This window comes from Symphalangus syndactylus, chromosome 2 (assembly GCF_028878055.3).
Source record: "Symphalangus syndactylus isolate Jambi chromosome 2, NHGRI_mSymSyn1-v2.1_pri, whole genome shotgun sequence".
Lineage (NCBI taxonomy): Eukaryota > Metazoa > Chordata > Mammalia > Primates > Hylobatidae > Symphalangus > Symphalangus syndactylus.
This window is the reverse complement of record NC_072424.2, coordinates 93,810,267-93,954,445: the sequence shown is the minus strand read 5'-3', so window position 1 is coordinate 93,954,445 and position 144,179 is coordinate 93,810,267. Positions and strand designations below refer to the sequence as shown.

At 36.9% G+C, this 144,179-nt stretch overlaps 1 protein-coding gene and 1 pseudogene across 2 annotated transcripts; one reads left to right on the top strand and one right to left on the bottom strand.

Moving 5' to 3' along the window:
- Positions 1–28,454: 28,454 nt before the first annotated feature.
- Positions 28,455–141,773, top strand: FRK (fyn related Src family tyrosine kinase). 2 transcript variants are annotated; one of them, XM_055261908.2, is made up of 8 exons: positions 28,455–28,798; positions 85,190–85,311; positions 120,694–120,857; positions 121,711–121,879; positions 126,587–126,745; positions 139,623–139,804; positions 140,855–141,020; positions 141,416–141,773. In XM_055261908.2, exons 1-8 carry the CDS (start codon positions 28,455–28,457, stop codon positions 141,625–141,627), a joined length of 1,518 nt encoding a protein of 505 aa, XP_055117883.1. In that variant the 3' UTR covers positions 141,628–141,773. The 2 variants fall into 2 exon arrangements, with proteins under 2 accessions (XP_055117883.1, XP_055117891.1); XM_055261916.2 differs by lacking the exon at positions 28,455–28,798 and adding an exon at positions 83,600–84,041.
- On the bottom strand, positions 48,969–50,387 carry LOC129472376 (triosephosphate isomerase-like; annotated as a pseudogene).
- Positions 141,774–144,179: the final 2,406 nt, after the last annotated feature.

The following is a 144,179-nucleotide window of genomic DNA, read 5'->3' as shown; positions in this document are numbered from 1 at the left end:
CTTTCATGACTTAACTGACTGAAAGCATCCAAGGAGAGCTAATCATATTAAAAGACCAATCAATCATTCATTCATAAATCATTATTGAATTTGTCAGACATTGTCCCTGGCTTTGCTTGCTCTGAGCACCAGAATCGCATCTGCAATATTAGCTAGACTTGAGAAATTGAACTCTGACAATACGTAAGAAGAAACCTTGAACCAGGGATGTTAGGAAGCTACTAAATATTTTAGCTGAAAATGACATAGTACATATCACATATTCTGTAGTGTACAATTATATGCGTGTACTTATGCAACAAAATAGAAATGTTATTTGGTGAGATTATGACATTTGTTTTCAACTTCCTTGCCCTTAAGAAATCAGAGGAAATGTTTTTGTGGTAAGAGAATGCTCTTAGGTCAGGCTTTCTCTTCTTCCAGGGTTAGCTTGTTTTATAGTTCTTGTCCTACACCATTGTGCACTGAGGTATTGAGTTCTCATGTCTGTTTTTTTATTACTATTTGCAGAAAATTTATAACTTCTCAAAAGTTACTTTACTGCATCTTTCTCATGGGTGGGTTGCCCTAAAAGCAAATCCTGTGACAAGGACTTGGCTGCAGGTGGTATATTAGGAGATGATCCCAGGAATAAACAGTAAAGTAATGGAGAAGAGAGTGAGCCAGTAACAATACCAAAAAGCAACATCAAGATCGCTGTTGTAGGCAACAGTGGTTCAATTCCGCTGGCATGTCCCATGAAACACAGAGGATCCTTCCCGGAATTGTCCACTAGAAGGAGGAGAGGCTGAGTGTTTACCCGCTGGCTCCTGTTGTCATGGTTGATGGTTATCCACTCACCAACTTTCAGGCCGTGCTTGCGCTTGGGCTCCTATGGCCTCAGAGAAGGCCCTTGGGCACAAAGGAGAAAGACCTTGCAGAGCTCTGTTGAGGTGGGCCATTGCTAGTGTGCCATAAGTCTGTACTTACATGAAAATGAGCATGTATGAGCTGTGGTTGAAATCAAAAGTGGGCTAAGGGGATGTGAAACAGGGTACCAGTGCCATCTGTTGCAGTGGCCATTCTTGTAAAAGCTCATTCACTTCAGTATAGTCCACAAAATTTATTCCAATCTATAAGAATTAGGCTGGGAATGGTGTCTCCATCTGTTGGCCAGTCTGTCTCTAACCCCGTGTTCCTTCTGTATCTTCTCTTTCTGTTCCATCTGTGGGCTTCTCTGTATTCTCTGCCCCAAGGCAAAGTAATACAACTCAGTGTAAATTACCATAAATAGTTTAATGCTTTCCAAACGTGTTCATGTCATGACTCACATAGAAAATAGTGAAGTTTATTTAGCATGCTGGAACACACAGAAAAAGCTGCTCCAGGTAGGTGGGGCAGCTTAGGCTTTGGGCTTACTCTAGGGTGCAGAGGGCAGGGCTGATCAATATTGTAGCATAAATATAACCTGGTATGTGTTGGGTATATTTGTTGAAATATTTTATTGAATAAACTTCTATTTTTTTCTTTTTAAATGCTAGTAAACTCTTGGCTTCTTACTTCTCAGTTCAGTTTAGCAAATGTTTATTGAGAATGTACTGCGTGCCAGGTACTATGGTAGCTACCATAAAAATATAGACAAAGTAAGTACCTTGCCTAGAGGGGCCTGCGGTTTAGAGAAAGAGATGGCACATAATCTGATAACTACAATAAAACACTATGTATAAAATAAAGAGGAGAGGTTATTTTGGCAATGCTTCTTTCATTCATGGTGCGCACTCTGCTCAAAATATTTTTTCCCTCTTGATTTCCTGATTTCCATTCCCATGCAGGATATCTCTCACATTACCTTTAGAAATGACATCAAGAATTTTGTCTAGCTGCAGGAACCTGAAGTTATCTTTACATTTTTTTTGTTGTATTATAACCTGTTTTCATGTCAGTCTTCTCCTCCAGCTCTAAATTATTTCAGACAGGGACTTAGTCTTGTTCATTTTTGTGTCTCAGTGCCTAGCGCACAACTTGGCACATAATGTCCATTGAATGAATGAATGAATTCCCATTTATTCATTTTCATCTTCTTAGTTGTGAAGTTATCAATGGCTGCAAAGAAGCTTTTATTCAGAGGCCGGAGGCACCCATATTTCACTGAAACTCTGAATCCCATGTCCTTAGTAATCAATTAATCACAGATTTAGAATAAAGGTTTCAGTTGCTTGGAGCCAATTTCAGGAAGTGTTCTGACAACCATTAATTTTTAGTTCTGTCAAATACTAGTGTCAGTGCATGAGCTACTACTTTTAATTTGACCTTTGGTAGACCATTGCCCACACCAAGAACTGATGGGCAGACTATATAAATAATTACAGCATAAAGACAGCCTAAGCTAACATTTTAGGAAACTGAGAATGAGCTTACCCAGCAGCACTTACTTTTTAAATAGTATATCACATAGAAAAATACTTATTTTAGGAACTTAGGTTTATGGATTTTATCATGAGATTCACAGTGTTCCCTTAGTTTCTATTAATAGATTTTTATGTATATTGAGATAATACTACCTACTAAATTCTCTTCATTGTGACTTTTGACTGTTGGAAAATAGTACTTTTTGTCCCCTGCAACTTGTTTTTAAAGCTGTATTTTTAAAATGTCATTTGGAAATACAAAAAATTAGCCGGGCGTGGTGGTGGGTGCCTGTAGTCCCAGCTACTGGGGAGGCTGAGGCAGGAGAATGGCGTGAACTCGGGAGGCGGAGCTTGCAGTGAGCAGAGATCATGCCACTGCACTCCAGCCTGGTCTACAGTGTGAGACTCCGTCTCAAAAAAAAAAAAATGTCATTTGGACATTCAAACAGTAATGAGAATGGTTGAATAAATGCTGCTTACAGCTTACAATGGAAGTGTTAATATATGCGTAATTTATTGTTACTGCTATTCTCTTCTGGAAATTAGCCAGGTGATTGTTATATAAACAAAAACATGTCCATTTTCTTTCTTCCTTTTCATCTCAAAATCTGAGAGTACTCCAAGGAAAATACAAAAGCGCTACAGAATCTCCGTGTTCATATGTAACCTTCTCTATACCATCTCTCCCTCTCTCTCTGTGGCATGCACACACACACATACACACACACACACACAGCCTGTGCATGTGGTGCATGTGGTGATTGGGGGATTTGTCAGTGGGTGGAGAAATAGAAAACATTCTTGAGCTCCTTCTAATATGCCAGACATTGTATTAAGAACAGTAGATAATTACCTCACTCATCACAACAGCATGGAAATAGGTAAATGCACACTCATTTTACAAATATAATTCAAATTCCAATCTTTGTGACAAGAAGTTCAACACTTTTGCTTTCTTACTTGAACCTTTTCTTTAGACTAAGTCATTTATGCATAATACATATGTGTTATGAAACAACAAAAAAGAGAAGCAAATAGATTTAAAGTGAAAATCCCCTTTCACTACTTCCACACATTTATCATCATTATTATTCCCAGAAGTAACTGCTGATAGCAGTTGAGTGAATGTCCTTAAAGATCTATTCCAACACACAAAATGCAGATATATATGTGGTATGTACCAACCTATCCTAGTCATCCCTCAACTCCCCACACTTCCCATTTCTTTAAAATTTTATCTCCTACCTCATTGTATTTTTTTCCATCCTACTTATTTCTTAATTTTTAATGATTCTAGTACTCTAGCCTCTCAATTCCTTTAACTTCTGTGATGTTCTTGTCACCCACACAACCTCAGCCACGCTTTCACACATCCTTCATAATCTCAAAAGCATGCATACCACTCTCTTAACTGCCCCCTTCTATCTTTCCCACTCATGTTCTCAAGTATCCTACTCCAACAATCCTTAGAGGCCACTGGTATCTAAAATCTAATGATCCCCACTTCCTTTTCACTGTCCTTCGCTGCCATTATCTTATCACTTCTTTTTGCAAAGCTATGAATATTAATAGAGAATCATTATAATCACTTCATTGATATATCCTACTTTGATATTCCTCTCTCACCTCTTTGTATTCCTAGAAAAAACTACAATCAAAAATAGGCATAATTATTCCTTTCCCTGTATCCATGCCCCTTACAATACAACTTTGCAACCCTTCCCATCAAGGCAAAGAATCTGTTTCTCTCCATCTTAAATATGATCTACCTTTGTGACCTGTTTTGGCTAATAACATCAAGTGGAAAGTGACATCTTGCCAGTTCTGAGTCTGAGTCACAAGAGGCCATGAGGAATTCCACAGTATTTTGGGAATTCTGCTACAGCTATTTGAATAAGGCTGAACTAGACTGCTAGGAGATGATTATTACAGTCACCCCAGTCATCACAGCCTGTAATCACTGATCTGCCAGACATGTGAGCAAAGCCATCTGAAAACAGTCAGTCCCCAGCTGAACTGTGAACCGACTACAGACCATGAATGAGTCCAGCCATGATCATCCAAGCCTGGTCCAGATCAGCATGACTACCCAACTGACCATAGACTCCTGAGTAATAATAAATACTATTTTAAACCACCGAGTTTTGGGGTTACTTATGTAGCAATACTTATACACATTGGTTATCTTCTTTTGGTTAACAGATGCATAAGTTTGACTCTTTTTATTCTCTGCATTCACACTTGAGCAACTGATCCTGCCTAAAGAAAATATATATAACCATTCGATGAGTACTTAATGCTACTGGGTAATCATATTTGATTGCCTTGGTGCATTTGCTTTGCTGGTATCCTAGCAATTATTTCATATTTTTCCTTTCATCAAACTGCTACCACCTTCACCCTCATCTTCACTGTCAGATATTGACCGAACTTTTATTTTTCTGGGAATATATAAGCAGTCAAAAAAGCTTCCTTAGGGCTAAGCCCTATGGCTCATGCCTGTAATCCCAGTGCTTTGGGAGGCCAAGGTGGGACAATCACTTGAGTCTAGGAATTTGAGACCAGCCTGGGCAACATAATAAGGCCTCATCTATCAAAAAAAAAAAAAAAATTAGTTGGGCATGGTGGCTTCCATATACTTAGGAGGCTTACGTGGGAGGATCACTCCGGCCCAGTAGTTTGAGTTTGCAGTAAATTATGATTGTTACTATAGGCAGTGGTTCTTATCTTGTGGTTCCTAGCAGTAGTACTTGGGAACTTGTTAGAAACAAATTTTTGGGTCCCACTTGAGAAATATTGAACCAGAAACTCTGGAGGTTGGGCCCAGCAATCTGTACTTTAATAAAACCTCTAGGTGATTCAGATGTACGTTAGAGTTTGAGAATCACTGCTATAAATTATCTGCATTTTTAGGTAACACCAACCCTTCACTTAGGCACTAGACGTATGCATCCTCTCAAAAATACTGCTTCCCCCCCTCTCTAATGATATTTTTTATTTCCACTAAATCATTCTCTTCATCATACAAACATGCTGTTAATTTTCTCATCTTAAAACAAAACAAAGCTTTTTTTTTCCATGCAAACTTGCTTCTCTGCTCCCCTTTGATGAAAACTGATTGAAATAGTTGTTTGTCTCACTGTTTGCAATCTGTTTTCGCTCCTATTCTCTCTTAAGCACATGAAGGTGAACTTTGCCCTTCAATATTCCACGAAAACTGTAGTCACTGATGTTATTTATTTGCTAAATCCAATGGTCAATCCTCAGTATTATTTTATTTTATTTTATCCATGACTGTCATTTGACAGAGTTGATCTCTCCCTCCTTGGTAAACACCTTTGGGCTTATAGGAACCCTACTCCTTCTTCATTGGCTGATCCTTCTCAGTCTCCTTTGCTGGTTCTTCCTCATCTTCTTGATGTCTAAACTTCTGCGTTCCTTGAACTTCCTCATCTTGTTGATGTCTTGATGGTTCCTCATCTTCTTGATGTCTAAACGTCTCTGTTCCTTTCCCTCCCCTTCCTTCTGCCTCCTATTTTCTCTTCTTTAAATCTGATCTGATGACTTAAAAGATATATCTATACTTTGAAAACTCCTACATTTTTATTCCTTGCCTTGACGTCTCTTCTGAAATTAGGGTTATAGATCTAGTTGTCCACTTGACATCTCCATTTGGAGATCTAATAGACCTCTTAAGCTCAACTGTCTAAAAGTGACCTCCTAATTTTTCCTCCAAAACTTGCTGTATCCATAGTCTTTCCCAAACTAGTTAATGGAAACTCTATGTTTTCCAGTTTGTCAGGCAAAAATGCTTGGAGCCATTCTTTATTCCTTTCTTGCTCTTACATCTCACATCTAATTCATGATCAAATGCTGCACCTCCACTTTAAACATATATCCACAATCTAGCCATTTCTAACCACCTTCACTGCTACCACCTGGATCCAAGTCATCACCATTTCCAGCCTGGAATATTGCAATAGCCCCTAATTGGTCCTCCTACTTCTACCCTCATCCCTCTCCATCCCAATTCTGTCCTTAACCCAAGGCAGAGAGCTTCTTTAAGCATAAAATAGATTTTGCCTTCTGTTTATATCCTTCCAATGGCTTTTAGCCTCACTCAGAATCGAGTCTAAGGTCGTCATGGTGCAGCAAGGTGTACACTGTCAGGTCTCTGTTACCCTTTCTTATCTCTTACTATATCTTTGCTCTCACTCTGCTACAATCAAACCAGCCTTCCTTCTATTCCTCAAATATGCGGTATAAATTCCCCCTTCAGAGATCTTTCAGCGGTTTATCACTCTGCCTAGAATGCTCTTTTCCTAGATATCTGTGTAACTTCTTTATATTTTTGCTTAAATTATACCCTCTTGGGTGATTAGATTTCAAATTTCCTGCACACCATTTATCTTTCCTGTGCTCTCCCTTAGTACTTAACCATCTTTTAATAGAGCATTTTATTGATTTATTATGATTATTGCTTGTTATTATTCTCTCCTCTCCCACTATAATGTAAATCTCCATGAGGACAGAAATTTTTCTTTTTGGTTTGTGCCTATGCTGAAGTTCCAGCATCTAGAACAGCATATGATGCACAATAGGGATACAATTAAAACACTTGATAAATGTGTAGATATTTGCTGTTTTCTCTTAATAATATCAGTGGACCCATAACAAGTGCTCAGTAAGTGTAACCATTATTATTATTATTGTTATCTTATATGTCTATAGAATAATTTTTTTTTTTTTATATGGAGTTGCACTCTGCTGCCCAGGCTGGAGTGCAGTGGCATGGTCTTGGGTCACGGCAACCACCACCTCCCAGGCTCAAGCAATTCTCCTGCCTCAGCCTCCTGAGTAGCTAGGATTACAGGCACCCGCCACCACACCTGGCTAATTTTTGTATTTTTATTAGAGACAGGGTTTTCACCATGTTGGCCAGGCTGGTCTGAAACTCCTGACCTCAGGTGATCTGCCCACCTCGGCCTCCCAAAGTGCTGGGATTACAGGCGTGAACCACTGCACCTGGCCTATAGAATCGTTTTTTACAAGTAGAATTATGGGATCAAACAGAATGTATATCATAAATAGTGACAAATTGCTCTCCAAAACGATGGTACTGATTTGCACCTCCACAAAAAGTGTTGGAAGATATCTGATATGGTTTGGCTGTGTCTCCACCGAAATCTCATCTTGAATTGTTGCTCCCATAACCCCCGCATGTTGTGGTAGGCACCCAGTGGGAGGTAATTGAATCATGGGGGTGGGTTTTTCCTATGCTGTTCTCGAGATAGTGAATAAGTCTCTTGAGATCTAATGGTTTTATAAAAGGGCAGTTTCCCTGCAATGCTGTCTTGTCTGCCACCATGTAGGACATGCCTTTGCTCCTCCTTTGCCTTCCACCTTGATTGTGAGGCCTCCCCAGCCATGCTGAACAGTGAGTCAATTAAACCTCTTTCCTTTATAAATTACCAAGTCTTGGGTATGTCTTTATTAGCAGCATGAGAACAGACTAATACAACATCTATTTGTTCACATCCATATCAAAATGGATATTATCAATATTTATATTTTTTGTCAATAAAGGGCAAACAATAGAGCTCATTATAGTGCTAATTTGCATTTCTCTCATTATTAATGACTTTGAGCATATGCTATATGCTTGGAAGTCCTATGTTTCTTTGCCTATGAATTGTCTGTTCATATGTCTTGCTCATTTTCTTACAGGTTATTTCTTTTTTCTCTAACGTGTGGAAAGTTTTCATATGGTACAAATATTAATCTATTGTCTATTTTCTAGACTGCAGTTATTTTCAACTTTGTGTTGTAGCTTTCCTTGTGGTATTATATAAATGTGGTATGTTATAGAAGTTTAACATTTTTGCGTAGGCAAATCTGCCAGATGTTGGGTTCAAGGCTTCTGGGTTTCATACTTAAAAAGGCTTTTTTCGGCCCGGTGCAATGGTTCACGCCTGTAATCCTAGCACTTTGGGAGTCTGAGGTGGGTGGATCATGAGGTCAGGAGATCGAGACCATCCTGGCTAACATGGTGAAACCCCATCTCTACTAAAAACACAAAAATTAGCCAGCTGTGGTGGCAGGTGCCTGTAGTCCCAGCTACTCAGGAGGTTGAGGCAGGATAATTGCTTGAACCTGGGAGGTGGAGGTTGCAGTGAGCCATGATCATGCCACTGTACTCCAGCCTGGTGACCATCTCAAAAACAAACAAATTAAAAAAAAGGCTCTTTCTCTACCTAGATTTTAAAAACAGTTTTCTTATATTTTCTTCTAATGTTTTATGCTATCGTTGCATTATACTTTTAATCTAACTCAAATACTTTTATTATAAAAAAGTACACATTCACATTTATTATTCTTTTTAACGGATAGTCAATTGGGTCAATACCCTTTATTTAATAGGTCTTCTTTTTCTCATTGATTACATTTTAATTATTCATTTTGAGCTGAGGTAGGGTAAAGGTAACATAGGATACTATTTTCATAATCTTAGAATAAGAAGAGAGTTATTATGGCCAAGGATGGTGGCTCACACCTGTAATCCCAGCAGTTTGGAAGGCCGAGGCAGGGGAATTGTTTGAACTCAGGAGTTTGAGACCAGCCTGGGCAACATAGTGAGACCCTGTCTCTACAAAAAATTAAAAAATTAGCCACTTGTGGTGGCATGTGTCTGTAGTCCCAGCTTGGGTGACAGAGCAAGATCCTGTCTCAAAAAAAGAAGAGATTTATTAAACAATATAATAAATATTATCCATAAAAAATATTTTAAATGTACCTACAATGAAATTAAGTTTTCTTTTTATTAAAAGACCCAACTAAGATAGTGAAGAAGTAAGCCTCAAAGAAGAAATGTGTATTTTCAACATACATAACTGATAAAGAGCTCTTATCCAGAAAGAACTCCGAAAAAAAAAAAAATCCAATGCAGAAATAGGCAAAAGACCTGAATCAAAGAAGAGGACATATAAATAGAATGCAAATTAAGATGCCAAATATCATTGGAAACCAGAAAAATGAAGATTAAGATCTTCAGGGAACTATTACTATAATCCATCAGATTGGCAAAAATTAAAAGTCTGATAATTCAAGTCAGGCAAAGATGTGGAGCAACAGGAACTCTTATGAATAATCTCTTTTGTAATATCTAGTACAGATGCCTATAATCTCCTACTCAGCAATTGCACCTCTAGAGAGAGAAATGTGCACATTGCACAGCAGAAGATGTGTGCATGTAGATTTATAGCATTGTTCAAAATGGCCCCAAACCGCAAGTAACCCAAAAGTGCATCCCAGCAGAATACACAGTTATAGAATATCCACACAAAGTTACAATACACAGCAATGAAAACGAATGGACTTTTGATATGTTACAAACTAGATGAATCTTAATGTCATGATGCTAAACAAAAGGGGCCAGAGACAACAGAACAGTAACTGTATGAACAAAAATGTAGGCAAAATTAAACTATGCTTTTAGGGATGGTTAATTCTGTTGTGAAACAATAAAGAAAGGAAGCTGAATTCTGTAAAAGTCAGGAAAGTGTTTGGCACTGGGAGAGGGTAGATAGGGCTATGATCCAGATGGTCCTGCAGGGGGCTTTTAGTGTGTCAATAATATTCTGTTTCTTTATCTGTGTTATAATACACGAGCACGCATCTGACAACTTGTTAAGCTGTACATTTAAGTTTATGCACTCTTCTGTATGTTGGCTCTATCTCACAATTTTGAAAATTTAAGAAAACAAGGTATTTACTTCACATGGGGTGTTTTGAGAATTAGAACAACTAACACTAACCCTGACACCATTAAAACAAACAAACAAACAAACCCCTTAACGTACATTAGCTATTAGGAGTCTATGTGTCCATCCCAAGCTCTTTTGGGACCTCGGATATCTAATAACTGGACACTAGGCTAGTTAGACTTATTTTCCCAGATTGGTCAAGGGACATTAGAAGAAAAACAGGACTGTTCCCAGGATACTATTGTATTGTCTTTAGTCTTAGTAATAAAAAACAATATTATCCAACAAGTTAAACACCTCTAACAAATCCTGCCATGTTCATAACTGCTGTCGAGAAGTTGGGACACTACTCCTGAGTAAAGAAGTCATTTTGCTCATTTTCATTTTCAAATGTTTATTTATTTATTTATGAAATGGAGTTTTGCTCTTGTTGCCGAGGCTGGAGTGCAATGGTGCGATCTCAGCTCACTGCAACCTCCGCCTCCCAGGTTCAAGCAATTCTCCTGCCTCAGCCTCCAGAGTAGCTGGGATTACAGCCACCTGCTACCACGCCCGGCTAATTTTTGTGTTTTTAGTAGAGACGGGGTTTCACCATGTTGGCCAGGCTGGTCTTGAACTTCTGACCTCACGTGATCTGCCTGCCTTGGCCTCCCAAAGTGCAGGGATTACAGGCATGAGCCACTGCACCCGGCCAATTTTCAGATGTTTAGACTGTCTTGTAAGACATATCAACATCCAGTTGCATAACTGCTGTATAAGTTGATTTGGCAGGGTTGGAACAAATAAAGGAGTCCAGTCATAGGCATGATGACATCGAGATCTATAATAAAGCAAAGGAGAGTCTCCATTTTCTCTGAAAGAAGCACAAGCTTTCTCCAGTACCTAGATAGTCCCTGGAATTTAGGAAATATTCAAAATACTGTTCAATGAGTGAGGTAATGTACACATGAATGCGTGATCAAGAAAGAAATTAAGGGTAATTACAGTTTAAATAAATCAGAGGAGAGAGGTCATATTTTAGAGAAAGATCATACTGAATTAGCACCGTGCATGTATCTACAAGGATCAAATTACAAATTTGAATGAGTTGGGTGGGGAGCTATAGGATTTAAAGTCCACTTTACCTGAGGAGGAGCTGTAGTCAACTGTAATCTTTGTGAAAGGAAAACAACCCTGGGCCCTCAAGGTGGGGAAGGGCTGGTGTCCTAGGGTGCATTTTCACAGGCACAGCTAAGCCCTGTGTGAAATATTCCTTCCACAACATCATAAAGGAATGAAGCCTTCGGCATTGGATGCATTGGGAACTAATTCCTGCTTGGTTCTTGATGTGTGACTTCAGTAATAACCCAAAGCCTCTGTTTTTCTATTTTGTTATAAAGCTGACTGACAGTAACTACATTACAGGTAAAAATATGTAAAATGGAGTTTGTAATATACCTCTATTTCTATATGAATTACTTCATTAATCTAAATGTGGTAGGAATTTACAACTTTTTGATTTTCATTTCTTTCATCTTTTGGATAGTCAATCTGATATATGAATACTTCGGAATTATCTGGGTAAATGAAAATGTTTATGAATTGGGAGATGGACTTTTCAAGATAATGCAGATAGAGTACAATAAAAATAATCTGTAACATTATCACCCTTCTTTCCTTGATCTGGTAAACACCTTTCTTAGACAAGTTGGGATTCAAACTGATAGCAAAGTGAAAGGCATCGTTACTGTTATTATTTTAACTTAGAGAATCAGTGCATAGGGCACTCATGGAACAACAGAAGTATAAATACCACCTGGGTCTGCATGGCCATTTGTGCAGCCAGCTCACTGCACCACCTTAGTCAAAGAAAAACACAGGAGAATTGGTTGGAAATGTGTGACCTTTGAGCAGTTAAGCTCACTTATCAGCTTTCATCCTCAAAATAAGTGCAACAAAGATATTAGACATGTCTGTCATTGACCAATCAGGAACGATTCAGCATGGTGTTTACAAGCTATTTCATACACTTTGCTTCCTTATCATTGCTATACTTTTACAAGGGCTGAAATGGATGAAAAAAATAATAATTTCTCATTTGTTATAAAAAGATAGCAAAAATCTAATGGTGAAATCATTTTTAAAATCAAGAAAATGACACAATAGTTGAAATTAAAATATGTGAAATACAAAAGGAAGTGTAGTCCAATAGAACAGGATACTTTCAAATAATTTAAAGAAAATAAATCATTTTGAACTTTGCTGTTTAGTATTTTATATTTGCATAAATAAATTTGACATACAACGTTGCATATATGTGACATCCATCATAACACACTGAAGAAAAAAGTGAATAATTTCCTTTAAATAATTTCAGAAAAATCTTTTATCATCTGGCAATCATCATATAAACTTTTGGTGAGAGTTTTCGTAACAGAAACAGATATGCAAGACACTTAGAAAATGGACATTTATAAATGAAGTGACTCAATTTAAAATACTTAAAACAAGAAGAGCACTAAGAAAACAATAATGAGAAATTCTGTGTTGCAGAAGGAACTTCCAGGAAGAAGTCAATGTCAAGGAATGTCAAGGAATCAATGTTAAGGAAGAGTTGATATGTGCCAAAATTTTACATTTATTATCTCATTAAATTTTTGCATTCTACAGTCTACAGGCCCTGCAGATCTCATTCCTCTATCTTTCATTGTCACCTCTTGTCACTCTCCTCACTTTGTTCAGTCCAGCCTTAACAGCCTTCTTTGAGCACCTGTAAAGTGTAGGGCTCAGAATTTATGCCACTTGCCAAGGTCACAGAGCTAGCAAAGAACACTAATATCATCCTGGTATTATTTCATCCCTTTACTCCTTAATTGTGGGTGGTGGGGGGGCACTTTTTTATTGTTAAAAACAGAGCCAAAGACTGAGGTCTAGGTCTCTGGGGAAAGGAGGACACAAAAGAACCCCAATGAAGAGCGTTAATTTCTCACCTGATTTTCAAAGTGGGCCTTTGAGGCTTTGACTGAAACAATCATCTTAAAAAGAAAAGTCTTTATACCAACTTCTGGGAGGAAAAAAGTTCCAGGTTTTTTTTTTTTTTTTTTTTTTCCAGCTCTAAAGCTTACATTTGAATAATCACACCAAAATCAAAAATACTATTAGCTTTTTTGGGGGCTTACTTTGTGTCAAAATTTTCGTAAGCCTTTTATACCTATTAAGTCATATAATCTTCACAATGATCCATATGGTGTGGATACTATAATTATCCCTATTTTTGCAGATGAGGACTTGGGCATAAGAAGATTAAAAAGAAATACTTACTCACAGTCACATAAATAGAAAGTAATTATAGAGAAGCCAAAGCCTGGGACCTAGCATAGAATCTGTTCATGATTCACCATGGAGAAAGAGTGGATGGTGACATGTAAGAACTGGTTTCTCTTCCAAAAGGAGAGAAGAGTTCAACAAGCAAGTGGGAAAAAGAGAATCAGAGGGGCCTTGGTGAGAGCTGAAAACCCCCTTGGATGATCGAAATGACCCTAATCTCTGCCCTTCTCCTTCTCTCTGAGCACTCACAAGGTAGGGGGAATCGGGTAGGTCCCAGAGCAGTATATATTGCTGCCTGGCTTCCCAGATTGTACCTTAGGAGGCCACAATGTCAAGGCGTAAAGTCAAAGGGAACACAGCATGGCACAACAGAGGGACAGGCGTGACATAGAAAACTAAGGGCAGCCCCTCAGATTCTCTTGTGCCCTGGTATGGCACTGGAGAGCATTAGGAAGTTTTTCACATCCCTTCGTAGGGCTGTGATGTAGGTTGGCTGAGGGCCACAGGTGAGAAGTGGACCTGGGATGGTACAAAGGGAATTAGACTCCTCCCGTCTGACTTCTATGCAAGGAAATAATCTCAAAACAAGTTTTTGGTATAGGCTTTAATATATATGGATGGTCCTACCTCATGGCAGTTTCAATATTGTTAGTGAAATCTTGCTATCTATGAAAATGTAGCCATAACTCACTAAAATATATTTTAAATAAATAATTTAAAAGCGTTTGCTCAAATTTAATTTTGCCCCATGTATATCTGATTACTCAAAGAAATAAGACAACTGATTACATTAGTTTCATCAGTTACATAAAATGAAGAAGCATGGCATATTTCATTACCCAGAAGAAGGGTGACCAACCATTTGGGTTTGCCTGGGACTTCCTCAGTTTTGAAACTGAAAGTCCAGCAGAGCTGGAGACTCTCAGTTCCTGGTAACCAGTATGCCATGTACAAATCTCAAGCTTCCTAACATTAAAAGCATGTAAACAAACGTGTTAGTCATTATGAAGACAGATGAGTCACCCCCAGTCTCCTGGTTTTAGCTTTAGGATATAACAGTATTATTTCTTAAGCTCTAAGTCAGACCTGTGGAGGACTTCTTGACCCAGGTCATTGAATTGTGGATTTGAAGATTTTCTTAATCTTTTCTAAGTGAAATACCTAACTCTGTGAGACCCCAAGAGCTAATATAGAAAGAGCATCTGCAGTAGCTTTGCTGATCATGCAGGAGTAATCTAGAAGCAGGTGCTCTTGGCTCCTTTGTGTCAATGTGGTGGGCAGAGGACAGGATAAGTTAACTTGCTGACAGCTTCCTTCACCCTGGCAGCAGCCAGGAGCCAGAATTTGGAACTGTCGTGTCAGCTCTTATTAATTCCCCCAGCAGTCTTTGGCATTATAGTCAAGCATCATTTCAAGCTCTCAGTCTGTCAACTCTGGATAATTCTTAGCTATCTCCGTACTGTTATGGGAATTGATTAATACTTATGAGCACATGTTAATGGAAAAATGGAGTATAAGTATTATTGCATGAACTGAAAAATAGTTTCCTACATAATATGTACAAGAAAAATAAGTCATGGGCTGTAGTGGCTTCTTGGGAGAGTTTTAAGTGGTGATCACTTATCTGCTGCTTCCCTATTCATTTTTAATACGTTTAGTGCTTTTGTTATTTAATGTTCTCAACAATAATTTCTGCTAAATTAATTTTATTATTGTTGTTACATATTGATGCATTTTGTTTGCTGTTAAGTTCAATACATTTCTTTGTTTCCAGTTAGAATTTGTAAATCACTGACTATGATTTTCCTCCACTGAAATTTTTCTGGTGTACTGGGGAGATGTTTCATTACTTAATAATTGCTGAAACTCATCACTTAAGAAAATAAATATTTTTCCAGTCAAGGTCATTGCACATCAAATTTCTGTTACATGAATTAGTGCTCCATTCTTGAATTTCTAAGTATAAAATTGGAAGAATACTTGGCAGAGCTGATAAGACACATTTTGAAGTCCAAGACAGAGAAAATAAAGTTACTTAGAGCATATAGAATCTGAATAAAGAAATTGGGTGTACCAAGCAGATGATCTCCTCACCTTGATATACCAGTGTGACCCTTTCTTCTTCTTATCAAAATTCTGCAATACTAACTCATAATTAAATCAGGGTACAGTGGAGACATATTGATACATTCTTCTGGTGCCAGTCTTCTCTTTCAATATTTTAAATGTCACACATACACATAAAAAATTTTTAAAATTACTTAACAAACTTCCTCATGGCAAACACATTACATTTTCTAGCATCCATTTCAGAGGGGTATTTTATTTTCCAGGGAGCACCCCAAGCCTTTTGCTAATCTTATCAGCAGTTTACTTACTATTTCTTTGGATGTTTTTCTTCCGTTATACTTTCCACAGATATCTCACCTTATCTAGGTTATCAGTTAGAATGGGTTAGGTTAAATTCCTACAAGATAACAACCCTTAACTCTCTGAGGCCTAAAACAACAAAGGTTATTTTTCAATTAGGTTATATGTACCTATCAGGTCAGTGGAAGCTCTTCCATGTTTTGCTTAGCCAGCAATGCAGGCTAATAGATCACCCCTCATCTGGAACACTGTCATCATGGTAGGGGAAGGAAACACGTATAACTGCACATTTCCTCTGAAAGGTATCTTTTGTGTGTGTGTGTGTGTGTGTTTAACCTGGAAGTGATGTAATCAGTTCTAACATTTCATCAGTCAAAGCAAATCATATGTCTTTGCTTATCTTCAAAGGGATAGGAAAGTACAATTCTGCCATATTTTAGAAGATGAGAACTGGAAATATCTTTGAACAGCAATAATGAATACCATATCAAGTTATTTTGATTAGTATTTTTATTTATAAAGAGTGACATTTTTTACCGTATCCTCAGATTCAGGACTCAATCACTCAACATATATTTATTTAAGCATCAATTTTTTCAGTGTTCTTTTCCAAGCTCTGTGGGTAATACAAAGATGAAACAAGTATAGATCTAAAGACTGTTGTGTATAATAGAGTGCAATAGTCCTCTTATAGTACCTGATACTTCTGCTACATAGCTCTTAGGATGGTTATAATTATTTCTACAACTATTTGTCTAATGCTATCTAATGCTCTACTAGTTTTACAAATTCTATTTAGGTTACAGGCTGTACCTCTTTTCATGACTACATCCTCAACAGCAAATACCCTGCCTGATACCAGGATAGCAGGAGATGTTCAACAATTATGTGTTGAATAAATTATAAAAGAAGAAAACTACTATGGTAGTCAGAGAGGGAGACAATATTTCCAAACAAATGTATGCTTCTTTAGATTTGTACCTCCTTTTGCACTGACAATATTTATCTGGTCACATTTTTGTTTGCAATGTGAGAGACTCTCCTTGTGTAGGAGAGACTATGCTTATTTTATTTAATTTTATATCCCCAAGCACTAGCCTAGTGCCTGACACATAGTAGGAGCTCAATAAATATTTGTTGAATCAGTGAAGCAAAGGAGGTAAGCCTCAAGGACTACTGAAATAAATAATTTTTAATAGGCAGGCACACCAGAATGTGCTTCCTTTAATTGGTCTATTAATGACATGTGGTTTAATCTTTTTTTAAAGCACTGACAGACTAGCCGATAAGTGTTTTTGTCATCAAACAAATTCTGATTGCATCTGATACGAACTGGGCAATGAAGTTTCAGCAGATGACCTCCAGTGGCTGAAGATGGCACATTTGCTGGAGGCAAAAGTGGAGAATGATGAGGTTTTTCACATTCTATAAATGTAAGGCTAGGTTTGTTGAGTGGATTTGTAACTCAATTCATGTATTTTCTTTTTAAGTTGATATTCTGAAATTTCTATTGACTGTGAAGGTGTGAAAATGTGTACAGTCAACCAGTAGTGAATACCTTCCTTTGTGAAGATGAGTAGAGCACATATTACAGACTTTCTGTGCTAAAGTGAACCAAATGCATACATATCATTATGTACATAGTCGACAAGGTATGACCTGTGGTTTAACTTTGAGGAAAAGCAAACTGCCTTGTAATAGGCTTTTACTATACTGACCATGTTTACTTTGATGATTCACCAAGAAATAATAAGCCCCTAAGACTCAGTTACTTTTCCAAAATGAGCTACTCTTATCTTCCAAGGCCCAGGACACCAATTACTTGTGTGCCATAGATGACAATATGCATTATAAGTTTAACAGATTTTCAATAAAAACATTGTTAAAACATCATTATTATGAACTTAGTTATTAAAATACCAGGTACTTAAAAATGTCCAATATCAAAATAAAAAATGCCAAGTATACTTCTTATGTATCAAGAGACAAAAAAAGGCCTGGCTGGACAAGAAATTCTTGAAGCTCTATCCAATTACTTGGCATGGACATAGGAAAAATCTAAATCTGGAAACTTTGGCATAAGAATTTTTTTCTTTGTTTCTATAAAAAAACCATGTATATATAAGTAAGAAACGGTACATTTGTTGTTGCTGTTGTTGCTAATGACTAAAAGTTTTACAACATGGGTGACAGAAATTAACCTATTACATATCTCTTTTAACTGGAAAATACTGATTGGATGTATGATTTTTTTTCTTCTTCTTGCATTAGGATTTTGTTAATACTGTTCAGATTTTGCAAAAGCTCCATCATAAATGCAGCATTCTGAGAAAGGAAAGCCCATGGTTCAGGTTATATGATTTGTGGACATCATAATTCAAAGGATGCAAAATAAATTGTTGTTAGCACAAGATAAACCTAGACTGAGAATCAGGAGCCTGGGGTCCCAGTCCTGGAATCTTGTATGGGACACATTCTATGTAAAAATGTTCTTTGGCCACATACTTTTCTTCTTCCACTCTCTGAGTTCTTTACCCATGCAGCCCCCCAACCCTGCCACCTATGCTAGCCAAGAATTGTCCAGAATCTGCTTTTGACTGAAGCTTTTGAGAAGAAGCAGCTGTGTGGTAAAGAGAAGATTCTCTTGTATAGGGTTGGTTATTTCTGATTTTATCTTCACTAATAGCTGTGACCTAAAGCAAGTCACTTTAGCAGGTTTTTTTTTTTTTTTTTTAAATAATGGGCTGTTTCCTTCATTCTAAAATGAGATAATTAGATAAATTGGTCTTTAAAATATTTTTTCAGACTGAAAAATCCAAGGGATTAGATGATCATGCTTTCAAAGGTGGGTGATAGTGAGGATTTGCTGATGTCTCTCACTCAGAGAACCAAGCTATAAATTGAGTCAATAAATTCCTGCCACACAAACTGTGGTCCTAAGATCAGCAGTATAGACATCACCTGGGAGCTTGTTAAAAAGGCAGACTGTCAGACTTCACTCCAGATCTACTGAATTAGAATCCAAGTTTTTACAGGATCCCTGGGTGGTTTGTGATGCTTTGTGTCAAAGGTGAGAGAGACAGGAGGACGCCCAAATCCCCAAGGAATTTCCCCTGACCATCTGCAGGTCTCACCAGTATGAATCATTTTTGTTTTCCCCTGCTCTAGTGCAGAATGACATTCATATTCATCCTTTTTTGTTTGATCTATGAAACTAAGCAGAATTAATCCACTTTTATACCTGGATAAGACCTTCTAGGAAAACCAAGTGAGATTGATTTTTAGTTTTTAAACTGGTTAGAAATCTTGGCCTCAAGTGATCCTCCCACCTCAGCCTCCCCAAGTATTGGGATTACAGGTGTGAGCCACCATGCCTGGCCAAATGCAAGTTTTAAAAAATATTTTTTCACAGTAATATTGAATAATATAAATCTTTTAATAGGAGTTAACTGCAAGAGAGGCATGACTCTGCTCATCTTACTTTGCACAAGAGTTTGGAATTAGCCAAGAAACTTGAAGATGAACAGTAAGAACTATGCCGTCATACTACATATCCTCATGTTCAGTCAGCCCAGCCACAAATTTTGTATCCCAAACTTGGTGAAATATCAAAAGAGAAGTTCTTGAGAAAAAAATCCCCAGAGACTTCAGGTGCTTCTATTTTCTGTTATTTTGGGGAACTTTGATAGTGTCTAACAGATTAGAGAGGCTCTGTGGCATTGCTAAAATAACGTTGCTGCTAGGTAGATGTGAATCTTGATTGATGAATTATCTGCTTAATAGGCAAGAACAAATCAGCTGGGTAAACCATGGATAACTATATTTTAGGAAAGGCTTATCAGCTGCTTCTGGGAGATTGTATATACAAGAATATTCAGTCTTTTTGGAAAGCAAGTTCTCTAATCCCATGTGCAGATATTGCTAGATCTTTTTTTCAGTATCTTACTGAAATCTAGATATACTATGCCTATTTTGTGTCTTTGACAGTGCCAAAGAATGAAACAAAAAGCTTTAAAAAGTTTTTTTTTTTTTAAACCTGAATTGATATACTTGCAACTAAGGGAACTCAGATCAGTAAAGAAATTCACTGAGTATCTGTAGTTTATTGAGGGTAAAATTCATGGGTTTTCAAATATAGAAATAGGGTTTCATGATTATGCTCATTAAGTATTGAAAACACACCTTCTGTGTAGGAGAGAATGAGTCCAGCATCCCATGTTGGCTGGATGTTTAATGTAGTCCGTCATCATTGGTCTGGAAAACTGCTACAGTTATGGATATTAAGGACATGGCATGCCAACATACCTCAAAATTCATGTTCTTCAATGGTTTCAGCTGGTTAGATAGAACCAGTTGTAAAATACAGCATTTGGTTTTGATGTCTTCTAAGTTCTGAAGTAATTAAATAATTTTTTATTTACAATAGTAATTCTATATGAAAAAGGAAATTGAGGTTAATTCAGCATCTTTTTTTTCTTTTTAAGCCCATATTGGTTTCTAATAGTCATTGCTTTTCTTTAAATTCCAAGACTCACTCACATATGTCTGGTCTTCTTTTTCCAGTGTGAGGATTATACTCTTTGGCCAAGAAAACTAGAATAAATTCAGAATTAAGTTGTTACCATCTGCTGCAAATATTGAAGGCCATCTTTTCATCATCATCATGATCATCATCATTGTTTTCCTCTGATTATAACTTAAGAGCTCCATATTTCATTTCCTTTCATTTTAACAGATTCTTATCATTTCCCCTAGTGTCAGGCTAGTGTTTGGTCCTACAAGAGATGACTAAAAGAGGAATTGGTGAAGGTTAAGATGAAAGAGATGGAGGATCCCAAGGTACCAAGCTGTATTATAGCCAAAGAAAGTATCTAAATTTTGTCTGGAAGAGAAAAAAAGATTAAGCTGATGCCACGACTCAAGTCCAAGGGTTAAGATGAAATTGTTTGGGGTCTGCTTATTTAGTGGCATCATGGAAGATAGCTGAAGCCTGAAAAAGTTTCCATTAAACCTCAGAATAACATAAATCCCATCATCAGCCTCTCAGCAGTAGTAGCCAGACATTATCATTCAGCCTTTGCTATAAAATAACCTTTAGAGATATTTCACTTTGTTCTATTATAGAAAACAACAACAACAAGACTCTTACAATTAGTATAAGTGGCCCCAACTTTCCTTCTAGAAATAGGAATTTTCCACTGAAATAGCAGTGTCTTTGTATCTACTGCATTTGTAGTGATATTACTTTATCAATAAAAATATGTTTTTTGGTATTTTTACCATTATATAATGATTATTAGTTGATTGCCTATAACAGGTTAAGCTCTAGGGACATAGCAGTGAAGAGGGCAGATGAAGCCCCCATCTCACTGGAACATTTTCTAGTAGAGGAGACTGTACTCAGTAGGCAAATAAATAGAAGACGTAAGTACAGAGTGTGATGAGTGCTGCAAAAATAAATAAATAAATAAATAAAAATAAAAATAGTGACATGCTGTAATAATTCCTTTGGGCTGCTGTAATAAAGTACCAAAGACTGAGTGGCCTAAAGCAACAGTACTCTATTGTTCCATAGTTCTGGAGGCTAGAAGTCTGAAATCAAGCTGTCAGCAGTGCTATGCTCTATAGCTAGCATCTTCTAGCTGCTAGTGTTTGCTGGTATTCCTTGGCCGGCAGATGCATTACTGTGTTCACATGGCTGGCTTCTCTCTGTGTATCTTTGCATGGTGTTGTTTCTGTGCCTGTCTGTGTCCAAATTTTCCCTTTTTATGAGGACCCCTGTCATACTGGATTAGGGCTCACCCTGATGAATTCATTTTAACTTGATTACCTCTGTAAAGACCGTATTTCCAAATAAGGTCACGTTCTGAAGTGCTGAGGGTTAGGATTTCAACATATCCTTTTGGAGGACACAATTCAACCCATGAGACATGCTAAGAGAGAAGCTAGGTTGGGCAGTTTTGCTACTTTAGACAGAGTGGTTGGGGTAACCTTTTTAATGATACATTATTTAGGTTGAGAACAGAAAGATCCATCCAAATGAAGAATCTGGACAAGAATGTTGTTGATTAGAAGAACAGTGAGAAAGAACCCATGGTCAGAAAAACGGGCTTGGCTGTTGCCTTGGTGAACAGAAAGGTGGCCACTGTGGCTGGACCACAGAGAGCCAGAAGAGTGGTGCCAGATGGAGGGAAGGGACAGGCTGGAGACAGCCCCAGTAGAGCCTTGTTCCCAAAGATAAGAAATTTGGAATTCATAAGTGCGATGGGAAGCTATTGAAAAACACAGATCTGATTGATATTTTACAAAGATTATTTTGGCTGCCATTTAGAGAATAGGTTGCTGTATTATTCAGGGTTCTCTAGAGGGATAGAACTAATAGGATACACACACACACACACACACACACACACACACACACACATATATATATATATATATAAAGGGGAGTTTATTATTAACTTACATGATCAGAAGTTCCCACAATAGGCTGCCTGCAAGCTTGAGGAACAAGGAGAGCCAGTCCGAGTCTCAAAACTGAAGAAGCTGGAGTCCAATGTTTGAGGCAGGAAGCATCCAGCACAGGAGAAAGATGTAGGTTGGGAGGTGAGGCCAGTCTCGCTTTTTCATATTTTTCTCCCTGCTTTTTATTTGCTGGCAGCCGATTAGGTGATGCCCAACAGATTCAGGGTGGGTCTGCCTTCCCCAGCCCACTGATTCAAATGTTAATCTTTGGCAACACCCTCATAGACATACCCAGGATCAATACTTTGCATCTTTCAATCCAATCAAGTTGACACTCAGTATTAAACATCACAATTGCATCGAACAAGAGTGAAAGTAGGGAGACTTCCTATGCATAGGACAGATTCTAGATTTTCCTTGTGATACAGAGAAATATAAGACATAAACGTCTTCAAAGACAGGGCAATATGCTTGGGGAAACAATTACATATAAGCAGATATTAGACTACATAAGATATAATAAACTGTGTTCTAGGTGAATGATATTCATTAGATTTCACTCAACATATATTTATTGAGTGTCCATTAAGTGTTAGGCATTGTGTCAATATAGGAACAAAATAACACTACATTAAGTACATAAAGAGATTAGAATCAATTGGTAAGACACACATGGAATAAACGACAAAAATGGGTATAGGTTATGCTGGGAGGGCACAAATGAGAGAGTGGTCAATTCTGTCTAATGAAGTGGTTGGGAAAGAATTAATAAAGACAGAGACATTTTATTCAATTCTTAAAAGATAGACACGAACCCATATTTATCTGGCAAATAAGTTGGAAGATGGTTAATGTAGGAAAAGGGAGAGAAGTTGGGGTTATCACATCAGGCAAAAGAAGGGGATTGAGCAAAGGTCAACAGGCATGCAGAAGTGAACGTTTGCAGATTATATGGGTTCACAGCAAGAGTTTGGAGGAAGACTGTGTGGTGGAGAGTTTTGTTTTTATTTTTTATGGCTCCCTAGGATATAATCCTCTTTTCTATGTGTGGGGGAATATGTCACTGTGTGAGCTGGGGAGACAGAGTCCAATTTTCCCTTATGATAGCTCTCTCCAAGCCCTAGTGCTGAGGCCTAGCAGGGGTTGGGGATCATTAATTTGTCCTAGTATAAAACTGAATAGCTGTTGGATTTTCTGTAGCAGTATTTGGCATACCAGGTATAGTAGCATGGTTCAATTCATTTAATATTGTGTATATTAGGAGTGGGGATTGTGGGAGCTAGAAAATTCAAGGAAGACAGAAGTGATTTTTTTGGCTGGAATTGTTAAAGAAGGTCCAATGAGGTGACGGATTTTTATTCAGACCTTGAAATGCAGGCAGGAGTAAGTAGACTTACTGGGAGGGGAAGTTAGCAGTGGAAGGAATATTGAGTAAAAGAATGGCAAAGGATACAGGATCAGATGTGGGAACAGATGAGGCATATGGGAGATTTAATAAACCAGCCTGGCTATCATAAAGCCATAATGGAGGGGGTGTTGAAAGGGTACATCTGATAAAGTTTGGATAAAGTACAAATTCCTTAGCCTTGAATTCCAAGTCATATCTTCCAGGCAATGAGGATCTGTTGAAGGTTATTGTGTAGGAGAGTGATTAAGATTAATGTGGTGGCAATTTGCTATAAGGATGAGAAGAAAATTGACTCCGGGCAGGAAAACTGGTTTAGGAGGCTGGCAAAGGAATCTAACATTCAGGGGACAATAAAAGAGGAAAGGAAGGGACTGAGAAGCAATAGACAGAATGTATTCTCTCCTCTGTGCTCCTGGCTCTTTTCACACTATGGAACTTTCACTCTCAATCATGAATATTCACATAAATGTTTATCTCTCCCCAATGGCTTCTTCCTGCCTTCCTCTATTTCCTCCCCGTTGTCTCTCTCACACTGTTTCTTTTTATTTCTGTGTTAATTATTTAATTCATTAAATACTTATTATTACATAATGGACATTGTACAGGACACTAAAGGTTCAGAGAAAGGAATTCTGTTCTCCTTGGAAAACCAAAGAGGGGCTCAACCATAAACCAAGTAGAAGTTTCTGCCAGAATTTAGGGGTGCATAGACGTCTTTCATCTATTATGGCAGAGAAGGCGATGCATGAACCCAACCTAGAAAAATGACAAGGAAGTCATCAGGGAAGCAGGTAGAGGAGGATGCAGAGGTGCAGCAGGGAAGAGGGCCTCAGGAACTGCTGGTCATTTGGCGAACTATGTCACGGGACCTGCGTGCAGGAGTGATGAACCGTGATTGGAGAAGTTAGGGCCTTGTGTATCATGCTGAAGAACTAAGGTTTATTCCAAATGTGTTGGAGGTTCTTCCAGAATTTTACATAGAAGAATAATATCAGATATTTTTAGAGTCAGCGAAACTGAGGATTTATACTCTCAGGCTCTGGAGTCAGATTGAGAACAGAGTGTTACTCATGGTTAGCCACTTGGTGGCCGTGTGACCTTGGACAAATTACCTAGCCTCTCAGCCTCAGTTTCTTCTCTAAAATACTTTTTTTTTTTTTTTAAATACTACCTTCTTTGTAGGCATTGTTTTTTATTTGGTGAGAATTAAATGATCTATTATTTGTAACATTCTCTTATTTTTACCTGATATTGACAAATTATTATTGTATATTTTAGGGGGTACAAAGTAATGCTGTGATACATGTATACAGTGTAGAATGATTGACTCAAGCTAATTAACATATCCATGGTCTCGAATGGAATACTTATCATTTATTCCTCCTGTCTAACTGAAACACTGTACCCCTCAACCAACATCTCCCCATTCCCCTGATTCCCCAGCTTCCGGTAACCACCATTCTGCTCTCTGCTTCTATGTGTTGGATTTTTTTTTTTTTAGCTTCCACATATAAGTCAGAACATGCAGTATTTGCCTCCATGTCTGGTTTATTTCATCAGCATAAAGTCCTTCAGGTTCATTCATGTTGTCACAAATGACAGGATTTCCTTCTTCTTTGAGGCTGAATAGGATTCTAATGTGAATATATACCGTATTTTCTTGTCCATTCATCAATTGATGAACACTTAGATTGATTCCATAACTTGACTATTGTGAATAGTGCTGCAATAAACATAGGAGTTCAATATCTCTCAGACTTCCTGATTTCAAATCTTTTGGGTACATACCCTGGAGTAGAATTCCTGGATCTTATTTCTAACATTCTTAGTACAGTGCCTGGCACATAGAAAGCTTTCCAAACAGATAGCTACTCTTACTAGTAATGACTAGGAATGGCTTATCACCTCAGTCATTGTTACTATTATAAAAACTCCTCTAGAAACTATTATGAACACCACTCATCTTTGTGTGCAAGAGGAGCCAGAGATGGGAATAAGCTGGAGGAAGGGAGATCAGTTAGGAGGCCTCTGGAATAATCCAGGAAAGAGTATTCTGTTTTCTGTCTGGTGCCCAGCTGTCACTCAGAAGGAGCTTAAAAAAAAGTTTGTGGAATAAATGAAAAGGAAGACTGAGCAGAATTCAGTGATTGATTAGCTCAAAGAAACCAGGGAGCAAATAAAAGATGACTGCAAGACTTTGAGATTGGGTGACTGGAGAATTCTGGTACTATCGACACAAAGAAACCTTCTCTCTTTCCACCCCTCGGCTCTGCGTTCTGAGGCCATTGCTCACCTGACATCTTTGGATGGTTGGCTGCTTTTTGAATTTCACTCACTTGCTCAATGACTGTGGTGTGCAGGTCTGCTGCTTTGTCTTTTTCCAGAATGCCTTGTCATAACTATAGTAAAGGCATATCTGAATTTAGAACCCCAACAATTCAAAAATCTAAAACCCCACTTACAAATTGGGTTTAAAAACATCTCTCAGGTTGCTTCCAAATCTATTTTTTTTTTTTTTTTCATTTTTAGATCATGTAGATGTCTCAGGGAAGACTTCAGCACTGGTGCCTTTGTTACGGGCATTATTGTATTTGGAACAAAATATCCTTTATGGTCATTTGATATTATATTTGATATTATATATTATATATGTATATAATATGAAATTATGTATACATTCTATTTTAGGTCTCATATCATTAAAAAACAAAACAACAACAGCAACAACAAAAATTTGGCTCAGCTTTTGGCTTTTCTACTTCTGTCAACTTGTTATTGGTACTCTGACTCCAAAGACAATTGGAGAAACTTGGGAGCATAACACAAGATTTTATTTTAACCAATTGATCTGTCCACTGCTGTGGACTGATTTTTGCCCAAAGTAATAGCAGGTTGGGCTGATGCCATGGTTCTCTGATTTTCTTTCTTTTCTTTTCTTTCTCTCCCTTCCTTCCTTCCTTCCTTCCTTCCTTCCTTCCTTCCTTCCTTCCTTCCTTCCTTCCTTTTCTTTCTTTTTCTTTCTTTCTTTCTCTTTCTTTCTTTTCTTTCTTTCTTTCTTTCTTTCTTTCTTTCTTTCTTTCTTTCTTTTCTTTTTTCTTTCTTTCTTTTCTTTTTTCTTTCTTTCTTCCTTTTTCTTGAGTTTGATTATTCTGATTACTAAATGCCTTGCAATTTGACAAAGAATAGAAGTTATGAGCTTGTACTAGGAATAGGTTAGCCAGGTTCAAGGGTCTCACAACATTTAGAAAGATTGTTTTTAAGAAAGAAAGAAAAAAGTCTTATAGAGATATCAGTGACACATCATAAACAATTTTGCAATGCTGTCTACTAGTATAAATGACAGTATGTTGATCTGCCAGACTCATTGCCCAGCTGTTTTTGTGATCCAGGGCACATATTTGTGAGACAGCTGCTCTGAACTAGGGAAGGTCAAGTAAAAACCACTGCCTGTCTAGAGATGGCTGTCCTGATGTCAGTCTCATTAGTTCCTGAGTTCTTGCCAAGTAAGTTAGTAAGAACTAGCATAGATCTGGAGGTCAAAGTTTAGCAGAAAGAGCCCACAAAGCAGTGTGCAAAGAGCTCTTTTCTATTCTACTGTTTTTTTCTCTACTGGTCACCTAGTTGGTGTGTAACGTGTGTTTGTGTGTGTGTGTGTGTGTGTGTATGTTTCCAAAATAGTACTTGAAGGATAGGAAATTAAATGTCTGTGGGAAAAAGCAACATTTTGGGTTCTCAGCGTTTTAGTCAGCTGCTTTCTTACTTTTCCAGACTGTGACTATTCTTTGAAGCTATTAAAATCTATTCTTGGTAATGAGAAAAGGGAATGACTTGATGGTTCTTTTCCAATTGCTCTGTTTCTGACAAGAAATACCTAAATACTTTAATTTGCCTTTTTAAATTTCCCCTAGTGGTGGCAAAACAATTCTACTCCTATTTGTGGGGGAAAAAAATCTCTGCCGTGAATTTCAGTGTTGGGAACATAGCAAGACAAAAAGCTACCTGGGGTAGCCTGTTTCTCCAGGATGAGACAAAAGGAATATAGATTTTAGCGGCTGCTTTAACAGTTTGGTAAAGGATCTGGTCTATCTTGGGTGTGGGAGATGGGAGGGGTAAAGAGGTCAGAATCCCATTTAGATCGTAGACAGAAAGAAACCAGGAAGTAAGGGGAAATTATTACAGTCTGTTCATAGCTCAGAATGTTAAAGGCAACAGCCTCTGCTGGTTGGTTATTCATTAGCAAAAAGGAGAGAGCCGTCCAGATCCAGACTGGTCGAAAGACAGGAATAGACTTGAAACAGGGGGAGAGCTCCTGGTGAAAGCAAGGCGTGGAGGTTTTACCAGGGGTTAGTAGCTTCCTCTTGCTAACTTTTTATTGGGACAAAAGGCAAGATAGCACCATTCTGTTCTCAGATATTTGTCTAAATAAAGCCCTTTTAATTTTATTTTATTTTTGTTGTGGGATTCTTAAGCAGATAAGAAGAAAAGACACCTTTCTAGTGAGCAGCTGCCCAGCTCCTGCTCAGTTTTGCTTCGGGGTAGCACCTCCAGCCACAGAAAGCAAGCCGGTAAGTCTCTCCAGGTAGGACTTGCTGCAACCCAACTGCTGGACTGATCTGAAACGGGACTTTGCATATTCTCTGAAGTATGGTGAGTTGGTGCTGACTTCAGAGTTGCCTGGTGAAGAAAGAGAAGGTGGATCGCAGAGACTAAGGGGAGAGGGAGAAGCCCTGCTCCTCTTCTCCCCACCAAGGCACAATGAGCAACATCTGTCAGAGGCTCTGGGATTACCTAGAACACTATCTCCCCTGTTTGTCCACGGAGGCAGACAAGTCAACCGTGATTGAAAATCCAGGGGCCCATTGCTCTCCCCAGTCACAGAGGCATGGCCGCTACTTTGTGGCTTTGTTTGATTACCAGGCTCGGACTGCTGAGGACTTGAGCTTCCGGGCAGGTGACAAACTTCAAGTTCTGGACACTTCGCATGAGGGCTGGTGGTTTGCCAGACACTTGGAGAAAAGACGAGATGGCTCCAGTCAGCAACTACAGGGCTATATTCCCTCTAACTACGTGGCTGAGGACAGAAGCCTACAGGCAGAGCCGTGAGTAGTACAAACTTATACTTAATTTCTGAACTCTTTGAGGGCTGGGTAATGAGTTTTCCTTTCTACTTCTCTACAACCCCCTAATGTCCAAAGAGTTGCCTAAAAAGTATGAGGAAGTACTGGCAAGAAACCACTAATTGAAACACACCTCCCCCGCTAAATGAGAGTGAAACTGGCCAGTAATTGTTGTTGAGATGACTTCAATTACAGTATGTACACCCACAGGCCCAGGGTGTATTTTCAACATAAACAAATGATGTGTTTAATACTCTACCTTCTCTTTGGCTGTAAAATAACTCATGCGTCACTTTAACAACAAAATTGCATTTTGTTTGAAGGTAAATTATAGGACTTCCCTTAATGATACCCTCAAATCTAAACTTTAGATACTTTTTTTTAAAAAAAACTTTTGAAACATTCCAGGGTAATATATCAACTGTATCCTTAGCTCTAATCCTAATACCTTTCATTCTGATGGGAATATACAGGGCTAACATAGAAGACGACACTTAGAAGATACCAATGTTCTCAGTGAAATCATGATATAGGCTTTTTTTTTTTTTTAATTCCCAGATCCTGAGATTTGCTACCCAAATTATCATATCTTTTGGTTTTTATTATGATTAGAAACTGGCCAGCTACAGACATTTAGTAAGTTTTGATAGGAAAAATGACAACATCTCCTTGAAGAGGAGATAAAGACTTTATCCTGGTATTTGAATGAAATATGAATTATAGTGGAACAAAAGAAGAAAGTTTTTATGTACTTATTCACCCATCCATCCATCCATCCGTCCAACCATCCATCCATCCATCCATCCACCTACCACCCCTCCAAGTGCCAGGCATAGACAGTAGTGGGCCTGGTGAGTTGGGGAGGGTAAAGGAGATTATTCTAGTGGTGACTGAATACAGAGTGGATAAAGCATAGTCTTGACAATGGATACTTGGGGTCTGGTGGGTTGGGAAGCAAATGGAGACTATCATTGGCCCTGATCTCATTGCTGCCTGAATCCAGTAAAACCTTAGACTGGGAATGTCTCTCAGAAAATAGACTTATTTTATAGAATGGTTTCTTAATAGGGAAACCATTGGAGATTCTCTTATGTTCTCATGTAAGTGTTTCTTATTTTTATGTGAGCATCCCTTACTGGTCCAGGGAATAAAATAATAATAAATAGCCATAGAGCATTGTTTCTGCTTTCCAAACTCATACATGACATATGAAGGGAGGTTTGATGATTTTTGATTTTTGAGATTCTTTTCAACACCAAGAACCTATAAATGTTTAGAAGGGTCTTAATTTATGCTTAAATAGAAATGAATTGAAATATACTTTTGATGAACGGAATTATCAGTTATCAAGTGGGAAAATCACCTGTGTGAACATTTGCTTTCTGTGATAATCTACAGGAAATATCTTTATATATTGGATACACTTATGTGCATTTATCTGTTTTCACTACTATATGATTTCTATGTCCTGTATGGCATTATGTATATTTTATATTTGGCATAACATGTATATTATAATAATAATATATTAATGTTTCATGCCTTGAATTCATAATCTGTTAGTTTTAAATATATGCAACTCATATAACTACTTAGGACCTCAATTTCCTCATCTGCAACTCTCTGGGGTTGCCATGACCAATGGATTTCCTGACTATCTGGGAACAGGAGCTCTTATGTTCATATGTAGTGGTTCGGTTACATTCATGCTTGACTGTATTAGAAATGCTGAAGGAAGCAAATTGACTGAAACAAGTCAAGCAATCCGAAGGTATCATATTCTGGGTAAAAGGCTTGAGAGCAGTGTTCTTATTAATTTAGATTTTTTTTTGCCTACAAACACAAAATAAGTCAACTAAATTATTATGGCTATTTTTGATTCTCAGGGCCATTTGTAGCCAATAATATTTTTTCCCTCTGCACATTACCTTGACCTTTCTTCTTGGAATTGGTTCTCAGCAGCATTCCTACCTGTCAGTACCATTCTAGATCTCTGTAGTTAGCTTTCCTTGGGATCTTCACATCCACTGGAATAAAAAACATGATGCCCAGAAGATGCTGACACTCTGCCTCCTGGCTGGAACAGGCTACTTGTTTTCTTTTAAGTGCACACCATGTTCTTCACCTGTGAACCCAACTTACTTCTGAAGTTTCTTGTCACCGTAAGACAAAATTGCTTCAATACTCTTAGTGCAAGTAGCTGTAGCTTCTAGAATTCCCCTCCATCTCAAATAGAAGCAATTTTTACTGAACAGCCTTCTGCATGAGTGTGTCCAAGTGGCTCACACAGCACTTTAACACTTGAAGAATTATACAAAAACAACTTATTTTAATATTTTTTCTTCAGTGAGTTTTTTCAAAAGTCTTTTTTTCTCATGAATGCTGTGAAAATTAATGTAATTTTTTAAAATCGTGAGCTCAGTAAATAGACTTCAGGAAAGATTATTGTTTATATCCACATGTATGGGATGAGTAGGCAATGGGAAACCAATGAAAGCTGTCATCTAATTCCTAATTAGACCAGTTTAATGCAACATATGTTAGTATTTGTGTTTTTATGTCTTTACTCTTGACTTGCATCTGTAAGAAAAAACTGCAAATACTTCTGGAGTTATTGGTGCCAGGGAAAATTAGTTTAGGGCTTTAGTTTGCAGTTTGTTTGTTTTCTTTTATACTTGGAAGTAGAGATGTTGAAAAACAAACTATTGTTTAAGAAGCCCAATTTACTAATTCTTATTCCACTTAGAAATGCTTTTCACCTTTACTGAATATCTTACACTAAGTGATATAATAAACCAATTCTTGAAGATTTATTTTGTCTTTATGAAGAATCATTAGATTTATCTTATCTTCTACTTGAATTTATTCCTAGCTCATTTTAGAGATGAGTCTTTTTCTTCAACATCTTCAATGTGAAATCCCTCGAAAACCTTACCCTTAGGGTCTTATTAATCAGAACTTTCTTTAATATTTTATTTATGGTGTTTTTAAAGATATAAAGTTCACATAAAAATAATGATGTAGAAATAACATATAAATATTAGAACCAAAAGTAATGGCTTTAAATTTCATTGCTTTAATTGTAAAAAAATTCAAGTATTGCAAAATATTGATAAAAAGCAAAATGATCAGCAATAATATTACACGCAGCATCATTTATCTGCAAAGAGTTTAAAAAGTTTTTTTGCCTAGGGAGGATCACCTGTGTCCAGGAGTTCAAGACCAGGCTAAGCAACATAGTGAGACCCAGTCTGTACAAAAAATTAAAAAATTAGCTAGGCATGGTGGCACAAACCTGTAGTCCCAGCTACTCGAGAGAGTGAGGCTGGGGCAGGAAGACTGCTTGAACCTGGGAGGTTGAGGCTGCAGTGAGCTATGGTTGTGCCACTGCACTCCAGGCTGGGTGACAGAGCCAGACCCTATCTCGAATCCCCACCAACCAAAAAAAAAAAAGAACAATTGTTTGCTTAATTATTAAAGTGTACCTTAGGTGTTGTCTAACATACTTTTGTGTTAAATTGGACTAGGATCAGAGATGAGATCAGTTTAATCTCCCAGAAATGGGATTGGTAGGAGGGGAATGGGTTGGACATAATCATATAAGCCAGCCACTGATGATTTCTGCTTCACCAACTTGACCACGCAAGCCAAGGGCAGCTGTTGAGATAACTGATTTGACTTCCCTTTGCATGTTAAGTTTAAGTTATGATAACAACAATGAAATGTGCTGCTGAACTTCTGACTCTATGTGCTTCTCCAAGACATAAATGTGAAGGTTCTATTAAGAAAATTAGATGACTAGAATCATCTCTAAAGTTTATTGTTTATTAAGCTCCACATTTTTCTAGGTCATATTCTTGTGTATATTCTTACTTGTCAATCAATAATAATTTTTTCTTAAGTCCATTCTATAGGCCTGGTATGGTGCTAAGTGAATGACTCAGCGAAGTCAGAGGAATTAATATTTGCTTTGTTTTACATATATATAATTTGGCTTTATGTTAAGAAATATTTCCACACTATGTGTGAAACAATAAAGGCCATGAAATTTATTTCTGTCTCCTAAATTTGAGCATGGCACACCTTTGTGGGTAGGAGGGCGAGAGGAGCCACCCATACTGACCTACAATGATGTCTTTGTATCTCTTGTTAGCACTTTAGCAGGGGAAGAAGCAAAGTACTGAATTTTGTAGAAAGTTTTTCTTCTCCTCTTATTACTGCGAAAGGTAGATAATTTCCAATTCCTCATCTATTCATCATTTCAGTGGCTTCCTTGAAAAAGAAAGCAAGAATAAATATTTGTAACTTGTAGTTTTGTTGGTAGTTTATGATTATGGGATAAAAATGTTAGAATGTTCTGAAGTATAAAAGTAATGAGATTTTTCTCCATGTATTTAGGCCATATTTTCCTACTTGTGCTCCTCTTTAGTGTGTCAGACTAGAGTTCTGTGAAGATTTTATCTAACCTACGGTGATTGCCATTGCTGGGCTTGAAGAAAGCAGCATGGCGAAATAAAGTGGTGTATTCTTGGAAAGATTCTTATATCACCATTTTAAAATAGAGTGAGGCTTTGCTATTTTGTCATTTGAATACTGTAGAATTTAATAATTATTGACTACAAATTGTACATAGTGTGCCTAATCATTTTCAACTTAAATGTCAGCAGATTTCTTTCTTAGCTGGGATATGAGACCAGCTTTTGAATCTTAATTATAGGTATAGAAACAATGCGGTTTAAAAATTAACATTACCCTTAATACATTTTAAAAGTCATCAGAATATTCATAATCCACTCTGACATAATAGATGTTATCTACTTTGAGAAGTTTGAATCATTAAAAATCACCTGTGTGCAGTCAGTTCCACAATTGTTCTTTATCTAGATCATTTATTTTGTTCCCTTTGTGCAAGTTTTCAAGGAAGACTAAATGCCCATGTGTCAGAATGAAAATAATACCTAGTAATAAATGCCTGAAAATAATGCCTGGCATTTCTGTGTTCTCTCCTCTAAGACAAAGTATACTTACTATAATTTTAGAAACTAAATAAAAAGAGATTTATATATATAAAAAGTAAAATACGTTATAAATATACATATGGTTGTCTATCAAGTGTTTTGGATTAATCAAGATAAAAATTTTAGCACAAATCATTTAAGTCAACCAAAAGCATATTTAAATGCCATCAGATTAATTAGCATTACTGTCACCATCCTTTGAGTTATTTTTCATCATATGTTATTTATGATGATGTAAAATAAGAATGTGACAAATATGTTTTTAAAATAATTTATCAAAAAATTTCATCTCAGGTATAATATTATATGACTTTTCATGTTAATATAATTGTACTGTTTATGTTAATATAACTCTAACTCAATTTGTTATATAATAAATTTTTACATAAATTGCCACTATTTTTAAGAAAAATAATTAACTACTAAATTAGAATATATTTTATAAAAATAATAGCAAAATCATAGATGCGAAGGAAAGAGCAACCAATTCAACTATGTTAAAATCCCAGTTGAAGTTTAATTAATAGCTGTGTAAAGTAATTAATAGCAGTAAAGCTTGATTACATGCATCTCAAAGTATCTTTGAGAACCAATAAAGTGACATAGTATGGCATCATTAAAATGAGTTAGGAGTCTTTTCTAGGAAAAGTAGCAACATTGATAATACTTTAAAATTTCCCATTGCAGTATGTCATTCAGAATCACTCTTTAGTAAAAGTATTGATTATTTTTGCTTTTCAGGTTTTCTACAAATTACTAACAATGGAAAAAATCTTATGTGAGTGAAATAAATCATTAACTACTGAGCTCCAGTCTTAAAGATTAGAACCCAAATTTTAACTTGATCAAATTTATTCTTTGAAAAGAAAATGTTCTATTGGATTCAAATTGGTTTACTTTTTTTCAAATGAATTAATTTAAATCCATGGTTTGTCTCTGCAGATACATCCTAGTGTTGCTTTTTGATGAATAGAAGTCAAGAATTTCACCAAACTGAGATTGTCAAAGTAGGCACAACCTTCTATACAGTAAAGCAGGACTAAATTCTGTTAGCAGCTACTATGTGCTGTGCACGTTCATTGCTCTTGAGGTTACCAAAAGAGGAAAAACAAACAAAACTTTGCCTCAATTAATTCTTGTTGCAGCTCAGAAAATTCCCTTCAGATTTTCTAACTACCAATACAATAGTGAGAATCTATATGGACAATATAAATAAGAGCAGCCTTTGGGTTTTTCTGGTGAATGTTTCCACTAGATCCAAACATTAGTGGTATAGAGTTTTACTGAAATATAATGCTGGTTACCCTTTTTGACCTAGCCTATGGTATGCCTAAGAACATAAAATATAGGCTCAGATGATCTAGATTTGAATTTGACTCTGTAATGTCTTAGCTGTGTGAGCCTGAGCAAATTACTTGACCCCCTGCCTCAGTTTCTCATCTGTTAAATAGGAATCACAGTGATACCTATCTTATAGGATCATTATGTGACATAAATGAGACTGTGCAGAAAGGGTGCACTGTAGAGAACCTGACACATAGTAAGGTTTAATAAATATTATGTTTCATTTAGTTGGCAGCTCCTTTTTTACTTCTGTTTAAATGGATCATACTTTACACCCCCACTCTAGCCTGAGCTCACAATATTCTTTCCCTGTAACAGGTGTCCTGCACATTGAGTGTCTTTCAGTCTTCGACCGTTCTGCACTCTCCCTCACCTGCAGCCTTGGTCTTCAGATGGGCTATTCTCTCTGCCTATAACCCTCTCCTTCCTCTTTTTTTCCTGACCAGCTTAACTTATCCTTCAAGTCTCACCCTATTTGTTCCTCCTTCCCCAAGCCTTTCCTGACATACTAGACTACATTAGGTGTTCCTGCCTAGAGTTGTTAGCACCCTTTGTCTTTACTGCTAATTTATTTTCTGCAGTGCTATAAACTATGGATGTGGGTAGTGGAAAGGTGAGCCATTGCTCCTCCCAGAGCTTAGTGTGATACCTATGAGTAACAAGCACTGATTGGGTAGATGAATAACTAAACGAATGATTGCTTATCTACAAATCTCAGGTCTTTTAAAGAGCAGCCCACAGAGCCACCTCTTCTTTAACTGTTCCTCTCTGAATTGCATTTTTACCTACCAGAAAATTCTACATTAAAGGCATAAGCTATTTTTTATTCATTTCTCAATGAAATTGCTCACGCCTTAATTTTTGGTTAGACTCACAGTCATAAAAGCATAATTCCCAGGTTCTCAGAAATTAGTTGCTCTAATCCACCCCTGGGGAGAAAATACTTAAGTGTCGTAGACCAATTCAAATATTCTTTGTAATGTAGACTGAATATCAAGTCAGGAACAGACTGTAAATCTCATTGAAATGGTGTCTAAAAATCACATATACACATATTAAACCATTCTATGGTTATATTTAAAGTAGAGGATTTACTGGCCAGAGCTTTTAAATGGACAGCAAATCTAAATCCAATTTACAAAATTAATGTTGTGGGTCCAGACTTGTAATTTCAGTTTTTATGCTCAATATACATAATTTCTAATTATTATGTGTATGAAATATTTTTCAGCTTACATAAGCTGAAAGTCTGACTCTTTACTGAATATTAATAGATTTTTATTGTACATTCTAACATTACCAAAAAATAATTTTATCTTCTTTTTACTAGTTTTCTCACTAATTAACTACTAATTTCTCTGCAGCATTCTCTGACTCCCATTTTAAATATGGGTTCTTAGCTCTTCTTAGCATTGAAAGGATTGAGCCAGTTTCCCTAGGGAAGGTAGTTATATAGATAAATAGCAGTTTTAACGATATTGCAGGGTTCCTTACAGCTATTTTCCTAAAGCCTGCAACTTTAGTATTAGTTTATATGGCTGTTCCCTTGAAGATTAATGTAAGGAGAAATTTGCTAAAATGCATAGATGCAAATGTAGATCATATATTCTGGATCACCTACTTTATTGCTTATTTGGCTAAATTCAGATACTGTCATAGACTGTCCCTTGTGTAATATCTTTCTGTCATGATGCCATTTTTTTCTACAAAGTTTTTTAGTTGAATATTTTTCTATTTACCAATTGAGTCAATTGAATGTCAGATTCTTTAATGTTTTTATTAATGTCTTTTTAATATTCAGATGGTACATTTTATAGTGTCTTTAAATTCAGACTAAATTCTCAATCAAATACTTTTTTCATGATTTCTGTGCCTTTTTATGGGTAAAATAAAAATGCAATTCAGTAAATTAATAGGAACTTTTGAACTTTATACTAGGTATCTTACTTGAAAGACATTTAGAATACTATTTCACAGTAAATATCCCTGTTAACACAAATGTTGCATACCACATTGGCAGCAAGATTTGGATGATTCAGAGGATCCCACTTTAAGGTTCCTCTGAAAGGCCAGTATTGTTGATAGCTATAAGATAACTGTAACGCTATTTTGATCTCATATATATCTTTTTACCATTTCTGAATAGTAAGTAATTCTGACATACCAAGACACCACCCTGCAACTTCCAGCATTGTGCTGCCTGCAAAGTCACTGCTAGAGAATAATTTCTGGATACTCCCAGTTGCACTTCTGAGAAGCAGGATTCAGGACACTTTCTCCAATGTCTTTTCACCATTTCTGGTCATTGAAGAAAATAGTTTCTATGAGATTCAGTTATCCATTCAACAAACTTTTTGTATGTATTTACTCTATTAAAGACACTGTTTTTGTATAGTGGGAGATATGAAAATTAATAAGACAAGGCTCTTCTCTAGAGAATTTTACAGTTTCAGGAGGTACGATTAGTAAACCAAGAATGTTGTGACAATGCCCTTTGTCAAAAGTACACCAGGAACACATCTGTAGTGTTTTATTATTCATTGCAGGGAAAGAGAACACACATGGTGAAGAGTAGAGCACTTCAGTAAGAGGGTGTTAGGTAGGGCCCACTATTAGATCTAGGGATGTGACTTTGGGGAGATTTTAAGGAAGCAGGCATTGCTCTGTTTTGGATACTGTTAAGAAATGGGAATAACTATATAGTTAAGTATTTAATAAATCTTATTGAGAAAGATGGAAGACTAGTTTGGGAATAAAGCTAGAATTGGTTAAGAAACATCAGTCACTCAGGTTAGCCAAGATAAGTAGATGTTTGGTCATTTTTAAGGATGGACAATATCCATGTTTTTGTGGGTGTTGAGACTTGATTATGGGGTGATCTGATCTTGTTTTTGTCTTGATCCATCATAGTCACAGTGTGGCCTTGTCTGAAGTTGATGTTTTGTGAGATTGTTTATGTTCAACAGAAGACAGCAAGGTCTAGCCATAAGTGCCAGTCAGGTCCAGGATGTCAAGAGTTAATTTTCATTTCCTCAGTTAGCATAGACAGATGCTGATAAATGCCATAAGAGAATCACAAACTGTCTGCCATGTAGTATGCATGTAAAAAACAATGTTCAACTCATGAATGAAGACAGAAATAGTTAGAAGAATGAGTGCAGAGATAGAAGAGATCAGTCCTGATTTAGGGGAAATCATACCTTCCTTTCAGGTTTCAGCTCATATGACCCTTTTCCTAAAAGTTTTCTAACCTTCATAGAAAGAATTCTTAATTTATTTTGTTTTCCCATGATTTTGTATTTATTGTTAGTAGAGCAATGGTCAGTGATAACTGACATTTACCGAGGGCATACCATTATGTTACTTACCATACAAATAACTTCACTTGTCTTATATTATTATCCTATGAGACAGATGCTTTTATTACCCCCATTTGCAGATGAGGAGACTGAAGCTGAAAGAGTTTCAGTAAACTGCTTACATCCACACAACTAGTAAATGATGGAAGTGAGATTTATCTGCCTCCAGCTTGCTCTCAGAGCCTGTACTTTTATCATATAACAGCTAGCTATAAAACTTTTGTCTTATGAGGCTGTATAGTCTTTGATTGCCTGGAAAACTGTGCAAGACTGTTTCTGCCCCAGAGAATTTATAATCTCAGAAAGTGAGACTATCTATTTTCTCCTAAGATTGTAAATTTCCTGGATCAGAAAGACTGTCTTATTTAGTTTTACTCAATGCTTACTGAGCTGAATTTCTAAAAGCCTAGAGAGATGAACAATTCAGTACAATTCCTTGAATAATATACAGGAGGGAAAGTAAAAGTGTATTCAGGGAATGGCAAGTTGTAGAGTTTAGCTGAAGTGTTCATGGAGAAGAGCAATGGGAAACAAATCTGGAAAAATATCCAGGAACAAGTTTTGGAAAAGAGCATGTATGATAGTTTAAAGAGTGGGTTTTATCTAATGGGAAATAGATAGAAAGCAGGGCTTTGAAAAGACTATGAGGAGGTGGAATGGATTAGAGAAGAGATCAGCTAGTTATAGAGAAGTATAGTGAAATTATATTTCAAAGGTCCATGGCTTGAGGTTATAAGGACTTAATTTTAATTTGTGGCACTATAAAAAAAAAAAAAAGAAGTGCGGGGATGTGAACAATCCCAAGAATAAGAATCAAGAAAACTTAAGGGGAAGGAAAATAACATTTTTGAATACATTCAATGCGCTAAGCATACAAAACTAATTTAATCCTTCTAATAGCTCTGCAAGGCAAATTTTCTTATCACTATTTTTAGGGCAAGGAAATTAAAGCTAAAATTTAAGTAAATTCATATATTCTTATTTGGTAAATGGTAGAAGTAAAACTGCAAATTAGATGTAGAAGAGGAGAGGAGAAAGAGACTGACACAAAAAATATGTAATCTGGGGGCTTAGCACAGTGGCTCATGCTTGTGATCCCAGTACTTTTGGAGGTTGAGGTGGGAAGATCACTTGAGCCCAGGAGTTGGAGACCAGCCTGGGCGACATGGCGAGACCCCATCTCTACAAAAAATACAAAAATTACCTGGGCCTGGTGGCGCTCGCCTGTAATCCCAGCTACTCAGGAGGCTGAGGTGGGAGGATTGCTTTAGTTGGGAGGTCAAGGTTACCGTGAGCTGGCATCTCACCACTGCACTACAGCCTAGGCGAAAGAGCAAGACCCTGTCTCAAAACAACAAAAAATGTAACTTGGGACCAGGTGAAACATTAAGATAAATACATGTGTCATATGGTAATTTTTATTGAAGCAGACAAGGAAGGAATGGTTGAAGCAGAGAGGAAGATAATGCATTCAATTTTAGTTCATGTTGAATTTGAAGCCCTAGTAGAACATCTCAGTGAAAATGTCCAAAGGAAATTTAGAAACACAAAAGTCAAGGCAAAGAGCCAACTCTATTCTGTAAAAATGGATTTTGAAGCATTCACACCAAGGTATTATAGATGTCACAGTAATATAAGAACTGCAGAATATTTTAAACTTCACAAGGATTCTAAGAACCAAACAGTGAGAGTCTAACAGGAGCAATGAGGCAAAGATGAAGTCTTTAGATTTAAATAGCTGTAGTTTAGGTGAATAAATGGTGTGTAAGTTGTAGTAACTGTCCCATCTTTTTGTGCTTCCTTGCATCTGCATTCTTGGGATAGTCTCCTCCCACACTCCTTCTTGGCTTTGCCAAATCACTTGCTTTGGCCAATGGGACAGTTGCAAATATGACAAAAGTGGAGACTTAAAAAGCACTTGCACATTGGAGTTTTCTTTCTTAGTTCTCTTGGAGTCCTGCAACTGCCATAAAAATCCTAAGCTAACCTCCAGGAGGATGTGAGACTATGTGAAGAGATGTCCTACTGGCCCAGCTGACTCACCAGCTAACTGAGCAAACCAAGCTGAGATCAGTAGATACTATCCCAAAGTGGTAACCTTTAGACTCATGAGCTAATTAAATAGTTGTGATGGAACAAAGCCTAACTAATAGAGGGAAGAAAAAGGGCCACTGAAGAAAACAATGATGAAAAATTCATCAAAGTGGAAGCAAATCAAAGCATCTTTTTGAAAGCAAGGAGACAGAATGTCAATAAAGAAATTTTGAGTTAAATGCTAAAGAAAGGTCTAGGTACTGAGGAAGAGGGAAAGACCATTAGGTTTGCTAGATAATTATTTAGTGACACTAAAAGCAGTTTCATAAAGTAATGATGGGTGATAGCCTGTAGAAAAGAGAGTTATAAAGGGCAACTGCCTGCTCTGTCTGGAACTCTTCAGTGACACGTTTAGGCTGGGTTGAACCATAGGAAAAGAATTGTATGGGAGGGCTTCACATGTGGAACTTAGGTCCATTCTGATAATCAAAGCTGAGAGAAAACAAAAGCAAAAGAGGCAGTGGATCCCGGCACTTTGGGAGGCTGAGGTGGGTGAATCACTTGAGGTCAGGAGTTCGAGACCAGCCTGGCCAACATGGTGAAACCGCATCTCTACTAAAAATTAGCTACAAAATTAGCCAGGCATGGTGGCACATGCTTGTAATCCCAGCTACTTGGGAGACTGAGGCAGGAGAATCACTTGAATCTGGAAGGTGGAGATGGAGCCACGGCACTCCAGCCTGAGCAACAGAACGAGACCCCATCTCAGTTAAAAAAAAAAAAAAAAAAGAAGAAGTGGAACACAGCTGCTTCCATCTCTGGGTAGAGTCTGCAGGTTCCTAAAAAAACTACAGATGTCTTGTTGTGATTTATCAAAGGCTTGACCCTTTCTATGGCATCAGATTTGGTAGGTATTCAGTATCCCCTGGTGGGTTAGATATTTGGAGGCTGGAGTAGAGTGAGGCTAGTTTGAAGGTTCATCTTTAGCTCCATGGATTTGGCCTCCCCAAATTTATTAGAAAAATTCATCAGTTTTTGTCATGGGTGACCTCTCACATTTTGAGGTCATGTTGTGGGAAGAATGAGTTCAGTCCTAGGTCTTAAAGTAGAGGCAGCAAATATATGTGTATATATATATATATATATGTGTATATATATATACGTTTATATATATGTTTATATATATATATATACACACACACACATATATATGTAACTCATGAAGAAGTTTGTGAAGGAAACTTCACAATACAGATACAGGCAGTAGATTATGGGGACATCAGGACCACAACTTGGAAATACTGAGTCAGGGGTACTTGAATATTTAATTATAAACCTTGAATCTACATTTTTAATACCTTTCCCTCCCTCTGGTATACTAGTAGTACTATTTTATAAAAGAGAAAGAATGTACTCAGATCTATCTATTCAAGGAATGTTTATTATTCTTCTTATTATTATAATTTAAGTTCTGGGATACATGTGCAGAACGTGCAGGTTTGTTTCACAGGTATACACGTACCATGGTTGTTTGCTGCACCCATCAACCCATCACCTACCTTAGGTATTTCTCTTAATGCTATCCCTCCCCTAGTCCCCTACCCCCATACAGGCCCTGGTGTGTGATGTTCCCCTCACTGTGTCCATGTATTCTCATTGTTCAATTCCCACTTATAAGTGAGAACATGCAGTGTTTGGTTTTCTGCTCTTGTGTTAGTTTGCTGAGAAAGATGGTTTCCAGCTTTATCCATGTCCCTGCAAAGGACATGAACTCATCCTTTTTTATGGCTGCATAGTATTCCATGATGTATATGTGCCACATTTTCTTTATCCAGTCTATCACTGATGGGCATTTGGGCTGGTTCCAAGTCTTTGCTATTGTGAACACTGCTGCAATAAACAAATGTGTGCATGTGTCTTTATAGTAGAATGATTTATAATCCTTTGGGGATATACCCAGTAATGGGATTGCTGGGTCAAATGATATTTCTGGATCTAGATCCTTGAGGAATCACCACATTGTCTTCCACAATGGTTGAACTAATGTAGACTTCCACCAACAGTGTAAAGCATTCCTATTTCTCCATATCCTCTCCAGCATCTGTTGTTTCCTGACTTTTTAATGATCGCCATTCTAACTGGTGTGAGATGGTATCTCATCGTGGTTTTGATTTGCATTTCTCTAATGACCAGTGATGATGAGCTTTTCTTCATATGTTTGTTGGTCGCATAAATGTCTTCTTTTGAGAAGTGTCTGTTCATATCCTTCACCCACTTTTTGATGGTTTTTTTTTTTCTTGTAAATTTGTTTAAGTTCCTTGTAGATTCTGGATATTAGCCCTTTGTCAGATGGGTAGATTGCAAACATTTTCTCCCATTCTCTAGGTTGCCTGTTAACTCTGATGATAGTTTCTTTTGCTGTGCAGAAGCTCTTTAGTTTAATTAGATCCCATTTGTCAATTTTGACTTTTGTTGCCATTGCTTTTGGTGTTTTAGTTATGAAGTCTTTGCCCATGCCTATGTCCTGAATGGTATTGCCTAGGTTTTCTTTTAGTCTTGAAGTCTTTGCCCGTGCCTATGTCCTGAATGGTATTACGTAGGTTTTCTTCTAGGGTTTTTATGGTTTTAGGTCTTACGTTTAAGTCTTTAATGCACCTTGAGTTAATTTTTGTATAAGGTGTAAGAAGGGGTCCATTTCAGTTTTCTGCATATGGCTAGCCAGTTTTCCCAACACCATTTATTCAATAGGGAATCCTTTCCCCATTTCTTGTTTTTGTCAAGTTTGTCAAAGATCAGATGGTTGTAGATGTGTGGCATTATTTCTGAGGCCTCTGTTCTGTTCCATTTGTCTATATATCTGTTTTGGTACCAGTACCATGCTGTTTTGGTTACTGTTGCCTTGTAGTATAGTTTGAAGTCAGGTGGCATGATGCCTCCAGCTTTGTTCTTTTTGCTTAGGATTGTCTTCACTATGCGGGCTCTTTTTTTGTTCCATATGAAATTTAAAGTAGTTTTTTTCTAATTCTGAGAAGAAAGTCAATGGTAGCTTGATGTGGATAGCATTGAATCTATAAATTACTTTGGGCAGTATGGCCATTTTCACAATATTGATTCTTTCTATCCATGAGCATGGAATGTTTTTCCATTTGTTTGTGTCCTCTCTTATTTCCTTGAGCAGTGGTTTGTAGTTCTCCTTGAAGAGGTCCTTCACATCCCTTGTAAGTTTTATTCCTAGGTATTTTATTCTCTTTGTAGCAATTGTGAATGAGAGTTCACTCATGATTTGGCTCTCTGTTATTTGTGTACAGGAATGCTTGTGAATTTTGCACATTGATTTTGTATTGACACTTTGCTGAAGTTGCTTATCAGCTTAAGGAAATTTTGGGCTGAGACAATGGGGTTTTCTAAATACTCAAATCATGTCATCTGTAAACAGAGACAATTTGACTTCCTCTCTTCCTATTTGAATACTCTTTATTTCTTTCTCTTGCCTGATTTCCCTGGCCAGAACTTTCAATACCATGTTGAATAGGATTGGTGAGAGAGGGCATCCTTGTCTTGTGCCAATTTTCAAAGGGAATGCTTCCAGCTTTTGACCATTCAGTATGATATTGGCTGTGGGTTTGTCATAAATTGCTCTTATTATTTTGAGATACATCCCATCAATACCTAGTTTATTGAGATTTTTTAGCATGAAAGGGTGTTGAATTTTATTGAAGGCCTTTTCTGCATATATTGAGATAATCATGTATTTTTTGTCATTGGTTCTATTTATGTGATGGATTATGTTTATTGTTTTGCATATGTTGAGTCAGGCTTGCATCCCAAGGATGAAACCGACTTGATTATGTTGGATAACTTTTTATATGTTGCCGGATTCAGTTTGCCAGTATTTTATTGAGGATTTTCGCATCGATGTTAATCAGGGATATTGGCCTGAAATTTTCTTTTTTTATTGTGTCTTTGCCAGGTTTTGGTCTCAGGATGATGCTGGCCTCATAAAATGAGTTAGGGAGCAATGCCTCTTTTTCCATTGTTTGGAATAGTTTCAGAAGGAATGGTACCAGCTTCTCTTTGTACCTCTGGTAGAATTCAGCTGTGAATCCGTCTCCTGGGTGTTTTTTGGTTGGAAGGCTGTTACTTACTGCCTCAATTTCGGAACTTGTTATTGGTCTATTTAGGGATTCAACTTCTTTCTGGTTTAGACTTGGGAGGGTGTATGTTTCCAGGAATTTATCCATTTCTTCTGGATTTTCTAGTTTATTTGTGTAAAGTTGTCTACAGTATTGTCTGAGGGCATTTTGTATTTCTGTGGGATCAGTGGTGATATCCCCTTTATCACTTTTTGTGTCTATTTGATTCTTCTCTCTTTTCTTCTTTGTTAGTCTGTCTAGCAGTCTATCTATTTTGTTAATCTTTTCAATAAACCCGTTCCTGAATTCATTGATTTTTTGAAGGGTTTTTCATGTCTCTATCTCCTTCAGTTCTACTCTGATCTCAGTTATTTCTTGTCTTCTGCTAGCTTTTGAATTTGTTTGCTCTTGCTTCTCTAGTACTTTTAATTGTGATGTTAGGGTGTCGATTTTAGATCTTTCCCGCTTCCTTCTGTGGGCATTTAGTGCTATAAATTTCCCTCTAAACACTGGTTTAGCTGTGTCCCAGAGATTCTGGTACGTTATGTCTTTGTTCTCATTGGTTTCAAAGAACTTATTAATTTCTGCCTTAATTTCATTATTTCCTCAGTAGTCATTCAGGAGCAGGTTGTTCAGTTTCCATGTAGTTGTGAGGTTTTGAGTAAGTTTCTTAATCCTGAGTTCTAATTTGATTGCACTGTGGTCTGATAGACTGTTTGTTATGATTTCCATTCTTTTGCATTTGTTAAGGAATGTTTTACTTCCAATCATGTGATCACTTTTAGAATAAGTGCAATGTGGTGCTGAGAAGAATGTATATTCTATTGATTCAGGGTGGAGAGTTGTGTAGATGTTTATTAGGTCCGCTTGGTCAAGAGATGAGTTCAAGTCCTGAATAACCTTATTAATTTTCTGTCTCATTTTGGTCTGTCTAATATTAACAGTGGGTGTTAAAGTCTCCCACTATTATTGTGTGAAAGTCTAAGTCTGTTTGTAGGTCTCTAAGAACTTGCTTTATGAATTTGGGTGCTCTTATATTGGGTGCATACATATTTAGGATTGTTAGCTTTTCTTGTTGCGTTGATCCCTTTACCATTATGTAATGCCCTTCTTTGTCTTATTTGATTTTTATTGGTTTAAAGTCTGTCATATCAGAGACTAGGATTGCAACCCTGCTTTTTTTTGCTTTCCATTTGCTTGGTAAATATTCCTTCATTCCTTTGTTTTGAGCCTATATGTGTCTTTGCACATGAGATGGATCTCCTGAATACAGCACATCTATGAGTCTTTACTGTTTATTCAATTTGCCAGTCTGTGTCTTTTAGTTGCAGCATTTAGCCCATTTACTTTTAAGGTTAATATTGTTGTGTGTGAATTTAATCCTGTCATTATGATGCTAGCTGGTTATTTTGCCCGTTAGTTGATGTAATTTCTTCACAGTGTCGATGGTCTTTACAATTTGGTATGTTTTTGCAGTGTCTGAAACCTGTTTTTCCTGTCCATATTTAGTACTTCCTTCAGGAGCTCTTGTAAGGCAGGCCTGGTGGTGACAAAATCTCTCAGCATTTGCTTGTCTGTAAAGGATTTTATTTCTCCTTTGCGTTTGAAGCTTAGTTTGTCTGGATATAAAATTTTGGGTTGAAAATTATTTTCTTTAGGAATGTTGAATATTGGCCCCCACTCTATTCTGGCCTGTGGGGTTTTTGCAGAGAGATCTGCTGCTAGTCTATTGGGCTTCCCTTTGCTGGCAGGCAGGAATGTATAAGTCTGCCCAAGCTGTGCCCATAGCTACCCCTTCCCCCAGGTGTTCTGTCCCAGGGAGATGGGAATTTTATCTATAAGCCCCTGATTGGGGCTGCTGCCTTTGTTTCAGAGATGCCCTGCCCAGAGAGGAGGAAGCTACAGAGGTCGTCTGGCTACAGCAGCTTTGCAGAGCTGTGGTGGGCTCTGCCCAGTTCGAACTTCCTGGTGGCTTTGTTTACACTGTGAGGGAAAAACCGCCTACTCAAGCCTCAGTAATGGTGGATGCCCCTTCCCTGACCAAGCTCTAGTGTCTCAGGTAGACTTCAGACTGCTGTGCTGGCAGTAAGAATTTCAAGTCAGTGGATCTTAGCTTGCAGGGCTCTGTGGGGGTGCGATTCACTGAGCTAGACCACTGGGATCCCTGGCGTTCAGCCCCCTTTCCAGGGGAGTGAACGGTTCTGTCTCGCTGGTGATCCAGGCACCACTGGGGTATGAAAAAGACTCCTACAGCTAGCTTGGTGTCTGCCCAAACGGCTGCCCAGTTTTGTGCTTGAAACCCAGGGCCCTGGTGGCATTGGCACCCAAGGGAATCTCCTCATCTGTGGGTTGCAAAGACTGTGGGAAAAGAGTCGTATCTGGGCTGGAGTGCACCGTTCCTCATGGCATAGTCCCTTACAGCTTCCCTTGGCTAGGGTAAGGAGTTCCCTGACCCCTTGAGCTTCCCGAGTGAGGCGACGCCTCATGCTTCTGCTTGCCCTCTGTGGGCTGCACCGACTGTCTAAACAGTCCCAGTGAGGTGATCTGGGTACCTCAGTTGGAAATGCAGAAATCACTCACCTTCTGTGTTGATCTTGCTGGGAGCTGCAGACCGGAGCTGTTCCTATTCAGCCATCTTGCATACGACTTAATCCAAGATGCTTCAAGGAATCTTTTATACACAAGAACAACACATGATCCTCTTTGCACTTTCCTAGAAGACAGATAGGGAATGAATTAAGAAGCCCAGGTTTTCTTTTCTGGTATACAGTGGTTATACAGTATTCCTCTGTTTAGCCTTAGGCTGTTATAATCCAGAGAATACAGTGACATTTCAGATAAAAACAATAAAAAAGCAACTCAATACCTTGCATTTGTGTTATGCAATAGTTTATAGCAAAACAGACAGGTACTGATTTTGATGCTGAATCACTTTGAACTCTGTGCTATCTCTTATCAAAGTCTAACTCAGGGAAGTGGTAGTTGAGGAAAATGGAAAGACATGCTATTGATTTAGTAGGTCCTGGGAAAATGATAGAAAATAAAATTGTTACATAGTAATTAGTGGAGACCAAAGAATCCCAATAGATAATTTTTCACTTTTGAAAATTTTGGTGCTTAAAGAAATTTCTACCATCTTTTAAAGCGTGAATCTCCATTATCCAAAATTTTTAGTATTATAAAATATTCTAGTTTATCAATTTTATCTTAAAATATATTTTATAAATACAAAATAATATATGTAACTTTCAGGTAGTTTCTAAAGCCATAATAATTAATGAACATCCATATAACCAGCTAGCCCAAGACTTAGACTATTACTAGTAATGAGCCTATGAGTTCTTCCCCTGTTTCCATTGTCAGAGTAAATCTTTTTTCCCAGAAGATGTTGATACCACCTAAATTTCTAATAGCAAATGCTGGAATCAATTCAAATGTCTATTAATGGGTGAGGAATAATTTATGGCTTATTTATTGAATAAAATATAGAAGATTAAAATAATGAACTGAGTGATGTATAATAATGGGTGCAATTTGGTAGCATAATATTGTGTGAAAAAAGTTTCAAGAGACTACATGTAACATAGTTCTATTTTTATAAGCCCACAAATAAGGACAACCAAATAATATCTTGTTTACAAATGTATGTTAGTAAACTATAAAATATAGTAAGAGAATTATAAATGGATTGCTATTAGATTTACTTATTTGAGTATTATAGATTCTATACTTCCATAGGATATTATTAGAAGAAATTATTAGAAGTCATTTATGCCATGAAAAATAAAGGTATCTAGTATACTGGCCATAAGGTCAAATATAGACATTGTGATTGCACATATGTAGTTTACCTTTTTTACATAAAGTCATTTTCATATGACTTTACCTTCTTTACACAATTATTTTCACTAAATTATCCCTTAATATTATGCTCTTAAATAAGAAAGACATTAAAACAGATTTTGCAGTTTCTGCTGTCATTATTCACTACGACGTTTAAGACTTCCCCCATGTCCATTCTAATGACAAGAATCCTTGATATGTAGATCATGGACTCCTAGAGGTTCCAAGGATAGGCTTGAAACAGTTCATGAATCTCTGAAAATGTCTATAAAATTTCTTTTTCTTTTTCCTTTTTTTTTTTTTTTAGTGCCAGGTGTTTATTCCCTCACATGTGGGTGGTTCACATACACAGCACACACAGGCACGGGCACCGTGGGAGAGGGCAGCACTCATGGCTTCTGAGAGGAGGATCTTGGCCTTACGGTGTAAGAAGGAAGAGGATGGTTTCTCTCCTGCCCTCACTAGGGCCTAGGGGACCCAGCAGCAAATTCCACCCCTTCCACCTCTCAGCCAAGGAGAAGCCACCTTGGTGACGTCTAGTTCCAACGATTATACTAAGTGGAGAAGGGAGTGGCCTGGTCCCAACCATTACAGGGTGAAGATATAAACAATAAAGGAAGGTACAGTTTGGATGAGGCCACAAGAGGGGGCAGATGACACCATCAGAAACATGCGCAGGGGAGGGGCAGTTACTGGGCTTCTGGGCTGCTTAGTCCCTGGCTTGGCAGGAAGGGTAGGGAAGATGGATGGGGCTCATTGTTTGGCATTGATGATGTCCACGAATTCGGGCTTGAGGGAAGCATCACCCACGAGGAAGCCATCCACTTCAGGCTGGCTGGCCAGCTCTTTGCACGTTGCCCCCGTCACAGAGCCTCCATAAATGATACGGGTGCTCTGAGCCACCACATCAGAGACGTTGGACTTAAGCCATTCTCAGAGCTTCTTGTGTACTTCCTGGGCCTTCTGGGGTGTTGCAGTCTTGCTGGTACCAATGGCCCACACAGGCTCACAGGCCAGCATGACCTTGCTTCAGTCCTTCATGTTATCTGCGATGACCTCTTTTTTTTTTTTTTTTTTTTTTTTTTGAGACGGAGTCTCGCTCTGTCGCCCAGGCTGGAGTGCAGTGGCGCAATCTCGGCTCACTGCAAGCTCCGCCTCCTGGATTCACGCCATTCTCCTGCCTCAGCCTCTCCGAGTAGCTGGGACTACAGGCGCCTGGCACCACGCCCGGCTAATTTTTTTGTATTTTTAATAGAGACAGGGTTTCACCGTGGTCTCGATCTCCTGACCTCGTGATCCGCCCGCCACGGCCTTCCAAAGTGCTGGGATTACAAGCGTGAGCCACCGCGCCCGGCCGCGATGACCTCTTTCTTCTCGAAAACAAACTTCTCAGTGATGCCACTTCCCTTTCAGCTAGCTTCTCCCCAATGCAAGCGATTACTCTGAATCCCTCTGCCAGAGCATGGGCCACTTTCTGCCCCATCAGCTTATCTGACTCCCCAAAGACATGCCTACTCTCTGAGTGCCCCAGGACCCTTGACTGGCTTCGCAGTCTTTGATCATGCCAGGGCTGATCTCCCCAGTAAAGGCCCCGTTAGTTACTTTGTAGCAGTTCTGCGCAGCCACAGCAATCTTGGGCTCTAGTGTCTGGGGCAAAGTTGATATAGGCAGGGGGGAGAGCGCAAACCACATCAGTGTCGGCCGGCACCTTGGCCGCGTTCAGAGTGCGGATGAGCTTCCCCAGACTCTTCTTCCGTCCGTTCATCTTCCAGTTCCCCCCAACGAAGAACTTCCTGGAGGTCGCCATGGTGCTGCAGCTGAAGCGCTGAAGGTCAGTGTCAGCCTTCTGTGATTTTCTAGTTTGGGGATTATAGGTTTTATGATATTCTAAAAGGTATCATGTTAAAAAAAATGTAAGAACCTGTGTTGTAAGATTAGTATGGGCAAAAGCTTAAGGTTCATTTCTCTTGAAAAATTGAATTGCTTCCTCAAAGCAGATACTAAAAATTTATTACACATCATGGTTTTCTTTATTCTTAGCCACTAGGAAGCTCAGAGTCCAGCTAATGCTTATTCATAATAACCATATTTGTCTTTAAGTATGGCTTATTTCCTTCCTTCTCACACTCTCTTTTTTTGAATTCTTTTAAATTGTTATTCTATAGAACATATGTGGGGTTTTATAGGCATCTGCTATTTTAACCTACTCTAATACATGGATAATAATGATCAGTCTTAACATGTTTTACATTTTAGAACCTTAAATTATAAAGAAAAAAATTTTTATATCTTAATCTATATACTAATTAAAAAATACATTTTTAAATTGCCTTTCTGAGCTTGGTTGGAAGACTCATTGTAAACCAAACATGATAGGCTGTTTGATAAATTGTAATTAGTGAATGTTGGCCAGAAACCTCGTCTAGCTACTTCCTTACCTGGCTCCCATTTTGCTTCTCTGGCTCTCATGCTGGTTGGTACTGTCTCCCCTGCCTCTTACCTTGTTTATCTCCTTGCTTTTCAATTCTAACTGTGCACATCTTTGCTGGAGAATTTGACACAAGCTCCCTGTGCTTTCCCCTCATTTGCGGGTTTGTACACATGTGTAGGATTCATTCTGTTTTCCTCCAAATCTGCAAAGCGAGGCAGGAAAGTGCCTTCAGTTGGGCCTTTCTTCACTCTACCTGAATGAGACCCAGGTGCAGTGGAGGAGAAATATGAGGTGTAGAGAAAACAATCAAGACAAAGAAAAAAAGGAGACACATTAGTTGAAAATGTGGGCAAAAAAGGCAGGTGAATTTTTAATACACATCAGAAAAGAAGATGTTTATTAAGCAAATGAACCCAAAGGCAAAAATAAAAGAAATAAGCTAATGTTTAAGGAAAACAAGTGAGAATGTGTGAGAAACTATAGAGAATAAGAAGGGATTTACGAGTAGACAGATAATAGTATGCAGTAGATGAGGGAAGACTGGATGTGGATATTGTGCTCAGTATGGAAATAAGTCAGACAAATATGGGCATGCCAGAAAGTTCATGATTCTGTGCTTATATTATTTTAATTATATTTTTTAAATCCCTGGACCTTTTGCTCCTTTACCATTGGGTCTGTAGTGTAGAAAATGAAATTCTAATCATTGTCATTGAAAGTGAATTAAGCCCATTTCTTCCCTCATTCTACTTTCTTTATATCAACCAAATTATCTATTACACTTTGGTGTGGTTTATCTTTCTTAATGTAAAAAGAAAGCAATGCACAAAAATATGAACACCTGTTGTACAGGCAGTGGAACCAAGTAAGAGACTTCAGGGACCTAAAATCGAATTTGTTAAAGCAACTTAATAGTAATATAAAAAATCTTTTATATTTGCTAATGGGAAATTGGCTGTACAGGCATTTTGGTAAAACCAAAGGCTTCTGTAGAGTATTAGAGTAAGTTAATAGTTTTTCTTGGCTGATTGATTCAGAAAGTCTACAAAGAAAGCACTGATACATTTGGGTGTGCCTGACATTCTCCATTAGGACAAACCTGAAATATGTGTTATTTGCTGACTTAATATTCAAAGAAATACTATGCTAATAATACTAAAAGTAACTTTTTTTCTCTTGGCATGCTCACATGTTGAATACGAAATTGCTTTTTGAGGAGTTAAAGGAATACATAATTGAACTTGGATTAGGGAAAGTTCATATGTTTCTGCACAGCTCCAATGTTGACATAGGACAGTGCTCATTTAATTCGCTCAACATATCTGTACATTTAATTTACAGTTAAGTACATTGATATCTATGTTGTAACATTATTTTACTTATTTAATGAATAAAGTATTATTTTTTTCCTTTTCAAAAGAATATTACCGCCTTGTTTGACTTTGAAAATCACTTCCCAGAAGCTAATTTTCTCAAAAGCAAGGGAAGACTATCTCTCAGGAATCTTTGCTCAACAGTTTTGGGATGATATAAAGGATTTTGTTTTACCATTTCTATTGCATCATTGTACACTGACAGGTCATTGAGCACACTTGGGTGATTCAATTTTATACAGAGAGTATTATGAGAAAAATGATCCCAAATTATTTTTCAAACTGATGTTTTTTGTTATCAGTGTAACATTATATTTTACCAACTTTTGTTTGCTGTAATTTTGTACCATGGTACAGAAATAGGGGTATAAATAATGAATGTTTTAGTTTGATCCAGCAGTAAGTAAGTATATTTGCTGAGGGCAACCCAAGTAATTGGCTCACTGCATTCCTGAAGCTTATCTTATCAAACAGATATCAGACACTGCTGAAAGATGGAGGTGGAGGGAACTATCCCTATTACTCGAAGATTTGTCATAGAAAGAGGCTTTGTCTAAGCAAAGAAGGAAACTCTGTCATTTCTTCTTAAGTTGCTGATCTAGTTTAAGAAACAAAGTATATTTGCTCAAACTTATTATTAAAAAAAGTGCAGGCAGCTCTCCCACTGCTTGTTCCTTTTCTGTCCAGACATTTTTCCTAGAATGGAAAACTGAAATTAAATCATTTTTAATGGAACTTAGAAGTGATGGTGATTGAGAAAGAGATCCAGATGAAGAGAAAGAAAATAGATAGCATTACAGGATGGAGGAGAAGAAGGATAAGAATAGGGAGAAGGCAATACTTACATTTCGATTATAAAAGGAAAGTAGCAAGTGTCAAACAATCTCTCTCTACTGTAAATAGAAACCATAGAAACAGACATTCACCTGCTCTCTATTTACGGGTAGTTGTTGCAACAACTGAATACTTGTTAGTCAGCAATATTGAAAAAAAAAAGTGAGTACAGTAGTGATTAAGGAAAACATTTAAGAATTAATTCTATTAATAAGCCAATGAGTTGATAGTTTGATTTTAAGGAATAGCTACATGAAGTGTTTGACAATTTTCCTTGCTTCTTCATTTTTTGATATGGGCAGTGGTTATATTTAATCCAAAGTTACTAGCTGTCATGTGCTAATACTTTGCTAGTGAGTTATATTAGCCGATTATAACTTTGAAACAGAATTTTCGTTCAATGTTATTATGTAGAGAGTTTCTGAATGTGTGCTTTTGGTGGATATGTGGATGTGAGTAATGGTTGTAGTTATATTGGAAAAGAATAAGAGTGTTAGAAATGTTATGATGTGGATGATCCTGAAGCATCCTGTGAGGTCAACTGAAATTGGATATTTGTGTATTGATTTCTTAAAACAATTTTTGACTTCTCTTGAGGTCACCACTATAACTTAAATTCTGATTAGTAAAGAATTAAATTATTTGTCAGAACTAAGTTCTTCTTGGAAGGCCAAGCAGCAGCAAACAAAATCAGTATTCTTAACTCTTAAAAACAACGCTTGACTCTGCTTCCTCTCTGATTACTGCACACGAATCTCTACTATATAGCAAAACTCTGAAAAAGTTGCCTATACTCAGGGTCCTATTTTTTTCTTCTCTCTCTGATCTCCCACACCACAATTTTAAAATTTTTATTATAAAAAAGTTCAAACATATAAAAAGGATAGAGAATAGTACCACTAGGTACCATTACTCAACTTCAACAATTCTCAACATATGGCAATCTTATCTCATCCTTATATTAATATTTCTTCTTCCCACCCAATTTCCATCCACTATGGTGTTATTTTGAAGCAAATCCTAGGTATCATATAATTCTATCTGTAAATAATTTTGTAAGTATATCTAAAATACATGAAATACTCTTAATAAACAAACATAATTATAAAATAATCTCCCTTAAAAAATAAAATAGCCCTAATATTACCAAATATCCAGGGTAAAACTTCTCACAGTTTTATAGTTTGTTTTTTATGGTTTATTTGAATCCAAATTTTTGTGGGTATGTCTTGTGGTTGCTTGTGAGACCACATAAAGTCCATTTTTTATAATTGATTTGTCTCTTATAATCTCGTTTAATATGGATCTTCTCTCTGCGTTAATTTCCTTGCAATTTACTTCCTTTGCCTGTGGAATTTCCCAGAATCTGAATTTTGCTGACTCATTCTCTCTTGAACACACTGCAGTTAGATTATTCTTCTTACTACTCTGGGAAGCTGCTCTTATCAAAAGTCACCAAGGAAATTCCACATCGTAATACTTGTTGGTCAGCTCTTAGTCCTCATTTTAGTTATCTACATTATTTTTGATACATAATAATTATACATATTTATGGTGTACATGTGATATTTTGATTCATGCATACAATATATAATGATCAAGTCAGGGTAATTGGGATATCCATCACCTCAAACACTGATGAATTCTCTGTGTTGGGAGCATTCCAAATTCTCTCTTCTAGGTATTTTGAAATATGCAATTACTGTTAAGTACAGACATCACACTGTACTATTAAATATTATAACTCATTCCTTCTGTCTAACTGTATGTTTTTACCCAATAAACAACCTCTGTTCATCCCCTTCCCCGCTACTCTTCCCAGTCTCTGGTAACCACTGCCAACATTATTTAACACTTGATAACTCCTCGTCTTTAATAAACTTTCTTTAATTGATCTCCAGTACAGCTGATCTCCAGGTTTCCTTCTATACCACTGGCTGAGACATTTTTTGCTGATTCTTTCTCTTTTACTACAAAATGTCAGAGTGCCCCAGAGCTCTAACTCTGGTTCTCCCCTCTCTCTGTCCTCACTTTCTTGGTCATCTCATTCAATTTGAGACATGTATACTCAATGATCTACTTGACATTGCCATATGCAAATGGAAGTTTTCAAATTCCAGACATTTCCAATAGCTCTCAAACCGAGCTCCTGCATTCATCCCATGATCAGGCCCCACAAAGTTTCCCCCAGCTCTGTCAACAGCAAATATCCTCCATTTGCTCAAGCCAAATACCTTGGAATCATTCTGATTTCCATTTTCTTTTCATACCTCATTTCCAGACACATTGCTTTGCCTCTTCCTTCAGCAGTATCCACAAATGAACCATCTCTCACCAGCTCCTGTCCCCATCTGGTCCAACCCACCTTGAACTTTCAATCTGGCTTAGAGTGATAGTTTCCTAACTGGCCTCTGTGATGTAACCCTTACCTTAAATACCATCTATGCTCAACCCAGCAGGCAGAGTGACCCCATTAAAATGCCAAAAAATTAAAATTACGTCTCTGTTCAAAATCCTCCAGCGGTTTTCTATCTGACTTAAAGTTGACTTCTGAGTCTCCTTGCAGGGACTTTCAAGGCCCTAATTATCTCTCATTTACACCATCACTTCTCTGACTTAATTCCTCATTTCTTTTTCCTTGGCTTCTTCCACTTCTGCCACAGGACTTTTTTGGGGCAGAAAACTAGACATCTAGTTGAAAAATGATTTTATAAAATTTGTTTAGAGCCTAGATTTTAAACTTTATTGTTCAATAAATTTGTACAAAATAAAGAGAAAAATAACTGGCTCAATTAGAATTTAAAAGCTGAAGAACTGGTCTCATAGATGTAATACCTTGCTCTATCCTGAACCACAGATCTATGGGCTTAGGCCAAATTATCCCTAAGTAATTTATTTTTATATTAAAGGGAAAGTGTCTTTTTTGGTCCATGGATATGTACATTTATCCTGAGGATACTGGTGAACATAGCCAGTTTCAAAGTCTATTGATATTGTGGGAATGACTATTATTCTTACTTAGATATTTTAATTGAAATGTAACCTTTTAATTAGCTTGTGCTGATGTTTCATCTCTGCCTGGCAGTTCAAATTGATCTTATTAATAACTGGCTGCCTGTGTTCCATCATACAGTCTGGAGAACACAGTCTTTCTTGCTCAAGGATGCTGAGTGCAAGAAGGGACAATCTGAGAGGTGAAAATAGTCTCTAGTATTTCTAAAAATGACAACAAAAGGCTATGTTATTAATGAACAGATTTCTAGATTTCAGTCCTAGGCATTTCACAACCCTTGATTGCATTTGCTTTTCTCTTATTTCCATAATTTAAAAATTTTTATTTTTATTTTTTGCTTGTCACAGGCATGAATTCCATTATTTATGTCTGCAAAGAAGAATTTTTTCAATGAATTGAATGAAATATATACACACCCCAAAAAAGCTGTAAACAATGGAAAAACAATGTGAATCAATTCTGTGGTGCTATTACATAAAATTACTCTCTGCATCTCAAAGATGTTTCTCCCTCCCTCAAGAAATTAAACATGGCCATGAAATATAAATGAATATGTGTTTGCAGTAATGCTACTTGACATTTTAGTTGTAATTAACAGAAATTCCAATATTAACCAACATTAATTAACAATGTAAGGTGTTTAAACATGGATCGTAAGAACAATGCTGAGCGGATTATGCACATTCATCAATACACCACATGTTTATTAAAGATTTCTCTTCAACTTCTGTATTATTAAGCAAACCTATTAAACCTGCCATGTGAATCCTGATTTTTTTTTCTATACTTACTCTGTAATGATCACTCCTTCCTCAGGATATCGTGGTGTTGGGGATAGGCTGCATGTTTGCCTGTTTTTCTCTTAAATGTCAATCTTTTCTCATTTACATGTAAGAGAACATTGTAAGAAAAGCATCTCTTTTTTCTCATGTGTTGCAGATGTTTTTCAGTTTTAGCTTGCCTTTTGACTTCTATTATGTTTTTTTGCTACACAAAATTTTAAAAATATTTCTATAATATTATCTATTAGTCTTTCACTTTATGATTTTTACCTGTGTTGATTTTCTCAGAAAAAATTTATTGTCTTCCATGTGCTCCATATGTGGATGAATCTGAGAAATGATACACAGTTCCTGACCCTGTAGGCCTTAAAATACAATGAGGGATTCATTTTATTAGGAAGGAATCTTATGTTGGAAATTTTTCTACAGCTTCATCTTGTGTGTATTTTGGATATGAATTTAGTTATAATGTCAGAATTATGGTGACGGTCTGTTAGAATGAAGTAATGAGAAATAATTGTAAGTCTGGGAAAATCTTTTAGGAATTTAAAAATATCTGAGAGTTTGGGACAGTTTTCATGTGAATGACCATATTCTTTCTCAAAATAAATTTTATTCCTAATCTGTTGTTTCATATTTCATAGATAAATTGGTTAAAGATAACCAAGTCATGGTGTATTTTTATGACACTTTCATCTTTTAAGAAACAAATTGAAAGAAACCTAACCGAATCTATTTCTAGCTGATCTTGATGTAATTTTGACATCAGACTTGGAGGTCATACGGCTTTGTGGGAGTCCATGGACTCTAATTCTGATTGGCTTAGACGTACACAGATCCATTGAGTTGATTTCTTACTCCAAATTGGGGTGATGTGGAGTCTGGAACATAAATTAAAAGTATTGTTGTGAATGTGTACTCATTTCTCTGCCATCCAAATTGTTCAATATCCACTTTAAATCTAACTTCCTGCATTACATCTCTTCTCAACCATTAGAGCTAAGTGTGATTTTCCTCCTCTCTGAAATTCACTGAAGTATTTTTGGCACAAAGTAATATGTTGTGTTATAATGACATTTTTGAATGTTACTAAAATATATTTTTCAGGTGATGTATGTATAACAAATTTATTATACAAAAGTAAAATATCTTAGTTTTCACGTGCATATGTTTTCTGCACGAAAGTAATCAGCGTACATATTCCACTTTTTTACTTCTATGCATTTTAAGGTGCTACCCAGTCTTCAGCTTAATTTTTCTAATTTTCATATTTCTGTCAGTGAATTAATCATAATTTAACTCTCATCTTAACAGTTAGCATTTAGGCTTTCTTACACTTTTTATTTTTCTAATGTTTTGAATAGCATAGCAACAAATTTCTTTCCATATAAAGATTTTTCCATGTTTTCACGATTTTTTTAAGGATAGAGTCCAAGAATCTGAATTACTGAGCCAAACAATGAATGATTTAAGGCTCTTACTGCTTATTGCCAAATATGTTTGTAAAGGATCCTACTGGCTGCACAGCTTAAGGGCTTAGTCCCACAAGAGTGTCCCCTACTGCAGATACCAGCTACAATCCCCAGGTTGTGACCTATGCTTCTGACCAACTAGCTATAAATTGGGTGCTTCCCATGACCCACTCTTGGGGTTTGATTAGTTTGCCCGAGTGGCTCACAGAACTCAGGGAAACACGTTTACCAATGTATTCCAAAGGATATTGTAAAGGATACAGATGAACAGCCTGATGAAAGAGATTCACAGGGTGAGGTATGGGGAAAGCAATGAAGGGTTTCCACACCCTCCCCAAATGCACTACCCTCCAGACACATCCACATGTTCAGGGCTTTTTTTTATGGAGGGTTTATCACGTGGGTATGATCAATTATTAGATCTCCAGCTCTTCCTTCCTCATGGCTTTTTCTTTCTGGTGACCAGACCCGATTCAGAAGCCCACCATGCGTTACCCCATTAGAACAAAAGATGCTCCTATCACCCAGGAAATTCCAAAGGATTAGGAGCTTTGTGTCAGGAGTTGGGGTCAAAGACCAAATATTAAAACAAAATATACACCTAGCGCTCCTATCACTCAGAAAATGATAAGAGTTTTAGGAGCTCTCTGCCAGGAACTGGGCCAGAGACCAAAGATGTATTTCTTATTACGTCACAATATCACAGTTTCCAAGGCAGGGACTATGCAACATAATATGAGAAGATTGTCTGCTAAGGTACAAAGACATTCAAGCCACAAGTTACTTGAATACAAATTAATGGTACAGATATTGTGAGTGAACAGAATCCATAAACAGCACCACTTGGGAAATGATTTGGGCTGGGTTCTCGAATTCCTCAAAGTAAGTTGGCAAAACCATGAGTGGTCAGGCACACTGGACCAAGGGAAATAGCATTTTATGGGACACCTGAGGGATCATCCTCTCTCCCTTACCCCTGTCCCCGACTAAGGATCAAAAAGAAATTGAGAGGGTCTGATCTGTGGAGTGGCTGGCTCATTATAATCTCAAACTCTGTTCTACTATGAGGCCAGGAAAACACCTGTTTCAGATACCAACTCTATGCCGCACAAATATGGATTATACCTTCTTCCGAGGGGTCTGTGGTTCATAAATAAAAACTGATCATTGTAGGCCACGATGAAATTCAATTTCAAAGAGTAAGAATTTATACAGTACTTTCTGAGATGGCTAGAAAATAAATAGGATCTGGAATTAATAAAGTTAAACTAAAACAAACAAAAATACAAAATAATTGGAAAAAATTTCCTTAAAAATCAGATTAAAAAAGGAATTAAGGGCATAATATCAGAGTATTTTGATTTTTAGATAGATGATGATGAATGAAAGAACCTTCATATGGAAAAGGGGTGACTGATAAATCTGGATTTGCATTCTAGCCCTCTGGCTTGCTACTTTGACCTCAGAAAAGGCTTAAAACATCTCAGTTTCCTTGTGTAGGAAGTGGTGATTGTAAGAGTGCTTCCCTTATAGGGTTGTTTTGTAGAATAGATGAATAATTAATGTAAATAATTTGCACAGTGCCTGGCCCTTACTTTATGCAATAAAACAATACTGAATTAAATTGATGATTTAGGAAGCTTTTATTCTGAAGAGCAAAGAGAGAATAAAAAAATGAAAGTGGGCTGGGCGCGGTGGCTCACGCCTGTAATCCCAGCACTTTGGGAGGCAGAGGTGGGCGGATCACGAGGTCAGGAGATCAAGACCATCCTGGCTAACACGGTGAAACCCCGTCTCTACTAAAAATACAAAAAATTAGCCCGGCGTGGTGGTGGGCGCCTGTAGTGCCAGCTACTTAGGAGGCTGAGGCAGGAGAATGGCGTGAACCCAGGAGGCGGAGCTTGCAGTGAGCCGAGATTGCGCCACGGCAATCCAGCCTGGGCGACTGAGCGAGACTCCGTCTCAAAAAAAAAAAAAAAAAAAAGAAAGTGAATTCGGTATGACTCACTACTACACAAGCAGTACCTAAATAGGTGCTCAATAAATGTGTATAAAATAAATAAGAGAATATTGAACTTAAACCTTAAGGCTGTAGTATCTCTCATAGCACTTAATCCATTGCATCATCATTATCTGAGCATGATTTTAGGCCCTGGGGTTACAGCAGTGTACAAAACAGACAAAAATCCCTATTCTCAAGTTGTTTAATTCTAGTGGGGAGGCAGACAATAAACAAAACAAAGAAGTAAGTTATAGACTATGTTAGAAGATGAGAAGCATTTTTGAGAAAATTAGAAGGAGAAATAAGCAGTGTGAGATGAGTGGTGTCACTATTTTAAATGGGATAGTTAGGGAAGATCTCACAGAGGTGGTGAATTGAAGGATCTAGTGAAGAGCGTTCCAGGCAGAGGAAAGAGAAGGTGCAAAGTCCTTGAGGAAGGAGCTTGCTAACTGTGCCCAGGAACATGGAGGAGCTTGGTGTGGCTGGAGCAGAGTGAGCAAAACAGAGTGGCAGGTCCCACATCTCAACTGTCTGCTCAGTGAGGGCAGGAACTGGAAGTTTCCTCTTTCCTTCCAATGACAGCATAAGGCTAAGCATTGTAGGATTTGTGACATAAATGTTCTCTGCCTAAATATATTGATAAGTGAATTACTGAATGCTATGAGTTGAAGTATGTCCCCCCAAAGTCTTTATGTGGAAGTCCCCAACCGCCTTTACCCTCAGAATGTGACCTGATTTGGAATAGAGACATTGCAGATCTAGTTAGTTAGGAGGAGACCATACGGGCATAGGATGGAGCCCTAATATGTACTTATATAAAGGGGAAATTTGGAGACTCAGACATACACAAAGGAAGAATGCCATGTGAATGTGAGGCAGAGACTGGAGTGATGCATCTACAAATTAAGGGATGCCAAAGACTGCCAGCAAAACACCAGAAGCTAGGAGAGAGCCGTGGAACATATTTTCCCTCACTGACCGCAGAAGGAGCTAACATGCTGACATGTTGGCCTCAGACTTGTAACCTTGAGAGCTGTAGGAAGAAGATACATTCCTGCTAAGCTAACCCATTTGTAGTGCTTTGTTACAGCAGTGCTAACTAACTACCACATTGAATGAATGTTTTCTTTTGATGGAGTCCACACCTTATGATAAGAAAAAAAAATCCAGTTTTTAAATAATCAAAAGACTGAAATTTTATTAGATAAAAATGCAATTAGTCAAGGAACATATGTAGAAAATTTAAATTTGTTAGTATAGGAAATTTAAAAAAATAAATCGTGATTTCCTGTCAGAAAAAATAATGATGGTGCTGAGTAGTGGCAAGGGTTTTGTGACAATATAACCAGTTAACATCAAAACTGTGTTAAATTGTAGAAAACCCAGTTGGTGTCTGCTGGTGAATTGCTTGGTGTATGGGGAAAACCTCCTACACATCTGGTATCAGAAGTGGTGTATTTTATTGAGTGTTGACTGCGCAGTAAAAGGAGTCAGATTCTACCTACCATATAGGCACTTATTATGAGCATTTTAATGACTCAGTTTTCTTTTCCTGTAGATACTGGATAGCTTCTCCTCTGAACCCTGACTTTGTCTCTGAACAGTTCCTCACTTCCCTTTGGCTAGCATCTCTAACTGTCCTGTCCACTCCTATAAATCAGCTTTTTTTTTTTTTAACTCAAAGCTCATGTTTCATTTTGCATTTTTCTTTTAATGTCTTTTATCATAATTTTTCTAGTCATATTATTTTTTCTTCTTTAAGCCCTTTTATAATTTTTGTTTATTGAATCTGTTGTAGACCTATAGGACTGGATTACAAGTGTTCTGCTTTCCCTTTTACTTTCGAATAGTTCTTACTTTATGCTATTTTTATTTATCCTATTTTGCACATATTAACATATTTGTGAATTATGAATTATCAATTATAATGACCTTTTATAATCTGATGGTTTTAGAAAAACTCCAAACTCCAATTTTTCTAAATTTACATTGTTGTGCCTAGTTTTTAAAAAGTTAAATTGATAAAAATTTATCTGACACTGTACTTTGATAATTTCTGTATCTTTTCACCTTTGGTGACTTGATAAGAAATATACACTCAGATTCGATTTTTTAAACCAATCTTAAATTCTATGACTTGATGGGAGCATTTAGGCCACTTATATTCACTATTATAAGTATTTTCATCTGTCAACCTATTTGACAGTTTAAAAAATTATGCTGTCTTGTCTCTTTTCTGTTAAGGCTGTTTATTTGTGACTGTCTTTTTGTTTTGTTCTAGTAGTATGATGGGAAGAAGTTATTTCATGTTAAAGAATAGCAGTTTGAACATTGTTGGATGATTTAAATATGCTCTCTCATTAGCCCTCAAAATCACTTTGTGAAGTAATTGGTAACAATTACTTTCAACTCATCTAACAGTTTTCCAACACATCTAACACACCTTTCCTAATGCATTGAACAGTTTAGGATGGCCCACAGGCAACTCTTTAAGACCTGATCCTATTCCTGCGAGAACGTGACAAGTTATACATAGAGCAATAGCCAATACTTCAGAGATTTATTATAAATCCCTTATCATCTCTTCCCTACTTTATACCTTATTCCATGCCCAATTTTGACACATATTTCTCCACTCTTCAGTTTGCCCCGTTTTGGTATTCAGCGGATGATTTCTTCAGGTGCTGGTTACTGGCATCATTCACTGATGCTACATTTCCTTCCTTCTGGTAAATTCTTTGTAGAATTAATAAGTCACCTTTTGGCTTCTCAAAGCCTTTCCTTGTGGACAAAGCAACCAGCTCTCTCTAACTTGGATCCCAAAGAATTTGGCTCCTTGAAAGACATCTTATCTACATCCCTGACATTTTATCATCAGTTAAAAAAAACCAAAACCTAATGGTGGGTGGGCGGGTGGGTGTGTTACACGTGTCTTTCCTTCCTTCCTTCCTTCCTTCCTTCCTTCCTTCCTTCCTTCCTTCCTTCCTCCCTCCTTTCCTTCCTTCCTTCCTTCCTCCTTTCCTTCCTTCCTTCCTCCCTCCTTTCCTTCCTTCCTTCCTCCCTCCCACCCTCCCCTCCCTCCCTCCCTCCCTCCCTCCCTCCCTCCCTCCCTCCTTCCTTCCTTCCTTCCTTCCTTCCTTCCTTCCTTCTTTCCTTCCTTCCTGGTTTAACTTATGTTTTTCTATTATGAATCATACTTTTGGTGTCACGTCTAGGAACTCTTTGCCTAGCCGGAGATCCTGAAGGGTTTTGCCTTGCTGTTTACATTAGTACAATTTGATTAGAGAATTATTTGCTGCACCCTTCTCAACTGAAATCAGAAGTCTTGATTCTAAAGTTCAAAACTATGTAAATGAATAAATGGATGACAGACTTAGCCATAGTCTATACAGCTAGAGTCTTTCCTTTTAAAAAATATTTTTATGGCTTTTAGCATTATAGAAACACAAAGTTCCTCTTCTGTGGGTACTGTCATGAAGGAGGAAGGAGCATGGAAAGATTAGTCCCCTGTTCTCTGTGCTTTATTGAGTTATTGGTAGATTACTCTAGAGTTATTGGTAGATTACTTTTACAGAGTTATTGGTAGAATCCAATTGAAATGTCAAGGAGATATTAAGGTGCTGAATTTTTTTCCATTCAATTCTACTTTACTCTTTGCAATAACCCTGTGAAGAATGTACTATTATTACCCCCTTTTTAACAGATGAGGAAACTGAGGCCAGAAGCCATGCAACATATGGAATATAACTCCTTTACAGTGAGTAAATGGCAAACTTTGGATTCAACATAAACAGATAACAATAGCTTGTTTTCCTAACAGTATTTATCATTCTGTATTATGGAACCAATGACAGATAACTCATATTATTAACAGAGGATTATAACACACAAATATTAGTAATAGGAAGGACATTGGTAAGAAATAGGCTATAACAAATAAAGATATAACCACATATGTTGGGTGCTTTTAGGTCTTCTAATAAGTCTAGTTTTGTAAAAGGTCAAAATGACAAGAGTGTGGTTTCAAGCTTTATCATATCTAGAAAAGAGTTGTTTAATTTGAAAACATATTTATGGTCTAGGTATAAGTTCATGATGATTTCACCATCAGTGGCAGGAATTTCCTTTTACTCCTGAAATTCAATAGAATATTTCCTAGTCAAATACAGAGTAGATTCCATGTATAGATTTTAAGATAAAGTTTTAGTCATTTTTTGAATAAAGTGAAAGCAAATGATACATTTTTGTTTACTTTTCAATCTGAATATATCTTTTCCAAAAACCTCAGCTAATTGGGAGCATAACTTTTCCTAACAAATATTGCCAATTAGATATTTACTTTATTGATTCCAGAATTAGAGCTTCATCCAGCTGGTCCTCTGCAATGTGTGGCTATGTCTACACCTTTCTAAACAAAGAAGCAATGGCAGTCTCTTTTGACAGATCTTCTGGGGCCTCACTAATTCTAATTTCTTCCTTTCATGGGGCCTGCAATTCTTTCTGTTCTTTGCTTTAAAGCCTTCTTTCCAGAGCTCATTTTTTTTAAAAAGATAAGTATCTTATCAGGAAAGCAGATATTCTCTCCAAGCAACTCACGTCATTTCCATACCCTCCTTGATGGTAAGGAAGCAGGAGCCAGGAAAGTTATATTCACATGGGTCAGTCTAATGTGTGTGTGTGTGTGTGTGTGTGTGTGTGTGTGTGTGTGTAGGTTCTCAGGATTCTATAGCAGCAGACACAAACTTTTTGAAAAGATTTCTGTGATCAAACTTTTCAGTGGAATATTTTTGTTTCAAAAGCCAACCTAGTTACTTTCAAGTGTAACTAAGAAAATGTTAGGGCTATAAAATTAAATGTAGCTTTGAAAAATTATTCTTTCTTTCTTTTTTTTTTTGTTTTGAGACGGAGTCTCGCTCTGTCGCCCAGGCTGGAGTGCGGTGGTGCAATCTCGGCTCACTGCAAGCTCCGCCTCCTGGGTTCACGCCCTTCTCCTGCCTCAGCCTCTCCGAGTAGCTGGGACTACAGGTGCCCGCCACCACGCCCGGCTAATTTTTTGTATTTTTAGTAGAGACGGGGTTTCACCGTGGTCTCGATCTCCTGACCTCGGGATCCGCCCGCCTCGGCCTCCCAAAGTGCTGGGATTACAAGCGTGAGCCACCGCGCCTGGCCGGAAAATTATTCTTAAGTACAGTCTACACACAGTAAAATAACAGATTTTAAGCTTACATTTCAATGGAATTTGATAAATGTATATAAAATAACACAACAATAACGATGTAGAACACTTCTTGGTTATATAGATGAGAGGTTTCTATGTTGCCCAGGCTGGCTTCGAACGCCTAAGCCTCGCCTCCTTATGCACTAGGACAACAGGTCTGAGCCACCGCAGCTCCCAATGTAGAACATTTCTATTACTTCAGGAAATTCCATATCCCTTTCCAGATACTCTCCCTTTCCCTGCCCCTGTGATTCCATCACCACAGCTTAGTTTTCCTATGCTAGCACTTCATATAAATGCAATCATATATCTACTTTTCTGTGTCTTGCTTCTTTGGCTTGACATAATGGTTTTGAGGCTCAATCATATTGTATGTATCATTAGTTTGCTGATTTTTGATTCTGAGTACGAGTTGACTATATTGTAATTTGTTTCTTCATTCTCCTGTTGATGAACATTTTGGCTGCTTCCCATTTTTGTCTATTACAAATAAAACTCATATTAACATTTTTGTGCAAGTCTACTTGTGGACATATGCTTTCATTTTTCTTAAGTAAATACCCAAGAGTGGAATTGATGCATCATAGGGTCAATGTATGTTTAACTTTATAAGATATTGCCAAATATTTCTCCAAAGGCCTTGTACTATTTTGACTTTACATACGAGAGATGCTCCACATCTTTGCCAATATTTGGTACTGTTAGTCTTTTTGTTAGCTATTCTATTTGTTATGAAATGCCATCTCACGTTGGTTTTAATTTGCATTTCCTTGATGACTAATGATGTTGAGCACATTTTCCTGTGCTTATTGGCCAACTTCGTATTTCCTTTTGTGAAGTTGACTATATTGTAATTTGTTTCTTCATTCTCCCATTTAAATTCATCCCAGTTAAGTCTTCTGCCCATTTAAAAATTCGACATCTGGACATACTTGGAGTTCGTTTTTGTTGACTGCTTTTTTGCCTGAGTGTGGGTTACTCTTAAGTTTCTTTGCTATGCTGCTATTTTTGTGATTGGATATAGGACACTGTTGTAGCTACTCTAGATTCTGTCACATTCTTTGAAAATTATTGTCTTTTTTGTTTTATTAGATAATTAAGTTGCCTGAATCTAACTGCAGACTTTGTCTGCATCAGTGTACATAAAACTGCTTGTAGCTCTTGTCTGTTCTTAGTTTACCATTGAGTATGATGTTAGGTGAAGGGTTTATATTGTTGCCCCTTTTCAGAATGAGGAAGTTTTCTTCCATTTCAACTTTGCTAAGTATTTTTGTTTTTAAATCATGAATAGATGTTGAATTTTTCAAAAAGATTTTTCTGCATCTATTGAGCAGCTGATTATATAGTTTTTCTTTTTTAATTTATCAATATGGTCAATTACAACTGATTTTCAAATAACCTTCTAAATGGGATAAATCCCATTTGGTTGTGATATATTTTTGATGAATTTGATTTACCAGTATATTTTAAGGAGTTTCAAATCAGTGTTCATAAGAGATATTCATCTGTAGTTTCCTTTTCTTGGAAAAAGATGATTGTCTATGATTTTGCTATCAGGGTAACTCTGTGTCATAAAACAAACTGGAAAACATTTTTTATTTCTGTATTTTCTGAAAGAGTTTATGTGTAAAACTGACATTATTTCTTCCTTAAATTTTAGTAGAATTCACTTGTGAAGCCCTGAGGGCATGGAGTTTTCTCTGTGCGAAGGTTTTCAATTATGAATGTAATTTCTTTAAAAAATATAAGGTTATTAATATTTTCTGTTTCTTCTTGTGTTATTTTGGGTACTTTATATTTATTGAGGAACCTGTCGATTTCATCTTAGTTGTCAAAGTTATTGTCATATAGTTAACAGTATTTCTTTATTATTAATTTAATGTATGTGAGAATCCGTGATGGTCTCCTCTTTAATTGCTGATATTGATAAATTATTTTTGATATTTTCTTGAACAATCTTGTTAGAGCCTTATGACTTTTATTAATCTTCCCAAAAATATCAATTTTTGTCTTTGTGCATTCTTCCCATTGTTTGGTTTTCCTTTGACCATTTTTTACTGTTGTCTTTACTATTTCCTTCCTTCTATGTCTTCTAGGTTTAATTTGTTCTTTTTTCAAAACATGAATTGAAAGGGAATATATGGCTTTGAAAAAGCAATAGAAAGATTTGCATTAGGGCATGCTAAGAAAATTTATGTTGAACAGATTTCTTAATCATCTTATTTTTGTTATCAAGAGATTTTAAAGTGACATGACCTTTGCTGTAAATTTAATTTTAGTTAATTACATACAATGGGTATGAAGACTGCAGGCAGCATAAAGAAATCATAAGGCAGAAAATTCTTGTTCTCTACTTGTCAAGTCAAACTCCTACTAATAGCACTGTAATTTGAAGGTGGAAGTATAGTTATGTATTCCAGGCAATTATACTGTATCACTCTTTTTACTCATAACCTTTGAATAATCAGCCATTACAGGTGAAATTTTGTCTGCACCATTTGACATATTGATCATATATGTCAATTATGAAACATTTCCTCATGATACATTTCTCTTAAAATATATTTCTCCAATTATCTGACATCAAAATGATGTATGGCATGCTTAGGAAGCTTATATTTTGTGACCCTTCTTTTCTTTTTATACTGGTCTACGTTTGTGTTTTTCCAACTGTAATGTAAACTTGTAAGCAAGCATGGTCTTTTCTTTTTATTCCTTCAGCGCATAATAGGCCTCCATAAATATTTATTTTTTCAATATATTTTTAAAATGTTTCTCAGCATTTAAAACATTTATAATTCATCTTTTTAGTTTCTAAAGAACAGAAAGAATTTGATTTTAAAAGTTAATGGATCATAAAAATATTACATTTAAAAACAAACGTGAAACCACTGAAATTTTATTAGTCCTTTTTTTCACTTCAATTTCCCAACTAAGGTTTAGAAACCAACCACAGTTTAGAAATCTGTATTCATTTCAAAAGTAAACCACAAGAAATACAATTAGAAAAATTATAATTGTTGCAGCTAGATGTTGGGTAAAGTGGTTATACTATTGTCTCCACTTTGGAATATATTTGAAAAGTTTTATGGGGCAAAGTTAAAAAATACCTATTATGAGCACATATGTGGAAACTCAAGGAGTTGGAAAAATTGTGTCTTGTCATTGCGATTTCCTGTTTACAAAAATATTTCTGAACACAGGTGAATCTAGAGGGCCTACAGAATATTTAATTTGGAGAGGTAGCTCTCTTAAGGAAAAATGATACAAAATGATGTTTGCAGAATTTGTTGAGAAAAGGAATATTGGCCCAGTGCAGTGGCTCACGTCCGTAATCCCAACACTTTGGGAAGCTGAGGTGGGTGGGTCATCTGAGGTCAGGAGTTCCAACCAGCCGATCAATTTTTTTGTTGTTGATAGTTTAGAAAAGTTTCTTTAAGATCATAATTTATTATTGGTAATATCTGCACATTTAGGATTGCTTTACTTATTTAAATATTTATTTGAATCTCATTTTGCTTTCTGTTTTCAAATTTTAATCCTTATGCAACCAAGCCTACCTCTAAACAACAAATAGGAGTTAATGTTTAACTTCATAAACAGATATTCTGTTATTCTACGGGAACATTTTTAGAACCTGAAGTTCGGGTCTTAATAAGTCATAACTATTGGCTACTTCTGACCCACTCTGTAGAGTGGTATTATTATTTGAGGACAAGTCCATACTCCCCACTTTCTATTCTGCACAATTTTAGTGAAGTCACATGTAACTGCTTTGCACATCTGCCAACACACTGGCTCTGCTTATTATTTCTGCATGACAAATCATGCAATTTCTGTCATTTCTAGTTCCTTTCTCCACAAAGTGCGGATTTTGAAGCACTTGCTCTGACTATCCCCAAGAGTTACATGAGAATAAGTGCCATATTCTAGGTGATGGCACTTAATTATAAAGTGGAATCCAAATGTTATTCTTTTCATGATTGTTATAATTGTCATCGTCCTCATTGGATTGTGATCATCTGATTGGCTATGAGGTTATTCATTACTGGTAAAAGTGGACTTGTTCTTTTGCTCTCTGTACCAAACCTTCAATATATTCTTTCTATATTCTTGTCCCACATTTTGAAATTATTTGGTCAGCTTTTTAACTTTCAAGTGGAAGACTCACATCCTCAAATAATCATCTGTTTCTTCATTCAACAGTATGAATGCAAGTTTATTTAATACCAGGTGTTGTGCTAGGCTCTTGGAATTTCAGTGATAAGTAAAAGATAAGGTTTCCACTCTCTTGAGCTTACATGTATAACGGGGAGTAGGAATTAATCGAATAATACCAAAAAACAAAGTAAGCTAAGGAAAGAGCTATGAAGGAAAGAAACAAGGTGCTCAGACTCATTTGATCTGGAGAGGAAGGCTTTCCTACCACAAGCCCCTTGCCTTGCCATCCAAAGAATGCACTGGAGATAAGTCGGAGGGGAGCTGGCTTGTGTAATGAATCTATTATCACTCACCTTCAGAGAAATATGCTCCTCAAGGTTACTTGAGGCTCTAATTCTAAGGCTTTAGGATGTTCCTTTACTATGCCCTCTTTCCAACAGCAGGTCTCTTCAAATCTATGAGATTTTAAAATCCTTTCCTGGGTCACAGTGAACAGGTCAGAGTTTATTATGCTCTGAGTATTTCAATGATTAAAAAAAAATTATCCCAGGCAAAGAGCATGGTGGAAATGTCTTTGTATCACTAAAATTCTGAAATAAAATTTTATTTAATTGCAATATGCCTACTAGTAAGGCAGTCATTGAGGCAGGGAATATTTCAGTTTCTCAAAACACATATTTGTATATAAATAGTTTACATGCTATTTACAAATAATATTTCCATTGTGTATTACTAGAGTATATCCTCTTACGAAAACACTTTGTAAGAGAGCAAACATTTTAGTCTAGTTCAAGACACTTATAATTTTAATAAACTGAATTATTTAAGACACAAATATAACTGGACGGACTCTGCCTTTCACCCTTACCCCAGGGTATAGGCTTGTTCTGGACAACGAGAGGATGCATAATTCTGTTGCTACCATCTGCTATGGATAATGGTGTGAGAGGAGCTTTGCCTAAGGATTTGATGTGCTAAAGAAAATTCTATTTTCAAAGCTCTGGCTGTTTGTGCTGCTGAGAATAAAGACATGGAATAGATGGGCCTTAATTGAGCAGAACAATTTAACAAGTGCTGGGGTATACAGAGGGAGACCCAGAATCTAGTTTGGAGTAAGGGCTGGGTAGGAAATCAAACTGCTTTGCATACAGAAACATGGAGAATTTTGTTGTAAAATCCCTGGCACAGAGGAAGAAGGAAGAGGAGTGGTTCTTCAGCAACCTATTAGGGGGCACTAGACATAAGGGAAAAAGTTTTGGGAAATTCCCTCTTCAGAGGAAAGGACATTAAATTTCAATGGACAGAAATTTTTGGTATCTGTTTGAACTTGTTTTCTGCTCTGTATTGTACTTAAAGCTTTGCTCTTCACCAATTTTATACAGCATTTGGATTGAATTTGTAATGTTTTGTAAGAGTTGAAAATAAAGGAGTGGGGTCCAGTGTGAGGCAGTGTGAGGCAGAGTGGACTGGAGAGAAAAAGGTGCAAGATGGGCTATGGCAGGATGACTCAGGATTTAGGAGATGTTAAGAGAAAGTCGCCCTCTTCCAAAAACAGCTGTGCTTTTCAAATTGTAGTACCTTGGTTACCTGCCTCTGAATTGCCTGTGGCACTTGGGAATCTATAGCATCATGAGCTGTACCTCCGACCTTCTCAGACGATTTGCCATGTACACACTTCCTGGGACAGTCTTCAGAAACTGGAGTTTGAGAACTGAGGCCCTAGAGAAGGTTAATCCTTAGGTAGTTATAAAAGAAAAACCTCGACAAATTAAACTTAGCAGAGTTTAACTGGGCAAAGAACTACTGGCAAATCAGGCAGTCTCCTGAGCCAGAGTGTGCTCAGACAGAATCCAGCTGGTGGAAAGGGACTTATGGAGAGAAAAAGAAAAGCGATGTAGAAAAATTGAAGAGAGGTACAGAAACAGCTGGATTGGTTACAGCTCAGTGTTTGCCTTATTTTGAACAGGGTTTGAACAGTTGGCCACCTTTGATTGCTCAAAACTTGGTGATTGGCACAAGAGTAGGTTACAGTCTGTTTGCACATCCATTTAGGTTGCAGTTCACTGTGTACGGAGAAACCTTTAGGCTGAACTTAAAACGTGTAAGGAGACAGCTTTCTGCTTGATTTAACAGTAACACTGGTGTGTGTTGGGAGGTAGGGAGGTGGGGGCTCTTTCTTCTCTCAGTCTGCCTTTTTCCACAACAGTTCTGAGGCGTAAGCTTGTAATGTATTTGTGCAACTGCTTCTTCCTATAATTCTAAGCAGGAGCAAACAGTAAACTACTTTTCAGATTTCAGAAAAGTCCGTCAGTGCAGGCAGAGCCTTCCTTTTGTTTCCTGACAAATAGTTTGTTGACACTGAAAACAAAAGATGTGTTTTCTGGCACTGTTTCGGGCTTTCTTTTTGAGAACAAGCTGCTCTGTGGATGTGTTCAGTTTCTACTATTTCAAAGTCCAGTGGGTGGCATTTACATGGGCTTTAAACAATCTTTAGTTATTAACGTTGGTGTTATTATTGGTAATTATTCATGATAGTAATGCTTAGTGAGTATTTGGGTATACAGGGCTAAATTATTAGAAAGAAAGAAAGAAAGAAAGAGAGAAAGAAAGAAAGAAAGAGAAAGAAGAAAGGAAGGAAGGAAGGAAGAAAGAAAGAGAACGTGTGTGCTTGTTCTGACCTTTAGCAGACCAGGTCTCACACCTTGACTCCCTGGGGGCACCTGCTTCATTTTAATCCCCCCAAAGCAGTAAAACTAGTACATATCTGTACAGCCATGTTGGTGTCCGCAGCTACACACACACACAAACACACACACACATCCATCCACTCATTCACATATATGTGGGTGTGTCTCTGTGTCATGTATGGATTAAGATTAGACAGTATAGTTTTTAAAATTATTTTTTATTGGTACATAAAAGATGTACATATTCTCTGGGTACATGTGATAATTTGATACATTAATATAATCTGAAATGGAATTGGAATATCCATTACCTTAAATATTTCTCTTTTCTTCATGCTAGGAACATTCAAATTATTCTCTTCTAGCTATTTTGAAAGGAACAGTAGATTAATGTTAACTATAGTCAACCTACTATAGAGATTGTGCTTTGCTGTACTTTGGCCTCCTTTAGACACAGCTGGAGCTAGAGCAGCTGAGACATAGGGCACCAAGTCCAGAAGCTGCACAGAGCAGCAGGACCCTGGACCCAGCCCATGAGACCGTTTTTCTCTTTTAGGCCTCTGGGCCTGTGAAGAGAGGGGCTGCCATGAGGCTCTCTGGCATGCCTTGGAGACATTTTCTTCATTGTCTTGGCGATTAACATCTGGCCCCTGGTTACTTGAGCAAATTTCTGCAGCTGGGTTGAATTCCTCCACAGAAAATGGGCTTTTCTTTTCTACCACATGATCAGGCTGCAAATTTTCCAAACTTTTATGCTCTGCTTCCCTGATAAATAAAAGTTCCAGTTTCAGATAATCTCTTGGTGAATGCATATGACTGACTGCTTTCAGAATCAGCCAGGTTAAATCTTGGATGCTTTACTGCTTAGAAATCTCTTCTGCTAGATACCCTGAATCATCTCTGTCAAGTTCACAACTCCACCAATCACTAGGGCAGGGACAAAATGCCACCAATCTCTTTGCCAAAGCATAGCATGAGTGACCTTTACTCCAGTTCCCAATAACTTCCTCATTTCCATCTGAGACCAACTTAGCCTGGAATTCATTGTCCATATTACTATCAGCATTTTGATCAAAACTGTTCAACAAGTGTCTAGGAAGTTCCAAACTTTCCTACATATTCCTGTCTTCTTCTGAGCCCTCCAATTTGTCCAACATCTGCCTGTTACCTAGTTCCAAAGTTGCTTCCACATTTTCAGTTTTTCTTTATAGCAGTGCCCCACTCTACTGGTATCAATTTTCTGTATTAGTCCGTTCTCACACAGCTATAAAGATATTACCTGAGACTGGATAATTTATGAAGAAAAGAGGTTTAACTGTCTCACAGTTCTGGATGGCTGGGGAAGACTCAGGAAACTCACAATCATGGTGGAAGGGGAAGCAAGGCACATCTTACATGGTGGCAGGAGAGAGAGTTTGGGGAAACTGCCACTTTTAAACCATCAGCTCTTGTGAGAACTCACTACCATGAGAACGGCATGGGAGGAACCACCCTCACGATCCAGTCATCTCCCAGCAGGTCCCTTCCCCAACACATGGGGATTATAATTAGAGAGAGATTTGGGTGGGGACACAGAGCCAAACCATATCAATAAGTAAATGTTGAATAAAAAATGAATGATAAGTGATTTTCAAGGTGGTAGGTTGTGGTTATGGCCTTGGCACCAGCTCGTGTAAATACAGAAGAAACACTTGGCCTTATTGAAGGAGTTGGTTAGTTTCTTTCACAGGCATTTCTGAGAATTTAATAAAACAATGGATTATCTCCCCAGAAAAAAATGCATGTACTCATTAAAACACCTTTGCCTGTAGATCCTTATGAAAATTTCTTTTCACCTCTAAAGTTTGGACCAAGTCTCTTTTTTGTTTCTAGTCATGGAAGAATTCCTCCTTGCTTTCACCCTCCACATCTCCATCTCATATTTGTTTGTGAAACAATTTTTAAAGAACAAGTTACATTTTTCCCCTCATATTGCTGGTGAGCTCAGGGCTTAAAACTCCTTTTGTATTAAATATTAAATGGAGTATCTTAAAACCCTCCTTTGTAGTTTTCAAATTCACCAAAGATCTACTTCTTGCATGGAGTTAGTTTCCACATGGAATTATCTGTAAACATCAAAGGCCCATATTTCTCGTTTTTTTTTTTTTTTTTTTTTTTTCCCTGACCACTGCTGTTCATTAAGCCAATCTGCTCACAAATACCTTTTTGGTTTCTTCACTTGTGCACATACCCTTGTCTTTTGTTTTTTTAGATTTCTGTATTTCTTTCAAATCCTTTCAAAGTATATTTTTTAAAAGAACACTTCCATCCTCCCTATAGCCTACGGTTAATTTCCTACTACACAGAGTTGATGATTAAATGATTTTTAAATTTCTGTTTCATCACTTTCTTTTTTGATTTGTTACTTAGTTAAAGTGGTCTTTTATCTCTCCCTTGATACTCTAAGGTTTTCAAAGGAAAAGTTATATACCCTTCTTTTGCTTTATCTTTTCTCCATATTGTTAGTATAAAATTAATGTTTCTAATGTATTTCAGCACATAGAAAATGATATAATTATTACCTTTTAGGTAATGAGGTTAAGATACCTTCAAGATGTTTACAATATTTTATTTGAGATAAGAGATTTAATGAAGCTCAGTGACATCATAGTGCATCACTGAGTGTTAAAATGATAAGCCCCAGGGCTGAAGCTTAGACATAAGCCTCTAGTTTTGCTGCTGTCTTTTCGGATGGTGGGTGTGTGTGCTGTATCAGTCATAAAATATTTTGAATATCACCTCTAGTATAGGAAAAGGGAAGAAAGATGCTCCCTCTTTTTTACTTTTTGCAAGAGAAACCTGGATCCAGGGAATACGGAGCAGGCTGCACTTAACATTATTGACCCTTCTTGAATGGTTTACACACAATGACTACTAGCTGGCTAAACTCAAATTTGGTATTTGAGTTGGGACTTGAGTTTGGTCTTTGGTCTTTGGGACTGTCATTTCCGAAATTAGTGTCCTGTATAACCATATAGTGTCCCATGTAAGAAGTATAGTACTGCCCCAAAGCTTATTCGTATAGAGAATAGGAATGAACATTTGTGGTATTTTATAAAATAAGGCATTTTCCTAGGCATCATAAGATCAATTGCATTTAATTTCTTTGGATGTGACAAAGATAGAAATTAATAATTAATGCTTTCAACTCTAACCCATCCATATTCTTCTAATTTCTGGGACAAACATTATCACAAATGTTGTACAAAATCAAAGCAGATGCATTAAAATTTACATTTTTATTTCAGGCTTGATGATAGGAAATGTCATTATATAGGCACACATTTTGTTTTTTGTTTTAAAAGAGAAATCAATATTAGCTGTCTTTTCCTCTTCCCCAAATAGAGGATAGTTTTGAAACAAAAAAAGTGCCCTGAGATTGAATATTTATATGAACTTTGTTGTATTCTTTGTAAACTTCTTTTGAGGAATTGCATACTTTTGATTACCACACTCAGGGAAATGGATTCAGACTATAACAAGATTCTTTTATAAATAGTCACCTCCCCCAGTGAAGAAAGCACAAATGAGTTCACCTTACTTCCCCTCTAAAGAAATTCCTTCAAAATTTCCCATTTATGATGACTATAAAGGTGAACAACAGCAACAAAAAAGCTTTATCAAATGACCCAAGCAAAGGATTTCTATGTGACTGCAAGTCCTACCTCTGATACTTAATTTGACATTGTCACTTTATCGCAAATTTTTTACCTGTGTACAGCCCTGATATGCTTGTATTTTAAAGGACAGAAAAGTCAATTTCATTTTTGATCTTTACATTCATATGAAAGTGTTCTCTTTGGGGGAAAAGAGAGAGGTCAGATTGAAATCTGTGATCTAAGGCCAATTAACATTAGAAACTGTGCTGCAACTGGTCCATAGCAGATAAGCCTTCTCCCGTAAACACTTTATACTGCAAGCTATGTGGCAAGCTCAAATAAAAGATTACACAAAAACACAGGCATTATCTTAAGTTCAATGTTCAGTATAAACCAGAAGACTATATAAAATGTCCACATTGAAGTACAATGTATTAATGTTTCATCAACAAGTATTTATTTAACAGCTCCACAGGGCATGTGGCCAGTGCTTCATGCCACAGATATGTGAAGTTATCAGACTCTTTCCTTATGCTGGGGAGGTCTGTAGCTTCAAGTGTACGCAAAGAATAATCTAAAAAAGAATTTAAAATGCATCACTAGCTTTTGGGTGCTACATATCAAAACAGAGGAGTAGTCACTGAATACTGTAGGAATTCTGAGCAGGCAAGTTTTAGTATTGCCAGTGTAAGTAGTGATAGGAGTGTGAATTTAGCTCGAACAGAGAGCTGATACAGGGAGGATAAAGTTGAAGAAGTGGCTTGTGTCCAGATGGTGGAAGGCCTGAATTTCCAGGTTAATAGGGGTTTTACTCCATAAGCAAAATACCCCTTATTTATGTGTATGTGGGGAGATGATAAATCTAGTGGTGGTGGTATGAGCAAGGGGGAGAGTCTGAGATAAATGCATGTAAAGCTTGTAGCAACAGTGCCTGCCTCCTTTTATGTGATCAGTAAATATAAATTGTTAATGTTAAAGAGAACAGGCAGTAAAATATTTCCATAATCCAAGAGGCAATGTTGAATTAGACAAGGGTTGTGGTGAGGGAAATGGAAAGGAAGGAATGAATAACAAAATAAGTGCGAGCACTATTTTTTTTCTTTGTCCTTATCATTCCATGTGAGTGGGAAAGAGTGGCAGAGCTAACTTCCTGGGAGCCAAGGGGGATATTGAGCTGAAGAAGGTTTTGTGGAAAAGAAGGGAAATAATTACCTTGACAGGAAGAACTCTCATAGAGATTTTCTTGATAGTGTTGTGGAAACACAGGTAGATGCAGGTGAGTCATACAGAGCCATAATAGTTCAAGGGGCATGAATCAAGCCTTTCATTTAGATACCATAAATGACTAAATGTGGTCATGAGTGTGCCCTGCAAATTGAAGGTGTTTTGCCAATGTGGGTGACACCAATGCCTGCCAAGTCACATTCATGAGGACAGTAGGTGGTTTTACCCATTATAACATGTGTAACTGTGATGAAAACATGAAAGACACTGCTAACACTGAGCTCCCACAGGAAAATCATCCTAGCTTACTTTCCCCATGACCGGTTAGGCCAAGTTGATCGACCCAGTTTCCTTTCTACATTTTCTAGAAGGATGTTTTTTTTTTTTTTTTTTTCCTGGAACTAGTCTTAAGAGTTTATTTTTTCAGGAGCTGTCTATAGTACTTGAAGGCTGACTGCCTTGGTCTTAAGGAGACATTATAAAAAGAAGTCATATGTTAACTTTTGTAAATCCTAGCCAGCAGTTGCTGGGCATGAATTTTCTCTTTAAAAAGTGTAAGAGACAATTATCTTCATCTGATAAGAATTATGAGTTTCCTAGGAACCTAGTTTGTACACGTCACTGAGGCACAATAAGATTCTATTAGATAAAATGAAAAAACCTTAATTGAAGTAACACATCTATTTACATGTTGATTTCCCTAAATTTTGATCAATATTTAAGATATTTATCTTATGTAAATGTTGATATTCATTTATACTGCAATTTTTTTTTTTTTTTTTTTTTTTAAGGCTCACTGCCTTTTTCATAAAATAAAGCGCGTCCAGTAAATCACAGGACAGCTCTCCTTTCCCTTTTTGGATTAGTAAAATGGCCTACTGCCACCTGGTGGCAGCATGTCCTAGTCAAGAACAGCAGGCAGGACAGAAGAGTCGCTTGGGATGAAACTGTTAATACAAACAAAGAAATAAAGTCATGCTCACGTATTCACTCGTGTCCCAGCATGACCTCAAATCCAACATGCCTAAAAAAAAATTGATAATATCTGCCTTCAATTAATTATCTTAAAATCTCTACTATTTATTGAGCATGAATGTGTCGAGACAAAAAGCACTTTACATGCAGCATTCTTCTCAATCTTGAAACAAGGCTATAAGGAAATTATTATTATTCTCACTTACAAATGAGGAGATTGAGGCATAGAGAGGTTAAATAACTTCCTAATGAGATGCTGTCACTCTTAACTGTTATTATGCTTTGCCTTCTGACATGTTGCAGGACATATTGTCCTTTAGTCATTCAGATTTGAAATCCTGGTGTCACATCGTCTCTTCCATCTGTTTCACTGCTCATTCATAATCACTTGTTTCATATTCCTTTGGGATTTTTCCTGTATCTATCAATTCTAAGTGCCAAAGTTTCTAGTCCAGACCTTTACAACATGTAAATTTTTGTAGCATGTTCCTGATTGACCTCTTTTAATTTTTTATATTTAAATACATTTTAAAGTAATCTACAACTACATGTTATGATAAACATCCAAATTATAGAGAAGAATGCAGAGTAAAAAGTGAAACTCCTCTGTCATTACTTTCATACTCTCTCACTAATCTCCAGGAAAGTAAGCACATGGAATTTTTAGTTTGTGAATTTTTTTTTCGAGACGGAGTCTCGCTCTGTTGCCCAGGCAATGGCGCAATCTTGGCTCACTGCAACCTCCGCCTCCTCGGTTCAAACGATTCTCCTGCCTCAGCCTCCTGAGTAGCTGGGACTACAGGTGCCCACCATGCCTGGCTATTTTTGTATTTTTAGTAGAGATGGGGTTTCACCGTGTTAGCCAGGATGGTCTTGATCTCCTGACCTTGTGATCCACCCACCTCGGCCTCCCAAAGTGCTGGGATTACAGGAGTGAGTCACCATGCCCGGCAAGTTTGTTGATTTTTTAAAATATAAATAAACCTATAACACTCCTAATATTTCTAATTTACCCTTTTTTATACAACAATGTCCTACAGATCTTTCTGTGTTAATGTTACAGAATTTACATACAGTAGACACTTGATAATTTACATAATTAATTTTAGACTTAAATTACATACTCTTTTCATCTAAAACAGAAATTATATTTTTTGTTTGTTTTTATCGAATTGAAGCATTTGTTTCTTCCAGGATTTCTTTTCATATCATGAGTTTAATCTTCTTCTTGGTTATTGTTAATAAAGACATCTTTCACGGCATGGTATGTCAATAAAGATTTTTTTTTAAATATCAGTAAACTGTGTGTGTATGAGTATTTGTGGTATTATATTACTGGATACTTTTTTGCATGTAAGTGCCAAACTCAAACATTCTCAGCTGCCTTGTACAAATTTCTAATTGGTTTACTATTTTTATACATCAGTAGTTGTCAAACTTTAATGTGCATTAGATTCAGTTGGGGGACTTAATAAACCCCAGATTGCTGGGCCCACCCCTAGAGTTTATGATTTGGTAGGTATGAAGTGAAACCCAAGAATTTCCATTTCTAACAAGTATTAGCCTAAAGCTGTCTCCTTGCATATTTTAAGTTCAGCTTAAAGGTTTCTCTGTGCATAGTAAACTATAACCTTACTGGATGTATGAACAGACAGTAACCTACTCTTGTGCCAATCATTGAGTTTGGCCAATCAAAGGGGGCCAACTCTTCAAACCTTGTTCAAAATAAGGCAAGCATCAAGCTGTAACCAATCTGGCTGTTTCTGTCTCTTACTTCTGTTTTTTTTTGCTAGTCACTTTCCTTTTGCTGTCCATAAATCTTCCACCAAGTGGCTGCACTGGACTCTGAGTATACTCTGGCTTGGGAGGCTGCCTAATTCGTGAATCATTCTTTGCTCAATTAAATTCTGTTACGTTTAATTTGTCTAAGGTTTTTCTTTTAACACAAGTTTTCATGTGATGGGATGCTCCTGATCTAGGCACCACACTTGGAGGATCACTGATCCATATGACTCTCTTGTGATGCTTTATGCTCCTGGGATATCTTGATCCCTTCTCAGCACTCTCTGTTTACTGCACATAAGAACTGTAGCTTAAAGAGAGAGCTGAAAATGGCTGTGGTGGACACCCGGGCCTGGGGTGTGTGCCCTTCCAGAATGGGGCCAGCAGAGGCTCTAACAGGCAGACTTGACCAGACCTCAAATTAAGAAACAGTTTTCATACATGCAAAGGGTGGAACAAGCTATTGTTTATCCATCAGTCTCCACAGCAGCACTTGCCCTAGAGACTGCAGTCCACAGCAATTGCATCACCTTTGAGTATGAAGGATGATGTTATAAGTGCCACTACATGCAGAAAACATTTTTAAACTTGTATTCTTCACTTCCTGATCAGAGCTCAGCTAAGTAAAATTCTAGGAATTAAGTGAATTGATGCATTCAGTCAAATATTATATTTATTTCATTGTTACTATGGATTCAATTCTAGTGTGATTTGCCTTGTAAAGTAATTGTATCAATCTATTATACAAAAGTCCAAAATTGTTGAAACAAAGAAGGATTAAAAAAATTTGCTATAGGGTTTTTCTACAAATATAGTAAAATTGCTTTATCTTTAACCATTTGATTTATAAAAACTGCCTGCTTATATATACATTGGACAGAGGAAACATATCATTTATAGACTTGATTGGCCAAAATACAAATGTAACATATGTACATAAAACTTACGTAATGGAGTATTTAGTTTTGAGAATGATATATAGGAGACATAATAATAATTCTGGAGAAATTAATCTGCTAGATACTTTGTAATTCTTGTAAAAGCTTACATATTTATATTTTGTTTAAAGATTTTATTTTTATTTTTGCACCATCATCCCTTCATTTTTTTCAAATAAAAACATACTTGGAAGTAAATTATATATTTTCTAAATACACGCATTAAAATTTATGTACCCCAACTTTCAAATGCTGTATTGTTTCTGAACATATATGCATTACTATCACCTCTAGAAAGTTATCGAAACCATTAAATTGCCTGGATGGTTGAAGATTAGAAACATTATAGTGTATTAATAGGACAATGCCATTTTGAGTGATCTTTGGAGGATGATACTTTATATACTAATTCAGCTTTACAACCTGAAGGTAGAAACCAATTATATGGGACAAGAACTGCTTTGATGTAGTATTTCTTATCTAAGACACTGTTAAAATGCTCAAATCTTACTAGTTTAAAATAAGAAATGAGGACCAAAATACATGGTGTTCTTTATCCTAAATTCCCTTTGCCTGGTGCAAAAATAATGGTTCATATTTTATCTGAGTGTTCCCAACCCATCCTCTTCACATTACACTTCAAGGTACTGTGGCGTGCGACAAAGAAGTTTGGCTCAATTTCAGACTCAACCATCACCTCTCCATGCAGTCTCAAGTTAATAAACTTCCCTGGGCCTGAGTTTCTTCATCTGTAAACTAAGAGCATGTGAGAGTGCTCATAAAACATTATTTGAAAAGACTGGAGAGCAAGCATAAGTGAGTAGTGTCCATTGAAGGGTTTGTCCCAATAACTCACTGGAGAGTGTTCATGCCTTTCAGTCTGTGAGCTAGCAGAGATGGAGGGCAATGAACTAATGAAAAAGATATTTAGATGCATATGTTGTTTAAACATTTTAGTGCTGATGCATAATCAATGCACTTTGAATCAGGAAAATGCATTGAGTTGATTAAGATATTTCATCCATATGGCCCTTTTGCTTGAAATATTTCTGTGAAAAAGTATTGCCAACTCTGGAAATAGAGTTTAAAGAATGCTTGAGTACTTTATTAGCTTTCACTAAACATGCATGTATTCATAAAAATTATGTACAGTTTTCTAACGTGTTTTCTTAAACTTTATACAAATGCTATTACAATGGTATGTATCATTCTTTTCATTCTTTAACTTACTCTCATCCTTGAACAATTTATTTTTAAAAATTTAATTTATTTTATGAGAGATGGAATCTCTCTATGTCACCCAGGCTGAAGTGCAGTGGCTATTCACAGGTGCGATCATAGTGCACTAGAGCCTTGAACTTCTGTGCTCAAGTGATCCTCCTGCCTCAGTCTCCTGAGTTGCTGTGTCTGTAGGTGCATACCACCATGCCCAGTTATTATTTTAATTTCTATATAGTATTCCATTTTATATCTATAACTGTTTGTTTATCTTTTCTCCTGTGATGGACATTTGGGTGGTTTCCAAATTTTCAATGCTAGGATTCTTTAGTGGATGTTCTTGTAGTGTATCTTCTTGAGCTCATACAGCATGTAGTCTAGAAGTGAAACTGAGTAGTACACAAATATTCAGCTTTACCAGATACTGCCAAATTGCTCTTAAATTAGTTGTACCAAATCGTACTACCACTAGTACTGTATAAAAGCTCAATTCACATTTTCCTCAATACCTAATAATGTGAGCATTTTAAATTGTAATGTGAAAGTATAAAATAGTATTTCATTGTGGTTTTATATATAATATTCCTAATACCAGCACATATAGAGGCCATGTTCCTGTCATTTTTATTAATTATTTGGGGTTTCTTTTTATGTGAACTGCCCAATTATATCCAGGCATCATTATATCCTATGCCGATTTTTCTACTGTGTTGTCCTTCTCTTATCGATTATAGTCTCAACATAATGTGAATACTAATCCTATTTTGGGTTATATACTTTGCAAATATTTTCTCCAGGTTTTTGGCTTATATTCAAATTTTATTTCATGGTGACCTTGTTGGTGTAGAAGATTTTAACTGTGGTGTAATAAATATTATCAGTCTTTTCCCTAAGATTTGTATGTCTTTTTGTTTTTGTCTTGCTAAAGAAAACTTCCCTAGTCCAATGTCCTCAGGAAGTTTTGAAGTTTGCCTTTTACAGTAGACCTTTAAACTATGTGAAATTATTGTGTATGCTGTAGGTAGCATCAGTTTTTTTCCTGTATGGATTATTAGTGATTACATTGTTATTTATTGAATCATCCATCCTTTCATCACTAATTTGTATATTTAGATCTCAGTTTTTTACTATGTTCAAGTATTCTATTGACTTGTTTCTGCAATAATCAAAAACATGCATTTCTGTTTTTCTGTGAATTCATTACATGGCCACTTTGGAATGTTTCCATGACTTCCATGGTTTCAGTTACATAAACAATAGTCCATGGACATCAATTTGCTCCTGATACTAACTCAATGCAGCAGTCATTAGTGTAGTCTACCAAATGTTTCCAATTTTCTACCTTCTGGGAAATGATGGGATTGGCTCTTTCTACTCTCTTTACATTTAGACTTGACTATGAGACTTACTGCCAGTGGGTTCATTCCTGAGTAGAACCTTTAAATAGAAGCTCTAGGAACCAGCCTGTGATTCACCACATTTTCCAATCCTGGCTCAGTAATCATGGAAACATGGAGATAGAAACTCCCTGAGTGAGACTGACATCGAGCAGAGCTCCAGATGACCTTGAGTACCTTAATAGACCTGGAGCTGAGTGAAACCAGTTGTCTTAAACCACTGAGATTTTTGAAGTTGTTCATTACTCCAAGATGACCTGGCATATCCTGACAGATACAGTTAATGTGCTGTAATTTACAATTTGATAATTGGGGAAATGATAAACGAACACCCTGCATTTGTTAGAAGGTAATATTTATATGTTAATGTCTCTCCTTTCAATTCCTTCCCCCAACTGCCTTTCAATTGTGTCATTGTTAGGGCACTCATATTCTGTAATACCCATTACCTGTCAATCAAATTCAAGTTAAATTTTGATAGCATACATTACTTTTTTTCTCCCAGCCTGTATTTCTTCCCTCAAGCCTGCATTTCTTCTCTTGGAGTGTTTACATTTTTAAAGAAGTTACCTGAAAAGATCAATGTTTTACCTAAAATCTTTAATGATGATGATCATCTTTATGGCCCTACAGTGAGGGGTCATTTGTGAAAAGCAGGTAATTCTCAGCTTCCTGTTATTAGAACACATTGGTTTCTACTAATGTGATATACATTTGACAGTGGCTTTGATATTAATGATCCATAATTCCTTGTTGATGATGATTGCATTCATGAACTTGTGTGTTCAGTATCTGACTCTTATATTTCTGGAATGGTAAAGATAAGAGGGGAAAAGATAAGAAGTGGAGGTATTACTAAAAGGATATTTCCTGGGCAGATGTATCTTTTTCAAATAATCTCTCCACTGCTTAAATGTTCCCTTATATTAATAAATTCCTCCTAGATATGCAAAATCATCTCATCTTATGGCAGGGTTGGACAGTGGTGGAGGTGGGAAAAGAAAGGAACTAATATCCAGAGAACTATATTTTTAATCCTTCATACTTTAACATAAAGTACATGGATCCTTTGATTGGAATATTTGCCTCCTAACAGCTAGGAGGTGTTAGGGGAAGCAGTGGACGGTTGGATGGAGACGATGAGTCATTTTAGAGCCTGGGACGTGGCAGACATACATGGCAGGCAGACACTGGGGCTTTGGCTTTGATAGAGGGAAGGCTCAGGACCTCTCAGACAGAACACAGCTGTGAGAAGGGATGTGGTAATGGGCATAATCAAATTCCTGCTTTGTAGATAAAAAAAAATAAATGTTGGTGTGGGTTACAGGCATTCTGAAAAATCATCTCAAGTGTCAGAAGCTACCATTTATACTTGTAATAGTTTCACTAAAGAATACCAAACATTTTTGATATTAGAATACTATCTTGCCAGGCTTTTTCCTCCTTAAAAAATGAATGTTAATTGGTTAATTCACATTTACATATCTCTCTTTTTAGGTGGTTCTTTGGAGCAATTGGAAGATCAGATGCAGAGAAACAACTGTTATATTCAGAAAACAAGACGGGTGCCTTTCTAATCAGAGAAAGTGAAAGCCAAAAAGGAGAATTCTCTCTTTCAGGTATGGGTATTGTTTTGTGTCATTCAATATGAGCTTGAGGGTCTGCAGTCATGAGCTTTCTGTGTGAACATGGACATGATCATTTAAAATTTGCCTTATTTCCTATCTTTACAGTAGCACCAAAATTAATACTAAACTACTCAAGAGTAATATAAAAATTAGCCAAAAAGATACTGTCTACGGCTAGAAGTCTCTATAATCAGTTTCAAATATATATGCTCTAGATATGAAATGGAGAACTTGGATCTGCTGACATTTTCTAACTTTTGCATTATCTAGGATTCTTTTAGGGAAATGATATGGAAGAAGCAAAAACTATACTGTTGTCAAAATTATCTTGCTACAATATAATTTTTTTCTTCTTCTGGCATTTCAATTCTCTTTGCTGGTTAAACACAAAATGAATTGAAATGATTAATGCAAATATATGTGATTAACCCCGTAATATGTAATTTGGTCAAATGTAGTTTTTCACTTAAGGATCAAGTACGTGTTTACACTGTCCCAGGAAAAAAGAAGCACAGGGGGCCTGAAAATGTACTTAGTGGTTACAGGTACCTAAATATATGTCTTTGCTTTGAAAAAGCTATATTTTTAGGTATATTACCAGGTTGCAGAATATCTTTTCTTTAAGACCCTACACTAAGTCATCTCTAAATATGAGGCTTTCTCTCTTCTTGCCCCGTTCTGTTCTCTGTATTGTCAAGGCCTGTCATTTGTTTTATCATCCCCCGTAAATACGTATTATTCTGTTTCTCAAATTAGATGTGAACCTTGTGGAGGGAGAGGCTTTGCTTCCCTATATTCCTGTTGCCCTGCAATAAATGCTGATTAAACATGATGCCCATTTGCCTCATTGTGTCTGCCTGACTCACTGAGCTGGAAATCAGGGCAGCCGTCATGATGCCGCATGAAAGCAGGCCATAATTCCACATATATTGGGAACTTTGATCTGACCTGAACTCTGGCCAGGCTGTGTGTATTTGGTACACATTATCCTTCTCCACACTTGGTAGTCCCAAATATCAGGGCAGATGGGTTGGAGCTGGAGAGAATCAAGGGCAGTGGTTTTGAGGCAGGTGTTGCCGAGGGTCCATACTTCAGGTCCTGACTATGCTGACACTGAGTCACGTGGTACTCCAGAACCACATGGGTTCAACTTCACTACTACCTAATCCGTGGATAAGAGGTTAGAGAATGCTAGTTCTGACAGTTGCTCTTGAAATGTGATTGTGTGTGATGTGTCAATTACCTTTTTTTTTTGTTTTTTTTGAAACGGAGTGTCGCTCTGTCACCAGGCTGGAGTGCAGTGGCTCACTGCAACTTCCGCCTCCCGGGTTTAAGCGATTCTCCTGCATCAGGCTCCCAAGTAGCTGGGACTACAGACACACGCCACTATGCCCGGCTAGTTTTTATATTTTTGGTTGGGACGGGGTTTCACCATGTTGGCCAGGATGGTCTTGATCTCCTGACCTCGTGATCCACCCCCCTTGGCCTCCCAAAGTGCTGGGATTACAGGCATGAGTCACCATGCCTGGCCTGTCACTTACCTTAAATGTTGTTTATACCCAAGGTGATAATCAAAATATCTAATGACTGATATGAGATGGGCATTAGCCACTCAGAACAGATGCTCCACCAGGCTGGGACTTCACACCAGTCCACATCTGTATATCCAAGTGATATAAGTGAATATTTCATATAGCAATGTTTTTTTCTCATTACAAAAGAAACATGAAAAACTTTTCTACAAGCAAACAGCTTAAAGAAGAATAATCTAGAATAAGACTTTCTAAAGATGTATTTTAAATATCGAAATACTTTTCCCGTCAGGATTTTTAAAAATTCTTGACCTGTAAGTATATTTTTTATGCACATATACATATACATATATACTCATACCCCCATACACAGAAAACACAATTTTTGTTTTGAAAAATTGTGTTCTGAAAATGAATTTTCAGAAGAGATTCTGCATCAAACATTAGCTTGTAAATAATGAAATACTTGTTTGTGTGTGTGTGTGTGTGTGTGTGTTTTGTAAACAAAATTCTCCAAAAAGGAATTCGAAAGAAAGAGACTTTATTCCAGTGAGGTTTGCAGACCCAGGAGATGCAGCCTTCTGTGTAAAACAAAGATACATTCCAGAGAACAAAGGGAGGGTTATGATTTCATAGAAAAATTACTACCCATATTCCCAGTCAGTTTCATTTATGCAAATGAGGGATTCAAACTTGCGTAGTTCTGAGTGGTCAATACAGCTGAACCTTGATTGATTGTTAAAGTTGAGTCCTGATTGGTTGATACAGCTGAGTCCTGATTGGCCAAGGCAAGTAAGTTCTGAAAGTCCCAAATTTAAAGAGGTGTGGATTTTCAGGAAACTCAGAGTATGTTTGTGACCTCTATCAGCAAATGGACCCTTGGTTCTATTTTAAATTTAGGACCAGTTATCCACTTGGGATCCATCTTGAAGGACTGGCTCTTCCAGGTTAACTTTTGTTAATGGTGTATATATCTATAAATCTATCTCTATCTAGATAAATATACACAAATATGTGTACAGACATATGTATATACATATGTGTATTCATGCATGTGTGCATGTATGTGTATAACATGGATCCAAGCTCCATTTTTCTTTTCTTTTTTTTTTTTTTTTTCAGACAGAGTCTCACTCTGTCGACAAGGCTGGAGTGCAGTGGTGCCATGTCAGCTCACTGCAACCTCTGCCTCCCGAGTTCAAGCAATTCTCTTGCCTCAGCCTCCCCAGTAGCTGGGAATACAGGCACGTGCCACCACATCTGGCTAATTTTTGTATTTTTCGTAGGGATGGGGTTTCACCGTGTTAGCCTGGATGGTTTCAATTTCCTGACCTCGTGATCCACCCTCCCTGGCCTCCCAAAGTGCTGGGATTACAGGCGTGAACCACCATTCCTGGCCCACGCTCCGTATTTCTTATTTCTGTCTTGCAGTATCTTGTGAACATTTTTGCACGCCCTTTAATGTTCTTCTATTACTTTTAGAAGTTGCATGGGTATATCATCATTTATTTGACTTATTGTATATTTTGTACATTTTAATTATTTTGCTGCTATAAAATATGATACAGTGGACATCCTTACAGATAAATAGTTGAATATTTGAATATTTTCATGGTAATATATTCAGAGGAAGAAAAATCTTTTTGAAATCTTTATGCTTAGTAAGAAGAGTTATAAGATAATTCCTTGTTTAAATACATCCCTGTTTGTTTATTTGTCTTTGGCAATACGTATCAAATTAGGTGGCAGTTATTTAGTCAAAAGCTAGATCAAATGTTTTTAGATTAGCATTAAAAATATAGAAGAATGAGGCTGGGTGTGGTGGCTCATGCCTGTAAGTACTCCCAGCACTTTGGGGGGCCGAGGTGGGTGGATCACTTGAGGCCAGAAGTTCGAGACTAGCCTGGCTAACATGGCGAAACCCTGTCTCTACTAAAAATATAAAAATTAATGGGGCATGGTGGTGCACACTTGTAATCCCAGCTACTAGGGAGGCTGAGGCACAAGAATTGCTTGAACCTGGGAGGTGGAGATTGCAGTGAGCAGAGGTCACGCCATTGTACTCCATCCTGGGTGACAGAGTGAGATTCTGTCAAAAAAAAAAGAGAAAGAATTATATTTTCATGAGGAAAACAAACTTAAAGTGGAATTACCTGAATTATGTCTTTGAATAATGGCCAGGCTACAGTGACTGTTCAGAATACTCTCTAAGTAGAATATTATGGAACAAAACAGCTTTACAGGCTTAGAACAAAATTACAAGGATATTGGCTGTTATGTGCTGTGAATACTCTAGAGCTTGCTTATGGATTTAGGAAGCTCTGCAGGCCTTGCTTAGAGACCAGCATATCATTATAGATTTCTTTTCAATGAAGTCAAACAATTTAGTCTTTTAAACAAATTATCTGATTGCTATGTATTCACTAGGGGACAAAGTAAATGCATACCATTATGTTCTACTGAAAGAAAATTTTTCTTACTAGCTAGAGGGAAGGCTTTACAGGAGAAAAATGGGAAGAAAAAGGGCTTTCAATATATTCACATTAAAACAAACAACCCAATTGCTGACTGTTGATTATTGCTAAGGATCTTCAGATATACCACTCATAGATTTATTTCTTAGTGCAGTTGTCTTCTTAATCAGTCTGAATTGATGGTCTTCAATTTTGCTGACCGCTGTGCTGCTAAAGGCAGGCAAAAAATATCCCTTTTCTATCTCTTTCTTTCCCACATGAGTTTCCTTAGAAGTATTATCTTTATTCCTTGAGCAACAATGGCTTGGAGCTGTCAGAGAAGAGCTTCATGAGGGTGCATGATTTATTGATGCTGAGTGGGCTGAGAAGTAGCAGCCCAAGGTTGGGTGGGTGCTAATTGGGTTGTTGTAATCTCTGCGTGGCTGTCTGCTCTTGTGAGGTCTGAGTAGATCTGAAAAGAGAGTTAGGGCCATGACACCTCTCATAACGGCAAGACACTAATTAGCTGTGAATTACAGCAGCGCTTTTGAATATTACATATTACATGTGGTAGCCAGAGAATCTGTCTTCATTAGATGCATGACAGATAGTTTTAGTGACCTTACTCTTATTTGTCATTGGTAGTGAATTGTTTTTCTGATGAAAAATACCAAATTCTAACTGCATGTCAACTGGTTTGGCTATTTCTTGACTTCAATCAATTACTTTAAAGGAAACTATTATTGTTATTACCATTAATATTAATTTGCTGGTTGGTGTTCTATAAGCATTAGTATTATTTATTGTTTAAAGTACACTTTAAAGAAAATGCACTTTAGGGTCTAAAATTGAGCTGCAGCTGAGTTTTTCAGAGGAGATTCTGCATTGAATACTGTCATTTTACTTGAGGCAACTCTGCACGTAAAAGCCTACAGAGTAGTAGAGCTTTCAGATTTTTCGTCATTGAAACCCGTTCAGCACCAAGCAATAATATATTGAAGATAATTGAAAAATGACTACATTGAGGCCATAAGGCAAAAGAGCTCATCAATAATATTCGGGGTGATGCATCTAGGGGTTGACATTTACTTATACCTTTGTTTATTTCTTCAACGGCATTCAGTATGCCCACTGTGTGCCAGACCCTCTAGTAAGTGAACGGCAGCCAAGACCAGCAAGGCACAATCCCTGAACTCAGTCTAGAGAAGAATTACAATACAGTTATTTTGTTGTGAGACAAGAGAGAGCAGGAGCCAAGTCTCTGAGGAGAGTCAGGGAAGGTATCAATTTGTGTTTTAAGGCGGCCGAAGGCGGCCGTGTGTAAATGATTATTTCTGGCAAAGACAAATGCACAGAGTTGTGAGTTTTTCTGGTGTTTTGTGGAGTGATTGGAAGGGTGGAGGATAGTGCAGGTGTGTGGGTGCATGTGGGGAGTGGATGAAGGTGAGGAGGGATGGTAGAAAATAAGCGTGGAAAGGAAAGTTGGAGCTAGACTATTCACGACCTTGTATATAACACTGAGGAATTTGGACCTTGTTCTACAGAGCAAAGTTTTAGGCAGAAAGTAATTGGTGTAATCTCTCTGTTAGATGTTACCTTTGATGTTGAGAATGGATGAGAGATTTGTAGGCAACAGTCTGGGGGGAAATGAGAGGAACACACACGGTGGAATCACTAGTTGCTGTTTGAAATTATAGGTGCAAGATGAGCAGAGTCCGTCAGCATTCTGCAGAGAGAAGCAACGGATCCCAAGCTCAGCTGGCTGCACTGTCTCTGCTCTAGCAGAGGGCATCCCCAGAAGCATAGGGCCCCTCTGTTTCTCGCTCTTTTTTATGAGCAAGTATGGGAGTCGCCCAAGGACTGGGGATAAAGACTGCTTTGGTGCTAAGCAGTCTGAGTTTAGTTATCAGTTATTTGCAAGGTTCTTTGGAAAGCCCAGCACCTGTGAGCTTCAAGTGCTGTGGGAAATGGCAGCTCCTTTTGCTCAGAAGAGGAAATCACTTGGCCTGTGGGAAGCTGAGTTCAGGTGCAGTCCCTATGGGGTGACAGTGGGACAGGCCTAGTGAACCTTTTGCTTTGCAATCCAGAAAGAGTTCCCAGGATTCTTTTCTACACAGTCTCCTTTCTCCATAAATGAGAGCTTGAACCAGGACAGAGTTATGAGGAACGAAGAGAAAAGAATAGAGGTGAGAAATATCTAGAAGATAAAACTGACAGGAACTGGTGACTAATCAGAAATGGGGCAAAATAAGGGAGAATGAGATTCTAGGATGGATGTCAGATCTCTGACATGAGGGATTGGGGGATAGTGGTGGCATTGGCTAAATGAGGTATTAAGGAGGAGATGATTTACAGAGAGACAGGAGGGAACCAAGGGAAATAATCTCAGAGGTGCTTGAGACACATATGAGTGAACATACAAGTAGCCATTCTCCTTTTTTTTTTGGTCAGGGAGACTTGTTTGTACTGATTTTGAGCAGAGTACTTTCTATGATAAAATTTCCTCACAGTGAACTTGGAGTTCCCATGGAGTATGCAGGACTTTTATAATAGTAGTTTGTGATCACTGTGAAGTCACTTCTTGAGAATATAATAGGCCTATCTAGTGGCATAATTTAATTGAAAAATAAGCATATTAGAATTTTTAGAACCAAATAAATGTTTTGCTCTTCAAAGTAATTGACTACCATTGTACAAAGTATTGCACAAATGGTAGAATTGCCTTTTTAGAAAGAATACTACTTTATGTGGTAATTATTTTATATCCCTCAGCTGGGGTAATTATGTGTTCATTAAGGGCAGCTTTGATACTTGGAAGTAGGCAGAATTATCCAAAGCAACTTTCTGAATAATATGGATGATTAACTTGAATGATACTCTGGACTTGTAACTTTGTGAATATTTCTGCATGCCTTGTAATTAATTCTAAAGGCCATTCAAAAAGTAATGAGAACAGTAACAGCTTCCTTAGGAAAGTTGTGTCTCCTTTCTTGTTGACCTTGTGTGTATCTTTCATGTTGAACTTACAAATTAAAAGACTCATTTAAATTTGAGTGGCTTTTTCACTGTAGGTAAAAATATGCATCTCAAACTAGATTTTTAACTCCTTGAGTAGAAGAACATGTTTTTATTGCTTCTATTTCATGCTTCTTCTCTATCTTCATGGTTTACAGTAGAGTTTTGTAAAATTAGTAGCCACACAAACACCTCTTTACATTGTAGTCTACAAGGCACAGAGATAATCAAGGCCATTGTCACTGCCTTAAACCTTAGAAGTCTGGGCCATGTAGGATCACAAATAATCCTCCTATCTGCTGTGTTTCAGACTTATTTTAGAAAGACGATTTCACACCTTGACAGGTCAGTTTTTTCCAGGTAATAAGACTTTCATAGAGGAAACACAATCAGAAAGACATATCAATTGTTAGTGTGACCCTCTATGTCTCTGTCAGGCACAGAGTTCAGTCCCAAACTCACTTTATACAGACCCTTCAGCTACCACGATTCTGCTGAAAGTTTTGAGATCTTCAGAGTCATTCTAATGTGACTCAGTCCAATCACAAAATGTTCTAAGTTTTTTTTTATTATTATTATACTTTAGGTTTTAGAGTACATGTGCACAATGTGCAGGTTTGTTACATATGTACCCATGTGCCATGTTGGTTTGCTGCACCCATTAACTCATCATTTAGCGTTAGGTATATCTCCTAATGCTGTCCCTCCAGTGTTCTAAGTTTCATCATCAGTCCCTTGAGCCATTCATTCATTCTTCATTTAAAATTAATGCGAACATTGTGGCCACTAGTGTTTGTCAGTAATTCTATTACCATTAACTACAGATGTAAAGACAATTGTATGTCCCAAGAAGAGACACATATTAAATGACTGGAAAAACAAAAAATATTGCTGCTTGAATTTATTATGTAATGAAACTTCTATGGATTCTGGGAGCATTTTGATATTGGTTAAAGATGTTTTGCTTTTTAAAAAGTGCACATGCTGCAAAAAGAGAATGTTATGTTAATAACTCCAGTATCTCATATAAAATGTATTAAATTTTAAACATGTTGGTGCCATCTTAGAAAATGCTTTTTAATTAAAGTCATAATTTAGTTGTGTTCAGCTTAATTGCAAATATCATTGCCTATAATTGCAAGTGACTTTTTCTGTGAGTTATGGTATGTACTGCCTTTTCTAAACATTACCAGTGATAAGTTATATTTCAAATGTTTTAAATACTCTATAAAGTTAAATTAACATTTTATTATGTGCACACATATCTGTGTTTGCATCTGTACCCATGCATATACACGCAGATGCACAGGCAAAGAACCTTTTCCTCTAGGGCACTGGTTCATGAAGAAATCTTATATCTTACTGAAAATTCATAAGTAACATTTCTAGAAATATCCTTTACAAGGCTTGTTTTCTTTTTTTTCCCTCTTTTGCTTGTCTGTGAACCCCTCATATTGACTTGTCTTAATTTTCTTTTCTTCTTTTGCTTACCTTGGTTTGTTAAAAAGATTTTTCGTATTGATATTTTGAGCAATTTGGAGGAAAACATAACAAAGAAATAATGCCTATTATTACCCTTTGGATGCTGCTTTATAATAATCAATTTCAGATATTAAATAAATAAGTAGGAAGTTGATAAGTCATGTGAGAAATTGCTGTATTTTTGTAATTCATGATACATTCTACCCCCTTGATTTTTTCATTTTATTAACAGCTGAAGTAAATTGATGCTTTATTTACATTTTGTACTTTCAGATTAAGATAGTGGCTGGAGTTAGCATCCTCCTACTTCCTATTCAACTATTCAAAACATACCTAAGAGATGCAGAATCATAATAGCTCTATAAACTAAGTCTATCAACCAATGATTTCTTAGAATCTGGGTAGATATTCTCACACCTTCAGTGTGAATGTAGGTTGAGATGTTGTTAAGTGGCTGGAATAGACTTTGACCTATGCAACAGATCAGTGCTAGCCAAGTTGAAGATAGGAGGATGCTTTCACTCATGCTCAGTGTGTGCCCCTGTTTTAGAGAGGCAAGATGTGCAGTTAGTGGAAAACCAGGCAGCTTCTCCCCTCCTAAGTGGAACGAACTCAATGATCTGGCCCTTCCCTAGGCACCACATAGGTCCCTTCGTTTCTATTTACAGATTTGTTGTCTGGTGTGGACTTTCTTCCTGGTTTGCACATGGCCACCTTCTTATTGTATCCTCACATGGCAGAGACAGAGAGAGGGCTTTGGTCTCTTTTTCTTCTTATAAGGGCATTAATCCCATTATGGAGGCTCCACTCCTCATGATCTAATTTAAATTTAATCGCCTCCCAAAGGCTTCACCTCCAAGCACCATCACATTGAGATTTAAAACTTCAATATATAAACTTTGAGAAAGGGACACAATTGCAATTGCAGGTCATAGCAATTGCAAAGTATTAAATTCTGTTTCTTATTGTCAGTGGCCATGCCAGTAAAGTAGGGGAAGATCCACTCCTTTTCTGGCAAAATCATAGGGATTGAATATTTGTTAGACATTTCTAATATGTTTAGAGACTTAATGCATTTGCAGCCCTGCTGTGTATGAGTTAACAGAAGAAAGTGTAGACTCATCCAAATGCATAGCGAGGAGGACAGGCACATGTTTTTCTAAGTACCAGGTTTCTTTTCATTCAAAGATGAGTATAATGACAAAAAAAAAAAGGGGGGTTGTGAGATTCTGGATACCCAATAACAAAATTTCCCAGCTTATCTTCTAGGACCCCAATTCTTTGATAAGCCAATAGTGTTTCACTGGAAAGAGGGTTCAGCAGTTAAGTGCACTTGAAAGTACCCCATGTTACATTATCTCTGCCTTGACTTGACAAAGCATATTAAAGTCTCTGATAAGTCTTATGGCAAAGAAATAGAACTTTTTCAACCCCGAATATCTCAAACTACTTGGTCAGAGAACCATTAAGTTTTCTATAAAACATGGTTTGGGAAAAAGAATACTGTAAGAGATGACAATAACGTGAAGATAGAAAACTCCTACATTTGAGACATAATTCACTGAAAGGAACAGTAGATAAATTTTGAAATGATTTGATTTGAAATCTCAGAATACAAGAAAGCACAAATTCTATGAAATTAAGCATAAAAAGCAGCATGAAAAGGCAATTGATGAGAGATATCACTTAGTGATATAAAGAGCATACTTGAGATGCCCTTTGGGGAAAAAGAATAATAGATGAAAGTTTTTGAGGACAGATGATGCACGAAGAGGAGAAATTTCTTTGAAATTTATTAGAATAATTAAATGCAAGCAATAGTTAAATACGTAGCATAAGAAATCTTTCCTGAGTTCTTTTTTATTTTTCGAGAAAGCATGCTTACATTTGCCCTTAATTTTTTTCATTTGTATAAATTTATGGGGTATAAGTATAGTTTTGTTACACGAATATATTGTGTAGTGGTGAAGTCAGGCCAAGCCCTCTTTTATATTAATGTTTAAATTCATGTTGGTAGATTGAAAATACAGTATTTCAAGGAAAATAAGTGAAAATATTTATACCTAGGGTATCTTTACAAGATATTATAATATCAAGGAAAAATGAAAAAAATTCTGTGAGCATCCAGGGAAAAAAATAAATTAATCCTCAAAGAATGAGAATTGAGTTGGCTTCAGAATTCTTCACAGCATTAAATATCAAAACTCAATAAAAACATATAAAATCTTTCTTATTTTTCTCATAACTTATTTAAAAAGTTGATAAGTATACATTTTGCCTGACTGTTGATAAAGTTGATAACTGCATACTTCCACCTGAAATTACTAAATGTTAACACCTTGTGACATTTACTTTCTCCCTCTCTCTCTCCTTTATTTGTATATCTACATACATCTGTGTATAGGTTGTAGATATCATGTCACCTCAACTTTAAAAACTTTAGCATTAATATTTATGTTTTATGAATAAGGACACTCTCCTACATTATTACATTACCATTATTAAATCTAGAAAATTGCAGGTAAATACAACAATATTATCTATTACAGAGTTCATACTCGAATCTCTCCAAATGTCCTTTCTGGTTCTGTATTTATTTGCTTTTTGATATAATAGATAGAAGTTTATGCATTGCTTTGGTTATGGTATCTCATTCTCTTTTATTTAGAGGAGTCAAAAGCATTCAATAGCTCTCCTTTACAAACCTCATACATTCCTATTTACCTTGATATTTAAGCCCTTCATAGCCTTGCTAAAAGCCATTTCTTGCCTAATCGTTTGTATTACTTTAAGTCAAACTATGCTATGCTATGACATAAGCTATTGCATGATTAAGACTTGCACTTCCCATCTTCTAAACCTCTCTTTACTTTCTTTGAGCAAGGTACTCAAGACATAGCATGGTGTTTTGCATGTTGAAGTGTTTTTTTGATAACTGTTTTCTTATAAAGGTTGAATTGTTTTAATAAGAATGGTACTGTTTTTTTTTCCTGGCCTCAATTTGTCTTTATATAGAAAAGAAATTTTCAAAAATATGTGGAGAAACACTTTGAACTATTTTTAACCATTCATTTAATCACTGATTCATACATTTACTCATTTATCATAGAACGTTCGTTTGTGTTTACTATGTGATATAATTATGTAAGCAAATAAATAGGTCACACTATGACAAGCATAATAATCAAGTTATATGCAAAGTGATTTAAGACCCAGAAAAGAGAGCAATTACTTCTTTTGAAGGGATTTATAAGGGAGGGCATTACAGGAGATGAGACAACAAACACACTCTACTTAGTAGAGAGTAAAAGCAAATGGAAAATAGTGGCACAGAATTTGTTTTCCTGTTAAGACAATGTTTATTATTAGGAACCTTTCTTACTTTGAAAGAGCAAAGGATGAATGAAATGAAAAAGTTATTTCTTTGAAAGGATAAAAACAAAATAGACTATTAGCTAGGTTAACTAAAAGAAAGAAACAAAAAGAGAGAGAGAGAAGATTCAAAGAAGCACAGTCAGAAATGATAAAGTGACATTACGACTGGGAAATAAAATTTTTGGGAAATAAAATTCCCAAAATAGACTAATAATGAATACTGAAACTGAATCAGTAATAAAAAAATCTACCACCAACAACAAAAATCCCAGGACCAGACAGATTCACAGCTAAATTATACTAGACATACAAAGAAGAGCTAGCATCAATCTTACTGCAACTATTCAAAATAATTGAGGAGGAGGGATTCCTCTCTAACTCATTCTACAAAATCATTATCATCCTGATACCAAAATCTGGCAAGGATAAGAAAAAAAGAAAACTGTAGGCCAATATCCCTGATGAACATGGATACAAAAATCCTCAACAAAATACTAGCAAACTGAATTCAACAGTATACCAAAAAGATAATTCACCATGATCAAGTGGGTTTTATTTCAGGAATAAATGGAGGATGATTCAACATATGCAAATTGATCAATGCAACTCACCACATAAACAGAATTAAAAACAAAAATTATGCAACCATCTCAATAGATGCAGGAAAAACATTCAATAAAATCCAACATCCCTTCATAATAAAAACTCTGAACAAACTATGCATCAAAGGAACATAACTCAAAATAATAAGAACCTTAGATGATAAACCCACAGCCAACATCATACTGAATGGGAAAAAGTTGAAAGCATTCTTTCTAAGAACTGGAACAAAACAAGGATGTCCACTCTCACCACTCCTATTCAATATAGTACGGAAATTGTAGCCAGAGCAATCAGACAAGAAAAAGAAATAAAAGTCATTTAAATTGGAAAAGTGGAATTCAAATTGTCTCTCTTCACCGATGATGTGATCTGACACCTAGAAAACCTGAAAGATTCCTCCAAAAGACTCCTAGACTTGATAAATAACTTCGGTACAGTTTCCAGATACAAAATTAACATATAAAAATCAGTTGCATTTTTATACACAAACAGCAGTCAACCTGAGAACAAATCAAGAACTCAATCTTATTTTCAATAGCCACAACAAAGGTAAAATAGTTAGGAATGCATTTAGCCAAGATAGTGAAAGACCTCTACAAGGACAACTATAAAAAACTGATGAAAGAAATGTAGATGAGACAAACAAATGGAAAAACATCCCATGCTCATGGATAGGAATAATAATATCATTAAAATGACTATACTGCCCAAGGCAATCTACAAATTCAATGCAGTTTCTATCAAATTACCAATGTCATATTTCACAGAATTAGAAAAAAATTCTAAAATTCACATGGCACCAAAAAAGAGCACAAATAGCCAAAGCAATCCTAAGCAAAAGGAACAAAGTTGGAGGCATCACATTACCCAACTTCACGCTATATTACAAGGCTATAATAAGTACAACAGAAAGGTAATGGTACAAAAGTAGGCACATGGATCAATAGAACAGAATAGATAACCCAAGAATAAAGCCACATAGCCAAAACCAACTGAGCTTCAACAAAAGTTGACAAATTCAACAATAACGAAAGGACACCCTATGCAATATATTGTGCTGGGAAAATTGTGTAGCCATATGCAGAAGAATAAAACTGGACCCCTCTCTCTACATACAAAAATTAATCCAAGATGGATTAAAGACTTAAATGTGATACTTGAACCTATAAAAGTCCTAGAGGAAAACCTAGGAAAAACTCTTTCAGACACTGACCTAGGTAAATAATTTATGATTAAGATCTCAAAAGCAAATGCAACACAAACAAAAATAGACAAATGGGACTTAATTAAACTAAAGAGCTTCTGCACAGCAAAAGAAGCAATCAACAGAGTAAACAGGCAACCTACAGAATGGGAGAAAATATTTGCAAATTATGCATTCAACAAAGGACTAATGTCCAGAGTCTATAAAGAACTCAAAACAATCAACAAGAAAATAACAACTCCATTAAAAAGTAAGTCGAGGACAGGAACAGACATTCCTCAAAAGACACAGAAGCAACCAACAAACATGAAAAAATACTCAACATTGCTAATCCTCAGAGAAATGAAAATTAAAACCATAATGAGTTACCATCCCACACCATTCAGAATGGCTACTATTAAAATATCAAGAAATAACAGATATTGGTGAGGATGTGGAGAAAAGGGAACGCTTGTGCACTGGTAGTGGGAATGTAAATTAGTACAACTCCTATGGAAAACAGTGTGGACATTTCTCAAAGAACTGAAAATAGACCTACCATTTGACTGAGCAATCCCACTACTGGGTATTTACACAAAGTGAAAGAAATGGTTATCCCAAAAAGACACCTGCACCTGTATGTTTATTTGCAGCAGTATGCACAATAGCAAGGTCATGTGGTATCAACATAAGTGTCAATCAATGGTTGATTGAATAAAGAAAATGTGGTATGTATATACCATGGAATACTATACTAAGAAAGAATGAAATCATGTTCTCTGCAGCAACATGGACGGAACTGGAGGGCATTATCCTTAGTGAAATAACTCAAAAACAGAAAACCGATTATCACATGTTCTCACAAGTGGAAGTCAGACAATGGGTATGTGAACATAAAAATGGACATAATAGACACTGGGGACTCAACAAAGGGGTAGGATGAGAAGGGAGTGAGAGTTTAAAAATGTATCTATTAGGTACAAAGCTTACTATCTGGGTGATGGGTTCGCTAGGAGCCCAAATTTCACCATTATGCAATATATCAATATAACAAACCTGCGTATGTACCCCCGAATCTAAAATAAAATAAATAAATAAAAGAATTGGGAACTGTTTTCTGTGATGCACTTTTGAACTACTTAGGAAATAAAATGGAGATCTGTAAATTGTTAGTCTATTACCACCATTATGCTTGAATAACTAACAAAGGTACTGGATTGTATATATTATCAATGTGGCTATGATAAATCCAATATGGATAATATTTTTGGATAGCTAGAAAGTGCCAGAACTGAGATTGACTGGTCTCTCTGCTTCTCAGGCCTAGATATCATGTAGACATAATGATCTCAAACTGAAGAAAGGGGAAGAATTTTAAAAATTGAGCAGTGGAAGGCAGAGGGAGATGAAGAGATTCTTTGCCTCCTTCTGTCTGAAGAACATTTGAGAAGACCTGGTGCCGGGTTTTGGATTGAACAGGAAATTAAAGCCCTTTGGCCCTGCTGATGAAAATCAGTCAGAAAGAGGGCATCCAGTTCCTCTTTCTTTCCACTGGGCTTGAGAAATTAAGTCCAGTTTGTATTTCAGGTAAATAACAACTAAATAAATGTTTGAATCTTAAGGCTGCCTGATTCTTAAATCAAATAAGGTATGTAAGAAATTTATTTTTGTTATTCCAAGTGGCAAAAATGTGTTATTGAAAAAAGAATGTGAAATGAAGTCCAAGTAGTGTATTGCATATACAAACAGGGACACTGTGATGTTGAGTGCTACTCAACTCTTCCTTCCATATTCTTAATTTACATCTGTGGGCCACTGGAGGGCTTTCACTCAAACATGTACTCCCTCTTGTGGCATGTCAGAAATAACATGCCATCATGTACACAAAACATAGAAGGTTTTTGTAAACTTTGTTTGTTTTTAGTTTTTATGACCCATTAATTCATAAAAAACAGAATATCTGATTTTAGTTGAAAATAAATGTACAGTTTAAAAGCATTTTTAGTAATTTATGCTATAAATGAAACCACTTCCATACAGTAGCAGTTTTGCTTCATGAACGTCTAAAAATTGACCAAAGCTTAATTTTTCTTAATGGTTTAGGCATCTAGTTTTTATATGGTGATAGTTACACAAAATGTGTTCATGATATTAAAATGAATGAAATAAACACAATCCAATTTAGTAAGTTATTATTTCTAATTTTAAACCATGTATCTAAAATGATACATGCACATTAGCTGCTTCATAACTATTTATCAGCATCCTGTCAATCATGAAGTCATTTCTAATGCATTTTAGAAACATGCCTTGCATTATATTATTAGAAAATCTGGCACAAGAACTGCAATCTGAGAAACTATTTTGTTGTCTTAAAAGCCTATGCATTGCCGGAATTTTATTTTCCTATTTGTTTCAGCAGAGCAGGGACTTTCTTTCAATCCCCTTTCTCTGCAGAGCTATCTCTTTACCACCTGCAGATGTTTGTAAAAAAGGTTTTGTGAAAAGTAAAGTAAGTAGGAAGCACAAGCATAAAAGAAGGAAAAATAAGCAAAAATTATACTTTCATTTTTATGTAATTGTAGTGAACAGCACTTTCTGTATATCTGTTGTGTGTATAGTCCCGAACAAAGAGATGATCTATGCCTTAAAGAACTTGTGATTCATTCACAAACCTACCCATTCATTCATCAAATATTTATTTAATGCCTACTAAGTGCCAGTAAGTATTCAGAGGGCTGGACTAAATGGCAAGCGATACAGTTCCTGTGTTGTGAAGCATATGTTCTAATTGGCAGTGGAGGGGAAATGCCAACTAAATGAAAAGAGACACTCATATAGGAAAGATATTAATTTGTTGTGTTACTCTGGTTTTTATAAGTTAAGCAAATGGTCAAAATCAAGGAAAACGCTTAATTTTATGTATATAATAATAATGAGTTAGAGTAGAAATGAGGATTGCTTTCTTATGTCTTCAATTTGTAAGAAATCTGAAAGCAGAATTTCATGCTAGGATTATCTTGGTTGGAAGGATAAGGTCATCAGAGCTCCAAATGGATTCTCCCATTAAGAGTGTTGCAGTTTATGATAATAAACTGCAGCCAAGGTGCTTGGGTTTGGGTTCTTTCTATTACTAGAACTGTGGCTTTAGGCAAGTCACTTAGCCTCTCCATGCCTCAGTTTCCTTTTCAGTAAAATGGGGATAAAAAATAGTGTCTACCTCTTAGTGGTGGTGTTTGGATTAAATGAGTTAATGCATGAAAACTGCTTAGAACAGCCTGGCACATAGCGAGCAACATCAGTATTTGCTATTGTCCTTAGAACTCAAGCCTGAGCAATAAAGAGCCTTCATAGAGCTTGTCCCATGATTGTAGCTTGGCATCCATGGCCTATGAAGAGATTGAGATGATATGATAATTGCCTGTGGGAAGGAAGGAAGAAGATACTGTGTTTGTTCTTTTCTCTCTGAAATTTGTGATGTAGCTTCAGCATTTTGTTTTGTTTGTTTGGATAATTTAGTTTGCAAAAAAGTGAGAATTAGGCAAATTAATGGAGCTGCTATCAGGGGTAGAAGGGATGCCCACAGAGCAGAATCCCAGTGTCAACACACATTACTCCATGTATAATCCACCACATTTCCCTGGATGTGCCTTGTCACAATGATGAGTCTCTAGAATTTTCAGATTTCATCTAAATGTTTGTGGTTCAGTTTCTCTTTCAGAAAGTGGAGATCATAATTTTTCTCCACCATGTTTGAATGTTATGATAACTTTATTTCTGTAAACCTTCTTGCTAGAATCTTAGAAGTAGAGAACTTGAACTGGAGAGATCACCTCATTAAAACACTGTTTTCATAACTGAAGGAATTAAAGGCTAGAGTGTTACTCATCCATGCTAACATGACTAGATGTGAGCAGATAGCTCTAAAACAGGATCTGTTGATATTTTTTGAACATTATTCAGAAGTCACAGTGCTTTCTTTGAAATGTCCTGTATTAATCACTTTTGCCCATAAATCTCACTGATTTAATCAAGCTATATGATGGCTGCCAGTTTGCTCATGGCTCGACTGGGCTCTGTCTAAGGTAGACAGGCCTAGGGTAATCTCCATGTATCTTTCATTCTGGAACTCAGGCTAAAGGAGCTGCTGCTATGTGAGTCATGGGTTTCTCATGGCGGAGAGCAGAAGACTAAGAAGAAGCAAACCAAATTATTTAAAGCTTCTGTGAAGACAGCCGTTTGTCATGGTTGCCCTTACTCAATTCACCAAAGCAAGTCATTTAGCCACATCCTGAGTAAGTGGGATGGAGAAGAATGTTGCATCTAATTGAGAGTCATGGCAAAGGCTAGGAGAGAATGAATGATTAACCCCATGTTTCACATAAATAGTCCCAGACATAAATTTGTACACATATTAATGGTATAAAAATAGCCTCAAATAGCTGTTCCCCCCCACCAAAATGCAACATCACTGTATTGAAAAGTTGTCTACTATAAAATATATGTGTAATATAAGCACTTAGCATTCTAATCATAATGATTTTGCTGCTTGTTGGGAGAAAGTATTGATACTTTCCTCTTTATCTTTTTTCTTTATCTCAAAATCACTCCAGATTGGAAATCAGAAGCTCTGGGCATCCACTGTGTGAGCCTCAGTTTCACCATCTATAAAATAGTTGTAGCATCAGTCCTGTCTACATTATTGGTTGATGAGAATAATATCTACAGAGTGCTTCCCTTGTGCTAGACACTGTCCTGAACATTTCTACATGTCTTAGCATATTTATGTGAAGTAAGTACTATTATTACCACCAATTTACAGTGGAAGAAACTGTGTCATGGAGTAGCTGTCCAAGGTCACACAGCTAGAAAGTAAAGAATTTGAGGTTTATAGCCAGGTTATCTGACTCAGAACTTATGTGGACATCCACCCCATTGTACAATAAAAAAGAGTATGTGAAAATTCTTTGCAAACTCTAGTAAAGAAATATAAGATTGAGATCTCATTCATCATTCTTTTAAAAAATAAACGTAGCATTTAAATATTTAAACACATTACTAAAAATTGTAGTTGCAGTGTTTTGCCCTCACTGTTGTCTCTATCCTTGTCTTATATCCTAGTCCCTGAAAGGAAAAGTAACCACCCAAAGAGAGCTCATGAAAGAGCTGGGCTTAGTAATGCCATTTGTGTGGGGTTTTGGAAAAAAGTAATTGTAGTTACTATGCATTGAACGCTCACCCTGATTTAAGTGTATTTATTATAATCTTCACCATGATCCTGCAGGGAGTGTTCTTTTTGGCTTTACAGTGAGGAAACTGAGGCTTAGAGAAGATGAATTAATTGATTTGCATGTAAGTAGCAGATCTCATTTCCAATCCAGCTCTCTGTGAGACCACACTCAGGCTCTTCCCCATCATGCTGCCTTTCAAGTACAAGGCTCAGGATGATGTCATTGTAATCGTCAGATGGTATTCCACCCACAAGGATGTGCTTATTGAAGCTTTCTTGAATTGTGATACAAAAATGCTCTGTGAGGTCTCTAAATTAAGATCTCCAAATGAAGATCTCTAAATTATCACTGAATCGACACATCAAAACAAATTTGTTTCAAAAAGTAGATCAACTTCATTCATTGGGCTTTAGTAAGTTCACAACAGAAGTGGATACTGATCATGTGATTCAAAGTCTAATTCAGAAGCTATTGGAGTTTTTTTTTTTTTAATCTCCCCTTAGACTTTGTGTGAATGGGAGAGGGAAACAGGTACAGGATATTTCAACTGAGATTTCAGGAAAAACAAAAACAAAAACAAAAAACAAGAGGAATAAACATCAAAACTCATGGAACAGGCCATGTTCTGCTTGGGACTTACTTCTGTAGATTCATTATTAGTGCATCCATTTGTTTATCTACCTATCCATCAAACATGTGCTGAGAACTCTTACTGAGCCAATAGGTTGCAGAGTACAGACATCAAACTATTTGGATTTCAGTCTCAGCTCCATCACTTAATAGTTAAGTGGTCTTGAACAAACTGTTTAAGCCATCTCAGCTCCACTTTCCCATATCAGGACTGATGTGAGAATTCACTGAGATAATGTGTGTGAAGGTCTTGGCACCATGTTTGACATACAATAAGAGCTCAATAAATATTAGTCATGATGATGATGAGAATGATAATGCTGATTTGAAAATTTCGTGCTAAGTACTAGGATAATAAAGAAGACATGGCATCTACAATCAAAGGGCTCAAAGTCCAGTAGGAGAAGTACAGGGTAAATATATAAGCAATGATGTGGAATGAATTCAATAACAGAGGTAGATACACAATGGATGCTAAGGACAAAGTGAGCTACTCTGCTCGCTTACACCGGGCGGTTTAATAAAGGAGGAGATGCCTGAGCTGGGCCTTGAAAAATGAATTACCCTGTAATATGTAAATAGAATTATATTCTACTTTAACAGTTTGTGAAAATGCACAGAGATAGAAAACACCATAGTACATTCAGGGAGCAACAAATAAGCATTTAAACCTTGAGGATAAGATGCAGTGGAGAATTCTGTTACGGGGTGTGAACTTTAGGCAGTAGGGAAACACTTGCAGAGCTTTAAAGAGGACAGTAACAAGGTCAGATTTGCATTTTAGAAAGATGATGTTGGTGACTGGAAGATGGACAGTGAGGCTGGAGACATGGAAAACAGACCATGAATTACTGAAACACTCTAGGCAGAGAAACAGCAAGGTGGTGGTAGTGCAGAGGACAGATTGATAGAGTATAATGCCCAGCCAGAGGTAAGAAGGCAGGAAGAGAGGAATCCAGCTTTCATGTCTGGGTTTCAGAATAGCAGTGCCATTCATTGAGAGAGAGGAGTCAAGATGGGGAGGACACTTGGGGAATGAGATAATGTGAATTGAAATTTTGTTTTGTATCTGTAAAACTAAGGAAAATGGAGTCAGGGTATTAGATGGAGAAAAATACTATAAGAAGGTAATGCGCAACCTAGTATTTCCCTTTAAGAGGTGTCAGTTGTAGAATAGACCTTATCCAAAGCATTATCATCATCTTGTTAAATAGTAGCTCCAAGTTTACTTGCTTTTGGAGCTGTGAGCAGTGCCTTATGATAGCTGCCTAAAAGTACTTGCTGGTTGACAATAGAGGGAGATATGTAGGGATTAAGAATGTGGGCTTCAGAATCTCATTTCCTGGTTTTGAACAATAGCACTCACAGTTATTTGCTCTGTATCCTGGGACAAATTACTTGATCTCTTCATAAACTAGTTTTCTCCACTGTAAACCCCATCAGATTGTTATGAGGATTAGACAAAATATTACATAAAAAAGCACTTAGCACAGTGCTGGCTTAGGTCGGGTGCTCAATACAAATTCAATAGATTTTTTTTTTTTTTTTGAGATAGAGTCTCACTCTATTGCCCAGGCTGGAGTGCAGTGGTGCAATCCTGGCTCGTTGCAACCTTCCCCTCCGATGTTCAAGCAATTCTTGTGCCTCAGCCTCCCCAGTAGCTGGGATTAGAGGTGCATGTCACCATGCCTGGCTAAATTTTGTATTTTTAGTAGAGATGGGGTTTCACCATATTGGCTAGGCTGGTCTCAAACTCCTGACCTCAAGTGATCCACCCGCTTCAGACTCCCAAAGTGCTGGGATTACAGGCATGAACCACCCCACCAAGCCTCAATAGCTTTTATTATTACTCATAAAGAATGCTATGTTTTGCACTGAAAGATGGAGCTGTTGGCCCACCTTTCATTGGAATGTGTACTTTGAGCTATTTTTCTAGGAATAGTGATGGATAGGACTGAGTAATTCACAGTTGTTCACCCGGTTCACCCCTGAATGAGTAAGGGTCATTAGGAAGATGATTAGCCAGCCTTCAAAGTGCAGGCTGCAATTAAGGGGTGGTTTGTCTTTATGTGAAGTGTTTACTTGTATGTGACCTGACCTACATTTGCACCAAACAATGACAAACAAAAGTAAACAGAATCTACCCTCTTTAATTGTATTAGTCAGGGTTCTCTAGAGAAACAGAACTAGTAAAGTATATGTATGTGGACATTTATTTCCACAAAATTGTGGAGGCTGAGTTCCCATGATCTGCCATCTACAAGGTGGAAACCCAGGAAGCCTGGCAGTGGTGTAATTATTCAGTCAGAGGCCTCTGAAGGCCTGAGAACTGGGAGAGCCAGTGGTGTGAGTCTTAGAACTCAAAGGCTTGAGAACCAGGAGCTCTGATGTACAAGTGCAGGAAAAGATGGACGTCCAGGAGAGAGAGTGAAGTTGCCCATCCTACCTTTTTTGTTCTATTCAGGGCCTCAATGGATTGTAGGATGCTGGCCCACATTGATGAGGGAAGATCTTCTTTACTAATTCAAATGCTAATCTCTTCTGGAGACATCTTCACAGATACTCCCAGAAATAACACTTTACCAGCTATCAAGGCATTTCTTAGCTCAGTCAATTTGACACATAAAAGTAACCATCACAGTAACCTTTGTCTAATCCTTGTCTGAAATAAACAGCATGGGTCTTCATTAAATATGATGAAATTTCCAAGAAAGAGAGCTATCTGCTTGTAGAAATGAGAATTAATAATTATCAAATTACCAATAGTTTTCTTGCATATGTAGAAACAAGGTGAAAAAATGAAATACAATAATCTGCTATGAAAATAAATTAGCTAATACAAAAAATACTCCTTTGTATTTCCAAAGGAGATAAAAATTGATTTCAAGGTATTTTAATTACCGTTTGTTACCTTCCTATATGACTTTCATGTTTACCCTGTTCAACATGTCTACTAATTACTGAAATTGGGTGGGGAAAAAGAGAAGAGGAATTGTGTCCCGAGATTTTCCCTCATGGGGAAGGCTTTTTGAGAGTTTTTGGAGAGTTTTGAGAGCGAAGGGAAAGATTTCCCTCAGAAAGCTTTGGAACATATAACATCCTATGAGAAAATAATAAGTTCTTACCTTTTTTTCTTTGATCAAGAAATAGGAAATTAGGGGTTAAAGGTTTCTATTGTTTCTACTGTCACTCATATGGCTAGACTTAGATTCCAGCTCTGAAAACAACTAACAGTGTACTTCAGACCTCTAGACTTTGTTTTTCCCATCAGTAAAAGAAAAAACATTAAACCATCTTTAAAATTTCTGATAGTTCACATATCATATTCTCTTTTCTCCATTTCTTTTCGTTAATAGAATAAGAGAAGTTGTGAAGAATGTCTAGTCTACTACTGTATTGTCTTTGCTGAGGAATCTCTCATAATTCGAAGCTTCAAACCTCCCATAAACAAAAATCCCAGAGAATCAGCCTATTTTATTATTGGCCAGTTCAGTTCATTAGAAATTCTTTCTTATGTTTAGTAAGTGCGCCGTGTCATTTGATTATCTTTTCATTTGTGCATGTATTTCCACGTATCTCCAAAAGGTTTCAAGTCAGCATATAATGCTGAAACATAATATAAAATATAGCTAAACATAAAAAAGACAAAATCAATGAAAAAGAACAGAGAAATAGATCATGCTGAGTCTCTAATAGAAGATAATTATCACAGTTTAGAAATCAGTTTAGCCAGGGGTTCTCTGGCAGATAAGGCAAAAAGGGAAACACATCGTGCTTCTCACTGGCTTATATATAAGAGGAGACACATTATAATTTTAAGCATTAAGTTCAAAGAGAAATGAGTTCATGAGGTCTTTGTGGAAAGAATATCAAGTATCATACCAGACAATGTCTTCAGCAAAATGTGCAGACATCGTCTTTAAGTTGTTAATTCTCATACTGCTTTTCTAAAAAAGCTGGAAGCATTATGTGTATGTTTTTATTTTAAAGGCAGTATAACTTTATTACAGTTGGTTTGGAAAACAGAGGGAGTAAAACATCCACAAATCTGCCAATCTAACACAATTATTTTCATGTTGGCAAATTTAATCATCTGTGCCCATATGCAATTATGGTTTACACAAGGAACCTCAGCTGGATTCCTTTAGCAGTAAAGGGCTCTAGGACATGTGAGCTGCGGATGTATCCTCATGTTTCCATATGATATTCTCTTAATTTTGTATCCCACCATTTCACTTAATACATTTTACATGTTTTTCTTGCTGCTAGATAATTTTTACAATTATATAATTTTTAAAAACAACTCTGAATTTTCAGATTTACTACAATTTAACAGTCATTTAATCCTAGAAAAATGCTGCAGTGAACATTCTTGTGCAAATTGCTTTTCCTTTTCTGGGTGGTGAACTGTGTTGTTGTAGTTTCCCCTACAAATGCCTTTATTGAATTCCCTGTTGGTAACTGGTCCATATTAATGGACATTATAAGAGTCAGTTCTTTGCAATTTATTGGTGTATTTACTATTAAGAATGTTAATGATGATACTGCTCATTGTATTTTCTGTGTTTTCCTTATGAGGACATAATGTGAGAAATTTCTCTCTCATTTTAATATCAGAAATATAGCCATGCATGACTTAACAACCAGGATATGTTCTGAGAAATGTGTCATTAGGTGAGTCCATTGTGTGGACATCACCAAGTGTACTCACACAAACCTAGATGCTATAGCCTACTACACACTTGAGCTCTGTGGTATAGCCTATTGCTCCTAGGCTACAAACCTGTACAGCATGTCCCTAAACTGAATACTGTAGGCAACTGTAACACAATAGTATTTATACCTAAACATATAAGAGACACAGTAACAACATGTTTTAAAATATTAGAAATGTTACACCTGTATAAGCAACTTACCATGAATGTAACTTGCAGGACTCAAGTTGCAGGACTCTGGGTGGGTCAGTGAAGGCCTGTGATGTCAATGTGAAGGCCTGTGATGTTATTGTACTTTATGATAAATATTGTACAGTTAGACTACATTAGATTTATAAAAAATATTTTTCTTTTTTCAATGGTAAATGAACTTTAGCTTACTATAACTTTTTACGTTATACATTTTTTAATTTTAAAAAATATTTTGACTCTTGTAGTAGCAGAGTAAAACATAAACACATTTTACAGCTGTACAAAAATATTCTCTTTTGTTGTGTCTTTATAAGCTTTTTTCTATTTTAAAGTTCTTCTATTTTTTACTTTTTAAACTTTTTTGTCAAAAACAAAGGCATAAACACACACATGACCCTTGGACTAGACAGGGTCAGGATCATCAGTATCACTATCTCCCACATCCACACCTTGTTCTACTGGGAGGTCTTTAGGGGCAATAACATCCATGGAGCTGTCATCTCCTATGATAACAGTGCTTTCTTCTGGAATGCTCCTGAAGAACCTGCCTGAGGCTGTTTTACAGTTAAATTTTTTTTATAAGTAGAAAGAGTATACTCACTGTTTGTTTGTTTTGCGTGTATTTTTTTTTTTTTTTTTCTGAGACAGAGTCTCACTCTGTTGTCCAGGCTAGAGTACAGTGGTGTGATCATGGCTCACTGCAGTCTTGACCTCCCTGGGCTCAGATGATCCTTCCACTTCATCCTCCCGGGTAGCTGGGACTACAGGCATGTGCCACCACACTTAGCTAATTTTATTCATTTTTTGTAAAGATAAGGTCTCACTGTGTTGCCCAGGCTGGTAGAGTACACTCTCAAATAATAACAAAAAATATAGCATAGTAAATTTATAAACCAGTAACATAGTTGTTAATTATCATTCTCATATATTATGTACTGTACACAACAAACATGTAATAATGCATTGTGCTACAAGTGGTAGCACAACGAGGTCACTAGGCAATAGCATTTTTCAGCTCCACTATAATCTTACGGAACCACCGTCATTTATGCAGGCTGTTGTTGACTGAAACATCTTTATTTGGCCCATGACTGTAGTTGTGTGTGTGTGTATGTGTTTTGATTAATAGTTTATTAATATTTTCTTCATGGAATTAGGTAACTGAATGTGTTTACTTCTTTACTGTGAGCACTAGGAAGGCACAGTGCCAAATCTGGCCCACATTGCTTGAACATGGATTGGCATCTGAAGATATCTATGTAAAGCATAATAGGCAAGTTCCTGGAGTCATCGTCCTTTTCTTTACCTTTTGTCTTATTTCCTTCATCTACTTATTTTAAATTTTATTATACTTTGAGGCATTTTATAATTTATGCAAACCTTCAGACATTTTTAGAACAAGGTAGGGATATAACTAAATAAATGCATGTAAATATTTAGATTATTTCCTTAGAGTGAGTTTTGAAAAGTAGATACACTGGGTCTCATGTCTCATTATATCTTTACCCAGTGAAAGATTTTCTGTAGGAAACTGAGATAATATAATCCAAGTATGTTAATTCCTGGTGATTTATTGCAGATATAATACCAAGGGAGGAGTTAGAGTCCCAAGAGGAATAAAGAATCAAGTTATTTCTTCGAGCATTTCTCTGCAATATCAGATGCTGTAAATGCTGTTTTCATGGGAAATTGTACTTTTCACGGGAAATTGTAATTTTCAATTAAATTAGCTGGCAAAATATTGAATGTTACAATTATATATTGTTAATTAAAGAGATACTCATTTGCTTTACATACCGGATATATAAACAATAAAATTGACATTCTGTACTGAACACCTAATACCCAGTTTTGATAAGGAGTTGGTTTATTTTCATAAGGGATTGGACTATTGGGGTCTTTAGAATAAGACTAATTTTTCTCAAAAATGTGATCAGCATTTGATCCAATATATAGTTCAGGCTCACAATTTCTATGCTATGCCATGTGGAAGAGATAGTTAATTTTTGCCTACAAAAGTTGTTGATTATTGTCTCTAACTATAAAGTAACCTCAGCTGGGCTTCTTGACCAGTAACAACCCTGACAGACCGTAGGACCTGGCAGCTATTAGATGTATCCTCAAAAAGCTTTTTTGGTAAGCTTTCTTGAGTCAACTAATATAGACACTTCCTTAATGGATCATGATCTAATTCAATCTACAGTTTAACAGTAAAACTTACTGACCAATGTCCGCAGCACACAGAATTTTCATGGTTGGGAGCCAAGTGCCCTTTGAGACCCACAGGTTGAGTTGTATGAATAAAATGAATCAGCTCTGTTTGTTCTCTTTAGTCTTAGTGGATATTTTTCCCCAGGAAAGGAGAGAACAACTCTTCTACATGATGCCACTTTAATAATTTAGACAGATGTACTTTCTTTTCTCAAAATAATTCGTGCTGGAATCCTACTCTATTTGCTGTAGAAGAGAATTCAGTGTAAAATTAGCATGTGTCTTGAACTGTGTTTTAATGGGAGATACAACACAACAAATCAACTAATGTTATTCACTTATTGGTGTAGAGCTATCTTAGCATGATTTCTGAGGCAGTGGTATAGGGAGAATCATCATGGTTGTCTTTGTAATGGTTTTGAAAAGTATAAACAAATCTTCTAAAACAAACCAAATAAACAGGAGTTTACAAGTGCAGGAGTTTTTGCACACAGAATTAATAGCAATTTCTTAACTTAATATGCTTGGTAGACACTGTGTTAAGTTGCCGTTACTCTGTAAGGAGTAGAAAATGTTACTTTGGAACTGCCTCTCTTTTGTTGACAATGCTATTTGACAATACCGATATTGTGATACAGTATTCACACATTGTACATTAGAAATATCTATCATCCTCTGTGAACAATGACACTCAAACTATCCCTGTGGGAGTATATAGATAAGATCATTATTCTCATTTTCTAGATAAGGAAACTGAAATGAAATTCCTTGCCTAAGGTCAGAGAACAAATCACTGGCAGAATAAGATTAGGGGAGTGAGTTCTTGATTTTCATTCCTTTGCTCAATCAACGAAGTCATATTGTTTTACTGAGTATGGAAAGAGATTATTATCAGTCAGTAGAAATAAGGCTATGCCCAGATGATGCCAGAAGACCAGCTGAAAAACAAAAATCTGCACAATCAACCATTTGTTTTTCTGTAAAACACCAAATTAATTGTTATACCAATGTTTTTCACTAAGCCGACTTGACGTCTTTGTGTCTTGCAGACACAGCCTCTGACTTTATGTTTATGTTTATGTTATATTCCAAAGTTAGTTTCCGGAATTTCTGTCTTTTAAAAATCTAATTTTGGAATATCCCGAATTTCATAATTGTTTAATATGTTCTGAATAATATGTTACCCGTGTGGGGTAGAATTGGGGCAGAGTTCTTTGAAAGTGCTTTACGATAAAATCTCACAGTATTCTTTTATATAGTGGCAGAGAAACCCTTTTCTACCTTAAAAGCTCCAAGGTGAGAATTACTTAAGTTTTATGAAAGGACTGCAAAATAAGGCCTTACCATGTTAGAAGAAAGCTGGGCTTCTATATCTGTCACCAACTATATATTACATAAATGCACTTGGGTTTGGCAAATAGGACGGAAATCATCAGACCCCAGCTAGATCTCATAGATCCTCTCCCGAATCAGTTACTCTGGATGTGAGGGTTGCCAAATAATCAGGTGACCTGTGGTATAGTCCATATAGAAGTTAATGTGCAGAATAGCTGAGTTCTTTCAACATGCAACCAACATTTATTGTACTCCTCATACATATTTACCTACGTCTCCACAATATATCCTAATTCTTCGACATGTTCTGCTAGATTAATCAGTTGACAGGTGAAACATTTCTCCCTAGGTCAAACAGCATGTAAACTCAGGATCTTTGATCTTTTAGCTGAGTTCAATCATAATGCCAGCAACTTTATTGATGGATGACTCCAGTTTATTTTAGTTAATCTTATATATTTTTTGCAGCTGAACTACTAAAATACTTAACTAGTATGAACTCATAGTATTTCACAAAAAGAATGGCACAAGCATTCACTTATAGTCCGCAGGAATTGGAATAGGCTCAGTTCAATAATAAAGATCACAAGCCAGAAAAGGAATAGAAAATTCATTTCTCTCTAGTTCTGAGACACCTGAATTCAACCTTCATTAAGAACAACAATTTGCAAGCATATGAACTCACCACTAACAAATGAAAATACTTTTAAAAAACAGTTTGCATTCTGTATTCGATTATTTATGAATATATGCAATATTAAAAGTGCCTTCATCCTGACTACAATGTATTGAATTTCCCTGATGTAGCTTTTGTAGTCTTATTTTTAAATAATACATATCTTCCAGTTTTGTCCAGATTGAGAACTTGAAGGAACCATGTATAAATGCTCATGATGCCAGTAAGAGATGAAAAAAAATTTCTGCATTATATTTTAAAAATCAAGAAATTAGATATTGAATTGAATGACTATTCTCTAGTAGTGTTTATATCCTGAGGTTTTTTTTTTTTGCCATTTTAAAATAAGATTGCAGGGAAGTCTTGTAAGTCCCGAAAGTATTGCTATAATTACCTATTTAATATTGCAGCAGACATCTCAGAAATTTATATTTCACTTAAAATACAAGAGTTAGTGATATCATTCATTCATTTAGTAGATGTTTATATTAGTGATTGCTCTGAGCCAAGCTCTATTTATTGGATGAAGACAGCAGAGCCCCTGCCCTCACAGAGATAATTCTACTGTGATAAATACTATCACAATTAAGCAGGTTTATGTGATAGAAAGGAGGAGCTCGAGGGGATAGAGAAGGCTGGCTCTGAGGATTTAAATTGAGAGGAAAGGAAGGGGCCAGATTCTAGAAGATTCACAGGAAAAGCATTCAAATGGGGTTCAAAAGCTCCAAGGTAAGAATTACTAAAGTTTTATGAAAGGACTACACAAAGAGATCAGAATTTAGGGAGAGAAAGCAATGGTCATCAGAAATCTTTGAATGCTAAGATGGAAACATTTGGAAATTTGGAGATTTTTTAAAAAGCCTACTCTTTTATTTTAATAATAAAGAAATCAAGGCCCATGAGACTGACATGTTTTTGGTTATATACTAATTAAATTGTAACCTGGGTCTGCCATTTCTCAGTCTGTTGCTTTTTCTGTTAAAGAAAATACCTCTCTTTGTGCTTGAAAACTCTAGGTGCTATTGCCAAGCATTGGGTTTTACAGTTTAGAATTTAAATCAGCATCATAAAGATCTGGCAAATATTTATTTAGGCTTTCTTTATATAATTAGTAGCAATCTCCAAAGCCGTATTTATCACTGTGATTTGCATCCCTTATTAAGAAAATCACAAAGCGCACTTTAACCCCTCTGCCATCTATTTACTTTAGTCTCTAGCTTGGAGACTATTGGATCTTTTGTGGTGCACTATGAAGGAATTTGTAAGTTTGTGTTTAATTTCCACGTAGTCCATTTCAATTTGGAGCTAGTAGATAGTTCATCTTGTTTATATAAGGGGAATTCTTTTTATTGCTTCCCATCATTTCCAATTACAGATCTATTGGCTTGCTAGACATCTCAGCTTTAATTTATGGACTTCTCTTTTTGATAGATGTCAAGGCTTGAACATGTAGGCCAAGAATTTATATAAATAGCAAGTATATTTTATATTTAGATATCCTTCTACTTCTTATATTTTTATAACTTTGTGGAGAAATGAATTGGGACTAACATGATATTGTTTGACTTTTTATTGGCTTTTTATTTTTATTTTTTTTCTGAGACTGTGTCTCGCTCTGTTGCCCAGGCTGAATTGCAGTGGCACAATCTTGGCTCACTGCGACCTCTGCCTCCCGGGTTCAAGCAATCCTCCTGCTTCAGCCTCCCGAATAGCTGGAATTACAGACACATGCCACCATACCCGGCTAATTTTTTGTGTTTTTAGTAGAGACAGGGTTTCGCCATATTGGCCAGGCTGGTCTTGAACTCCTGTCCTCAAGTGATCTGCCCGCCTTGGCCTCCCAAAGTGCTGGAATTACAGGCATGAGCCACCATGCCCGCTCCTTTGTTGGCTTTTTTTAAAAAAATTTTTAAAAATTATACTTTAAGTTCTGGCATACGTGTGCAGAATGTGCATATTTGTTACATAAGTATACGCGAGCCATGGTGGTTTGCTGCACCCATCAATCCATCATCTACATTTGGTATTTCTCCTAATGCTATCCCTCCCTTAATCCCCCATCCCCCAACAGGCTTCAGTGTGTGATGTTCCCCTCCCTGTGTCCATGTGTTCTCATTGTTCAACTCCCATTTATGAGTGAGAACATGCGGTGTTTGGTTTTCTGTTCTTGTGTTAATTTGCTGAGAATGATGGTTTCCAGCTTCAGGAATATATTATGAGCTAAGCTCTATATCCTGATAGAAGTCCTCTATTTGATGATTATTATATAGGGCAATTAACACTGGCCTAAGAGTCATAGCCAGTAGGAATGGTAGCTTGACATATCAGAGTGCAAGGATGTGTTCCAGAAACACAAAAAAGTTTAAGAAAATGATATTGCTCTTGAAGGAATTAAATGGATGCTTGCCTTTTGTATTTTAATGTAAAGGAAAACATTAAAATGAATGAATGATATTACTGCTGAAAGTAAAACATTTTCCTGAACACAGATGACATAATATTATTGTCATGAACTGGAGGTGTGTCTTATTAGACATTTAGATCTGCTATGTGAAATCTGCTGGTTATAGAGCATCTTAGAGTCACAAGGCCCCAAGTTGAATCCTGGCAGTGCCATCTACTCACTTTAATGAATAATAAAATGGACCTAATAACTACCTTATATAACTGTTATAAGATTACAATAAAATAATGTAAAACAGTGCTTAGCATGGTGTTTGGGTCAATACGTGTGAATATAACAATGTTAAAATGGAGTTTTTGATTGAGGTCATTAAGACACAATAGAAGTAAAATTTCAAAGTCAGATCTCCATACTCACAGTTCACAAAGGAATCGGTCGAAGATAGGTATGGCTGCTCTTGGATCTCTCAGCTTGTTAATAATTTAGAAAGGATACAAGGAGTGGAATGGAGGAATAATTTGCTGATGGCATTTTGCCTTTGAAGAAAGCTATTGGCACACTATGGGACCCCCTTTATTCCTGGGCTAGTGAATGGGACCCCAAACCTAGTGAGAGGGCACTTCAGGAAGGCCACTCTGAGAGCTAACTCTCCACCCTCTGCAGTTGGGAGGATAGAACACAGGTGCCTGACTCAGGTTGAGAAGGCGAAAGCATCCTGTGGAAGTAGAATAGAGGTGACTTAGGGCACCAGCCTCTGTCTCCTCCTAGTAATTGTCAGGGCAAGGGATGTGTAAATATTATCTCAGGACCGTAAGTGGGTCTCCTAATAAGCAAAAGTGCCATGGCACTGTAGATGGGCAGTCTGGAGGAGTTTTGGATTTTGCCCAAGAAAGCTTCTGCTGGAGGATAAGAGGAGACCTATAAGGGAGAATGTGGTGGGAGAACTGCCCAGGAAACAGAAGCTGAGAGGAGATTGGGTGCAGGCATCGTAGAAATGTCTGCATCTTAGCAACTGCAGTGAGGGTTCCTTTAGAGACGGGGAAGCCCCAAAGGGCCTGCATGAGTGTCCCAGAGAGGAGTCGGCTTGAGTTTCTGCCAGCAGGCTCGGAGTGGGAAGTCGACTGAATGTGGCCTTCTCATCCTTTACTCCCTTTTCTCTCTGCTCTTAGTCTAGATGCTCAGAACCCAGCTGGGAAGGAAAAGTGGGAGAGCAGCTATAGTAGAGAAACAGAGAGGAAGCCGCCCATACCGTGTTTCCACTGCTGCCTTTTGCCTGAAGCGGGCCAGAGCTGGGGAAGGAGAGAAGATTTGACATCTGATCACGTAGCAGTAGAGTGTTTTGGTTATCATTTGGGACTGGGCATCTAGGCTTGAATTGAGACTGTGTTTGTGATTTTAATTGGAAGTCAGACTGTCTAATACCTAAAAGTGGGCAAGAAAACTTTGCTGGAGCTTTCATCTAGGGACAGGGGAGTGTTAGTCTCACACACTACAAATTAAAGACCACTGGGAAGAACATGAAAGGTGTATGCTTTAATTATTAGTTGTGCTTGTTTGCTGTATTGTTTGCATTATTGTAGTTGATGCTGTGTTAGAAAGGTTACCTTCAAATTCAGTGTTGTACACCTAAAGTCTTGATTTTTGTTTGATATTTCCCTGCACTTTTCTGGCTTATAGCAAATACTCCTATACTGCAAGTCAGCTCAGTTATTTGGGAGGGCATTTTGTAGCCAGGTTTCTCACAGTGCTTACTAGAAAACTTATTTGCTTAAAGTTAATATTCTACGTGTATGTTACTGAGAATTTTTATATCCAAGGTGAAAATTAGGTAACATTTACTTTAATAACCTTCTATACTGAAATAATACAGCATGAACCATAATATAGCAGTCTGGAGACTCGATGTCCCATTTGTTCATAAACAGAAGCAAAACACTGACATTTTAAAAGTATTCTTTTAAATTGAAGTGTGATACACATAATAAAAGTACACAATTCATAAGAGTTTAGTTTGATGAGTACAAAGTGAATTCACCCAGGTAACCAGCACCAAGTTAAGAAAGAGAATTAGGTTAACATCCCAGTCACTGACCCCCTCATATCAATAGTTTTGCTTGTTTTTGTTATTTATTTATTTGTTTTAGAGACAGTCTTGTTCTGTTGCCCAGGCTGGACTGGAGTATGGTGGCACAATCGATCATAACTCTCTGCAGCCTTGACCTTCTGGGCTGAAGTGATCCTCCTGCCTCAGCCTCCCAAGTAGCTGCGACTACAGGTGTGTGCCACCAATCCTGGCTAATTTAAAAACAATTATTATTATTAGTATTATTTTTTGTTGAGACAGGGTCTACCACCATTGCCTAGACTGGCTTGCAGACCTGGCCTCAAGCAATTCTTCCATCTCACCTCCTAAAATGCTGTGACTAAAGGCGTGAGCCAACACGCCCAGCTCAGCCTTGCTTTTTAATAATGAGACTATATATTTGAGTTTGTGAGATTCATTCACATTGTGACGTGTAGCTGCAGATTTTGTTTATTTACAAATCTGCATTCCACTAGATGACAGTTTTTTAGCTAATTCAATTGTTTTTTAGTTGATAGATATTTGGATAGTTCTGTTTATTGGTTGATGAACATTTGGATTGTTTCCAGGTTTAGACCCTTACAAATCAGGCAACTAAAAACATTCTTAAACACATGTTTTGGTGAATATATTTTTCACTTTTATTGATTTTATGCTTAGGAGTGGAATTACTGTATGACATGTATGACTATGTTCAACTCTAGTAGATAAGGAAAAACAGTTTTCCAGAGTGGTGGTAAAAATTACTCTTCCATCAACTGTGTGTAGGAAGTCACTCTACTTCCTTGTTAATACTGTCTTTTTTCATTTTAGCTTTTCTGGTGTGTGCCAATTCCTGTTTTTGAAAAAAAAAAAAAAATTGTCCTAGCTATTGGCATGCCCTCAGTAAACCTCCATATGGGAAGTGGGATGTCTTCTTTCCTTTCATAAGAGCATTGCACCAGCCTGACTAATCACTGAAGCATAAAGTTATATATTTAGCAAGGAATGCAGAATAGCATTCTGGTGGTAAATGCTGCCCAATACTTATCAATAACTTTGCTAAGTGAAAGCATAGGTATAAAGTGCATTAGTCAATATTTTGAATGTAAGTGCAGAAATCCCTATTCAAAATAGTTTAACCAAAAAGGTAATTAATTGACTCTTGTAGCTGAAAAGCCAGGCTTGGCTGGCTCCTGGGATTAAGCTTCACTTTCCAAATCAAGACTGCCTCCCACTGGGCTGCTTCTCTTCTCAGGCAAGCGTGCTTCCTGTCTGGAGGCCAGGATTCTGCCAATAGCTCCAAACTCCCATAAGTAAACCAAAACCAAAACAACAGCCTCAGCAACAAAACTCTTCCTGTCTTTCTGGAACTATCAAGTCCCGGAATTGGGGTTCCTTGGCTCTTATTGCACTAATTATATCTTCTTCGGCTCCAGGTGGCTGCCAGGTCCCTCTGGACCACATGCTTTTAGAGAAGCAACAATTCTCTGAGGAAAATTGGGGGTGCTGTTACCAGAAGAAGGGTCAATGGTAGGTGGGCGGCAACAGTAACAAAATAGCCACTGCAAGCCAGACTAGGTAAAAATAACACAGTCTAGTTATTCCTGTAGGTCCTACAGGACTTACCCTTGCATGAAGCAATACTGCTGGAATGTTGCATATGTGGACTGCATCATTTTAGGCTCTGTGGAATTGCTTTTATTGAACTGTGTTAGGACATTCTGTTACCAGCCTGCATTGAGGTACAATATAATGAACAGTCCTGTGGAATTCTATGCATTATTGTAAGACGATATTGAGCACACCGTTTATTTCCAACGCCACATTATAGGATTTCATGGGAGAAATTTCTCCCTGGTCTCTGCACCAGGAAGAGTCAAACTATTTCTAAAAACCTTTCATGATTTTATCTTATGGATACTGTGATTCCTCAAAATGGTAAGGTTTCCTTCTTTGCATTGCTAGAGTGATAGAGTCAATTTTATGGCTTGTTTTAATCAAGTTTACTAGGCTTGGAAGCATGGATTCTTTTAGTGCTAGCCTCACCCCTTTATTTTTATATTTCTTTCAGTATTATTTCCCAGTTCTCACACTCTCTCTTTTGTTCTATATCCTTTGTAAACTTTCTTAAATCTTTTCTGAGACAAAGTTGAGAAATACATATAATTTTATAAAGATTTCATTTTATGCATTGAAAATGTCACCACAAAGTAAATAAATCTGCTTGGTTTTAGCAAGAAGTTTATTAACAGGAATTATTTTGGGTTCCAGTTTTAGATGGAGGAGTTGTAAAACACTACAGAATTAAAAGACTGGATGAAGGGGGCTTTTTTCTCACGCGGAGAAGAACCTTTTCAACACTGAACGAGTTTGTGAGCCACTACACCAAGACAAGTGACGGCCTGTGTGTCAAGCTGGGGAAACCATGCTTAAAGGTGAAAATGCTTTCAAGCTGTTTTTTTTTTATTGAAGTTAACTTTTTTCCTTCAGATATCTGAGTATTTTTCATAGGATATCAGTTCAGGAAAAAAAATTGTCATTTTATTACCTGAGGCGGGTATAGGCAAACCATGACCCATGAGCTCACACTGACGTATGCTTGTTTTGTAAATAAGTTTTATTTGCACAGATGCTCATTCACATGCGAGTTTTCTTTGGATTCTTTGGTGCCATAATAGCAGAGTTTAGAAGCTGCAACAGAGACCATAGGGCAGGTGGTAAACTAGAATATGAGTTCTAGGAGGGCAGGGGTCTTGCTTGTTTTGTTTATAGAAAAGCACCTAGTCAATTCTTAAAACAATTTTACTTACTAAATGAATGAGTAAATAAATGAATGAACAGATAAAGAAATGAAAAAATGAGTTTGAAAAATATAAAACATTTAATTATGCAAAAATAGATGATACATATAAAAAAACTATAGCCAAAGAGTTTGGGAAGGATTTGTGGGTGAGACGGAACTTCAGCTGGGCCCTGAAAATGAGAGGATTTAGCTAGGCGAAGAGGTAGACAGAAGTCATTCCAGACCTGAGTGAGGATGGCGTCAGGTATGGGATCAGACAGGTGGACAACGAGGTGCCTGACTTCCCGAGATTTGGAAGATCAATTTGAAGAGTTAACAAATGCAGATTCTCCCACCATACTTTTTGTTTTTGAAGTAATTATAATATGGTTTACAAGATTTTGTTTTAAAAAGTTTTATTTAAAAGTACCTAGACTATTATTTTCAACAAAATAATATTAAATCTACTTTTTTTTAACAATTGCTTTTATTATTCTATGAAACAGATCCAGGTCCCAGCTCCATTTGATTTGTCGTATAAAACCGTGGACCAATGGGAGATAGACCGCAACTCCATACAGCTTCTGAAGCGATTGGGATCTGGTCAGTTTGGCGAAGTATGGGAAGGTCTGTGGAACAATACCACTCCAGTAGCAGTGAAAACATTAAAACCAGGTGCGAAAACAATAAAGGTTAAATGGCATATGTGGATTTTTATGAGCTCAATTTAACACTGTAAATATCTAAGAGGTCATAGGGTGGCTAATACTGGCAGCAAGCAGGTGTTGTGGTAATTCTCTCTAGCCCAGGTGACCCCAACCTATGGATAAGGCATTAAAATATAAAAACAAGAACACACTTCCTGGTTCAGCTGAGTCTTAAAATATCGCTGATTCTGAAGAGTCTGACAACTCATCTCTTATCTGGAGTTAGGATTCAGTCTTCCAATGTCCTTCTTCCCATTTTGTTCCTAACCTTAGTTAGCAGATACTGACTTAGCTGAAAATATTTAAAAAATCAGAAGGAATCTTGATACTATTCAGGGAACAACAATTTTTAAAAGTATTAATTTTTATGGTTAAAAGGCAAACTGGTCCATCTAAAGAAACTTGTATTTGAAAATGTAGGAATTTTTTTCCCTTCCATCTTCCTTTTTCCTGTGATGGCAAGTAAAATCATACTGAAATCAGTATTTATTCAGCCAGGCTTTATTCCCTCCATTTTAAAGAGGGACTAAGTACCTTTCCAAATACTTTCTAGTCATATGATCTTGAGCAAATTTTTGAACTCTACGCTTCAGTTTTGTCATTTGTAAAACAGAGATAATAATAAGGCCAACCAAGAAGATAAATTAGGTCATTAGTGGAAATTCTTTGTATAGTGCCTGGTTCACAGTGATGGATAAAAACTATTATTATAATAATGAAAAAGTCAGCAAATGGCATAGCTGGGATTTGAACCCACATTTATTACTATTGCATCACGCCCCATGGAAGTGACAGTCTATAAAAGTGCAACATTGCTATAGTAGCCTCACATATACCTTTATAACAGAGGTAAGAATAAGCAACATAGGCTAGATTGTAGTTTTCTGGGAGACCTGCATTATTTACCTAGCCCAGAATTCTTAGAGGTTTGATAAACCTCCTGGTGGCAGAACCTGAGCACTTGGGATTTGTTGGCTAGCAGCATAGGGTAACACTGTGGTTCCCAAACTGTGTGGCAAGGCTCATGGGGGCACCACGGTGAATTCACAAGAGTGCTGTGGAATACTTAAAAGTTTTGAAGTCAACATTCTGAATATTGTACAAACTGCTACCTTGAAGTAGTAGTTCATGGTTTCAACTTTAGAAGAACATTCCTTTTGTTGACATCATATCTTTGTGAAGCTGGGTTTTTGATAGTTGCTATGGTCAAATGCAAAATCCACACAAAAATCAATATGGACCAGAAAATGGGGGTAGCAGTGCTTCATCTGATTCTAAGATTGGAGAAGTTGTGCAGTGTCCCAGGGATGCATATATCACTTTAGTAAGCACTTGTAGTTAAGAATTAAGTGAAGAATTATCTTTTCCTTTCAATTTACATGTGTTATTTTTTCAAATGGCTATTGAATTGTTAAGATAAATACTTCTTAATTTGTTTGGATCTAACCCAGTAATCAAAATAACTGTTAGTTTTTTTTTTTATTTTCACTTAGAGTCATCATGAAAAAAGTTATGGAGACACTAAAGGTTCCATGAACTGAAAACGTTGGGATCCTCTGGTGTAACAAGAGAATAGTGTCAAATTTGATATAAGATAAATCTGTGTTTAAACCTGGCCCTGTCCTCTGTGACTTTGGACAATTTTTTAACCTTTTGGAATCTTCTCATCTGGAAGTGGGAATCATAATAGTTCCTAATTTCTAGGGTTTTATGAGGACAAATGGAGTCAATGTGCGTAAAGTATATGCAGCAAGTTCTTAATAAATGTTAGCCTCCATGGGGCTGCTGACAGATGCGTCCACTGAAGTGCAAATTTACTAGTGCAGGAATTCAGTTTCAGCATTTTCATCTGCCAGATGAAACAAGAGACAGGCATTTTAAAGTGGCCAGATGCTATATAAGTGCTCCAGGTGAGGACGTTCTATTCTAGCACCTGAGATTTTCACAATCACTGTGAATATGCTTTTAAACCCTAATCTTGTTAATAAATGGTGGCTAAATTTTATTGTCCAATCTAATAATTCTTTTCTAAGAAAAGGCAGCTAGCTAGCCTTCCTAACATTGTTCTCTAAGGAAGCCCTTTGGGAAGTCAAAAGACAACAAAAAAGTCAGATTTCTCATGTTAAAAAAAGAAACACGATAGCTTTCTCTCCAACAGGAATAATTATTATTGACTTATAGTGTAATAGCCACAAACAGCTTTAGTGATTGGTTAAATGTCTTCACTTCACTGGGGCCATTAATCAATCTTAGCAGCTATTTATTGCCGAGCAGGCTACTACGAAATAAAGACGAGCCTGAAATGAACTCCCACAGTAGCTTTGACAGGCAAAAATTAATATTTAATGTTACATTACTAGCTGAGTTGAGATTGGGTCTCCTTTACTCTGCAGCTGGTGAGCTATAACCAGCATGGCCATGAAGGAGTGCTCTGAAACAGTCTTCACCTGCAGAGGCTTCTGACCTACTGTGATTTCAGTTCTTGTGCATAGTCTGATTTGGGAATGAGTTTGAGTGTCCTGCATTGCTTGAATCTGATGGCCACACAACACAGAAATTTCATTAACACAAATATATATTGTATATATAATTTTCTTTTTCTTTTCTCTATCCTTCCTTCCTTCCTTCCTTCCTTCCTTCCTTCCTTCCTTCCTTCCTTCCTTCCTCCCTCCCTCTCTCTCTCTTTCTCTCTTTCTTTCTGACAGAGTCTCACTCTGTTTCCCAGGCTGGAGTGCAATGGTGTCATCTCGGCTCACTGTAACCTCCACCTCCTGGGTTCAAGTGATTCTCCTGCCTCAGCCTCCTGAGTAGCTGGGATTACAGGCACCTGACACTACGCCCGGCTAATTTTTATATTTTTAGTAGAGGCATGGTTTCACCATGTTGGCCAGGCTGGTCTCTTAACTCCTGACCTCAAGTGATCCGCCTGCCTTGGCCTCCCAAAGTTCTGGGATCACAGGCATAAGCCACCATGCCCAGCCTAATTTTCTGTATGGTTATCATAATTACTGCTACCACTGGAAGCTTCTTTTTTTGGGGGTGGTAGTGGGGGGAGTCCCCACTATATTATATTTGACCATAGGCCAAACTAGTTGTAACAATTAAGAACAAAGTCCCTTATTACAGTTTAGGTGTCTCTTATTCTCAGCTCCATTTTGTGACTATGATTCCAAATTTTAATCCTGTTTGTGTGGAGTAAACTAATGGTAGAGATGGAATTGATGGAGCTCAGAAACATGTAACGGAAAAGAGAATCAGCCCTTTTCGCCTATTCTCTCTCTTTAAGTCCTTGTCCCTTTTCTTCCTTAGCCTATGAAATATACCTACAGCTGCTCTGTTTGGTTTTTCCAAGACTATGCCTATCAATGATAATATAGATAATGATCAACAGTCACTGAATACATACGTGCAGGCATTGCTTTTATCTTGGTAATGATCTTACAATGTCAGTAAAATTATTAGCCATGTTTTACAGATGAAGAAACTGAAGTTTAGAGAGGTTTGATAACTTGCTCAAGATCACGCAGGGCACTAGTGGCAGAGAGTTGAGATTTGTCTAGAATGCAGACTCTGATCAGTCTAGTTCTGAACTTCTGGGATCTCAAAGGGGAGACTGCGCAAATGTTTTATGTGAAATGATATGCAGGTCACATGTAACTAACTCAACTTCACATTAATAAACAAGTCACAGTGTTGCCTTAGAATGTGAAAGCTTATCCATGTCTGGGTTTAAATATCAGTTGTAAAGTCTTCAACATCGAGAGGATGATGAATGTAGTAGTCTCTCTGAGCATCAATGGAAACCATATTTGCATTATTCATAGTGAATACTAAGATGTGAAATGACAGTATTCCTTTAATTACAGTAATGCCTCTGAAACATCATATTCTAAAAGAAAATATTTTAAAATTACTGATGAAATGTAAACTCCAGATAATCTTCCTCCTCTTAAATTTTATTTGATGTCAACTACTTGACACCTTGCATGGTGAGTCAGAGTGGATCCATTAAAATACAATTTAATTGCAGACAAGTCTTCTAAATAGGCCTTAATATTGTCTCTCCTCCATTTGGCCACGCTATTAAGGCTCTGACTGTGGAAGCAGATGGTACAGGAGAAAATATTAAATATCAGTTTCGAGTTGAACATACAAAACATGTGAAAAAAAAACCCATTAACTTTTGAGGATGGTCTTGGATGTTTTCCACTTGGTCTACACAGAATGTCACTGTTTTAGGACTTTTGTCCAGCTGTTCCCACAGTGGGCACCAAGGACAGGGCAGCTATCAGTCTCTGGTTGCAGTAATTAAATATTCAGTGACCTTCAGTGCTCATGTTCATAGAATGTTTTCCTTTTGTGTTAAGATGCCTTGTTTTATCAGTTAGATTGTCAGTCTCTCCTTTTTCCTTCATTTTTCATGTAGACCTGAATCAACCTCTCTTCACCTACAGGTCATAACATATAAACCGTATACTCCTGATGCACCAACACATCCAGTTATTAGGTTGCTCTGGCTGAACTCATTCTCTTCTTGATAACTCTGAAGATTTGTGATACTGATGCTCTTACTCTACTGAGAAGCAGGAGGCAATCTTGATGATTCCCACCAGGCTGCTGTGAGGATAGGAATGCCTCAATAACATAAAGTGATTTCTCCCACTTCTTGTTTCAGGTTCGATGGATCCAGATGACTTCCTGAGGGAGGCACAGATAATGAAGAACCTAAGACATCCAAAGCTTATCCAGCTTTATGCTGTTTGCACTTTAGAAGATCCAATTTATATTATTACAGAGTTGATGAGACATGGAAGTCTGCAAGAATATCTCCAAAGTAAGCTAAAGACTTAATACAAGGAAAAAAAAAGAGGAATTTAGTTTAGCTAGTCCTATAAATGTCAATTTAGCAAGCCTTCTGTAACCGAAAGGATATTTACTATGTGTATGTCTATGAGAATTAATGTCTTAACATTGAATGGCTCAACTACTATTTAATAGGTTTTATATTGTATACTCAAAAGGTGGAAAATATTTATGCAGTGGAAGAGAAAATTATTCACAACAGATATATTAGGGTAATTGAATGTAACATGGGAAATTAAAGAATGGATGTTTAGCATGATGCTTTGCATGATGCTTTATTTCCTACACTAATTGAACATTATCAGTTATGGACCAATATTTTCTATGGCACAGAATTCGGGGATATGGAATACATTTGGGGAAAAAGGGAGGGAAGTATCCTATGTTTATTTTATTTGCCGATATTTGGCAGTATTGTACTTGTTGCTGTTTAAAATACTTCCACTGCTAGACAACATAAGAATTGTCAGGCAGAAAGGCAGAAATATACTATTGCTTTATTTCTCTGTTTGCTTCCTGTAGTCAGAGAAGACTGAAGGGCATTGTGAAAGTTTGATGTTTATTACAAATGGATAATTTAGTAAACAACAATACAGTATAGTGAGCATTAAAATGAGATGTTCAAAGAAGGTGAGATCAAGTACTGACAATAATTCGAGCTTGAAAAGGAGACTTCCATAATTTCTTGAAATGTCAGGGTGGGAATGATAGAATGTTTAGAGGTAAAGGGAGGTGAGAATGATGAAACAAAGATTTCAGAAAGATAAGAATATCCTCTGATTTCAGGATGACTTGTGAAGGTGGTAACATTAAACTACAAAACAAGATAAGAAGAACAAAGAACATAATAAGGCCTGTTGAATGCTGTTAAAAACAGAAATATACTCAGCTTCCTTGCAGAAAAATATTGAATTTAACAGCATCAGAATATGTTACCCACCATAGAAAGATTAAACTCAGCTGTTAAATAACCCCTTTTGCCTTATTCCCAGGACAAAGTGCAAAAGTGGTCTTGGATCATAGCTAACAAAAAATGCTTTATAAAGGTCTCTAATAATATTCACTTAATTACATCTAATGGCCTATTCCCCATCTTCAGATCTATCGACAGCATTCAATTCAATAGATGCTTTCTCCTCCTGGAAACATTTCCTTCATTTGACTTTCTGGACACTTCACTCAGTGGCATTTCCTCCTTCCTTTCTTGGTGGTTCTTTTCAACCTATGGGATTTCCTTCATTCCCAGACCTCTCAATATCTTGCAGTTCTCCAAGACTCTTCACAACATCACTAGTTCCCTTATTAATTTCATCTAATCTCATTGTTTAATTTTTTATGTCCTGACAATTCTCCAAATTTTATTCCCCCTTTACTTGAGAATCATACCCAACTGCCTTCTTAACTTCTCCACTTGAATCTTGTATCAGTCTGCATAATGTAAATATGCTGCAATAACTAACAGTCTCCAAATCCCTGAGGGCTTAACACACGTTTATTTCTTATCCATGCTACATTGCAAAATAGATTGGCTGGTGGCTCAGTTCTTTTGATCACCCTGGCAGTGAAAGGGGATGAGACTAATCTCACCCTGATTCTTAAAGCTTCTGACCAGAAGTGACAGAGGTAATTCTGTTCCCTTTCCATTTGGACAAATCAAGTCAAAGAGGGTAGGGAAGTACAATTCTCTAAAGTGCTTGAAAGGAGGAAAAAAATCATTGTTAGTGAACAGCCCTAATTTCTACTATAGTAGAAATGTCTATTAGACATCTCAAGATGACATGCCCCAAACTGATCTCCCTGTATTCTCCCCAGTAATCTGCTACTCTTGCAGTCTTTCCTTCTTTGACCATATCAACTCAGGCCTAATACCTTGGCATCATCTCTACTTTTCATGTCCCATCTCTAACCTGCTAGCAAAATCTCATTGGCTGGCCTTCAAAATATATAGAGGATTTTACCTCTCCTCAATGCTCCTACCCTGATCCAGGCTGCCACCTGAATTCTGCAGTAGCTCCCAGCTGGTCTTCATCTTCTGGTTGTTGTCTCCTTCAGTTTCTTCTTAACATAACAGCTAGAGAGATATAGTTAAAATGTAAATGAGAGCATGTGTAACTCATAAAGTCCTGCATGGCCTGGCTGTCTATTCCCTCTCTGATCTCATCTTCTACAACTTCTCCTTGCTCAGTCTTCGTCAGCCACACTAGCCCTCTTTGCTCTTTTTCCTACCATCTGGGCATGCTTTTGCCTCACTCATTATTTCCTCTGCTTGAATTTTTTTTTTGTTCTGATATTTATCCACATGCTCACTTCTCATTTCCTCAAAATCTCTACTTAGATGTTTCCATCTTGGTGAGTGCTTCACTGGTCACTCTCTGAATTTTAAAATTTAATCTCTTTCTACTGACTCTTAAAGTATTCCTCTTCCCCCCTTTTTTTTTTGATCTTTGAAATGTTAAATCTTTTTTTTTTTTAATTATAATTTAGGTTTTAGGGTACATGTGCACAATGTGCAGGTTTGTTACATATGTATCCATGTGCCATGTTGATTTCCTGTACCCATTAACTTTTTATTTTATCTTCTTGGCTGTTAAGCATCTTATACTGTGTATTTTATTTATTTGGCTTATTTTTAGTATCCTCTGAATATAACTCCACACAGGCAGATAGTGTTTTCTTTGTTTCAGAGTTAGAACAGTGTCTGGCACATAAGAAAGTATGTGCTAATTAGGTATTGAATAAATAGATTAAGTTGGGACAATCCTGAACCTAACAAGATTGGGACTTGGAGTCAAGCTTGTTTTGAGACTCTTGGTATCAGCTTGAAAAGATCTCCTTGGTACATGGCAACACCTTTGACACTAAGGATTTTTGTGGCTTGGTAATGTGGTTTACTCAGGGCTAAGTATGAACCCTATCAGCTTCAGGGTTAGGCCATTAGGGTCAAGTTTACCAGTGCCTTCATTTGTGAGGATGATGCTTAGCAGCCAGGAGGAGTAATAAACAAATGCTCACTGCAGACAGCCCCTTCCCTGATCAACAGGGTTCACATTCAATAAGGTGGCCTTAAAATGGATGTGCCACTCTTAAGCAGCCCATCATGATGAATATTATTAAGCTGAAAGATTCTCTAGTAATGGAATATAATTGAAAATATTTTCTTGCTGCAAATGTAAATCGTCATAGGTTTGTGAACTTTTACATCAGTTTTGACCTCTGTTGGTTGTATTAAAAGTATGTGTTGATGTTTACTTAGGCAGTACTGAGGCTACTGCACCCTTCAAAGTAGGAAATGTGTGTCACTCAGTTTCCTCCAGTATTATGCCTGTCAGTGCAAACCATCTTCTATCCACTGTAATAGGATTAGATGTCATATGTGATAGTTGAAATAACATACATATTTTTTCTGTATAACCATTTTTGTAGTTTCCTAGCTTGGCTGGATAATTTTTGTAATACATTTCTCCAAAATGAGAGAGATCTGTAAAAAAACTTTAGTATTGAGGGTAATTAATGACAGATACATCTTATTACAATTTAAAGAGGATAAATATCTCCATTTTTAAAAAGTTTAGTTTGGCTTGTTTTATCCCCAGTAAATACAGAACATCTATTATAGGTCAGACAACTTGTTACCTATTCCTCTGAGTAACAGGAATTCCTATGAAATGGGGGAGAATAACTTCAATACTTACTTCATATAGTTGTTCAGAGTATTAAATTAGGTGATTGACTGGAAATGAACTATATGAGATAGCAATAGGAGAGGATCATATATATACTTTTTTCTTTAAAAAACACTGTAGTATCTTGTGACAGGCAATTTCTAAGTCTTTTATAAATATTAACTTCATTCATTTTTCTTTGTTTTCAATTTTTTTATTTTTTAAAATTACACTTAAATTCTGGGATACAGGTGTAGAACATGCAGTTCTGTTACATAGGTATACATGTGCCATGGTGGTTTGCTGCTCCCATCAACCCGTCATCTACATTAGGTATTTCTCCTAATGCTATCTCTCCCTTTGCTCACCACCCACCGACGGGCCCTGGTGTGTGATGTTCCCCTCCCTGTGCCCATGTGTTCTTACTGTTCAACTGTCACTTATAAGTGAGAACATGTGGTGTTTGGCTTTCTGTTCTTGTGTTAGTTTGCTGAGAATGATGGTTTCCAGTTTCATCCATGTTCCTGCAAAGGAGATGAACTCATTCTTTTTTATGGCTGCATAGTATTCCATGGTGTATATGTGCCACATTTTCTTTATCCAGTCTAACATTGATGGGCATTTGGGTTGGTTCGAAGTCTTTGCTATTGTGAATAGTGCCACAATAAACATGTGTGTGCATGTGTCTTTATAGTAGAATGATTTATAATCCTTTGAGTATATACCCAGCAATGGGATTGCTGGGTCAAATGGTATTTTCTAGTTCTAGATCCTCGAGGAATCACCACACTGTCCTCCACAATGGTCAAACTAATTTACACTCCCACCAACAGTGTAAAAGCATTCCTCTTTCTCCACCTTCTCTCTGGCATCTGTTGTTTCCTGACTTTTTAATGATCCCATTCTAACTGATGTGACATGCTATCTCATTGTGGTTTTGACTTGGATTTCTCTAGTGATGATGAGCTTTTTTTCATATATTTGTTGGCTGCATAAATGTCTTCTTTTGAAAAGTGTCTGTTCATATCCTTTGCCTACTTTTTGATGTTTTTTTTTTTCTTGTAAATTTGTTTAAGTTCCCTGTAGATTCTTGGTATTAGCCTTTTGTCAGATGGATAGATTGCAAAAATTTTCTCCCATTCTGAAGGTTCCCTGTTCACTCTGATGATAGTTTCTTTTGCTGTGCAGAAGCTCTTTTGTTTAATCAGATCCCATTTCTCAATTTGTGCTTTTGTTGCTACTGCTTTTGGTGTTTTAGTCATGAAGTCTTTGCCCATGCCTATGTCCTGAATGGTATTGCCTAGGTTTTCTTCTAGGGTTTTTATGGTTTTAGGTCTTATGTTTTAATCTTTAATCCATCTTGAGTTAATTTTTGTATAAGATATAAGGAAGGGGTCCCATTTCAGTTTTCTGCATATGGCTAGCCAGTTTTCCTAACACCATTTATTAAATAGGGAATCCTTTCCCCATTGGTTGTTTTTGTAAGGTTTGTCAAAGATCAGACGGTTGTAGATGTGTGGTGTTATTTCTGAGGCCTCTGTTCTGTTCCATTGGTCTAGATATCTGTTTTGGTACCACTACCATGCTGTTTTGTTTACTGTAGCATTGTAGTATAGTTTGAAGTCAGGTAGCATGATACCTCCAGCTTTGTTCTTTTTGCTTAGGATTGTCTTGGCTATACGGGCTCTTTTTTGGTTCCATATGATATTTAAAGAAGTTTTTTCTAAATCATGAAGAAAGTCAATGGTAGCTTGATGAGAATAGCATTGAATCTTTAAATTACTTTGGGCAGTATGGCCATTTTCACAATATTGATTCTTTCTATCTGTGAGCATGGAATATTTTTCCATTTGTTTGTGTCCCCTCTTATTTCCTTGAGCAGTGGTTTGTAGTTCTCTTTAAAGAGGTCCTTAACACTCAATAAACTAGGTATGGACAGAACACATGTCAAAATAAAAAGAGCTATTTATGACAAACCCACAGCCAATATCATACTGACTGGGCAAAAGCTGGAAGCATTCCCTTTGAAAACTGGCACAAGACAAGGATGCCCTCTCTCACCACTCCTATTCAACATAGTATTGGAAGTTCTGGCCAGGACAATCAGGCAAGAGAAAGAAATAAAGGGTATTCAAATAGGAAGAGAGGAAGTCATATTATCTCTATTTGTAGATGACATGATTGTATATTTAGAAAACCCCATTGTCTCAGACCAAGAACTCCTTAAGTTGATAAACAACTTCAGCAAAGTTTCAGGATACAAAATCAATGTGCAAAAATCACAAGCATTCCTATACACCAATAATAGACAAACAGAGAGCCAAATCATGAGCAAACTCCCTTTCACAATTGCCACAAAGTGAATAAAATACCTAGGAATACAACATACAAGGAAACTTCCTTCATTTTTCTAACCACATTATGAAGTAAGTATTATTAGTCCCACTTCACAGTTGAAGAAACAGGTATGTAGAGATTAGGTAACTCATCCAAGGCAGAAGTTTGGCTTCATAGTTCATGTTTTTAACTATATTCATAGCACTGATGTTATCGTCCTAACATCAATCTGTATTAGTTGTCTATTGCTGCACAAAAGATTACCGCAAAACTTAGTGGCTTAAAGCAGCAAATGTTTATTATCTCACAGTTTCTTTTTTTTAATTTTTATTTATTTTATTTTATTTTATTATTAGGTTTTAGGGTACATGTGCACAATGTGCAGGTTTGTTACATACGTATCCATGTGCCATGTTGGCTTGCTGCACCCATTAACTCATCATTTAGCATTAGGTATATCTCCTAATGCTGTCCCTCCCCCCTCCCCCCACCCCACAACAGTCTCCAGAGTGTGATGTTCCCCTTCCTGTGTCCATGAGTTCTCATTGTTCAATTCCCACCTGTGAGTGAGAACATGCGGTGTTTGGTTTTTTGTCCTTGCGATAGTTTACTGAGAATGATGTTTTCCAGTTTCATCCATGTCCCTACAAAGGACATGAACTCATCATTTTTTATGGCTGCATAGTATTCCATGGTGTATATGTGCCACATTTTCTTAATCCAGTCTATCGTTGTTGGACATTTGGGTTGGTTCCAAGTCTTTGCTATTGTGAATAGTGCCGCAATAAACATACATGTGCATGTGTCTTTATAGCAGCATGATTTATAGTCCTTTGGGTATATACCCAGTAATGGGATGGCTGGGTCAAATGGTATTTCTAGTTCAAGATCCCTGAGGAATCGCCACACTGACTTCCACAATGGTTGAACTAGTTTACAGTCCCACCAACAGTGTAAAACTGTTGCTATTTCTCCACATCCTATCCAGCACCTGTTTTTTCCTGACTTTTTAATGATGGCCATTCTAACTGGTGTGAGATGGTATCTCATTGTGGTTTTGATTTGCACTTCTCTGATGGCCAGTGATGATGAGCCTTTTTTCATGTGTTTTTTGGCTGCATAAGTGTCTTCTTTTGAGAAGTGTCTGTTCATGTCCTTTGCCCACTTTTTGATGGGGTTGTTTGTTTTTTTCTTGTAAATTTGTTTGAGTTCATTGTAGATTCTGGATATTAACACTTTGTCAGATGAGTAGGTTGCCAAAATTTTCTCCCATTCTGTAGGTTGCCTTTTCACTCTGATGGTAGTTTCTTTTGCTGTGCAGAAGCTCTTTAGTTTAATTAGATCCCATTTGTCAATTTTGGCTTTTGTTGCCATTGCTTTTGGTGTTTTAGACATGAAGTCCTTGCCCACGCCTATGTCCTGAATGGTATTTCCTAGGTTTTCTTCTAGGGTTTTTATGGTTTTAGGTCTAACATGTAAGTCTTCAATCCATCTTGAATTAATTTTTGTATAAGGTGTAAGGAAGGGATCCATTTTCAGCTTTCTACATATGGCTAGCCAGTTTTCCCAGTACCATTTATTAAATAGGGAATCGTTTCCCCATTGCTTGTTTTTGTCAGGTTTGTCAAAGATCAGATAGTTGTAGATATGCGGCATTATTTCTGAGGGCTCTGTTCTGATCCATTGATCTATGTCTCTGTTGTGGTACCAGTATCATACTGTTTTGGTTACTGTAGCCTTGTAGTATAGTTTGAAGTCAGGTGGCGTGATGCCTCCAGCTTTGTTCTTTTGGCTTAGGATTGACTTGGTGATGTGGGCTCTTTTTTGGTTCCATATGAACTTTAAAGTAGTTTTTTCCAATTCTGTGAAGAAAGTCATTGGTAGCTTGATGGGGATGGCATTGAATCTATAAATTACCTTGGGCAGTATGGCCATTTTCACGGTATTGATTCTTCCAACCCATGAGCATGGAATGTTCTTCCATTTGTTTGTATCCTCTTTTATTTCATTGAGCAGTGGTTTGTAGTTCTCCTTGAAGAGGCCCTTCACATCCCTTGTAAGTTGGATTCCTAGGTATTTTATTCTCTTTGAAACAATTGTGAATGGGAGTTCACTCATGATTTGGCTCTCTGTTTGTCTGTGATTGGTGTACAAGAATGCTTGTGATTTTTGTACATTGATTTTGTATCCTGAGACTTTGCTGAAGTTGCTAATCAGCTTAAGGAGGTTTTGGGCTGAGACAATGGGGTTTTCTAGATATACAATCATGTCATCTGCAAACAGGGACAATTTGACTTCCTCTTTTCCTAATTGAATACCCTTTATTTCCTTCTCCTGCCTGATTGCCCTGGCCAGAACTTCCAGCACTATATTGAATAGGAGTGGTGAGAGAGGGCATCCCTGTCTTGTGCCCGTTTTCAAAGGGAATGCTTCCAGTTTTTGCCCATTCAGTATTATATTGGCTGTGGGTTTGTCATAGATAGCTCTTATGATTTTGAGATACGTCCCATCAATACCTAATTTATTGAGTGTTTTTAGCATGAAGGGTTGTTGAATTTTGTCAAAGGCCTTTTCTGCATCTATTGAGATAATCATGTGGTTTTTGTCTTTGGTTCTGTTTATATGCTGGATTACATTTATTGATTTGCGTATGTTGAACCAGCCTTGCATCCCAGGGATGAAGCCCACTTGATCATGGTGTATAAGCTTTTTGATGTGCTGCTGGATTCAGTTTGCCAGTATTTTATTGAGGATTTTTGCATCAATGTTCATCAAGGATATTGGTCTGAAATTCTCTTTTTTGGTTATGTCTCTGCCAGGCTTTGGTATCAGGACGATGCTGGCCTCATAAAATGTGTTAGGGAGGTGTAGCTTAGCTGGGTCTCCTAGTTCAGGGCCTCTTATAAAGCTGCAGTCAGGGTGTTGGCAAGTACCCAGTCATCTGAAGGCTCTGATGGAGGTAGATCCACTTTTAAACTCACTCGTTTGACTCTTGGCAGGTGTGGCTTCCTCCTGGGCTGTTGGACTGAGGAAATCAGTTCCTTTATGGTTGTTGGCTGCAAGATGCCCTTTGCTCCTTGCTACAGGGACTTTTCCACTGGGCAGCTTGCAACATAGCAGCTTGCTTTATTAGAGTGAGCAAGCGAGAGAACAACAGGGTGGAGATTATCTGTAAGGCAAAGTCAGAGCCTCTTATAATTTAATCTTGGAAGTGATATCCCACCTACTTCTGCCATATTCTGTTGTTAAACATGAGTCACTAGGTCCAGGCCACAATTAGTAGAAGAAGCTTTCACAAGAACTTGAATATGAGAAGGTACTGGTAACTGGGAGCCATTTTAGAAGATACCACATAGCTCACGGTTAGTAACCAGCTTGTCTTAATTTCCATACATTTCTTTTCTTATTGAGTGAATTCGATATCAAAAGCCCTAGCTATTTTGGCTGTCATAGCAGCAATGTTTTGCCGTTATGCTGCATACTATTTGTTTTCATGCTCACATCTTGTTTTAGACTGAATAATGTCAGCTGCTATAATATAGAATTCAAAACTGTTTATGACTTAATACAAAACAATAGACATTTTTTTTTGGATATGGGCCAGACTGCTCTGCTAGGTGGCTTTCTCTAAAGGGTAATACAGGGATTTAGACTCATGTGGCTCTACCATTTTGAAATGCATCCCTCTAGCCATAAAGATGTGGGAGATTTTAAGAGCCAGGCTTGTAAGTGATGTTCATCATTTCTGCACACATTCCATTGCCCAGAACTAGTGACAGGGCTCAACTTAACTCTAAGGGAAGATGGGAAATGTAATCTTCTGTGTGTGCTCAGGGAAAAAAGAAAGGACCAAAGGATTGGTAAGGAGTTAATTTCACCTCACATCTTATTGAGATGTGCTACTTGCCTTAAAAAAGTAAATATATATGTACACATACACACACACACACACACACACACACACACTGCTTAAGTCTTTCCCTTAAAAAATTCTTTTGACTCTGTTTATTTCATTTTTTATTAAAAACATCATATATGTAGAAAACACATAATCATACAATATCTTTTAACATGTAATTATAAAGCAAACAAATAAGCAACCATGCAGTCACTGCCCAGATCAAGCATTAGAATGTGGCCAGCACCCTAGAAACACCCTGAATACTTTATCAATTACAACCTCTCACTATCCCAAATTTTATGATAATTGCTTTCCCATTACTTTATGTTTACCTCTACCAGAACCTTCTTGTCTTCCTTCTTGATTAGGATTTTGGAATTTGCCACCTCCTCCTTCTGTCTCCATGTCCTCCACTCGTATTTAGCCCTCAAATCCTTATACCTGATCTGATCTCCAGTCAAACTTGCTCTTTCTATCCCCAAGATCACCAGGGACTCCCTTATTATATTCGACAAATGTCTTAGTCCTTTTCTTCATGGACTTACTTGTAGAATTTGACTATGATGGCATTTTCTCTTTCTCAAAACCTTTGACTTGTTACAAGTTTCTCCAGTGGTTTTCTTCTCATATTATTCTGGCTGATTCTTCACAGTTTTCTTGTAGGTTTATCTTCCTCTGCCCACCCTCAATATTGGTGTTTATCATTTCTTAGCAATCTCACCCACTTTTACTGTTTTAACTCCCACTTATAACTTATGATTGTTAAATCTATATCTCTTGCTGCATATTCTCTCCTGAGTTCCAGACCCATAGCTTTTCTTCCTTCAGTCATTTCCACATAGGTGATTCATATGTATCTCTAACTTAGCAAGTTCCATGTTTATCTTGATTAGATAGGAGCAATGATAATAATAGGGTCTGTTGAGTTCTTTCTAGGTGCCAGGCACTGCTTTAAGTGCGTTACATGAACTAATTCATTTTAATTCTCATTTTAACAACAAATACCATAAAGTAGTTAATATTATCGTTGTATGGATGAGGAAACTGAGGCATAGGAATCTTAAGCTGCTTGCCCAAGGTCACAAAGAAATATCAGGCATATCCTTGATTTAAAGTCTGGCCCTCTAGCTTCAAACCAGGTTTCCTGACCCCTGTCATGTATATAGCTGCCTCTGAAGTCAGGGCTTGTGTCTAAGCTTTTGACCATGAGTCTAATGGACTTTATGTAGTATTCAGCTTATTGAGACAGGGATATATAAGAGTAATATTAGTTTGAGTTGATGTGAGATTCTTTTAATTCTCCAGACATCTATAAACATCTGTCAACAGTATGGCAGCTAAATCCTATCCAGGGATGACTCACCCCATTTCAAAGTAGAAGGAGTCAGTATTATTTTGTGTACAAATACAAAATAGGTAAGTCAAATACAAATACAAATGAGTCAGTCACCACAAAATAATGCTGACCCCCCTCTACTAATAACAATCAAACTGATTGTACTATATAAATTTTTTATACTTAGTTATAAAGAATTAGCAGTAGGAGAAACTTTGCCTATCGAAGGTATGTGCATGTCTGGAGAGATAGCAACCTATTCTAAGAATAACAGACTAAGGCAGAGAAATAAAATAATGTATCAAGCTTGGTGGTACAAATGTAATATACATACTTTATAACTATGGATAGACCTTTCATTTGTGTTAGTGAGCTAGTTTTTAAAAACAACATGATGGAAGAATGAGAATTTTTCATTGGCTCAGCCATAAAAGTTAATATTGTTTTATAGGCTCAGTGACTAAAACAAATTATTCAATGCTTGAAAGAAATTCAGTAGCAGTTGAGTAATAATTTCCATGAAGAAATTAGTCAGTGACATGTGGTATTGAAATCATGTGAAAAAAAAGCTCAACAGCACTTATCATTAGACAAATGCAAATCAAAACCACAACGAGATACCATCTCTCACCAGCCAGAATGGCCATTATTAAAAAGTCAAAAAATAACAGATGCTGGCAAGGTTGTGGAAAGAAACGAACGCTTGTATACTGTTGGTAGGAGTGTACATTAGTTCAACCATTGTGGAAGACAGTGCAGCCATTCCTCAAATATCTCAAAGCAGACCTACCATTTGACCAGCAATCCCATTACTGGATATATAACCAAAGGAATATAAATTATTTTATTATAAAGACACATGCACATGTATGTTTCTTGCAGTACCATTCACAATAGCAAAGACATGGAATTAACCTAAATGCCCATCAATGGTAGAATGGATAAAGAAAATGTGGTATGTATACACCATGGAATACCATGCAGCCATAAAAAATGAAATCATGTCCTTTGCAGCAACATGGATGGAGCTGGAGGCCATTATCCTTAGCAAACTAATGCAGGAACAGAAAAGCAAATACCACATGTTCTCACTTATAAGTGGGAGCTATATTCACCCACATAGAGGGGGACAACACATACTGGGTCCTATGAGAGGGTGAAGGTAGGGAGGAAGGAAAGGATCAGGAAAAATAACTAATGGATACTAGGCTTAATACCTAGGTGATGAAATAATCTGTGCAATAACTCCCCCATGACACAAGTTTACCTACATAACAAACCTGGAAATGTACCCCTGAACTTAAAATAAAAGATAAATAAATTTTTTAAAAAAGAAAAAAGGCAAAATAGCCAGACTCTCAGATAATTGTAGCCACGTTTGGATCATGTGATGACTTGTTACTTGTAATACTCATTCAAGGAAGAGAGGGCCTTGCCTTATTAACCTTTCACAGCAAATTGTGTTAATGATAAATATATACATTTTGCTCAACAGATCAGTGCCATTGTACTTAATCTCACTGATAGCTCATTCATTCAAAATTCTCAGAATTCACTTTAATAGTTCAAATGTTCTCTAAGGTAACTTTCTTACTTTTCTCTTATTGCTTAGATGACGCCGGATCAAAAATCCATCTGACTCAACAAGTAGACATAGCGGCACAGGTTGCCTCTGGAATGGCCTATCTGGAGTCTCGGAACTACATTCACAGAGATCTGGCTGCCAGAAATGTCCTCGTTGGTGAACATAATATCTACAAAGTAGCAGATTTTGGACTTGCCAGAGTTTTTAAGGTGGATTTCGTTTTGTTTTAATTAGTTTTTTAATAGGTCAAAAGTATAACAGTTAGTAGACCAATAGATATACTGTCATTCTTTAAAACAATGTTTCTCCAAGTTCTGTAGTCTATAAACTACTTCAGTAGTCCAAAACTTTACAGACAAACTACCTGCACATTCCTATTTCTTAATCAAGGAGAAACAAAATAGAGAAAACAATGATCAACCAGATTGGAAAGTATGTACTTAAGTTTATAGTTGAATTAATGATCAATTTTTCAGTTAGTACCAGTCACCTCTGTTTGCCTCTATTTCCTTTACAAAAGCAGTACACTTTGTGCAGTGTTAACCTAACCACCATTACTCACTATATGCCAGATTAATTTGCATGCTGCCAGAATTCTTCAGCAATCATTGGCTTTTTGATTTCCCCATTTTTACCTCAGTCTGAAAGATACTACATAGGAGATATAATATTAGGTGTTTTTCTCTTAAATTAATTTTAAATTTCCACATCATACCCCAAAAATATGCACATAGGGCATAATACAACAAATAAATGATTCCCTTTTAATCTTCATGAATTCATCATTTTTTTCTTTTTGTAAATTGATTAGTATCCCAGTGAGTTTATATATTAATTTAAAACACTTGGATCCTACTTTTCATTATTAGCAAGTGGTTACATAGTAATTATCAAATTCAGTGGCTTTTCAATATCATCAGTAAATCAAACAATAGACTTTGCTTCCTTTTTTTTTTTTGCTCAAGACCAGATGTGAAGGCAGAATCATCATGTATTAATTCTCCAAATGCAGTAGAATGTTTCTTTCAGTGCTATTCTTGGCACATAGTAGGCTCTTAAATAATATTTTATTAATGACTTCCCACATATTTTTCAGTCTTGTATGCAAGATTCAGAATTTGCTACTGTAATTGTCAATTGAACTAAGCTCATTTTGAATCTTTTCTCTCTAAATTTTGAAGTGAAGCAGATTAGAGATGAATGAGGGTAGCAAAAAAAAAATTGCTTTAACTTGGCCTGATTCCTTAATGCATTAACAGGTAGATAATGAAGACATCTATGAATCTAAACACGAAATAAAGCTGCCGGTGAAGTGGACTGCGCCCGAAGCCATTCGTACTAATAAATTCAGCATTAAGTCCGATGTGTGGTCATTTGGAATCCTTCTTTATGAAATCATTACTTATGGCAAAATGCCTTACAGTGGTGAGTAATTAATTCTGAAGTGGATCTTTCTGCTGCAGGTCACTTACTTAGGTGTGATTTTAACTGCTTCGCCCAGACTTAGAGGGCAGAGTTATGAGGCTGACCATACCATGTACCTGCGGGAGCTTGATAGATAAAATTTGATGATGATAATTTGCATTAATGAGGTGGTTTATTGCTTCCCTCTCCTTTGCTAGTGAATTGCAGTCTTATAGACATCACTTGCTGCAGGATTTAGTTTAATCTGTGTAACCTGAGAAGGGGATGGCAGACCTTAAAGCTTTGCCAAGGAAATTGACTTACTTAGTAACCTAGAGTATAAATGGCTGTAAGTTTAAGACTCTGACCTTTAACTGGTCTTTTTTTTTTTGTTGGTTCCGTTCCGTATTTTCTAGGTATGACAGGTGCCCAGGTAATCCAGATGTTGGCTCAAAACTATAGACTTCCGCAACCATCCAACTGTCCACAGCAGTTTTACAACATCATGTTGGAGTGCTGGAATGCAGAGCCTAAGGAACGACCTACATTTGAGACACTGCATTGGAAACTTGAAGACTATTTTGAAACAGACTCTTCATATTCAGATGCAAATAACTTCATAAGATGAACACTGGAGAAGAATATCAAATAATGAAGTAGCAAAACAAATTCAAATAATCCATTCCAAAGTACAATGTTATCAACCTACTGCACAATCAGTTTAACCTGACATATTCAAGTGATAGGATAAAGTTGGCCATGTATTATGAAAAAGATTATTTGTACATTTTATTGACTGGGCAACACTGCAGGACAGTCAAGGTGATATATAATTTCCTCACTGCCTGGTAAAATTAAGCACACTAAACCAAGTTATTTTTCCTTTTAAGAGATACTTACATTTCCATTTATTGTTTGAAATGCCAATCAAGACAATCAACAGATGATAGTCAATTTTGACTCAGTGACTGTTGTAGCATTTTCCCGTTTACTGATTAGAGTGGTTATTCATTATTCCTCAGATTGCTGAATCCCATCAGGCTGTTATTATGAAGGAATTTGATTGCTTTGCTGCACAGCAGGACCTGTGCTTTGAGATTTTTTTTTCTCTTTTAAAATATCCTGTAACTACAATGATGGTAAAGACATGTTAAATGACTTGATTGTACTTGGAGTAATTGCACATTTTTTTCTATGCATAAAAAAATGATGCAGCTGTTGAGAAAACGAATTAAAATCTTTTCCATTTTGCAGAAGGAAATGATGGAATTTTTCTATACCTCAGTATGTGTCAACTGAGAGTCATATACATTAGTTTTAATCTCTTAATATTGAGAATCAGGTTGCAAAATAGATGAGTTATTATCTAAGGAAATGTGAGAAACGCCTAATAGCCCATAAAGTCTGAGAAATAGGTATCAAAATAGTTTAGGAAAATGAGAGGAGAACAGTAGGATTGCTGTGGCCTAGACTTCTGAGTAATTAATAAAGAAAAAGAAGTACCCTTTGGCCTACGGATCAGAGTTTTATTTTTTTTTTTTTACTTTTTACTTTTTATTATAGTTTAAGTTCTGGGGTGCATGTGCAGAATGTGCAGTTTTGTTATATAGGTGTACAAGTGCCATGGTGGTTTGCTGCACCCATCAACCCGTCATCTACATTAGGTATTTCTCCTAGTGCTGTTCCTCCCCTAGCCCTCCATCCCCTGACACGCCCCAGTGTGTGATGTTCCCCTCCTTGTGTCCATGTGTTCTCATTGTTCAGCTCCCACTTATGAGTGAGAACATGCTGTGTTTGGTTTTTTGTTCTTGTGTTAGTTTGTTGAGAATGATGGTTTCCAGCTTTATCCATGTCCCTGCAAAGGACATGAACTCATCCTTTTTTATGGCTGCATAGTATTCCATAGTGTATATGTGCCACATTTTCTTTAACCAGTCTATTGTTGACGGGCATTTGGGTTGGTTCCAAGTCTTTGCTATTGTGAATAGTGCCACAATAAACATACATGTGCATGTGACTTTATAGCAGAATGATTTATAATCCTTTAGGTATATACCCAGTAATGGGATCGCTGAGTCAAATGGTATTTCTAGTTCTAGATCCTTGAGGAATTGCTACACTGTCCTCCACAATGGTTGAACTAATTTATACTCCCACCAACAGAGTAAAAGTGTAAAAGTGTTCCTATTTCTCCACATCCTCTTCAGCATCCAAAACAGCATCCTGTTTTTTCCTGACTTTTTAATGATCGCCGTTCTAACTGGTGTGAGATGGTATCTCATTGTGGTTTTGATTTGGATTTCTCTAATGATCAGATGATGAGCTTTTTTTCATATGTCTGTTGGCTGCATAAATGTCTTCTTTTGAAATATGTCTGTTCAAATCCTTCACCCACTTTTTGATGGGGTTGTTTTTTTTCTTTTAAATTTCTTTATGTTCCTTGTAGATTCTTGGTATTAGCCCTTTGTCAGATGGATAGCTTGCAAAAATTTTCTCCCATTCTGTAGGTTGCCTGTTCACTCTGATGATAGTTTCTTTTGCGGTCTAGAAGCTCTTTAGTTTAATTAGATCCCATTTATCAATTTTGGCTTTTGTTGCCATTGGTTTTTGTGTTTTAGTCATGATGTTTTTTCCCATGCCTATGTCCTGAATGGTGTTGTCTAGGTTTTCTTCTAGGGTTTTTATGGTTTTAGGTCTTACATTTAAGTCTTTAATCCATCTTGAGTTAATTTTTGTATAAGGTATAAGGAAGGAGTCCAGTTTCAGTTTTCTGCATATGGCTAGCCAGTTTTCCCAACACCATTTATTAAATAGGGATCCTTTCCCCATTGGTTGTTTTTGTAAGGTTTGTCAAAGATCAGATGGTTGTAGATGTGTGGTGTTATTTCTGAGGCCTCTGTTCTGTTCCATTGGTCTGGATATCTGTTTTGGTACCACTACCATGCTGTTTTGTTTACTGTAGCCTTGTAGCATAGTTTGAAGTCAGGTAGCGTGATGCCTACAACTTTGTTCTTTTTGCTTAGAATTGTCTTGGCTATGAGGGCTCTTTTTTGGTTCCATATGAAGTTTCAAGTAGTTTTTTCCAATTCTGTGAAGAAAGTCAATGGTAGTTTGTTGGAGATAGCACTGAATATATAAATTGCCTTGGGCAGTATGGCCATTTTCACGATATTGATTCTT

Coding starts and splice junctions, on each gene's coding strand:
- FRK (XM_055261908.2), top strand. CDS start 28,455: ATGAGCAACATCTGTCAGAGGCTCTGGGATTACCTAGAACACTATCTC. Junction 28,799..85,189: donor AGAAGCCTACAGGCAGAGCC/GTGAGTAGTACA, acceptor CTCTCTTTTTAG/GTGGTTCTTTGGAGCAATTG. Junction 141,021..141,415: donor TGGCAAAATGCCTTACAGTG/GTGAGTAATTAA, acceptor CGTATTTTCTAG/GTATGACAGGTGCCCAGGTA.